The sequence below is a fragment of the Pelobates fuscus genome, chromosome 2 (genome assembly GCF_036172605.1).
Source record: "Pelobates fuscus isolate aPelFus1 chromosome 2, aPelFus1.pri, whole genome shotgun sequence".
NCBI classification, from domain to species: Eukaryota; Metazoa; Chordata; class Amphibia; order Anura; family Pelobatidae; genus Pelobates; species Pelobates fuscus.
In genome coordinates, this window is record NC_086318.1 from 149,747,761 (window position 1) to 149,891,939 (window position 144,179).

Sequence of the window (144,179 nt, forward strand, 5' to 3'; positions counted from 1 at the left end):
TGCTGGATGTTGCAACTTAATGATCTCGGCAAGTAATGGAGAATTAATCCTGAGATTCGTATTAGCAATGATATTGCATTTCGGAACTATAGAAGAAAGAACTGGTTCAGGTACAGTAGAAGGTTCATATTGGCGAGATAATGCATCGGCTTTAGAGTTTTTAGAACCAGGTCTGTAAGTCAGTACATAATTGAAGTGAGTCAGGAATAAGGACCAACGAGCTTGTCTAGAGGATAAGAGCTTAGCCTCCCCAATATAGGACAAGTTTTTGTGGTCCGTCAAAATCGTAATAGGGTGTAGGGTCCCCTCCAACAAATGTCTCCACTCCTTTAAGGCTTTAATGACTGCTAACAGTTCCCTTTCCCCGATGTCATATCTGCTCTCAGGCCCAGAAAATTTCTTAGAGAAAAAACCACAAGGGTGTAACGGTTTATCCACCCCTAACCTTTGAGACAGAACAGCCCCAACTGCTGTCTCAGAGGCATCGACCTCGAGCAAGAAAGGCAGAGTCGTATCAGGATGGACTAGAATGGGAGCCGAGGCAAAAAGTTCCTTGAGAGTCTTGAAAGCACCAAGCGCTTCCTTAGACCAGAACTTAGTATCAGCCCCTTGTTTGGTCATATTGGTAATAGGCGCAATGATAGAGGAGTATCCTTTAATGAAGCGCCTATAGTAGTTGGAAAAACCAATAAACCTTTGGATAGCCTTGAGTCCTTTGGGCAAGGGCCAGTCTAAAATAGATTGGAGTTTTACAGGATCCATTTTAAAACCCTCCCCAGAAATCACGTATCCAAGAAAGTCTACCTGAGACTGATCAAAACTGCACTTTTCCAATTTGCAATATAGACCATGTTGCAGCAGCTTGTGTAATACCTTTCTGACCTGTCTATGGTGAGTCTCAATCTCCTTAGAGTGTATTAGTATGTCGTCCAGGTAAACAATAACACAATCATGCTGAAACTCCCTAAGTACCTCATTAATCAAATCTTGAAATACTGCAGGAGCATTGCATAGTCCAAATGGCATAACAGTGTATTCGTAATGGCCATACCGGGTATTGAATGCCGTCATCCACTCGTGACCTTGCTGGATTCTCACCAAATTGTAAGCCCCTCTGAGATCTAACTTGGTGAAGATTTTGGAGCCCTTAAGACGATCAAATAACTCGGTAATCAGTGGGATAGGATAGGCATTTCTGACAGTTATTTTATTCAAGCCTCGGTAATCGATACAAGGTCTCAGCGTGCCATCCTTCTTCTTAATGAAAAAGAACCCAGCCCCGGCCGGAGAAGAAGACCTCCTGATGAATCCCTTTTCTAAATTCTCCCGAATATATTCCTCTAGAACCGAGTTTTCCTGAACAGACAAAGGATATACATGGCCCCTCGGAGGCATAGTGCCGGGTAGAAGCTTAATCTTACAGTCAAATGACCTGTGTGGAGGCAAAGAATCGGCATTCTTCTTGTCAAACACTGCCCTTAAGTCTAGGTAAAGGTCTGGTATTTGTCTTTCTGTGGACTGAGTAGGATTCTCCGGTATGTTAATATTAGCTAATGGAGAAACCTTGCACAAACACCGATCCTGGCAGCCCTGGCCCCACGAGAGTATCTCTCCTAACTCCCAATCGATAATAGGGTTATGTTTTTTCAACCATGGGTACCCCAGAACTATGGGAACGGAAGGAAGGTGTCTCCCTTAGCTGGGATGGAAAATTGTTCTTACTAGCAAAGGCTTGGTCGATAAAATTCTCAGCAGCACCGGAATCTATCAATGCCATAGCCCTTACTACTTCCTTCCCCCAAGTTAAGGAAACTGGTAGCAGAAGCCTGTGATCCTTATAATTAGGAGTAGAGGACAAAATAGAAACACCCAAGGCCTGTCCTCTAGAGGGACTTAGGTGCGAGCGTTTCCCGGGCGGTTAGAACAGTTCGAGAGTAAATGACCCTTGGCTCCACAATACATACACAAACCCTCTCTTCTCCTGTGCTGTCTTTCCTCCTCAGAGAGGCGGGTATACCCTATCTGCATAGGTTCAGTAAGCAAAGATATCGTGGAGTCAGGACTTGGAAAAGCAGGAGCTAACCTAAAAGAAGGTCTCTGGTTCCTCTCTCGAGTGTTCTGTCTCTCTCTTAGACGTTCATCTATACGAGAGATGAACGAAATTAAATCCTCTAAATTCTCAGGGAGTTCTCTGGTAGCAACCTCATCAAGGATTACATCAGATAGGCCATTAAAAAATACATCCATATACGCCTGCTCATTCCACTTGATTTCTGCCGCCAGAGACCTGAACTCTAGTGCATAATCCACCAGTGTTCGGTTCTCCTGTCTCAGGCGCAACAGTAATCTGGCTGCATTAACCTTTCTACCTGGAGGGTCAAATGTTCTTCTAAATGCAGCTACAAATGCGTTATAGTTATAAACTAATGGGTTATCGTTCTCCCATAGTGGGTTGGCCCATCTCAGAGCTTTCTCAATGAGTAGGGTGATAATAAATCCTACTTTTGCCCTATCTGTAGGATAAGAGCGAGGTTGCAATTCAAAGTGGATACTAATTTGGTTTAAAAAACCACGACACTTCTCAGGAGCCCCACCATAGCGTACTGGGGGGGTAATGCGAGAATGAGCACCCACTGTGGCTACCTCTAGACCTGAACAGACAGGAGAAACAGGGGTATTACGTATCTCCTCTGGTGGGTTATTGGCACAAGCTAATAGAGCCTGTAGCGCAAGCGCCATCTGATCCATTCTGTGATCCATGGCTTCAAACCTAGGATCAGGAGCAGCCAGCTGACTGTTTGTACTTGCAGGATCCATTGGCTCTGTCGTAATGTCAGGATCGGGACAGGGATCCAACACGCAGAGTACAAACAGTAGCCAGATACGTATACCGGACCTTAGAATGGCAGGACTAACGTAAGTAGTACAGTATAGAATGGTCAAAGACAAGCCGAGGTCGAGGGTAACAGAAGACAGGTAAGCGAGAGACAAGCCGAATCAAGGGTAACAGAGATAAGCAGAGTAAGGTAAACAAGCCGGGTCAAAACCAAAAGGGATAATAGAATACACAAGCACTGAGTGACTAGAACAAGCTAGAACCACGACAGGGCAAAGAGCTAATGAAAGAAGCTCTGTTAAATACCCTGTTCAGAGCAGTAACCACGCCTCCAAGGCGTCCTGATTGGTCCTGCAGCCATTGACTGACAGGTTGTTCCGGGGGAGTGTCCTGATGACTACTTCCTGCCTAGATGCTGTAAAAGGCAGTTACTCCCTCGCGGCCGGCCTAGCATGACCGGATAGACCGCGGGGAAGGAAGCCATCAGACCGTCTGGATGGAGGAACAGCTAAGTCTCTACCTCTTTCGGAGGTAGAGACCACAGGTACCCTGACAGATATTTGGATGCACCCACCTATACTGAAAAGCCTACCCATCTACATTCCATCAAGCATTGTTACTCTAGTTAGACTCTTTTTGGACTATTTAAAGTTATTTTATTTTTGTGCTGGCGCAGCCCTACCCCATTTCTTTGTATCATAAATCTTCACTGTAAGCAAATCACCCTTTAGACAATAGCCCCCTTTTTTAGTGCCCATGAAGGCACATTAGAGCTTTCGTTAGATTTCAGCAAATTGTTATACTAGGAACTCTAACCATAGCATTCCCTTGAGTTCCCGTTATGTGTACAGTGAATTTTTTCAGCGGATATATAAGTGAATAGTTTCATTATGTTGATTCACATTAGTATCATATTTACGATTTGAAAAAAAAAAAAATCTGTAGTCCCGGTTTTTTACTCATCCACTGACTCGATATTGAGTAGTTGCATAAGGTTGTAGCTGATTTTATTATATTTTTAATGATATTTATAATGGTTATTTCATTTTTATTTTCAGTGCTATTTAGGGATTACTTCCCTTTCTAGGAACACATTGTTTCTTTTCTTTTTTTCACTTTGTAATTTACTATTTAGTGGTTACCCCCCTCCCCCCCCCCCTTATTTTTGGAGTGTTCTGATATCCAAATTTTAAAGCTATTTATTATGTATTACTGACTCTTTCTGTTTGAATTGATCAAATCATCATTTTCATCCATATTTTAAAGCTATTTACTGTGTGGGTGGGTTGGACTACAGCTGGTAAGTGCGGACAGGGCTGCAAGTGTCATAGGGGTCCCAGGTTTTGGTCTAATAACTTGTAAATCATTTTATAAAAAGCCAGGGAATAATGCTAATCCTAATGGCATCATAATGTCTATACCAGCATGTAGTGGTTATAGTGCCTACATTGCTCATTTAACAGCTACATTTTACTGACAGCCAAAAAAGATTTTGTGAGTGCTCCATTTAGACATTGAAAAGAATGAATGAGTTAGAGAAAGCACAGGGTCAGACCAGACCAGCAACTACAACCTGCCACGTTCTGTATATGCTTTGTGAAGTGTTACAGGAAATTAAAGGATTCTCACATAGTTCTATAAAGACACACAATATTCAGTCATCAAGACGTGGTGAAGGTATTTTGGAAAAGGATAAACCATTTAAAGATCCTGCAGTGTTACATGTCCATCAGCTCAATACTTAATAGAAGGGCTGGCATGGTCAGAATGCTGGAAAGTTCTGAGGAAATGCTGCTGGAAAATACCATGTTTGTGTTTACACATAACATGTACTTAAAGAGACATTCCATATACCAGTACAACTTGTATGCATTTTATAACTTTTTTGTTCCCCCTTTCTCTATGGCTTCATGGTATGCTGGCTTTGATAATATTTGCAGTTTCTCTCCATTTTTTAAATAAATTATTAGTTTTTATGATACCTATATTAAGTAACCAGTAAGTGCCAGTGTTTTTTGATTACTTTATTTATATGGCCACTTTTGTTGTTAAAATGAAAGATTATCGGAAGGGGCATGGTATTGGTAGTTGACGCGTCCAATTACTCCACAGGAGACACAAAACGATTTATATGAAATTACCACTCCTCCATTAATATTCAGGTGGTCACCACATATTGTAAGGAATGAAACATTACAAGGAGTTGAAATGGGAACAAGAACGTTAATAGTTTTTCTTGGGTCTACTTATATTCTTTAAAGTATGTTTCTTCAGTTTGAAAATGTTTTGGGAATTATATGCCTTTCTAGAGGTTTGTGCTACAATAAACAAGAAAATAAATGCATTTCCCCTTATAACCTTAGTTGAGATGCCACCAAAATACTTCATAAAGCTTACCTTACCTTACCTTCTGGGCTGCTCTTCCATACGTCAATTAAGAACAGACAAACAAAATGTTTTTTTGCAGCAATACTTGATGTTGAAAACGTACTGCTAGAGGAAATTAACCCCTGCCATGGTGAATGTTCATTATACTTTCAAATTACTGTTATATTTATGTATTAGTTTTAACCACCTATTATGGTGAACATTACCCTACAAAGTTTTAGACTTATATCATGATTCAATTATATTTATTGCCAATTAGAAGGTGCTTTGTCTACCCATTATTTATTTATTTATTCATTATTATATTATTGACTTTCCTGGCTGTGACCCTTGGTTTGTGTTTATTTTGTCTATTACCTGACTTGTAATAGAAATAATAATGCGAACAATTATATCCAATAGCTCAGACCTCAAGGACCAGGTCAAGAGATGTGTGATTTTTCCAAGCTATCTCCTGGAGTGAATAAAGTCAAAACGGGCACTAAAATGTATGTGTATTTACACAAAAAGAGCAGACAGATTTATTCATTAAAAACTAAATTATAAAACAGAACAGACACCCGACTTACAAGGCCAGTTGCTCTCCCTACGCAGGGACCTGACTAAATTGCTCCAGACGCGATACCATAGGGACGCATTGCGACACAAAGCCTTCTTTGCCTTGCACGGGAACAAAAGCGGCCGGCTATTGGCAAGAATGCTCGCTAAACGTCGGCAACAGACGTACATAGACCGCATCAGGGATAATAAGAATACGCTACATAAGCTCCCCCAAAAAATACAGGAAGCTATTAGAGCATATTACGTTAATTTATACACACTTCCTAGACCACAAACACACCGCGCGGACAAACACTTGACAGACTCAATAAAAGAATACCTGACCCTACACTCAACACCCACATTAGATAGGGACACGGCAGAGCTCCTGGACGCGGACATAACACTGGAGGAACTGGCCCTGGCAGTAAAACAGACGAAAACGGGCAGAAGCCCGGGCCTGGACGGCCTACCGATCTGCTACTACAAAACATATGCTGACATTTTATACACTCCACTCGTAAATACATTTAACGCCATAAAAGAGGGCAACCACCTCCCCAAGCAATCCCTGACAGCACACATCACAATACTCCCTAAAGACGGAAAGGACAGGGAACACTGCGGGAGCTACCGCCCTATCTTGTTAATCAACAGTGACCTCAAACTACTGACCAAAATACTAGCAACCCGATTACAAACGCACATACCCACCCTGGTACACCCGGACCAGGTTGGATTCATAATGGGGTGGGAAGCACGAGAGAATACCATGCGCACCCTCACACTGATGCACAGCGGTAAACACACCCCGGGAGGCCTTCTCCTGCTATCCACGGACGCGGAGAAGGCCTTCGACAGGGTAGGATGGAGATACCTGTTCCACACACTCGAGCACATGGGGCTAGGCTCGGGAATTAGGGGATGGATAGAAGCCTTATACACACAACCCTCAGCACAGGTGGTCATAAACGGCGCCCTGTCGGAACCATTCGACATACAAAACGGCACACGCCAGGGATGCCCCCTATCCCCGATCCTTTTTGTCCTGGCCTTGGAACCACTGATGGTGGCCATTAGGAACAACCCAGACATCACGGGGATGCTAGAAGGGACAACTCACCATAAAGTCGCGGCATATGCTGATGACTTACTGTTCTATGTGACCAATCCAGAAATCACCCTCCCAAACATACTAAAAACATTCCAGGACTACGGGCAACTCTCCAATTTAAAGATAAATCTAACCAAATCATTCATACTAAACGTAAGTATCCCAGAACACAGGGCAGAACCTCTACACCAACATTACACGTTCCAGTGGGCAACACATAAAATCAAATACCTAGGAATATGGCTAACGAAAAAGGTAGGGGACCTATTCAAGGAAAACTTCATGACCATGCAGACCAAAATGCGCATGGAGATGCAAGAATGGGCATACCCCCACATCTCTTGGCTGGGTAGGATACAGGTGGTGAAAATGAACTTCCTGCCGCGCCTACTCTACCTCTTCCAAACTATACCCATCCTGATCATATTTCACCTCACTGCGCACGGCCCTGACCCACTATGTGTGGAATGGGAAAAAGCCCAGGCTTCATCACGCTCTACTAACTCAACCAAAAGACAGGGGGGGCTGGCACTGCCAGACTTCACCCTCTATTATTATTATAGGGCATGCCATTTCATGTGGATAGTGGAATGGACCAAACCAGGTACGCACAAACTCTGGAAACAGGCGTAGGAACATGCAGCGGGCACCCCGGTCGCGATACTGCCATGGCTGCCACCCGGTGCCCCATTGGGGGACGCAAAACAATCCCCCTACACAAACGCGACCATGCGGGAATGGACTCGCACAAAAGGGAGACACGGCCTCACTACATATCCCTCCCCCCTACTGCCACTCAGCACAACCCTGACTTTCCACCGGGAGCAGACCCGAGAGCGTTCAAAGACCTAATCCGGGACCCGTTACCCAGACTTCTACACGTTCTCACAACAGTGGACACTAAGACAATAGCAGACCTGCAGGGTACCACGGAACACACACTCCTGACACGCCTAAAGTACAAACAAATTAGGAGCTATATCACCTCCCTCCCACAGGGACCGATACTGACGAGGGCAACCACCGCTTTCGAGAACCTTTGCTTAGACCCTCACCCCCTGACACACGGAGTTTCCATCCTATACACCCTACTACTAACATTCACACCGACGGAACAACCACGATTTATGGGAAAATGGGAGACAGCCCTGGGCCACACGCTAAATGAAGGAGAGTGGGAGAAAATATGCTATCTTAGTCACCACTGCTCCAATTTTAGCAAGACACAAGAAACGGCCTATAAATTGCTGACGCACTGGTACTACACTCCAGCGACACTACATACACGAATCGCTTCACACTCCCCTCAATGTTGGCGCTGCGAAGAGGCAACGAGCACACTCCTACACATATGGTGGGAATGCAAAAAGATCACACCGTACTGGAAGGAAATACATAAAATACTAAGCCAGTATTCAGACGACCCGCCACCATTCAGCCCAGCAGGCATGCTATTACATCACACCAAGACCCCCAGAACAGCGTATAAAAGATCGCTCACCATTCGCATCCTGAGTGTGGCCAAGACCATTATCCCCCAATACTGGAAGCAACAAGTACCCCCCCCCCCTAAAAGTCTGGTTCACACAAATGGAGGAACTAAGATCCCTAGAGGAACTCCATAATACCGCGAACGACACTTTCCAAAGATACCTTGACACTTGGACACATTGGATACTACAAACTTCCAAGCCAGAATTCATTAACACGTTAATGACCTTGCCTTAAATCTGACACGCAGACACCTCATAAGCAAAGAGTCAGGAAGACAGCAGCCCATAAAAATAGCGGAGCCTCCCCCCGCAACCTCGCCACACTAGCGGAGAGCTCTCCACCATCCGCCCAAACAGGTATGAGATACCTAGACACATGACACCCCAAGCGCCCTGCCGGTGCGGGGACCAAATAGGGGGATACAGTCCGGACAGTTAAGCGGACAACACCTCAGGGGGACAGAAGGGACGAGGCGCTATAACCAAAACATCCACCAACCAGACACCCACGGAGGCTGGGGAAGGGGGCAACTAGACCAAATATAGGACACACGATCAGTAGGACACAGCTACCCCGCAGAAAGGCGGAACAGCAGATACCCGGGCCTCGGCTGTTGTAGGACCTACCCTACTACACACCTCCACAACGACAGGAACACTACACACATATCTCTACATTGGAATGATTACAGGGACCTGCGAGTCCAACGATAATACGGGCCTGCGAGCCCATCTGATGGTGATATTGATATTGATACAAAAGTAGACGAGAATTAACTGTTACACATACCTGTAGACATGTGCATCTCACTATCTCTTTACAATGGAATGCAAATGCAAAACTGTACTCAAAAAGGGACCTGCTAGTCCTCCAAAATGCAGGGCGTCTGCGCCCACTTGACACCGCGACTGCATATGGCTACTATTATAAATAATATCAACTATTAAGGAGACCTGCGAGACACGCTATACAGTATTTGACGTATGTTGAAAATTCAATAAAAATTATATTTACAAAAAAAAAAATACGAAATTATAGTAAACTGACTTCTGAATGCCAAAATGTAGGCAAATAGCTAATATGGAAAATCCTAATCAGATACACAGTTTTAATCAAAATTATTCAACATCAGGTTTATATTAGAGCACCCTCTTGTTGTTTTGACCTGCTGCAAATGAGATGCACAGCCAGACACCAGCTTCTGCCAGCATTCCCAAGTAATCTTAGCCCATTGCTCATTGGCTCATCTTGATTACAAATCTTGATTACAGCTTAGCTATTTTAGCGTGAATTGTGTAATTTGGATTTTAATAAACTCTAATTTTGATCTTAGTGAATAAACCTCCAAACATGGTGTAGTAAACGTATGGTGTAGTGAGAGAAACAGAGCCCTGGGGATATCCTTGAGTTTAAATTAAGGAATTGCACTTAATTTTATGTAGCTGATAATTAGCTCCAAATTAATGCACCAGGGCGGTACAATCTCTGCCTTGATATCTTGATCCAGTAGAGGGACTTCTAAAGGTATGAAAAAAGAACAAAGGACTACACCAATATAGGGCAGTATGTTATGTAAACCAAATGGAAATGAATATGAGTATACAGTTGTGCTCAAACGTTTGCATACCCTAACAGAAATTGTAACATTTTGGCATTGATTTTGAAAATATGACTAATCATGCCAAAAAAATATATATTTTATTGAAGGATAGTGATCATACAAAGCCATTTATAATCACATAGTTGTTTGGCTCCTTTTTAAATCATAATAATAACAGAAATCACCCAAATTGCCCTGATCAAAAGTTTACATACCCTTGAATGTGCGGCCTTGTTACAGACACACATGTTGACACACACAGCTTAAAATGGCAATTAAAGGGTAATTTCCACATCTGTGGCATTTTAAAGTGCAATTAGTGTCTGTGTATAAATAGTCAATGAGCTTGTTATCTCTCACGTGGATACACCGAGCAGGATAGATATTGAGCAATGGGGAGCAGAAAAGAACTGACAAAAGACCCGAGTAACAAGGTAATGGAACTATAAAAAGATGAAAAATGATATAAAAAGATACCCAAAGACTTGAATTTGCCAGTCAGTACTGTTTAATCACTTATTAAGAAGTAGAAAATTTGGGATCTCTTGATACCAAGCCAAGGTCAGGTAGACTAAGAAAGATTTCAGCCACAACTGACAGAAGAATTGTTTGGAATACAAATAAAAACCCACAGGTAACCCCACGAGAAATACAGGCTGCTCTGGAAAAAGACTGAGTGGTTGATTCAAGGAGCATAATATGACAATACTTGAACAAAAATGAGATGCACGGTCGAGTTGCCAGAAAGAAGCCTTTACTGTGCCAATGCCACAAAAAAGCCTGGTTACAATATGCCCGGCAACACCTTGACAGGCCTCACAGCTTCTGGCACACTGTAATTTAGAGTGACGAGACCAAAGTAGAGCTTTATGGTCTTAATGGGAGGGGGGTGAGCCCTAAAGGCATGGGGATTCTTGTGAAAATTGATGGCAAGATGAATGTGACATGTTATCAAAAAATACTGGCAGACAATTTGCATTCTTCTGCATGAAGGCTGTGCATGGTAAGCTCTTGGACTTCCAGCACGACAATGACCTTAAGCACAAGGCCAAGTTGACCCTCAAGTGGTTATAGCAACAAAAGTCAAGGTTCTGGAGTGGCCATCACAGTCTCCTGACTTGAATATCATTGAGCCACTCAGGGGAGATCTCAAAGACAACCAATGCAAGACAACCAAAGACGTTGCATGAACTGGAGGAATTTTCCCAAGACGAATGGGCAGCTATGCCACCTGCAAGAATTAGGGGCCTCATAGTCAACTATTCCAATAGACTGCACACTGTCATTGATGCTAAAGGGGGCAGTACAAAGTAAGAATAAAGCGTATGCAGACTTTTTAACTGGGGTCATTTCATTTTTTTCTTTGTTGCCATGTTTTGTTTTATGATTGTGCCATTCTGCTATTACCTCCTGTTGAATATGAATCCCATAAGAAATAAAATAAATGTGTTTTGCCCGCTCACTCATGTTTACTTTAAAAAGGGTACATATGACCAATTCTCCAAGGGTATGCAAACGTTGAGCACAACTGTATACATGGATGTGAACCCATACATTTTTAAACCATCTAATGGCTCCCAGTAGTGATGTCGCGAACACAACATTTTCGGTTCGCGAGAGGCGAACGCAAACTTCTGCAAATGTTCGCGAACCGGCGAACCGGGCGAACCGCCATAGACTTCAATGGGCAGGCGAATTTTAAAACCCACAGGGACTCTTTCTGGCCACAATAGTGATGGAAAAGTTGTTTGAAGGGGACTAACACCTGGACTGTGGCATGCCGGAGGGGGATCCATGGCAAAACTCCCATGGAAAATTACACAGTTGATGCAGAGTCTGGTTTTAATCCATAAAGGGCACAAATCACCTCACATTCCTAAATCACAATGGATATGAAATGACACCTAACATATGACATATTGACACCTTGACATATGGATTGACACCTGTCCTCAGAGACCCTGATACACACTGACACAGAGCAGAATAGGGACCCTATGTAGGGGGAACAGTCCCTATTCTGCTCTGTGTCAGTGTGTATCAGGGATCCTTATGATAGGTGTCAATCCATATCTGCCAAGTGACCCTATGTAGGAGGAACGGTCCCTATTCTGCTCTGTGTCAGTGTGTCTGGGGGGAGTATCTGCAGTAACACAGAGTGTCTGGAGGGATTATCTGCAGTAACACAGAGTGTCTGGAGGGAGTATCTGCAGTAACACAGAGTGTCTGGAGGGAGTATCTGCAGTAACACAGGGTATCAGGAGGGAGTATCTGCAGTAACACAGGGTGTCTGGAGGGAGTATCTGCAGTAACACAGAGTGTCTGGAGGGAGTATCTGCAGTAACACAGAGTGTCTGGAGGGAGTATCTGCAGTAACACAGAGTGTCTGGGGGAATATCTGCAGTAACACAGAGTGTCTGGAGGGAGTATCTGCAGTAGCACAGGGTGTCTGGAGGGAGTATCTGCAGTAACACAGGGTGTCTGGAGGGAGTATCTGCAGTAACACAGAGTGGCTTGGGAGAGTATCTGCAGTAACACAGAGTGTCTGGAGGGAGTATCTGCAGTAACACAGAGTATCTGGAGGGAGTATCTGCAGTAACACAGAGTGTCTGGGGGTAGTATCTGCAGTAACACAGAGTTTCTGGGGGGAGTATCTGCAGTAACACAGAGTGTCTGGGGGGAGTATCTGCAGTAATACAGAGTGTCTGGGGGGAGTATCTGCTTGTAACATTTATATGCACTGGAAAAAAAAATTATTGAAAAAAAAATGAATGCTGCTTCCGAATGAATCTTAAATGAATGCTGTCCAGGAGGTGGGAGGGTCTGGAAGGGAGGGTCTGCTGCTGATTGGGTGGAATGTGTCTGCTGAATGTGAGGTACAGGGTCAAAGTTTACTCAATGATGACGAATAGGGGGCGGACCGAACATTGCATATGTTCGCCCGCCGCCGCGAATGCGAACACGCTATGTTCGCCGGGAACTATTCGCCGGTGAACCGTCCGGGACATCACTATCTCCAAGTAGTAGTCATGTAGTAAAGTAAGCCACACCGTTGGGCACACAGGAGTTCCCACTCTTTGATAAGTGCAACAGCAGTTCTCACCGTATGATTATATGGATGAAGTAGAAATAAAAATATATATCGTGTCATAGACCATCAAAGGCTAGTCACCTCTTATATTCAAGGGACTCCAAATCGTCAACAAGCGCTTGGAGAAACAATAAACACACGACACAGATGGTTGTGAATCCAGAATTACTTCTGCTTGTTTATTCAAAGTAGGGTGCATTTATACACAATATTGTTACAGCTTAGTTTGAAGGTTTAAAAATAAATAATGTAGTTAAAGTTAGGAAAGTCAAAAGATAAAATTAGTTGTTATTATTATTATTATTATGTTATTATTTATATAGTGCCAACAAATTCCGCAGTGCTTTACAGTGGGTGGACGAACAGACGTAGTTGTAACCAGACAAGTTGGACACACAGGAATAGAGGGGTTGAGGGCCCTGCTCAATGAGCTTACATGCTAGAGGGGGTGGGGTAAAGTGACACAAAAGGTAAGGATAGTATTAGACTAATGACAGTTGCAAGAGAGGAATCAGTCAGGAGCTATTAACAGTTTAATTGATACGCTTTTATGAAGAAGTGGATTTTTAATGATTTTTTGAAGGAGACTGGGTGAGCATCTAACGGAGGAGGGAAGTGAGTTGCACAGGAACGGTGCAGCCTTCGAGAAGTCTTGAAGGCGAGCATCAGAGGTGGGAGTACGGGCAGAAGATAGACATAAGTCTTCAGCAGAGCGTGAGGGCCTAGATGGGACATACTTGTGTATTATGGAGGGTAGATAGGTGGGAGCAGCATTATGTAGAGATTTAATGTGGTTAGTTACATATTTCATAAGATATAAAATTAGTTTTCAAATCAGTATGTGGTTACATATATCATAAGATAGGAAGGTCGCAAGATAAAATTAGTTAACAGTCACACAATTTACAGTTTCCAATAAGTCATCCGGTGGGGGCTAGATTACACAGAGAACGCAATTTATGCTGACACGTACAGGGCCGTCTTTAACGCGGGGCTAACGGGGCAGCTGCCCCGGGCCCTGTCCCTGCTGGGGGGCCCAAGACAGCTGCTCCGTTTGCCCTGGCCCGCAAACTATGGGGGCCCATCGGGTGGCCCATGCACTTAGGGCCACCCGGTGGGCCTATGTCAGCAGGGGCCCAGTCGGGCGCTGTGGCGCTTTAACAGCGCGACCGGGCCCTTGCTTTTCGGCAGCCGTCTGGGAGGAAGTGACCGCCGCGCGTCACTTCCTCCCACAGAAACCGGAACCGCGCGGGAGGAAGGAGGACCAGCTGCTCAGAAGGGGGCCAGGCCGGGAGAGAGTGAGAGCTTAGCTCCCAGCCACCCCAGCCAGCCCACTGGACCCCAGGGAATCCACCCTCCAGGAAAAGGTAAGAAACTGGAGGGTGGTTATCAAATTTTGCATGAATGTCTGAGTGTGTGTGTGTGTCAGTATATATGCATGTCTATCTGTGTGTATGTGTGTTTCGGTATGTCTATCTGTGTGTATGTGTGCCAGAATGTCTGTCAGTGTGTCAGTATGTCTGTGTGTGCATGAGTCTGTCAGTGTCCTTGTGGTTCTGTATGTCTGTGTGTTTCAGTATGGCTGTCTGTGAGTGTCAAAATGTCTGTATGTGTGTATGTCTGTCAGTGTCTGTGTGTATGTGTGTTTCAGTATGTCTGTCTGTCTGTGTGTATGTGTACCAGAATGTCTGTCAGTGTGTCAGTATGTCTGTGTGTGTGTGAGTCTGTGTGTGTGTGAGTCTGTCAGTGTCTGTGTGGTTCTGTATCTCTGTGTGTTTCAGTATGGCTGTCTGTGAGTGTCAAAATGTCTGTATGTGTATGTGTGTTTCAGTATGTCTGTCTGTCTGTGTGTATGTGTACCAGAATGTCTGTCAGTGTGTCAGTATGTCTGTGTGTGTGTGTGAGTCTGTCAGTGTCTGTGTGGTTCAGTATGTATGTGTGTTTCAGTATGGCTGTCTGTGAGTGTCAAAATGTCTGTATATGTGTATGTCTGTCAGTTTCTGTGTGTATGTGTGTTTCAGTATGTCTGTCTGTGTGTATGTGTGACAGAATGTCTATGTGTGAGTCTGTCAATGTCCATGTGGTTCTGTATGTCTGTGTTTGTCAATATGTCTGTCAGTGTATGTGTGTTTCAGTATGTCCATCTGTCTGTGTGTATATGTGCCAGTATGTCTGTCAGTGTATCTGTATGTCTGTGTGGTTCAGTATGTCTTTGTGTATGTGTGTTTCAGTATGGCTGTCTGTGTCAGTACGTCTGTCAGAATGTGTCTCTGTATCTGTATGTTGTCCATTTGTGTTTGTGTGTGTATCTGTATGTGTCAGTGTTTGTATCTGTATATCTGCATGTGTGTCTGAATGTATGTCAGTGTGTGTGTACCTTTTGTATCTGCATGTATGTCAGTGTTTGTATTTGTGTGTGTGTCTATGTGTGTGTCAGTGTCTGTGTGTATCTGTATGTTCTTGTGTGTATCTATATGCGGTCAGTGTGTATCTGCATGTGTGTCAGGTAGTGTATTTGTGTGTATCTATATGTAGTCAGGGGGGCCCAAGTAAATGCTTGCCCAGGGTCCAATCAAAATTAAAGACGGCCCTGGACACGTATACATCACTTTACAGAGAAAAGGTTCATTACATATAAAGAGCATCGGATGTAGGCTTTAATTACGCTGAACATTGGAATCAAGATATATTCCCTCACAATAGTGCTCACTGTTTAAAACTGAATAGAAATAATTAAAGAGATGTACTCACTTGTAGAGAACAAAAAAGGTTTTGCTCAATCCGTATGGTGTGGGTGGTATGTTCCCCACTAACAAAATTGATGCAGCAATCTTCAGGATAAAATCAAGAAGGTCCAATGTTGATAAAAACACTTGTACTATTAAAAAAAGTGCAATAAAAGCATAAAATGTAACACACTGATGGGTTCCCCTAATTAACAGGCTTTCTAAAAGTGTCACAATTTGAGAAAGTCTGCAAATGAAACAATTATCAAAAAAAGTTATGTAAGGACAGTAATTTGAAATGTGAAAAAGCTTCTTTGAACAGAAATGTTTAGAAAATGTAAGGACTATAGCCAATAAAGCAGTCTCTCTCAAGTTGATTCCTAGAAACACAACTTCTTGAATAGTGATGTCCCAAACGGTTCGCTGGCGAATAGTTCCTGACGAACATAGCTTGTTCGCGTTCTCCACGGATGGCGAACATATGCGATGTTCGGTCCGCCCCCTATTCGTCATCATTGAGTAAACTTTGACCCTGTACCTTACAGTCAGCAGACACATTCCAGCCAATCAGCAGCAGACCCTCCCTCCCAGACCCTCCCACCTCCTAGACAGCATACAATTTAGATTAATTCTGAAGCTGCATTCATTTTTTTTTTGTATTATTTTTTTTTGTGTGTTTGTGTTCATTATACATTATCCTCCATAGTCAGTAACCTGTGTTTATTATACATTATCCCCCATAGCCAGTAACCTGTGTTTATTATACATTATCCCCCATAGCCAGTAAGCTGTGTTTATTATACATTATCCTCCCCATAGCCAGTAACCTGTGTTTATTATACATTATCCTCCCATAGCTTGTAACCTGTGTTTATTATACATTATCCTCCCATAGCCAGTAACCTGTGTTTATTATACATTATCCCCCCATAGCCAGTAACCTGTGCTTATTATACATTATCTCCCCCATAGCCAATAACATGTGTTTATTATACATTATCCCCCCACAACCAGTAACCTGTGTTTATTATACATTATACCCCATAGACAGTAACCTGTGTTTATTATACATTATCCTCCCCATAGCCAGTAACCTGTGTTTATTATACATTATCCTCCCATAGCCAGTAACCTGTGTTTATTATACATTATCCTCCCCATAGCCAGTAACCTGTGTTTATTATACATTATCCTCCCATAGCCAGTAACCTGTGTTTATTATACATTATCCTTCCATAGCCAGTAACCTGTGTTTATTATACATTATCCCCCTCCATAGCCAGTAACCTGTGTTTATTATACATTATCCCCCCATAGCCAGTAACCTGTATTTATTATACATTATCCCCCCATAGCCAGTAACCTGTGTTTATTATACATTATCCCCCATAGCCAGTAACCTGTGTTTATTATACATTATCCTCCCATAGCCAGTAACCTGTGTTTATTATACATTATCCTCCCATAGCCAGTAACCTGTGTTTATTATACATTATCCTCCCCATAGCCAGTAACCTGTGTTTATTATACATTATCCTCCCATAGCCAGTAACCTGTGTTTATTATACATTATCCTCCCCATAGCCAGTAACCTGTGTTTATTATACATTATCCTCCCATAGCCAGTAACCAGTGTTTATTATACATTATCCTCCCCATAGCCAGTAACCTGTGTTTATTATACATTATCCTCCCATAGCCAGTAACCTGTGTTTATTATACATTATCCCCATAGCCAGTAACCTGTGTTTATTATACATTATCCTCCCATAGCCAGTAACCTGTGTTTATTATACATTATCCCCCTCCATAGCCAGTAACCTGTGTTTATTATACATTATCCCCCATAGCCAGTAACCTGTATTTATTATACATTATCCCTCCCATAGCCAGTATCCTGTGTTTATTATACATTATCCTCCCATAGCCAGTAACCGGTGCTTATTATACATTATCCCCCGCATAGCCAGTAACCTGTGTTTATTATACATTATCCTCCCATAGCCAGTAACCTGTGTTTATTACACATTATCCTCCCATAGCCAGTAACCTGTGTTTATTATACATTATCCCCATAGCCAGTAACCTGTGTTTATTATACATTATCCTCCCATAGCCAGTAACCTGTGTTTATTATACATTATCCCCCTCCATAGCCAGTAACCTGTGTTTATTATACATTATCCCCCCATAGCCAGTAACCTGTATTTATTATACATTATCCCTCCCATAGCCAGTATCCTGTGTTTATTATACATTATCCTCCCATAGCCAGTAACCGGTGCTTATTATACATTATCCCCCGCATAGCCAGTAACCTGTGTTTATTATACATTATCCTCCCATAGCCAGTAACCTGTGTTTATTATACATTATCCCTCCCATAGCCAGTAACCTGTGTTTATTATACATTATCCCCCCCATAGCCATTAACCTGTGTTTATTATACATTATCCCCCATAGTCATTTATCGTTGGACCTAGGCAGCATGATGTCTTAGGCCGGCCAAGAGAGTGAGTGAGTGAGTGAGTGAATAATATAATATATATGTTCAGAAACATATTAGTAATATATGTAAATCGGGTTCATGCATCAAATTTACAAAGCCAAACTTTTAAAAGCTTTCCTAATTTCTTTCTCGGGATGAGGAATATATCGTTTGTAGACTGAGGATTTCCATCTGCCCAATCTTTTAATAATATGCACTGGAGTGTCAGTGTTGAAGGAAACCGAAGCTGCCCCTATTCTAAATGAAAGACCCGAGACATGGATACAACCCAATCTTAGGAGTAGTGTTCTGATGTAGAAGATGAATTTAGCCGTAGTCAGAGGGATTCAGTGAGAGTATTGGTGAAATGTGTGTGGCATGACTGAGTGTGGGTAAGTAAGAGTCAAGTATTTTAACTGGGCACTAGTTCTAGGTGGGATAAAGTAGTATAGCGGATAGATGAGTAGTTTAGTTCGTTTTAGAGGTTTGTAGAGAAAGTATATAGTGATCATGATTTTTAGCGATATCCAATATTTTTAAGGTGGCCCCAGTGCCACCACTCATATCTGGTGTCACAATAGCTTGCATTTAAAAAAAACCTAACTTTTTTGACTGTTATAGCAGTCAGTTTCCTTCACACGTGTGCGTTTCAGGGCCTGCCAGGCAGGGCCGCCATCAGAAATTGTGGGGCCCCTAACAAAGCTCAAGGTCTGGGCCCCGGTGCCTGCCTCCAAGCCCCGCCTCCAAATCCCGCCCACAGGAATACACACACACAGACACAAAAGGACACAGACACACACACAGAAAGATACACAAATACTGAAACAGACATACACACGTTTAGACACATACACAGATACACACACATACTGACATAGACATACATACATACATACTGAAAAACAGATATACATACAAACTGACATACAAACATACATATATACATACAAAAACTTACATATATATTGACATACATACATATTGACATACATACATACTGATATACATACATACTGATATACATACATACACACACAGATAGATATATACATACACAGATACATACAGACATACTGACATACACACACACAGACATGCATGCGTACTGACATTCATGCTAATAGATAGATATATACATAGATACTGACATACACACACACATACATACATACAGACATATATACATAGATACTGACATACACACACACATACATACATACAGACATATATACATACTGACATACACACACACATACAGACATACTGACATACACACACACACACACACAGACATATATACATACTTACATACACGCACACATACAGATACACACACACACAGACATACACACAGACATACATACACATACATCACACAGACATACATACAGACATGCATCACACAGACACACATACAGACATACATCACACACATATATACATACTGACATACACACACAGACATACATGCATACTGACATACACACACAGACATACATGCATACTGACATACACACACAGACAAACATACATACTGACAAACAGACATACATTTAGACATATATATATATACATACTGGATATATAATCCTGATATTTACAGAGTGAGTGTAGCAGGAAGTGGAAAAGAGGGAATAAGACAGAGGGACAGTATTTAAGCTCTAAAACTGGAAGAATAAGAGTTCACCAAATCCTATAAAAACTTGCAAACAGTACACAGTAAATGTGGGTATCCGGGAGCTTAAAAAGTTAAATAACAATGAATAAAAATAAATATAAATATAAAGTGCCGATATGAATTATACTTTTCCTATACCCAAGTATGCAAATCGTTAAAGACATATAGGGAACAGCAGATACATTGCTTCTCAGTCTCTCAAACCATATAAATATAAAAGTCCATAAGATAATCACTTGAGTAAATATTTCAGTCCCAACAGTGTTAAGAGTCTCTTATTATGTATCATGAACAACCTATGTCCTGCTTGCATAAACAATACAGGATTAGTTAGGTCCTTATATACAGACTGACATATACACACACAGACATACATACTGGCATACATACATACATACATACATGCAGACACATACATATACATATACACACACAGACATACATACATACTGACATACATACATACATGCAGACACATACATATACATACACACATACATACATGCAGACACATACATATACATACACACTGACATACATACATACATACATGCAGACACATACATATACATACACACAGACATACATACATGCAGACACATACATATACATATACACACACAGACATACATACTGACATACATACATACATGCAGACACATACATATACACACACACAGACATACATACTGACATACATACATACATGCAGACACATACATATACACACACACAGACATACATACTGACATACATACATACATACATGCAGACACATACACATACATATACACACACAGACATACATACTGACATACATACATACATGCAGACACTTTACCCAGCCTGGCCACTCACTGAAGGACCTAAAAATCAAAGTACTGAAGGGGGGTTTTAAAAATACCCAGGAAAGAAAAGCCTTTGAAGCCAGAATGATTAAATGGTTTAACAGCAAGAATAGAGGACTAAATATTGATTTGGGATTCCTGTCCCACTACCAACACTTTACATGAACACTCTCCCAGCATTATCTTACTATTCTGTCATATGTACCAACACTTTAAAATGCATTCCTATATGTTTATTCTATCTGTATACCAAGTACTATGTGTTAACCTATGCTTTCCCATACTCATATGCATGTATGCTTTCATATATATATATATTTCTGTGCATTTATATTTGTGTATATGAGCTCATGTGCATGTATGTATATGTGTTTATGTATATGCACATGTGTTTATGCGTTCACATATACACATTTGTGTGTGTGCATGTATAAAGTGTACCATCCTCTGCACTGTCTGCTTGTTTGTTTTTCTTTTCCCTCTCTCCCCCCTCACTCTGCTCTTCAGAAAGATATTTATGACCCTCTACAAAGATGGTGTCTATTTTCTACCAAACCTGTGTCTTATCTATACTCATGTCGCTTTAACCCCTATATCACAACTCAACTTTGAATTCTATGTGTCGTCTTGCTCAGAAATGCTTCAGACTTGAGAAAGGGAGGTTATCCCGAAAGCTTGTCACTAAAAAATTCTGTTAGTCCAATAAAAAAGGTATTACAAGATACGAATTTTATCTGTTTTTTACATCTACATCACTGGACTAATACGGCTACAATTTCTACTTGAACACTATGGAAGATACCGCATACAGCCGCCTAAAAAAGCAAATCTACAAGATGACCACAAAAGAAGTACAGCTCAACAGCGACATACACTTTCTATCCATCTGCAAGAAAAGACAGCTGATCCCCAAAGGCCTAAAAATCAAAAATCCACTGGCTAATACGCACAAAACACAGTATACTGAAAACCTGTGTAAACGCACTAGTGAGAAACTAAGGAACCATCTCATCCACCAGCTCTACAACAAGAAATATAGCATACAACATAAGAAACAATATCTACTCCAAAATCTACGTGAGGAGAATACATATATTGCTAAACAACTAGAACATGATCTACAATATTTTTACAAAAAGCAACAAAGGGACCTTTTTAAGAAGAAAAATAATAAACTCATCAGACTACAGCAGGATTATCACAAACATTTGGCAGAGAAAGAGAAATGGCAAGAGAAATCTGGTATTGTTAACATTTCAGATTACAAACTATCTGACCCAGAAGCATCAGTTCTCTCCAAAGGATTATCATTTTGCCCTAGCACAAAACTTGATGACATTGGGCTCTACTCTGACGTGGAAGAATTTTTCAGAAGGATGCGACTTAAGGAATACTTCCATGACAAAGAGAGCACTGAAACCACAATGGATTACAACAACAGGAAAAAAAACACAAATTTCACTCCAGCACCAGGACGAAATGCCAAACTGGACAGTTACATTGAAAGTTTCCGTCTAAGAACAGTATCCTTGACAACCAAGCAAAACCAAAAGAAAATGTTTCATAATCTCTCAGTACAGGAACAAATAGCTATAAATGACCTGAAAAATAATCATGCTATCACCATCAAACCAGCAGACAAGGGAGGAGCAGTAGTGATAATGAACACCCAGGACTACATAAAAGAGGGGGACAGGCAATTGTCAGATGACAAATACTATAGAAAACTAAATGAAGACCCCATCAAGGAATATACATCACAACTTAGGGAGCTCATTAAATCCTTCCCTGAGAACTTACACCAGGAACTGCAATCACTCATACCAACTAGTCCCTGCATGGGCACTTTCTATATGCTTCCCAAAATCCACAAAGCAGGTAATCCTGGAAGACCCATAATTACAGGAATGGGAACTCTCACAGAACAGGTCTCAGGACTGGTAGAAAATACACTAAAACCTCTAGTCACCAACACTAACAGCTTCATAAAAGACACAACCGACTTCCTCAACAAACTCAGCCAAATCACCAATCTCCCTGCTAACACAATCCTTGTAACCATGGATGTGGAATCTCTATACAGCAACATTCCACATACAGATGGCATCAATGCTTGCTTCCATTTTCTCTCTCATGTCAACAACCAAAAATACAGCCCCCGAATTATCACAGAACTGGCACTATTTATCCTCACACATAACTACTTCAGTTTTAACAATGAGGTTTACCTACAAACCATGGGCACTGCTATGGGCACTAAGATGGCACCCCGATATGCTAATCTGTTTATGGCAGATCTTGAACAGAGATTCCTAGAAATTCAACACACCAAACCATACAAATATTATCGCTATATCGATGATATCTTCATAATTTGGACTGAAAGTGAAGAAAAACTGATACAGTTCCATGACTCTTTCAACACATTCCATCCATCAATCAAACTAAAAATGGAATATTCCACTAGATCTGTGAATTTTCTGGACACCACTGTGACATGTAACAATGGCACAATCCACACCTCGGTTTACAGAAAACCCACAGACAGGTGCAGTTACCTACACAGCTCCAGCTTCCACCCCTCCCACACTAAACAGGGCATCATCTACAGCCAAGCCACTAGGTACCATCGCATATGCTCTGATCCTAGTGACCGTAATTCCCATCTAAATGTACTCTCCCAATCTATGAGACAGAAAGGCTACAAACCAAAGATTATTACCAAACAAATCAACTCTGCTGTAAAAACGCCACGCACGCACCTGCTACAGTACAGAGAGAAAAAAATATCCACACGAGTGCCACTTGTGGTCACCTACAACCCAGCTCTTGAGGAAATACGGAAAATCATCAGAGACCTACAACCAATATTAACAGAAGATGAGACTCTGAAAAACATTTTCCCTGAAACACCCATTTTGGCCTTCAGACAACCACCAAACCTCCAACAAAAATTAATCAACAGGAAACTGCCCACTGATGGTAAGAATGAAGAAAATGGGACCAGTCAATGCAAAAAACCTCGCTGCAAACTGTGTCAGCACATATGCACAGACAACATAGCCACACACAACAATAAAACCCACAGCATTAAAGGTTCATACTCCTGCACATCCAGCAATGTAGTATACATGATTCAATGCATAAAATGCCACCTAGGATGCTACATTGGGGAAACCACCCAGCCATTAAATGGCAGAATGAATATGCACAGACACTCTATTAAACACCACAAAGAAGAATCATACTGCACTCCTGTGGGACACCACTTTACCCAGCCTGGCCACTCACTGAAGGACCTAAAAATCAAAGTACTGAAGGGGGGTTTTAAAAATACCCAGGAAAGAAAAGCCTTTGAAGCCAGAATGATTAAATGGTTTAACAGCAAGAATAGAGGACTAAATATTGATTTGGGATTCCTGTCCCACTACCAACACTTTACATGAACACTCTCCCAGCATTATCTTACTATTCTGTCATATGTACCAACACTTTAAAATGCATTCCTATATGTTTATTCTATCTGTATACCAAGTACTATGTGTTAACCTATGCTTTCCCATACTCATATGCATGTATGCTTTCATATATATATATATATTTCTGTGCATTTATATTTGTGTATATGAGCTCATGTGCATGTATGTATATGTGTTTATGTATATGCACATGTGTTTATGCGTTCACATATACACATTTGTGTGTGTGCATGTATAAAGTGTACCATCCTCTGCACTGTCTGCTTGTTTGTTTTTCTTTTCCCTCTCTCCCCCCTCACTCTGCTCTTCAGAAAGATATTTATGACCCTCTACAAAGATGGTGTCTATTTTCTACCAAACCTGTGTCTTATCTACACTCATGTCGCTTTAACCCCTATATCACAACTCAACTTTGAATTCTATGTGTCGTCTTGCTCAGAAATGCTTCAGACTTGAGAAAGGGAGGTTATCCCGAAAGCTTGTCACTAAAAAATTCTGTTAGTCCAATAAAAAAGGTATTACAAGATACGAATTTTATCTGTTTTTTACATCTACATGCAGACACATACATATACATACACACAGACATACATACATGCAGACACATACATATACATACACAGACATACATGCAGACACATACATATACATACACACAGACATACATACATGCAGACACATACATATACATATACACACACAGACATACATACTGACATACATACATACATGCAGACACATACATATACACACACACAGACATACATACTGACATACATACATACATGCAGACACATACATATACACACACACAGACATACATACTGACATACATACATACATGCAGACACATACACATACATATACACACACAGACATACATACTGACATACATACATACATGCAGACACATACATATACATACACACAGACATACATACATGCAGACACATACATATACATACACAGACATACATGCAGACACATACATATACATATACACACACCTCATTTACCAGCCACCCTCATCTTACCTTTAAGTTGCAGGAGGGTGGCTGGGGATGATGGGAGTGGATGCCTCTGGTGTCCTCTCATCTCAACTCATCTCAACTCCTCTCCTCTCCTCTCTTCTCCTCTCCCCCCGCGCGGAGTTAGCTGGGAGGAAGTGACCGGCCGTCACTTCCTCCCAGCAGCACTTGCGGTGTAGCCGCAATTTTTTTTAAAGGGGCCCGGTCGCGCAATTACCCGGCCGCAGCGCTGACCGGGCCCCTGAAGATATAGGGCCCAACGGGTGGCCCTAAATGCTTGGGCCACCTGATGGGCCCCAGTGCAAATGCACCTGCGGCAGTTTCGCCGCTCCACGTGGGGCCCGGGCGGCCGGGCCCCCCAGGGCCGCCGGGCCCGTGACAACTGTCACGGTTGTCACCCCCTGATGGCGGCCCTGCTGCCAGGGCACAGTGTCACACCAGTGCAACTCATATCTGGTGTAACAGTAGTGTACATAAAAAAAACTAGAAATTTGACTGTGAAATAATAGCAGTAGTTTCCTTCACACGTGTGCGTTTCAGGGCCTGCCAGGGCACAGTGTCACACCAGTGCAACTCATATCTGGTGTAACAGTAGTGTACATTAAAAAAAAAAATACAGGGGGCTTGTTGTCACCTTTCGGGGACCCTTGGTTTTGTACGTGGCTGGGTGGAGGAAGAGACCTTCAATGACATCAGTGAGGACAAGGAACGGGACATGGCTAGCTTGGTATCCAACCTTGTGCAAATGGGGAGTTTGCGGTTGTGCAAATGGACTGTTTGCGGTTGTTTGCAGTGCGTTAAACAGGGGGTTTGGTCTGTCACTGTGAAGCGGGTGTAACCCTTACACTACCTGATCGATACAACATCATACCTGATGTTTTAAAGCACGTTATTCCAAACCATTTAGGAATGTTAGGTGATTTATGCCCTTTATGGATTAAAACCAGACTCTGCATTAACCATGTAATTTTCCATGGGAGTTTTGCCATAGATCCCCCTCCGGCATGCCACAGTCCAGGTGTTAGTCCCCTTGAAACAACTTTTCCATCACTATTGTGGCCAGAAAGGGTCCCTGTGGGTTTTAAAATTCGCCTGCCTATTGAAGTCTATGGCGGTTCGCGATGTTCGCCCGTTCGCGAACATTTGCGGAAGTTCGCATTCGCCGGTCGTGAATGGTAAATTTTATGTTCGCGACATCACTATTCTTGAATATTAGTGTAATGATGATAAATAAAATCAGGATTGTCTCATAGGATTCCTTCGAGTCTTGGATTTTAGCATGGATTATAATATTTAATAACAGATTACTCACACAGAACAGAGACATAAGTAACAATTTGCAGCTCCATACAAAAACCATATGCTCTGTCTGCAAATTTAAAGCCTCAGCTATGTTAAAAATATTACATGTTTTGGTCTGTGCAATCCAAGCATATAAGACGATAGAGAAAAGAGAAATCCAACTTTTGAACCCTTCACTGCCAAGAATTTTCTTTGAAAATATATTAGCGTGGAGCTCTGAGCGACGAAAGGGAAAAAACCCACAATATCTCCCCCTCTAAGGGTCGAAATCACCCCAGAACGACCACAAAGCCGTACCCAATGGGAAGGAAAAATAAAAAACTCAAACCTGAGAAACCCACATCGAGTATGGACATCGGCGAAATGTGGCGACAGGCCCGAGGCGCCACGAGCTCCAACATGACGTCCCTACACGGCGGATGTTCATATTTTTATGCCGAGACGTCAGACAAAGACGGGGGGGAGCTCACCCCGATATGTCAGACACCACCACCGGCTCGGGCACAACATCAGCCACCGGCCACAGCTCCCACGCTGGTAAGCATGGAGGCCATCAGAGAACTTATGGCGGAACTTATGGCGGAACACCATAACAAAATCTCTTCGGATGTTGCCTCAATTAAGGACACCATGCGGGACCTAACTGGACATTTGGGAGTCGTAGAGGACACCTTGAGCTCCCACGCTGGTAAGCATGGAGGCCATCAGAGAACTTATGGCGGAACTTATGGCGGAACACCATAACAAAATCTCTTCGGATGTTGCCTCAATTAAGGACACCATGCGGGACCTAACTGGACATTTGGGAGTCGTAGAGGACACCTTGAGCACCCACACCAGCCAAATCCGAAAGCTACAACAAGAAGTACGGGAATTGAAACAAAAATCTGCCCAAAACAACCTCAAATTTGCAGAGCTCGAAGAAAAAAGACGCCTAAAACATCTTAAGGTTAGGGGCATCAGCGACGACATACCTGATGCAGAGCTGCCTCATGTCACTCGGTGGCTCCTCACGGCCCTGCTCCGACTCCGAAGTCGGCCAAAGCAGTAGCACTTGACTGCGTATTCCGCATCCCAAAGCCTGCTAGGGCGCCTACTGCTGCCACAAGAGACGTTGTGATGCAGTTCCAGTCTTTAAGGGACAGATCCGCAGTCCTGGCGGCCGTCCGAAACTAACCATCATACCTTTTTGAGGACATGAATCTTTCTTTCTATGCGGATCTCTCGGGGGCGACAATAGCATGGAGAAGGTCCCTACAACAGCTGACATCCACCCTGCGAGTTCACCATATACGATACCGCTGGGGCCCTGCTCATACCCTGCTAGTAACCAAGGGCGACATCACACTCTCAGCGCGATGCATACAAGAGGCATTGGGGATACTGAGACAGCTAGATCTACCCACGGACTCACTATCACTGCCAAGGCAGGCGGAACGACCCAAGAACCCACTGAACTGGGACGCAGCCAGCGTGGCGGAATTTTTCCCCAGACAACCGAACGGAGCACCCACAGACTTAGCTACCACGTGAGAAACTGCTGGGACTATCTTTCACAACCTGTCTAACCACCAACTGGCTTAAATAGACTGGCTACCCATCACCCATGCCTACTTACCACTACATTGGGACACCGGCTACTCTACCCTATTCAGCCGTTACGCCGGCACCCATACTGCCAAGAACACTTCACTGCAATCGAGCAAGGTTCTCACTGACCTCTGTTTATTTATGTTACATTTATGTTATCAGTTTAAGCTGTGTTATATGATTTTGATTAGCCCACTTTTAGCTCCCACACTGGCCACCTACACTGGCCGGAACACTTAGTTAACTGAGAGACCCACTCCAGGTCCTTTAGCGTTGGTCTGAGACCCCTTTGGGTTGGGGCTGAATTAAAATGCCTTACCGTCTGGGAATTAAAGCACCCGCCCGAGCTAGTATACTTGCCAACCACATCCGCTCTGCATGTCTCCCTAACCTGCCAGGCATGAGCCACAATTACGATCTCTACATCATTTTTATTTAGAGACACCTATTGGTAGTGTTTTTGTTTTCCCCTTTTTTTAGTCTGACACTGTTAACTAGGCTTAACCTTGTACACGCGGTGCAACCAATTCGCAAACTGCCCACACGGAAGCTACACCTAAACTGAAACACACATCATTGTCGTAGGTGATCAGAAAAACTAGCACCCTACCTGTATTGACAACACCTGACACCTGATTAGCTTAACTCACACCCTTAACCTTGCTTAGTAAGTTACTTTTCTCACTGTTCCCGAGGACACTAAATATACTGTCTAGGCTGTTCAAGCCCCAGCATGCCTTAACCACTATTGAAACACAAATACATTATTCAGCATGCCTATAGCCTAATTATCGCATTGATTTAGCTGAAGCACACTCTCGCAATATGTTTTCTTTGCATTCCGTATATATAAGCCTGACTGTAATATAAAAACTGTACATGTTATTCATGTGCCCCGCATGTTCTGCGTGGGATAAGCCGGAGGATTGCCTTTGGGGTACCTCTTGCTAACCTGTAATATATCTCCGCACTACAAAAATAAAGAATTAAAAAAAAAAAGAAAATATATTAGCGTAACATTTATTTAATAGAAAGCATAGCAAAATAATGTGTCATAAAACAGCAATTCCGTACATGGAGTACAGTCCAGACAAACATAGATAATACAATTATTTACATTTAAATATTTTTTTTCCCCATGTATTTGTTCATCCATTATACAATATTTGAGAAATGAAAAAAAATTACACAATATATGGTATCCCATGCTTTGCAATATTTCACACAGGGTCTGAAATAATAGTAAAAAAACAAAAAAAGAAAATTGTAAGGAAAATGTCAATGGATAATTGACCATCCACTGAACCCTTCCATCATTAAAAGAACAATGCTTTCCTACACATCCAGTGTGTAGCTTCTGTGACCAATGTGGAAAAACAAATTGCCCTACCAGCTTCTCCCAACTGTGTGTGCAGAGGTAGCAGTCATAGTCACTCAAGACTCAGTAAATTAAATCACTACAATGAAAGGTATTTGAAAAAAGGGTAAAAAGGTGTAGCAGCAGGAGTAAATTAATTCTACCTTTCTTAATCAGGTGGCTGAACAAGGGGATGACTTGTCCCACACAGACATTGCTGTGGCTCAACGTTCCTGGCATGTTCCTAAGTGGAGTAGGAACTGACACTAGCTCCCTTATTATCATCCAATCCTTACAACCCAGTGGGTAGTAAATGCCAAGATAGACTATGGAGTCAAGATAGACTACGGTTTGCCATCTGCTTAGCATGTCTAAAGTGGAGTTCCAACAAGTACTAACATCCTGTCATAGATGGTGTGTGGGAAACCTTGTTTTCTCTTGACCTTCCTCAAGTATTGGCTAGTCTTCACACTACACTGGAAATTCCCAGCTCCTGCAAGAACCAAATATGATTGCCAGTAAGTTGGACCTCCTCCACTAAAATCACCATAGCCAGGCAAAGGGGACTGTCACCAGTGACATCACTGTGACATCAAGGAATGAATTTTCTGAGTCTTGAGGTATGCTGACGAGAAGGAACATACCATAAATCGGGGCAATCAGGGAGGTGATTTGTTTAGTCTGCAAATCCAACAAAATGTATAAGAGTGGGCTGGTGAACACTTACTTGGGATGATAATGAGTCCAACTGTCCCTTTCCAACTACTGGCCCTATCCTCAGCATCTTACTCTGCCAAATGGTGGCAGTGCTGTAGAAGGTTTGGTTGCTGCTGTTGCTTCTCCCCTTTTTAAATACTTGTTAGTGTAGTGTTTTCACCCTACCTTATATTTGTCTTAAAAAAATGGTTTGCTTCTTGGTGGATATACTACTACTATAACTTTATTGTGTTTGACAACACTGCTCACAGACCATAGTGTACTGCAATGCACAGGGCTTTGACACTTGCAAAGCACACAGCTGACAATAAGAAATTAAGGCTTTGCAAACATATTTCTTTTTTGCTGTACTCTGTCTGCAACACTTCTATTGCCACACTAAGCATGGGCAGGGTTCACTTATGCAGTAAACTGCAATCACATACCGTGTCAATTTCCAAAGCACAAGCAGTGACACAGAAGCACACTGCAAATAAAATAATCCATCTGATGAGAAATAGAAAACAAATCACACTATGAAAAAAAATCAGTGCCCAACCAGTTTCAATCAATTGCATCTGTGGAGGTAGCTAGCATAGCCACACAGCCAGACAGGTTAAAACCACTACAATGAAACACATTAGAAAACATTACAACCACCACACCATTTTAGAATACTTCTTTTTTTTTTATATACAGAGAAATAAAAACAGACCTGCCAAACTCTGCCAACGCAGAGTTCGTTTGTGCAGTAAATTGTAGATTATGCTAGGTAGCTTTAGTGTACCTATAATCTTAATTTTATTAATGACAGGAGGCGAGTATTTCCTGTCATGTTATAAAATTGCCACATACTGTAAATAAGTGATGGAACAACCTTGCAATTTTCCAACAACAAGCACTAGAGCAGAAGTACACTGCATAATCTATATTTTACAAAAAATAAAACAAATAAAATAATATGTTGCAAATCATTAAAGTTATTCTAATTTAGTGAGCAAAGTGGGTGTAAGTGGCACTGGAAGTAAGAGCTAGGAACACAATTGGCATAGGAACGGGAATATCAGTCTAGGTTCCATTCCAATTTTCAAATAAGGGGAACCATATGACACATGGTGACTAAATGCACTGCTATTTGGCTCTTTTTTTCTAAAGGGCATCAGGCAACTGATTTGCTACTTGTATATATTAGGGTCCACTTATTGCACACAAGCTAGGCAGTCTCATGCCCCACAGTTTCAGTCCTGGTAGAGAGTAGTCATAACTCCTACTCATCCCTCTCTATTACTATTAGTAGCATTTATATTTCTCCAGCACATTCTACAGTTGTTTACAATTATTGATCGGTGATATTTGACATAATTGACATGTAAAATAGTATTGACAGAGACAAGAGGTGAAGGAGGTCCTGCCCAAACAAGCTTACCATTAATAGTTTCCCAACATTATAAGTTTTTATCAAGCTTTAGTTTCTGAAGATAGACTTTTGGTGGTAACAGGTGTTATTTCATTCTTGGATTTTCCACCAGTTCTTTTTTTTGCCAGACTTTCAGTTTGTGACTCATGAAAAAGCGATACCTACAAAAAAAAAATAAAAAACAGTTTCAGGTTGTCATTGAATTTAACATGTTGCTTTTATGTTCTTTAGACATTTGAGGAAAAAGTGAGTGAGCAGATCTTCCAAGTCACGTTTTTTTTTTGTTTTGTTAAGGTAGAACTGCACCTGTAAAAAGTTGGAATAATACGTCATGTTACAAAGAATACGTAAAACATCAGTGTTTCAATTATCCTTTATTTTTCAGCCTGCCCCACCAGTTGAACCTTTACCAACGTATGTTATAAGCTACAGGTTTATGTACAGTTATTTTTGGAGGTCATGGTGTATGACAGCCCCTCCTCTATTGTCCCAGCAAGTTATAGTCTACCCTAGACAGGCTGAAGCCGCACTTTTATTTAACTACCAGAAGAGACTTCATCTCTCTGACAAACAACTACCGATAGTAATTTATTGAACTTATTGATATTTATTATTACTGTAACTACTAACTATTTAAAAATGATGAAAATTACCTGGATATCTCTTCTCTGCTATCTCTGTGTTATTAATGAGATTCTGTCACAAGGTAAGAATATCTCACTTTAAATGTATTTATGATTTATGGTTTATCGCTAGTTGGTTTCAAATTTGATTCGGTTACTCCAGAATATAATTATCTGAGATTAAATACAAAGTATGTGGTAAGCCCTAGTTACTTTTTGTCGATATAATTTATGTTTACAACTCAGGCACCAATTAACATACTTTATTTTTATATTTATATTTTCAAATTGTTAATGCGATGGAATATGTATCTTAACATAATTACTATTTCTATGCAAAATGAATTTATGACACTGTAACAGCAGCCATTAAAATGAATTAGCTCACTAGGCGAATACTGTCTCGGGATTTAACTGTCAACTGAATAGCTTCTTCTTGTTTAGTGATTTATTTGGGCATCGTGTTGTTTGCAGTGGCATGGTTTGAATGATACCAATAGTTTATTACATTTATTTTATAAACAAATAAAGTAAATACCTGTTCAGTAGCATTTCATAAACCGCAACACTAAATTTAACATAGACATTGTTTTATTTGCATAGGATGAAAAAGCAATCTCATTCTGTAAGAATGATATCATTACTAATAGGTATTTGTAAAAATAGCAGTGTTAATATTTGTGGCATAAGTATTTAAACAATTCCATTAACTATATATTGTGTAGGTCTCAGTCAACTAATTAGTTGTGCTTCTGAGACTAAAACAAAACATGCAGTATTTAGTGCATTCCACACCAACTATATGTAAAGCTTATAAAGGTTCATAAAGCCATCTATATTAGAATACTGTATTGTACTACACTATACAGTTTCATTGTAATAGCAGTTATCTACCTATGACTACTTGTTTTTTTCTTCAACATTCTACGCTAGACTATTGGATAATTCCTTTAAAGAGTTCTAAAATAAGGTTTGCATTGGTAAATGTATGCCAATTACTAATCTCAATATTTTCTATGAATTTATTTTAATCAAGAGCACTGTGTTGTTATTAGAACAATTAGAGGGTTTGTCCAATATTTTTTGTACTTGCACAATGTTTGGTGACCAGGTCAATTCCAACCTTATCAACCAGTCTGTCAAGCTAATAAGTAACTGGTTATGTTAAGGTATTAATAAAAATGAATTAGGTCTCTGAAACAAGTTTCAAAATTCATAGACATAGAAGACTAGCTTCAAACAAAAAAAGAAAAAAGTTCAGATTAGCCCTTCTTGTCATAGAGATCACCTTTCCCCTTGTGATTATGTTGTTTTTTTTCGTTGTTTTTATTACCAATGTTAATAATTCAGTATGTCTCTAAATTTTGTTAAATTTGAAACTGACGAAATTTGCTGTCCTTTATTACAGTCCCTCTCTTTGATTTTTAAACATTAATGAAAATGAAAGGGAAATGTAATATACTGACACAGATGATAGCATTAGGGTGTGAGTTGAAGTCTTGTGTTTTCTATATTTGTAACCATAGCTATTTTGCTGTTTATTAAGATATGGATAACTGGAAGTGCCAGCATTTATCAATGCTGGCTGTCAGATGATGAGATATTTACCTGAGTTTTGTGTTTTGAGTGACCAGCCCTATCCTCAGCATCTTACTCTGCCAAATGGTGGCAGTGCTGTAGAAGGTTTGGTTGCTGCTGTTGCTTCTCCCCATTTTAAATACTTGTTAGTGTAGTGTTTTCACTCTACCTTATATTTGTCTTAAAAAATGGTTTGCTTCTTGGTGGATATACTACTACTATAACTTTATTGTGTTTGACAACACTGCTCACAGACCATAGTGTACTGCAATCCACAGGGCTTTGACACTTGCAAAGCACACAGCTGATAATAAGAAATTAAGGCTTTGCAAACATATTTCTTTTTTGCTGTACTCTGTCTGCAACACTTCTATTGCCACACTAAGCATGGGCAGGGTTCACTTATGCAGTAAACTGCAATCACACACCGTGTCAATTTTCAAAGCACAAGCAGTGACACAGAAGCACACTGCAAATAAAATAATCCATCTGATGAGAAATAGAAAACAAATCCCACTATGAAAAAAAATCAGTGCCCAACCAGTTTCAATCAATTGCATCTGTGGAGGTAGCTAGCATAGCCACACTGCCAGACAGGTTAAAACCACTACAATGAAAGACATTAGAAAACATTACAACCACCACACCATTTTAGAATACTTTTTTTTTTTTATATACAGAGAAATAAAAACAGACCTGCCAAACTCACTGCAGGCAGAGTTCGTTTGTGCAGTAAATTGCCACATACTGTAAATAAGTGATGGAACAACCTTGCAATTTTCCAACAACAAGCAATAGAGCAGAAGTACACTGCATAATCTATATTTTACAAAAAATAAAACAAATAAAATAATATGTCGCAAATCATTAAAGTTATTCTAATTTAGTGAGCAAAGTGGGTGTAAGTGGCACTGGAAGTAAGAGCTAGGAACAAAATTGGCAGAGGAACGGGAATATCAGTCTAGGTTCCATTCCAATTTTCAAATAAGGGGAACAATATGACACATGGTGACTAAATGCACTGCTATTTGGCTCTTTTTTTCTAAAGGGCATCAGGCAACTGATTTGCTACTTGTATATATTAGGGTCCACTTATTGCACACAAGCTAGGCAGTCTCATGCCCCACAGTTTCAGTCCTGGTAGAGAGTAGGCATAACTCCTACTCATCCCTCTCCATTACTATAAGTAGCATTTATATTTCTCCAGCATATTCTACAGTTGTTTACAATTATTGATCGGTGATATTTGACATAATTGACATGTAAAATAGTATTGACAGAGACAAGAGGTGAAGGAGGTCCTGCTCAAACAAGCTTACCATTAATAGTTTCCCAACATTATAAGTTTTTATCAAGCTTTAGTTTCTGAAGATAGACTTTTGGGGGTAACAGGTGTTATTTCATTCTTGGATTTGGACAACACAATATCTTCCACCAGTTCTTTTTTTTGCCAGACTTTCAGTTTGTGACTCATGAAAAAGCGATACCTAGAAAAAAAAAAAAAATCAGTTTCAGGTTGTCATTGAATTTAACATGTTGCTTTTATGTTCTTTAGACATTTGAGGAAAAAGTGCGTGAGCAGATCTTCCAAGTCACATTTTTTTTTTGTTTTGTTAAGTTAGAACTGCACCTGTAAAAAGTTGGAATAATACGTCATGTTACAAAGAATACGTAAAACATCAGTGTTTCAATTATCCTTTATTTTTCAGCCTGCCCCACCAGTTGAACCTTTACCAACGTATGTTGTAAGCTACAGGTTTATGTACAGTTATTTTTGGAGGTCATGGTGTATGACAGCCCCTCCTCTATTGTCCCAGCAAGTTATAGTCTATCCTAGACAGGCTGAAGCCGCACTTTTATTTAACTACCAGAAGAGACTTCATCTCTCTGACAAACAACTACCGATAGTAATTTATTGAACTTATTGATATTTATTATTACTGTAACTACTAACTATTTAAAAATGATGAAAATGACCTGGATATCTCTTCTCTGCTATCTCTGTGTTATTAATGAGATTCTGTCACAAGGTAAGAATATCTCACTTTAAATGTATTTATGATTTATGGTTTATCGCTAGTTGGTTTCAAATTTGATTCGGTTACTCCAGAATATAATTATCTGAGATTAAATACAAAGTATGTGGTAAGCCCTAGTTACTTTTTGTCGATATAATTTATGTTTACAACTCAGGCACCAATTAACATACTTTATTTTTATATTTATATTTTCAAATTGTTAATGCGATGGAATATGTATCTTAACATAATTACTATTTCTATGCAAAATGAATTTATGACACTGTAACAGCAGCCATTAAAATGAATTAGCTCACTAGGCGAATACTGTCTCGGGATTTAACTGTCAACTGAATAGCTTCTTCTTGTTTAGTGATTTATTTGGGCATCGTGTTGTTTGCAGTGGCATGGTTTGAATGATACCAATAGTTTATTACATTTATTTTATAAACAAATAAAGTAAATACCTGTTCAGTAGCATTTCATAAACCGCAACACTAAATTTAACCTAGACATTGTTTTATTTGCATAGGATGAAAAAGCAATCTCATTCTGTAAGAATGATATCATTACTAATAGGTCTCTGTAAAAATAGCAGTGTTAATATTTGTGGCATAAGTATTTAAACATTTCCGTTAACTATATATTGTGTAGGTCTCAGTCAACTAATTAGTTGTGCTTCTGAGACTAAAACAAAACATGTAGTATTTAGTGCATTCCACACCAACTATATGTAAAGCTTATAAAGGTTCATAAAGCCATCTATATTAGAATACTGTATTGTACTACACTATACAGTTTCATTGTAATAGCAGTTATCTACCTATGACTACTTGTTTTTTTCTTCAACATTCTACGCTAGACTATTGGATAATTCCTTTAAAGAGTTCTAAAATAAGGTTTGCATTGGTAAATGTATGCCAATTACTAATCTCAATATTTTCTATGAATTTATTTTAATCAAGAGCACTGTGTTGTTATTAGAACAATTAGAGGGTTTGTCCAATATTTTTTGTACTTGCACAATGTTTGGTGACCAGGTCAATTCCAACCTTATCAACCAGTCTGTCAAGCTAATAAGTAACTGGTTATGTTAAGGTATTAATAAAAATGAATTAGGTCTCTGAAACAAGTTTCAAAATTCATAGACATAGAAGACTAGCTTCAAACAAAAAAAGAAAAAAGTTCAGATTAGCCCTTCTTGTCATAGAGATCACCTTTCCCCTTGTGATTATGTTGTTTTTTTTCGTTGTTTTTATTACCAATGTTAATAATTCAGTATGTCTCTAAATTTTGTTAAATTTGAAACTGACGAAATTTGCTGTCCTTTATTACAGTCCCTCATCCCTCCATCCACAGATGATAGCATTAGGGTGTGAGTTGAAGTCTTGTGTTTTCTATATTTGTAACCATAGCTATTTTGCTGTTTATTAAGATATGGATAACTGGAAGTGCCAGCATTTATCAATGCTGGCTGTCAGATGATGAGATATTTACCTGAGTTTTGTGTTTTGAGTGACCACATTCATGGCATTGCTGAGTAAGGAGGGCACTTTAACTGCTTCAGTCCTGGTCAATATGGGGCACATTGCAACATGCTACCACCTTTAACCCATGACTTGCCCTGCATACCATTAAGAGGGTTAAAAGTTTTGAGATGAGCAGTAGAATCAGTTTTGGTAGTGAGTTTATGGTAGTTATTTGTTTTTGTTGTAGCTATGTATTGATCTTTTTTACATGTTTTATTATTTTATGTTTGTAAAATACGCTGCTCTCTGATGCCAGGTAATAGTGTAACATATAGTTTTAACATGGGATCTTTTCAGATTCAAAGCATTTTGAATTTACAGGGAAATCTGGTGATGGCATCTCATTACAAGCAAGCCTCTGCTGGGCACATCACTGAAGGATGTGTTTACTGTATATAAATTTGAGTGTAAAACGGAGAAATATTTTGAAACATATTTCAATAAAAAAATAATATGGTTAAATATCTGCATTTATTGTACACTCTGTATTGTGCCGCATTATCAATCTTAATTTATTGCACTATATTTATACATGTATGATAAAGCATTTCAGTATAAAACAGGGACATATATTTCCCTCTGGCTTATGGATACGCTCTTTCCAACCATTACAACAACACAAAGGCCACCAATTTATATTTCATATTTCCTCTGCGGCCGCTACGTTTAAGATTCACCATTTCACAGTTTCCCTAGTTAATGTCTCACTCTGTATATCCAAATTCCCTGTCTCCACACAGTAACTATAATCCCTTACTTTACCATTATATATCATAGGATAAAACTGATGAAATTCCAGGGAATGGACTGAAACGTGGATGTACTATATGTATTAATATTAACAAAAAAATAAAAATAAATCATATATATTAACATTTTAAATATAACAATTGATTAATTCTCTGAACACTTTTGTCATAAGACTAAATGTTTAAATTAGAGAGCTTCATTAAATGAGTGGCCATAAAATATACCTTACTAAGACCAGCTTTCATGATGAGGCACATTGAATTGTGAAATCTTCAAACTTTTTTTTTTTTTATATATTATCACAAAACCATCTGAGCGTATTATGTGGTGTGTCAACACTGTCTGCCTCAAAGCTTTATTTTTTTTTTATTAGTTTGACAACTAAAAATCTTTTGACACCTCTATGTTTTAGTAGAATTGTTGGTTGGCTGTTTTGTAGCTCCCATTTGTTCTATGAAAAGAAAAAATATTCAGGATCAAATAGAAACACCAAATCATTGCTCTTATCTATTGAAGCTGACATCCATTTATTTGAATTAAATGACTTCTCTGCTTCTCTTTATTTCCATGGGACTTAATGTTTCTTTTTCGTTTTATAAATACATATTTACCACTAGAAGGTGATAATCATTGCCTAATGGCTTACTCATTTTACTAATTTTTTTTGTAAATTAAATAACATATTGATCCACTGTAATATACAAAGATGTGTAGTAGAGAATGATTTCTAGAATACTCAAGTAATTGTAAAAAGGTCAAATTGCATGGTTGCAGGGTGCTATTAATCCAGATATGTAATACAGTATGGTTATAAGCAGACTGTGTAGTAAAAGTAAATGTATGATATTGGGTGGTTAAAATCCACAGTTAATCAATTATAATAAACATTACTTACAAGTAGACAGCGGACTACAATCTGATATATAGATGTGAAGCATAGTAGGGTTACAAGCAGAAGGTGCAACACAATTATAATATAGTATGCTTAAAGTCAGCTGTGTAATACATTCAGATGCTTTATAACACATGTATAAATACAATGCAATAAATTAAGATGGATAATGCGGCACAATACTGACTGTTAATCCCATCACTTTTTGCCTAAAAAAATATTAGTAGACATGTGCAATTCGTTTCATTCCGAATGTAAATTCGGAGGAATTTCGTGTAATTTGGACATTCGGATGCTTACAAATTTCCAAAGTGCTGAAGTTCGGTAGTTCGGAAGTGCCGAACAGAAACAAAATGCGGAAGTTTCGAATTGCCGAAGCTCTGAAGAGTTCAAGATTTCTGAAAAGGGGCAAAACAAGAGAGAGGGAGGGTAAATTACGTGAATGATGACAGGAATCTTGACCAATAAGCTAATTTCTGGCACTGGGAGCCCTATAGATGTGTAAGTAGTTGTGGTGGCAGTCCAGGCACTAGGAGGTGGGAACCCTATAGATGTGTAAGTGGTTGTGGTGGCAATCCTGGCACTGGAAGCCCTATAGATATGTAAGTGGTTGTGGTGGCAGTCCAGGCACTGGGAGGCGGGAGCCCTATAAATGTGTAAGTGGTTGTGGTGGCCCCATATGTTCCCTATTAAGGGTTAATAAGTATATATCCCTCTCTGTCTCATGAGAGATTTTTAACTTTAGTTGAAAATAGCAAGGTGAATTGTAAGTATAGGCCTATGACATGGCAAATGAGTTTACACTTAAATGGCCATTTAAGTGATACTAAAACCCCTCCAGTTATTTAAATGTGCATAGGGATTTGGGATAGTGTGTAAGTAACTTTTTTCTTTGGTTCTTAATGACTGATATACTGCAGTGCACAGACTCTATATCGGGAGACATGGTCTCTCAGTGTTGCTTTAAAATTTAAATAAATCTAGCTCTATTGTTAGACCAAATTCTAATCCTAGCCCTAACAAAATCATATAAATTTAACAACAGATAACTCTGAAGCAAGTATTAGACAAAATAATGGCACTTAGGAGTTTTGAATACATTTATAAACCAGCCGATCTTTGATCTTTGTTTTAATGTCTCCATTTCCTTTCAATGGCATTATGTGGTCCATTTGAATTTATCCTCTCTCCATATATAAAGCACATAACAGTGAGTGTTATATTATTTTCATAGCAGATCTTTTGCACTGGGAATTACCAACAATTCCGCTACTTTTGACTGTTAAATGCCACTAAAAGTCTTATAAGCACTGCATAAGTTATATATTTCAAATAAGAAACTTTTTGCACCTCATTTCCTAACCACTCATTATTATTATAATTTTTCCTTTCTTTCTTTTTTAAACAGTCACAGTCCTTGATACGTCTACATCGGTGGGAGCCATTGACTTTCAAGAAGAAGAATTATATTCAGTTGGTCCAGGTACACTCAAAGAATATACCCTCTATTCCTTTGTAAAATCACTTTGGCTAAGACAGACTAGTTTTACTTTTATTTATTATAAAAATAATATGTCTTGAGTGACGTAATCAACTTACCTCTTAAATGTATAGTAAGCCTACCCTAATCTACCCTATGTCTACCCTACCCTAATTCACTCCATCCTATGTAAAGATATTAGAGTTCCTATATACATGCCTCATAATATTTACAATAAAATAACAACTAAAATCAATTTTATATTCTTTGTTATAACAGATAGTTCAGGAGTTGTATCAACTACAACAACAGAAACATCTACTGCTGAGGAAGGTTCTGGGTCAGAACCTGGAACAAGTACAACAGATGAAATATCTACAGTTAGAACCCCAAGTGTACCACCTGATCTTTACACTACTGAGACAACAACAGCTGAGGAAAGTTCTGGTACCGAAGCTGTATTAACTACAACAGAAATAATATCTACAGCTGAAGAAAGTTCAGGTGCAGAAACGTTATCGAGTACAACTGAATTATCATCCACTGCTGAAGAAAGTTCTGGTACAGAAACTGTGTCAAGTACAACAGAAGGAATATCAACAGCTCAAGAATATTCAAGTGCGGAAACTGCATCAAGTACAACAGAAGTAATATCTACAACTGAGGAAAGCGCTGGCACAGAAACTGTATCAAGTACAACAGAATTAATATCTACAGCTGAGGAGAGTTCTGGTACAGAAACTGTGTCAAGTACAACAGAAGGAATATCAACACCTCAATACTATTCAAGTGCAGAAACTGCATCGAGTACAACAGAAGTCATATCTACTCTTGAGGAAAGTGCTAGTACTGAAACTGTGTCAAGCACAATAGAAGTAACATCTATAACTGAGGAAAGTTCTGGCACAGAAACTGTATCAAGTACAACAGAATTCATATCTACAGCTGAGGAGAACTCTGGTACAGAAACTGTGTCAAGTACAACAGAAATAACATCTGCAGCTGAGGAAAGTTCTGGTACGGAAACTGTATCAAGTACAACAGAAGGAATATCAACAGCTCAAGAATATTCAAGTGCGGAAACTGCATCAAGTAGAACAGAAGTAATATCTACAACTGAGGAAAGTTCTGGCACAGAAACTGTATCAAGTACAACAGAATTAATATCTACAGCTGAAGAGAGTTCTGGTACAGAAACTGTGTCAAGTACAACAGAAGGAATATCAACTCCTCAAGACTATTCAAGTGCAGAAACTGCATTGAGTACAACCGAAGTAATATCTACTCTTGAGGAAAGTGCTAGTACTGAAACTGTATCAAGTACAACAGAATTAATATCTACAGCTGAGGAGAGCTCTGGTACAGAAACCGTGTCAAGCACAACAGAAATAACATCTACAGCTGAGGAGAGTTCTGGTACAGAAACTGTGTCAAGTACAACAGAAATAACATCTACAGCTGAACAAAGCGCTGGCACAGAAACTGTATCAAGTACAACAGAATTAATATCTACAGCTGAGGAGAGTTCTGGTACAGAAACTGTGTCAAGTACAACAGAAGGAATATCAACAGCTCAAGAATATTCAAGTGCAGAAACTGCATTGAGTACAACAGAAGTAATATCTACTCTTGAGGAAAGTACTAGTACTGAAACTGTATCAAGTACAACAGAATTACTATCTACAGCTGAGGAGAGTTCTGGTACAGAAACCGTGTCAAGTACAACAGAAGGAATATCAACACCTCAAGAATATTCAAGTGCAGAAACTGCATTGAGTACAACAAAAGTAATATCTACTCTTGAGGAAAGTGCTAGTACTGAAACTGTGTCAAGTACAACAGAATTAATATCTACAGCTGAGGAGAGCTCTGGTACAGAAACGGTATCAAGTACAACAGAATTCATATCTACAGCTAAGGAGAGCTCTGGTACAGAAACTGTGTCAAGTACAACAGAAATTACATCTACAGCTGAGGAGAGTTCTGGTACAGAAACGGTGTCAAGTACAACAGAAATAACATCTACAGTTGAGGAGAGTTCTGGTACAGAAACTGTGTCAAGTACAACAGAAATAACATCTACAGTTGAGGAGAGTTCTGGTACAGAAACTGTGTCAAGTACAACAGAATTAATATCTACAGCTGAGGAGAGTTCTGGTACAGAAACTGTGTCAAGTACAACAGAAATAACATCTACAGTTGAGGAGAGTTCTGGTACAGAAACTGTGTCAAGTACAACAGAAATAACATCTACAGTTGAGGAGAGTTCTGGTACAGAAACTGTGTCAAGTACAACAGAATTAATATCTACAGCTGAGGAGAGTTCTGGTACAGAAACTGTGTCAAGTACAACAGAAATAACATCTACAGTTGAGGAAAGTTCTAGTACAGAAACTGCATCAAGTACAACAGAAGGAATATCAACACCTCAAGAATATTCAAGTGAAGAAACTGCATCAAGTACAACAGAAGTGAGATCTACTCTTGAGGAAAGTGTTGGTACAGAAACTATGTCAAGCACAACAGAATCAATATCAACATCTGAGACAATTTCTGGTACAGAAACAGTCTCAAGTACAACAGAAGTAACATCTACAGTTGAGGAAAGTTCTAGTACAGAAACTGTATCAAGTACAAGAGAAGGAATATCAACAGCTCAAGAATATTCAAGTGCAGAAACTGCATCAAGTACAACTGAAGTAATATCTACTCTTGAGGAAAGTGCTGGCACAAATACTGTGTCAAGTACAACAGAAGTAACATCTACAACTGAGGAAAATTCTGGCACAGAAAGCATGGCAAGTACAACAGTTAAAGAAAGTTCTGCGACAGGAACTGAGTCAAGTACAACAGCAGTGATAACTACATCTGGGGAAAGTTTTGGTACAGAAGCAGTCTTAAGTACAACAGCAGTGATATCTACAACTGAGTTCACTTCTGGTACAGAAAGTGTATCAAGTACAACAGAAGCAATATATACAACTGGGGAAAGTTCTGGCACAAAAACTGTACCAGGTGCAACAGAAGGAATATTTACATCTGAGAAAACCTCTGGTGAAACAACTGTATCAAGTACAACAGAAAGTATATCTACATCTGAGGAAAGAACTACAACTGTGATAACTTCTAGTGCAACACAGGACCTGGAAACAACTGAAAAAGCATCTACAGCATCTAGTTCAGTATCTGAACAAAGTACAGGGGATGATCAGTCTACAGCATATATAAGTTCTACTACAGTATCTGAACAAAGTACTCTCAATGTCCAAACTACAGCTGAAGTAAGTGCTGGTTCGACCGTAGAAAGGACTACAGCTGAAACTTTACCTAAAACAACATATGACCTAATTACTTCAGAGGGAATAACAGAAGCTAACGTAACAGCAGAACCTAAATCAAGTACAGTTGCACTTAGTTCAACGGCTCCAATCCAATCTACTACAACACCTAAAGTAAGTACAACTCAAGAAAGGACTACACTTGAAGCCAAATCTACTGAACAAACTAAAACTGCATCATTGACATCTACTTCCTCCGTTTCAACTGTAATAACAGACAATATTGCTTCTTCTTCTGTAATATTGACTACACCACCACCATCAAATAGCACATCTATAACAACAATATTAACAACTTTATTTACTTCTACATCTGTATCACCTTCAACAACCAAAAGCACAGGAAGTACTTCTCTTTTTGTATCAACCACAGCAACAACAGATAACACATCTGTAACAACGTTGACACTTTCAACTGCATCTACACCTACATCATTATCTTCTACAACCAAAAGCACAGAAACTACATCTTTTTTTGTATCAACCTCACCAACAACAAAGAGCACATCTGTAACAGCATCAACCCTAACATCCACGGCTACTTCTGTATCTCCAATATCATCTACAACCACAATGACCACAAGCACATCTTCCTCTACAGTGTCAACTACACCAAGACCATCAACAAAAACCTCTTCAACCCCAGCAACAACAACACCTACCTCAACCATTACCACTACCACTACTGGAGCTGCAAAAAAAGGTATTCACATGATAAGATGATCATATTAACAAGCCAATTCATACTAATAATGATTTATAAATGGTGTGTGAAATCAAGAAGCTATATAAATGCCATTAGAATAGCTGGTGGGGTCAGTAATACATCAGCTTGACATTGCAGTGAATAAGAAAGGGCAACTGCCCTTCTGTAAACATGCCTTAACCTCTTAATCACATGTTGAAACATGTCATAAAGCTATGTCCGGAGGATATTAGTGAATGAACAAATAAACTGTTATTCCACCATGTTTATGTATCCTATTTTTAAAGGTTCAGACAATTTTGTATGCACACTTCAATAAAGTAAAAGTTCAACACTTTTCATACTTTCAAAAAGTGATACATCCGTGCCACCTTCAAATGATTTGTCCCAGTTGTTCTACAGAACATTTGATATATTTGAACAAAAGCTATGCAATTGTTAATTTCAGTGACTTCAAGTGCTAAGTAGTAAAGCTTTAAATTCTGTTGGTGACTAATTGAAAAGTACCAACTATTTTCATCTTATTTTTCTGCTTGCTGTTTCAATATAGTATGAAAAACAGTGACATACTTGTTTACATTTCTGTGCACCTCACCATCTAATGCCCTAGCCATAAGATTGGAAGAATTGCTAGGCAGTCACAAAAAGGAAGCCCCTATCATATCTTCAGAGAGCAACTCCCTAATTCCCTAGGTCATTTAATCACTTGCCTTGGCCATTTGCCAGTCTCTGAGAGGCCTGTGCAGCTTTCCCAGAATGTTTTAGAAAAGATTAAAAGAGAGAAATGCTGCTCCCAGGGATTAGAAATTAAAGGGACATTGCAGTCAACAAAACAATATTAGCTTAATGAAGCAATTTTGGTGTATAGATCATGCTCCTGTAGCCTCACTGCTCACTTATCTGTCATTTAGGAGTTCGATCACTTTATTTATGCATCCCTAGTCACACCTCCCTGCATGTGACTTACACAGTTTTCCTAAACACTTCCTATAAGGAGTAATCTAGTGGTTATACTTACTTTTATTGCAAATTCTGTTTAATTTAGAATTTCTCTTGCTCTGTTAATAGCTTGCTAGACCTTGCAAGAACCTAATGTGTGTGATTAAAGTTCAATTTACAGAGCAGGAGATAAAAACATCTGGAGTAAGTTAACATCTGCTTGCAAATGAAACCATTTTGTTTTCATGCAGGCTGTATAAGTAACAGCCAGGGCTGCATAAACAAAAATAAAAGTGATTTAACTCTTAAAGGGCAGATAATGCACACAAACTGTTCCATTAAGCAAAAGTTGTTTTGGTGACTATAGTGTCCCTTTAAGTATATGAAAAAAAAAGTTTTCCAAGCCCTGTTCATGGAGGGCCTAGCTATCCCCCATTTAAATAACAGTTGCAATACACAGTGGTACAGGAAAATAATATATTATTCCATTAACCGTAGTTGTCTGTGCATGCAGAATCGTAGGTATTTGAATTGTATTTTGTCTGTGGCAAGTGGATAAATAACATTTACATAAAAAATGTCTATAAATAAAAAAAAATGGCAAAATCAGTAACAAAATAATAATGCAAAACCTGTGGTATACCAAAACTGAAAAGATAAATACCGATAGCTACGACTTTAATATAAGACACAATTAAATAAACAGAAAAAGACATACTCTCTATTACGAGAGTGGGCTATGTACATAATATCCTGAGACATCTCACACCGAAAATATTAGGAAACATAAAACTAAACACGGAAAGCTTTCATGATTCCAGTATTAGTTTAATCTCTTTCATGATTCTCGTACCCAAGTAAGCTAAAAACAATACATATAAGCTTTAAAAATTGTGCGATCTCTGGATTGTTACCCCCACCAGTGAGTAAACAGGCATGATCATCACCCTGAACATTTAAACAGCTAATGCATTCATTGTTACACTTGTTAGAACGCTGGCAGAAGTTGATGTTTCAGCTTCGAGTCCCAAATGACATTAATATGTACCATCATGTAGTCCTTGAACATTCTGATACTCTAGAACACATACTGAAAAATACTCTTTGTCAGTAATTAAAACTAGTTTTAGCATTTTTATGAATGCAATTGATTGCTGACCATTTTAATTCCAGTATTGCATAGTTTAATATCTTTCATGACCTTTAAATTGTGCTAAAATAAACATGATGTTCTAGTAAATTAATAAAAAATACTTTGAAAATTAGAGGTGGTGTTTATCAAAGCTAAACAAGATTACTCCCAATCCAAAGTTATCATTTGCAACCATCACCCTAGAGACCTTTGGAAAGTTCAAATTTAGTACTTGCCCACATAAATATCTTCAGGAATATGGCCCAGTCTATAAATTGTGAAATACTTATATTTTATATCAATGCTAACTTTCTTATTTTCATTTAAAATAATGTATTGTGTGTTTTCTAGCTGTTTCTCTTTTTGACTATGGTGTTGCTGTTGGTGATCAAGAATGTGTATATAGGAAAACTGACTTCACCTGTCCACTGTTGGAGCCACCTATGGGATTTCCATTTCTCAAAAAGCTGAGGAACTTTCTATATGTTAGTATTAACTCTTACAGTCATTATTCATTTTGTGTATTGCTTACTGCTCTACATAATTAACAAAGCTCATGTGTTTTTTTTTCTAGTACACAGACAATGGGCAGATTGTCTTCCCAATATCCACGAACAATGTATTTTCTTACACTAATCCAACTGGATTTTCTAACAATTTTAATGTGGCCATGATAGGAGTATTTTGGGATGATGCAGATTTCTCCAAAAACGTTGGAACTACCTATTACCAGGTTACTTATTCTAATATTTAAACTATTTCATTATATCTTTTATGTGTAAATGACAAAATAAAATGAAAATATAAAAGCATTTAACTAGTAAGCCCTAGGGTCTAGAGATTATCATTAACCATTTTAATGTTGCTTTCGTATTTTCATTTATTTAATTTTATTACGTGGATTACATTTGTTGACATTTCAAAATGTAATATTAAAAAATGAGTGACAAAGTGTATGCACACTTTGATATATATGATTATCAAAAGCCATCTCTTGATAGAATGTTTAATATTATACTCGAGATGATTCTACTCAGAATTTTACTATTTTTCCTTTATTAATTTTTCCAATCTGGCTACTATGACCTACAATTTGAACTATTCAAGCTTAAAGTGCTTGAATGGTGGATTACATCGCTGGCAGTAGAGAGGTTGAACTCTGTATGTGCAGCATCTCATAGAGAAAGGCTGCACATACAGAATCCATGACCACTTCAAATTGATGAAGTATTAATGGCACTTGGAGCAACCCTTTAAACTAACAATTAGCCATGTGTGTGTCAATATTTTTTTATATTGAAGCAAAGGCTCAATGCTGTGCACACTCCATACAAGCAAGATAAAAGGACACCAGATAAATCAACTAAGTGGGGTGCAGAGCCAAATACCTCCCTTGCCAATTAGCATTTCCTCATAGTGATGCATTGAATCAAAGCATCTCTATGGGGAAAGTTCAGCATCTCCATGCAGAGCGTGGAGACACTGAACGTCAGTAGTTGTTCTGGTGACTGTAGTGTCCCTTCAACATATATTGTCACACTTTTCTTGAGGCTTTCAGACAATAATATCAACACAACAGACATCTACCATGCTACATGCCCATGCAGTCCTCTATGTATTATAGTTTGCATGAATACAAAAACATTGAATGATACAAACATAATATGTTAACTGGATAGCGCTCTGGTCAATAACTCCTTCTCTTATCAAACAGTGCTTTAGTAAGTATATAGGTCCTATGGCCTAGACCAGGGTAATCAATCTTCACCACTCCAGATGTTGTGGACTACACTCTGTACTACATTCTGATGCTCTGCCAGCATTATGGCTGTAAAAATGTAGTCAACAACATCTGGAGTTTGTCAGATTGCCTAACCCTTGCCTAGACATTGTATTGCTCAAGGACATCCTAAAGCACGGTTCCAGAGTGTCTTGGCGTCATTGTCATTAGAAAGTATTTTTTTTGTTCAGCATGCCTAAAATAATTGTGTATATTTTGAACATATTCACATTATGTTGCCAGAATTAACAAAAAATGCAGTAGAAATGACGTAAAACTTATCTAATTAACACAATTCTTTGTTTGCATTTTGTTAACAGGTTTATAATAGCACCAGTAATACAACTGCAACCAGTCGGGTGGAATCCATGATTCGGAAGTACAGTCAAACTCCATATACTGCTCAATGGACCTTGAAAATTACTTGGGTAAAGGCACCTGCATACGGGTCTAATTATAATTTGGTAAGCATACTATAGATGGTCTGGTTAATAATTTCCAGATTCATATGTCTTCCCTTGTTGTCTTTGTATTTGTATTAATTTATTTTTGTACTTAATTTGAACATGGCATTTGGTCGTTCATATTCTGCAACAATTATACATTCAGGGCAACACATACCAGGCCGTGCTGACTACTGATGGCTATGTTTCCTACATTCTTATGCTTTATCAAGATGGAGGGATGAACTGGGATGTTACCATTCGCACTAACAATGTTACTATTGGCTACAGCAGGTAACCTCTCTTTATGAAAACCGGCTTAATATTTTTCATTTTAATGAATACAGTGGCACTCAACACAAATTTAATGCATAGTTTCTGGCCTTATCAATGAACTGTATTTTTCAATACCCATAGTATCCTTGTTGAAATTTCTGTGGCTGTAAGCTTCTACCTTTCCCACATTTAAAGGGACACTATAGGCACCCAGACCACTTAAGCTCATTGAAGTGGTCTGGGTGCACTGTCTTAGGTCCCTTAATCCTGCAAAGATAATTATTGCAGTTTTAAGAAACTGCGTTAATTGCCTTTCAGGGCTAACTCCACCTCTAGTCACTATCTACCAGACAACCACTAGAGGGACATCTGGGCTATGCATGAGGACTTCCAGCGTCACCCGAATCCCCGTAGAAAAGCATTATATAATACTTTCCTATTGGCAAATCCGAATGTGAGCAATGCCCACAACTTTGTGTTTACTTTCAATGTAAATACTCATTCAAGGAAATAAAACAATAAAAAATCTTCTTAAATCTGGACTAAAATCTAGTTTAAAATAAATTAAGCAGCGTGTCCTTATCGTGTGCCTATATATGATTAAAACAGCTTACAACATAGAAAATATGTTGAGTTTTTTAAAAAAAATATTTGATTATTGATATACTGTATTGTGCAGAATTTTTTATATTTAAAAAAAAATGATTTGCACTCCTGTTTTTTGTATTATATTAATAAATCTGTAAATAGAGAACGTAACATTTGTTTAGATGTATTCTAAATTGTTTATAATATTTTTTCCCATCAGTGGGAGCAACGATGTATTTTTCAAAAATGATCCACTCATGGAAAAAACAGCTGCAGAAAAATACCGTCCTGATGCCCAGGTCCAAGTTGATCCAGGTATGTGATAACAAATATGAGAGACAAACAAAAACAGCATGATAGGTAAAATATCAAAGAGAAAACTAATATATGAGTATATTTCACTGTTCTCAATCCCTCCCCTTCTTTTGTGTATGTAGAAATCAACATATAGTAGAATTATTTTCTGTATATATTAAGAAGGTAGGATTCAATTCAGCCATTTGGTGAAGACTAAAACACACATTTAGTGCTTTTTAAGGGTCAGTATAACACTTGGTTCTCCTTAAAGGTCTTAGAGACAGGTATGGGACAATACCGATGTCTGGACAAAATAGATATGTACATATTTTTTTTTTATTTTTAAAGTAGAAGTTGCTAAATTGTTGTTTATGTCCCATTGTTTCCCATCCCCACAACAATAATATAATTCTACCTGTGTAGTGCATTTGCACAGCCACCCCGGCCCCACACTGATAATCCATATTGACATAAAAGCTGGGGCCACAAGTGATAATTTGATTTGATTTTCACTGTCATCCGTTTCTAACCAGTTTAACAATCTGGCCCTGATATTATTGAAAATTATATTTGATTAATATCTGAAATATAATTGTCTATTTTTTTTTGTCATTAAAAAGTTACCTAATTGAAAAAAAATACCTCCAAAGAAATGCATGCAATGTCTTATTTTTGTTTATGACCTGCTTTAATTTGAGAAAACCCCTAATATACCTGAGTGCAACTAAAACAGGAACCTTGAGCTGATATGAGCTGAGGAATGTCCCTATTGCTTTTTAAAACTACCCCCTATATGTAAAAATTGCCTAAGTATCATTCATGAAGCCTATTAATAATTTGTCAGATCAGTAAATTTCCATTCTTACCCACAGCACATAGATCACAGGCAATAGTTAAAAACAACTAAAATTCTTAGAGCCACACATGCCCTAGTGTTTGGTGCAATTTTCAAGACCGATTCCTGTGGTCTTTTTAATTTCTCAGTAGTAACAATACCTCTAATGTAATGACCTGAATAAACATGCACAAGATATTCTAGAGGATACTTAAATATTGACCCAGACATGTGAATTTGGTACTTCATTATTGGATAGATGTGTTTGATGCCTCCTTTTTGGATAGGTAGCATTGTGGGGTTTTGGGGTTGTTGAGGATGTGGTTGGAATGCAGATTTTGTTAGGACAAAAGTTAAATCATTAGTGGAAGTGTTTATGTAAATTTTCAAGCTGGACAAAAGTGGTAAGTGGTGTCCCTCAGGGTTTTGTTTTGAGACCGCTTCTTTTTAACATATTTATAAATTATCTTGAAATTGGCATTGAAAGCCATGTATCAGTGTTTGCAGATGACACAAAACTTTGTAAAGTAATAAAATGTGAGCAGGATATTGCCTTGCTGCAGAGGGATTTGGATAGATTGGGGGACTGGGCACTGAATGGCAGATGAAAACGTAGAGAAAGGCAAAGTTATGCACTTCGGGGTTAAGAATGCACAAGCAATTTACACCCTAAATGGTAGTGAACTAGGGATAACCACATACGAGAAGGATTTGGGACTTGTTATAGACAGCAAATTAGGCAGCAATATGCAATGTCAATCTGCCGTTGCTAAGGCCAGTATGGTTTTGTCATGTATAAATAGGGGCATCAATTTTCGAGATGAAAATATAATCTTGCCTCTTTATAAATCGCAGGTAAGACCACACCTTGAATATGCTGTGCAATTTTGGGCACCTGTTCTAAAGAAAGATATCATGGCACTAGAAAAAGTGCAGAGACGAGCTACAAAATTGATAAAAGGAATGGAACATTTTAGTTATGAAGAAAGGTTAAAAAATTTAAATCTCTTTAGTTTGGAAAAACGGTGCCTGAGAGGGGAAATGATAACAGTATACAAATATATTCTGAGCCAGTACAAACCATTATCTGGAAATCTATTCATAAACAGGGCTATACATAGGACACGAGGTCACACATTTAGGCTTGAAGAAAGGAGATTTCATCTAAGGCAAAGAAAAGTTTTTTTTACAGTAAGAGCAATAAGGATATGGAATTCATTGCCTGAAGAGGTGGTTTTGTCAGAGTCTATACAGATGTTTAAACTGCAATTGGATAAATACTTGCAAATACACAACGTACAGGGATATAATTTCTAATTAGTGGGGTAATAACTGTTTGATCCAATGAGACATCTGACTGCTATTTTGGGGTCAAAAGGATTTTTTTTTCCTAGTTTGTTGCAAAATTGGAAGTGCTTCAGACTGGGTTTTTTGCCTTCTTTTGGATCAACAGCAACAACATATGTGAGGAAGGCTGAACTTGATGGACGCAAGTCTCTTTTCAGCTATGTAACTATGTAACTATGTGTTCTTTTTAGTGTAACAATAAGGGTAAAGGTACAGCTGGGCATAGAACCTCTGTATCGCTTGTAAATAACTCTTTACCTTGTAGTTTAGTATGTTTGCAGAGAGCTGTGATAAGTGGTAGCATATATCACTCTTTCTTGACTAACATTATTTTTAGAGAATCTCTCTACCAGGGTAAAAATGTAAAATGAGATTCATCCCTCAAAGTGCAATCTTCCTAAATATTGTGCATATGTGAGTGTGTCGATAACATTAAAACGCGATACACCTAAACAGGCATGGTTTATAATGGTGTTTCTACAACATACAAAATTGAGTGTAGTCCACTGCAATTTTTTTTTATTTTTTTTAAACACCTGAATAAAAATAATTGGAATTTACTTACTGTTTATACATATAAACATTCAGATATGCACACAAGTGTTTCTTATTATCCCCTTAAATATCATCCTGGTCCCCAACAGTGTTTTTTTTTAGCACTCCCCCAAGTGTCTTTCCCTAGCCCCCTTTAACATCTCTCAATATCATATTCCAAAGTGCATTTCCATAGCTCACTTACATGTTTCTGTCTGGATCCCATCAGTGGTGGATCGGGGAGTGGATCAGCAGGGTAAATGCTACCATAAAAAGCCAAATAAATGTATACCTGGCTGCAAGCTAGGGCTAACTGATGTGTCACCCCACTATATCTCCAAGTGTCTTCATCATATTTGCTAAGTAATTGCCAGGATCATTACTTAGTAAGCCTACTAGTCATAGAGTGGAAAGAGCGAATTTCTCAGGAAGCAGTGCATAAATCTAAGAATCATTGCACAATTGGCATACCTTAATGTATGTAGATGCTTGCCACTGTATGCATATTTCTATATGTCTGCAGATGTAGCTATTTTCCTTTTAGACTCTGTCACAAGTCTTGCAGTACCCCTCTTAAGTTTTTACTCTGGATCCCTAAATGTGTCTCTTCCATAATATAATTCTACCTGTGTAATGCATTTGCACAGCCACCGTGGCCCCACACTGATCATCCACATTGATAGAAATGCTGGGGCCACAAGTGATAATTTGCCAGAGTGCCTAGGTCATGCTTCCACTACAGTCATCCATTTTTAACCACTTGAACAATCTGGCACTCATATAACTGAAAATAATTTATGATTAATATATGAAAGATTATCGTCTCTTTTTTTTTGTTACTAAAAAGTTACCTTATTAATGACAAGGTGTCTCTTATATCCTGGTGCACCCCAAGTGTCTCTTCCTAGCCCTCTCTTTTACATGTCTCTATTTGGTCGCCTTAAAAATGTAATTCTGGCCTTCCTGTGCATTTTAATTCCAGACTAGTTATTATGATGTTTGTTGCAATCAAGTGAGTGACCCCAAGTTCTGTTCCATGTACATGGAGAAGAGAACTGCAATCAATTGCAGAACATACAGGCCCTTGTTCTTTGGTGTCTTCCACGTTAAGTGTCTCTTCCTAGCTCCCTCTCCCAAGTGTCTCTTCCCATCTCTCTCTCCAAAATATCTCTTCACAGCTCCCCCAAGTATTTATTTCTGACCCCTTTACTTTTCTATCCCTGCCTTGTCCTCGAGCGTCTGTCTCTGCTCATTAAAGTGTCTGTCCTTGAGTTCCTCAAGTGAATATCTCTGTCCCCAATACTAGAAGCCCACATGGCTGGCAGCAAGTGCAGTATGTTTCCCCACATTGTCTCTTCTACATGTTAAGTGTGGGATACTCCTAGATGTACTTTTTGAAATATTTGTGCCTGCTTGACATCCATGTATACTCTGCATAAATCCCCTGTACCTGTTTTTGCAGATTTACGGGGACTCTGGATGTACGCACTGAACAATGAGACATTGATCAATAACCGTATGACGTGCCTAAGCTGGTACAATTCTCAGCCTTCCCCTTCTAGTTGGAACACTGGATTATTGTCCTGTCCATGTTTATATCAGCAAGGAAGCTTAGATTTTCGCTACATGAGGAGCAGGCCAGGTAGGCAATCTTTGTCACATGGTTGATGGAATCCGATATTGATGAAATCATACATAGTACATAAGCTTTGTTTGATTATTTTATCAGCATGCAAAGATACTTTAAATTTATAAATTTGCGTATATTTGTTAATTGTATCATTAAGCGCTTAACCCCTTAAGGACCAAACTTCTGGAATAAAAGGGAATTATGACATGTCACACATGTCATGTGTCCTTAAGGGGTTAAGGACTACATGACGATCTATGCCGTCATGCAGTGTAGGGCTTTAGAGCTCAGCGATGGCATTTACTGTCATGTAGTAAAGGTACCAGCAGGGGTTACCAAGGACCCCAGGCAACTTTTGATGCATTAACGGTTGGATTAGTGGCAGGTTTAGGGGAAAAGGTATAATTGTGGGATATCATTGCACCTAAGCACAGAATACAAGTATGTAGTGTTTGCAGTAGTGGGACATGTTTGGTCTGTGAATTTACCCAAAATGAAACAGATGTGAAAAAAAACCACAAAAAAAATTAACTAATTTGCCTTTAGTGTCATAATGCTTTTAGCTACATAGCTGGGAGATATACTTTGTACAATTATATACTTTTATGTAATAGTTTTGGATTATCTGACTGCTATTAAAGTTGTAATACCAGCATGCCAAATTTTGCAAAGTTTGAGCTTTAAAACCATAATTCACTCTTTTGCAGTTTTTTTTTATAACTTCTAAAAATGAATTGAAATCCTAGACAAATTGGGCATTTTAACAATTACGGTAGTTAGTTTTCTTTACTTGCAGTTGGTGTGTAGAAATTATTGCATGCAAAACAGAAAAAAATGATTTACATTTTTGTTTTACTCTTTTTTTAACATTTTCTTTCAATTTAATATTGCATCATGTGTACATATAGGGTATGAGAAACCCCTATTTCTCCTTTAAAAATGTATTTATAATATGTATGGGTATACTTTAACAGAAGGAGTAAATTGTCAAGGAATGAGTCCATGGCAAAAAAGCTAAAAAGACCTTGGTCACAAACGCATTGCATCTCAGGAAAGCCTTGGTCCCTAAGGGGTTAAGCAAACATGTTGTCATTTTTTTATTTACAGACCAGTCTGGTACAAAAATGCTTCGGCCCGTATTTCCAAATTGGAGAGATGCTGGTGTAAGATGTGTGTACAGCATGTGGAATGACTATATTCAGGGTTTTCAGGAGAGGAACTGGAAATTTGGAGGCAATGGTGAGTGCAGTTTGATGCTTCAGTTTCTGTGAGTTGTCAGGTTGTGGTATTTCTCTCATTTGACCAATTCAAGGTAAAGATGTCATGCACCAACTATACGCATGACACGATTGTTTTCTTGCAGGTGTTTAAATATTGTGCCTGAAAATACTGTCAGCAAATGTATAGTTATAGCTTTACTAACCTTCAACATGGTTTCTAGAAATAACTGAGAGTTCAGCATACACATATCTCAATGTCATAAATGAGTTACATTCAGTGACTTACAGTTCTGTGCTATAGAGCAGCTAATTATCTCCTTTTGGGAATTTGTTTTGATATGCACATTTTTGATGCCCTTAGAAGAGATGGAGCTGTATACTTGGATACAATGAATATTATATTAATGAATATTATAACTTGGCCTTGACCCTTTAAACAAAACATAAAGAGTGATGGAGCTCTCAAATTAATTCAAAATGGACAAACAATTCATACAAATATATTGTCAGTAGAACCCAAACACTTTCATGCATCAAATTAAGAAAGTATAATCTCAGCAATCTATATGATTATTTAAGCAAATGTATCCAGATAACAATCACAAAACTCATCTTGGTGATATGTTTAAATATGTTCTAAAGTGGATAATTCTTCAGTTCACTTACGGCCTTCACCTTATCTGGATCATTACAACTTATCTGGAGAGTTCCAACCCTATGTGGAATTGTGCTGACTGTAAGTTCCCATAACTCTTCCAACATTAGTTCCATTTATAGCACTTTATTCACTATACTTTCATTGTTACAAATAGGAGTTGAATAAAGCAGGCTTCTCCTCTTGAGTTCAACAACTGTGCAATATGCTTCTGTAAAACACACAAGTTTAAAATCTCTGAAAATGTGCTTCATCATTCCAGATTTAGAGACTAGTTATTATGATGTGTGTTGCAATCAAGTGAGTGACCCCAAGTTCTGTTCTATGTACATGGAGAAGAGACCTGCAATCAATTGCAGGAAATACAGGCCCTTATTCTTTGGTAAGTTATACATACAGCTCTTAGATATAGGATATGATTGTTTACTTACAGCTTCAAATTTTACAAATGCTTATAAATACAGAAGGACACTCAAGTGATTTGGACAGAGTCGAAACAGACTTTTATTTACTTTCATTAAGACAACATTGTCTATAAAAACCTGTTGAATGCCGACAATCTATGTTTTTTTTTGCATCTATACTATTGCTCCATGACATGTTAGTTAGATACTATCTATCCTTCTACTCTATTTAGTTTATCATAACTTTTTGTCTTCATCAACAGGATGGATGTTTGGAGACCCTCACATTACCACTCTTGATAGTGTCAGTTACACATTTAACGGTCTTGGAGACTTTCTTCTTCTCAGTGCTGAAGATTCTGGCATTTCTTTGACTTTACAGGGTCGTACAGTGCAGACTGGTTCTGCAATGGCTACTAACTTTCAGGCTTTTGCTCTGAACTACAACTCCACCACTGCAAATATTACAGTGAGTTTGAAACTTAAGCAAATGCATTTGAATTTATGTGAAGTATATTGGTATACAATATTGGGAGGATGCTGTGGGGAGCAAATATAACTGATTTTTGTTATTAGGCAAGGAATAAGGATTTTGCTTTTCTAATATGCTGCATTATGTTTTTTATTTGTTACATTTATTTTGCAGGTGGAGTGGTATCTCACAGGTAATGAGACTATAACAACTTATGTGAATGGCCAGGTTGTCTCCTACACATATTCTAACGGTATGCAAAATATTTGTTCTATCTGTCTAAATGTCTTAAATGTTACCAGAATGTTTGAGTTCATATTTATTGTTTGAGAAACTGTAAGACTATTTCAATGCATAAAACAGTACAACATTCAGTCTGTATAGTTTTGCTCAACTAATTACTCAGTTTAACAGATTATTTTTATAGCTTAATGGACAAGTTTTTTGGGGAACGTAGTTAAGAGTCTGGTAAGGAAGTAGGGCACTAGAAGCACAGTGCTGAGAATAAGTGAACCCTTAGAGTTTTGCCACCAAGTAAGGTGGATACAACTCATTGCAAATCAGCAGAACTCCTCAAGCCATGAGTAGTGTTGAGCTAGCTCTGTATGTCTCCCTTCAGATGCAAATCCAACCTAAACCATTATGTTGACCGTTTATGTGTCACTATCAGCAATCCTCCATGTTCTCTGGATATAAACTCATTGGTAGTTGCAAACTACACACAAAAAAAACACTTCATTTAAAATCGGCTCAGGTTCTAAATTAGGCTCTAGTTGTTTCTTTTGAAAAAAATTCTTTAACCCCTTAAGGACACATGACATGTGTCACATGTCATGATTCCCTTTTATTCCAGACGTTTGGTCCTTAAGGGGTTAAGCACAATTTCCTAGTGTAACGATTTATGTCAACTAAGGATTCCAATTTGTTTAGCGAACAGCTGGGTGCAAATTTAAAACCATTAGTTAAAACTTTTGTTTGTGCAGTAGAGACATTTTTTTGGGATAAATTAAAAACCTCTATGTCTTTTTCTCCTTCCATTTCTATTTCTCCCTCCTAGTTTTCCTCTTCTATTTCCCTATGTCTTTTCTTTGGAGTATCTTTTGGGTAGTTTCCCCACCTTGGTCTTTGTTCTAAAAAAAACTTTCTCGTCTGTCCTCTCTTAAGGTTTTAAACCTATTTCCCAATGGTGTCTGACAAGGTTTCTTTCCTTTGAAGGGTAGAATTTCTATTAGGACTTGTTCTTCAATTTCCTACTTCCCTTCTCTGTCTTGTAGGGTATGGACGATTTCCTGGGATAATGGAATTGGATGATCTATTAGGTCTTTCAACTTCTTTTGCATTCTCCCTAACCTGTCTAGTAGTTTATTTTACTCTCATCCATGAAGGCTTTCTAATTGGACTTTTCAGTTTTGGGGATTTGAGAAAATGTCTGAAAATTCCTCCTATTAAAATATTGATGATTACCTCTATTGTGGTTTTGTCTCTCTGGATTTCTATGATTATCGTGGATCCTTCTAACTTGATTATTAGCATAGTCATCCATGTCTCAAATTTTTCCAAATTAATCTTATTTTTTTCAGCTAAGCTTTCAAAATCTTGAGTGCCTACAAAAGGTTCCAAGAGTGTTTTGATTTCTCTGATAAAACCATCTATTTATTTTAGCTTTTCTTTTCTTTCATTGATGATTATATTAGGCATTGTTACAGAGAATGATTCTAACGCAGAGGTCCATATTTTAATAAAGCTCTCCTTTTCTCCATTAAAGGAACACTATAGTCACCTAAATTACTTTAGCTAAATAAAGCCGTTTTAGTGTATAGATCATTCCCCTGCAATTTCACTGCTCAATGCAGAGTTAAATCACTTTGTTTCTGTTTATGCAGCCCTAGCCACACCTCCCCTGGCTATGATTGACAGAGCCTGCATGAAAAAGAAAACTGGTTTCACTTTCAAACAGATGTAATTTACCTTAAATAATTGTATCTCAATCTCTAAATTGAACCTTAATCACATACAGGGGGCTCTTGCAGGGTCTAGCAAGCTATTAACATAGCAGGGGATAAGAAAATCTTAATTAAACAGAACTTGCAATAAAGAAAGCCTAAATAGGGCTCTCTTTACAGGAAGTGTTTATGGAAGGCTGTGTAAGTCACATGAAGGGAGGTGTGACTAGGGTTCATAAACAAAAGGATTTAACTCCTAAATGGCAGAGGATTGAGCAGTGAGGCTGCAGGGACATGTTCTATGCACCAAAACTGCTTCATTAAGCTAAAGTTGTTCAGGTGACTATAGTGTCCCTTTAACCCCTTAAGGACACATGACATGTGTGACATGTCATGATTCCCTTCTTATTCCAAATGTTTGGTCCTTAAGGGGTTAAACGTGGGAAGTGTGGTGAATCTTTTTGAACCTATTTAATATAGGTGAAAGAAATTTTATATATTGGTGACCAAAGAAATATTGAGTGTAATGTAAACCAAAATATCTCTTTCTGTGTGCGCAAATCGCCTTACTTGTTTCCAATTTTATCAAATGTTTAAGTGTAAAGAGTGACATTACACTTGGGTAATTTTTAGCTGCACCAGACTGCTTACTTTAAAAGCGCCACTCTCTCCTTTATTTCTTATCTTTTTTTATTGCACTCACAAACTAACTGCTTAAAAGAGAATGTCCATACTAGACCAATATTACCCTAAGAGACATTTACTTGTAATTTGATGTATATACGTTTGATAATATAGTGAGTATTATAATATAGAAGGTAAAGTTTACACATTAACAGGGTTTACAGTGATGTGCGCCCATGCATTGAGTCAATCAGAAGAAACACCTGGTGCTACAGTGTTTATTTCCCAAACCTACGAGTATCTTAAAGAGACTTTTTGTTATGTTTTGTTTGTTCACTGTGAATGACAATGACAAGTGACAGACATACTCAATAGGCTGCAATAAATAAATAAATATATAACTGAAATGTATTTGTAAAAATAAAATCACAGACATGCACTTATCTACAATTGTCATTTCCAGATTTGCAGGGAGATATGAACAATGACACATCAGGTGTCTTCCTGATGAAGGACAGCCACTCAGTCCACACAAATTTTGAAGGCCTTTTAACTGTGACTGTGTCAGCTAGCTTTGGAATGATGAATGCCATTACTAATCTACCAAACCAATTTTTAAACAAAACCAAAGGCTTGATGGGTAGGTATTCCTTCTCCAGATATTTCAAATTGCTTGGCCAAAAAAAACAGTATGACGACTGATTCATATTCTCAGAATGTTTACATTTGCTGATTTAGGTGTTTACTAGCACATTTCAAATAACATGTAAAACAAATAAAATGCAAAAAACATACAATGTAAAAAAAAATGCTAATGTGTACATCTATAAAATGGCAGCAATTGTGTGTTTGTTCCACTGTAATTTAAGGATTTCTCTTTAAGTGCACCCTACATGTTTGATTTTAAAGGACAGAAATAGCTTTCTTTTAATATCCTATACCTAACACAACATTAAGTATAAATAAAATGTTACAAAATTGTAAATTTGGGGACTTTTTTTTTACAGTCTTTCTTATAATATGTTTTATGTATCAAGTGCCACTAAAGAAAAGTAACTAAAGTGAAGTGAATTTCAAGTGAATTTCCAATCTAAGGTTAAATTAGCCAGACTTGAAAACATTTTCCAAGTCATCTATGCTCTCAGTTTGGCTACATTGGACTTAAATTTGAAATTCACTTTTAATTCTCACTTTGGTAAATATCCCTAAAAATAGATTCATATATCAGTCCTGATTGTTGAATGCCTCATATGTTTAGGATATAAAATATTGTTTTGTAGTTAATGCTACATGATACAAACTGTAACCCTAACCCTACACCGAACCCACCACTAAGCCCATGCTTACACTAACTCTAAAATACCTAACTGTACTCCTAACCATAACTCTACTCTATCCATAAGCCAACATTTACCCTAACCAACCATTAACTGTTACCATAGACCAGGGATAGACAGCCTTTGGCACTCCAGATGTTTTGAACTACATCTCCCATAATGCTCTTACAGTCATAATACTGGCAAATCATCATGGACGATGTAGTCTGCATCAACTAGAGTGCCAAAGGTTGCCTAGCTAACCTAACCTTGAATGCTGATAATCACTGCTGCTGAATATTTCAATGGATTTAAAGGGCCATATACAGAGCTCACTTTGAGTGTTGTAAACAGCTCACCTGTCAGTCTGCAGTCACTAAATATGGGCACAGCTGACAGATAGGAATCCTAGATATGGGTTGATACCTGAGCCTCCCCGGTGGGGGTTAACTATGCTTGCACCAAAATGAAAGGACAATCCATGCTGTCCTAAGAGCTTTCAAGACCGCTATTTTCAGGATGGCGTAGAGCATCTAAATGCCTGGAATGTATAGATAGGTTTTTTTTTTTTAAAGTCAGACCTTATGTTCAAATGTAAATGTTCATACACCTGCCAGTCTAGAACAATTTATATCGTATGCCCTCGAAGTTACCTATTTCTAAAAAGCCTAGCTTAAATATTCATTACCTTAAGCCATTTCACAGTTTGCAGTGTTAGAACTTGGAGTAAAATGGAACCTATTAAGTTTGATCTCATAAGATCATACAAGTTGCACCCAAGCTTATTTAGGGGTTTCATAGAAGTGGGATGATCGGTATGTAACAAATAATTGTCTGTTTTTTTCTTTAACTAACTATGTGTTACCTTCAAAATGATAGATAGGTTATATATGGTAATGGTAAGGATCCTAAAAATATACATGTTAAATTCCAGGTTGAAATATCTTAACTTTAAAAGGGGGTAAATAACCAATAATTTCCTTTTTTCCTTTTTAGGAACGTGGAACAATGACAAGACTGATGAATTCACTAGTCCAAATGGAACAGTAATTTCCAGCCAAAGCACAGAGGAAGAAATATTTAGATATGGGATGACATGTAAGTTTCACAACGATTAGACTGCTACCTATATAATATTAGACGTATATATTTTGATGTTACACTCTTATTGTAATCTGCCAAGATTTTCTACATTGAATTTTAAATAACATATAATAATACAGGTGCCAACATGGCTGGCCCATGCATTGGTAATAATGGGGCCATGGTCCCAGGCAGCAATTTGACAGGGGTAGCATTTTGCGCCTCTGTACACTCTAAGTAGCCTGCTGTATGGGGCCCAGGCCGCATATTTACATATATATAGTGAGTCTTGCTATATATATATGCAGTTCGGTGCCCCTGCTAGGTTGTACATCGAAGATGAGGCCAGCTTCCGCCATGGCAACCTGTGGCCATACTCTCGTGGCTAGTGAGAAAAGGAAAGGACCTGATGCTGTTTGAGGTATAAAATGAGACTCCTGGGCCCCATCTTCAATGTGCAAGCATGCTGTGCCACGGATTACCAGGGAATCTAGTGTCCCTTCTCCCTGTCTACAAGTAAGAGGCAGGGAAGGGGGAATAACATAATTATCAATTTTTAAAAATAGCTCACACTTCACAGACCGTATTCAACACCACAAACACACACACGCAGCATGCATTACACTGACTCTGCATCCACTATACAGACACTGCATCCACTACCCACACTGCATCCACTACAAAAAACACAGATATTAGATCCACTACACACACTGCATCCACTACATAAACACAGGCACTGTGTCCACTATACACACTGCATCCTCCACCACACACTGCATCCACTAGACACACACAGACTGCATACACTATACAAACACTCTACACACACCACACACACACACATACACACACACAGCAACATTCCATCCTTGGACCCAGGCAGCACAATGTCTTTGGCCAGCCTTGGGTGGCCAATGTCAGTACAAAGGTAGTCTTTATTGTGTTTCATGTAACCAAATATATGTAAGTATAACGTGAACATATAAATGCAAACTATGTACAGAAATACAGACAAAGCATAAAGTTCCAAAAGCCAGCAAATGCAAGTCAAAGGTAAAACCAGTTACAGTATTAACATGTACAGAGCATATAAAATCTGTAACTTCCAGCTTTTCCAGTTTTATTTGAAGAAGAACGTAAGGCTAAAAACTACAGTTTTCTGAGATGCATCTGTAGCATCATTAAGCCATGTCACTTTACCGTAAAGCTGCAGTAAAGTGAAACATTGTAATTAAATCCCCTGTGACACCTACGTTACTGTTTCTGATAGAGTTCATAAGCAAGTTTGGGCCAAAGTAATATGTTACACCCAAAGCAGGTGGGGAACCATTACTTAAAGTATGGTACCTCTCCTCTTACTAGATGTTACATTGGCTTTGTAGACCTGGCAACAAGACCTTAAAGAGCCTCTGGAGCAAAGCCTGGTATGTTCCCAAGAAAGATCTTATGTATGTATATTTAAAATGCAAAAAATATGCCTTATTAAAGTTGTGGAGAGATTAAAACTGATGAAAGCAATGGAACATATAAAGAATTTGCTTAAATCAGTGGGTACTTTTTTATTATGCTTTATTTCCACCACAACTATTAAATGGATGGACGGATGGATAGGCAGACAGGCTGACTGATTCATGGATTCATTCTTTCTCCTAGATAGATTCATTTTTTTCTAAAAATTAACATAGGGTTTATAGATCATGTACAACTGTGTTTTCAGAGTTTACATAAATAATTTAGGAGGTTTTGTCAATTTAGCATTTCAACAGAAATGTAATGATGTTTAGCTTCATGCTAAAAGAAAAATGTCTTCCACTGGACCAAAGATGCTTCATCCCGATGGGGTGAAACCGTGACGTTCTCTGCTGTTTTTTGCTCCATTCACATCGTAAAATGCTCTGTTTTAAGAAACTTGAGGCAAGCAATGGTTACATCTGTCCGAAAACATGTTTGTTTGTTTTTATTTCAAAGGGGAAGTCACTGAAAGTTTGTTTAGCAAAGTGAGTGCAACAGCAAGGAGTGCAAACACTTTTACACCTCTCTTCTTGAGCGATTTGAAAAATCAGAATTCTGAAAAGTATGCCTCATTGCTCATCCTTTGTGGCAACAACACGGAATGCTTATTTGATGCTCTCTCCACCAATGATACTTCCATAGGCTTAGCTACTCTCACCACGGCTCAGGCATTTAAAGAAGCCAACACCACTCTAAGTAAGTACCATACTTGTTATTAAATAATGTTTTTAATTCTGCTTAATCTGAAATGCTAATTACACTTAAAGGACCACTATAGGCACCCAAACCCCTTCAGCTCAATGAAGTGGTCTGGGTGCCAGGTCCCCCAGGTTTTAATCCTGCAGCTGAAAACATAGCAGTTTCAGAGAAACTGCTATGTTTACATTGCAGGGTTATTCCAGGGTTATTCTCCCTGACAGCCACTAGAGGCTGCTTCCGCGATTCTCAGTGTGAAAATTGCATTGAACTCACATAATTCTTTCCTATGGGAGGTTTTTTTCTGGAAAAACAGTGTCAGGGACACGCTATAGACACCAGAACCACTACATTAAGCTGTGGTTGTTCTTGTGACTATAGTATCCCTTTAATTTCAAAGCCTGACGGCAGATATTGCTACAGAGCTCTAGACAGAGGTATAGAGGGGAAATAAATTCTATTTTTTTTACCTGCATGGCACACATTTTCCATTATGTCAATGTGTGTCTGAGTGTTTGTGTTAGTGATTTGTTAGTGATGTGTCAGTTATGTGACAGTGTGTGTGTAACACGAGGGATATGTAAATGATGTTGCTGTGTGTGTGTGTGTGTGCATGTGTGTGTAAGAGTATATTCGAGCAATTCATGTTACATATGCTCTGTGGTGTAAGAAGTTTATTTTGTGTTTTCCAGACTCCAATCCACCGGTCATTAATGGCAATGCCACCATTCTAAGTTTCATCGGGGAGAAAACCCAAGCACAATTCAGTGCTAACGTGGCTGGAGTCAACTTCATTACTGATGTGTCTTATAAAGATGTTAATTTGACTTGTAAGTGTTTCACATTCAGATTGTTTTGACTATGTATCTCTGTCTGCATGTGTCTGTATATCACATAAGTATACATTTACACTCTTTGGCAATTTAGTTACTTATGTCTGCTTTTAACCCCAAATTTAAACATGAGCTTAATCCAACCAGCATATAAAAATGGTTAACATGTTTTGTTGTTTAACAAAATGAGGAAGATGCATGGTTTAAGTGAATTTGATTATTGCATGACTGCTGGTCCTGGATGCAGTGGTTCTAGCATATCTGAGACAGATCTGGCAGTTCATAGCATTAATAGAGAATGACAGATAATAGTTCAAAAGAAAAAAAATATATATTGTGCAATGAGCGCACAAATACTTAAGTAACACATTGGTATGCATTTAGGTATTTTTACATGTGCAATGCTTTTATCCTTCTAATAAACAGCAGCTCTACTGCTGTTGTTTATTAGCAAGAATTTGAGAGTAAAGTTTTAGATTAGGCAAAATTTGCCTAGGGTGATAAATCTTAATGCTACAGTATACCAAAACATTGTTGCAGAGCAACACCATTTCTTTACAGCCATTTTCAACCCATTTGCAAATAAATAGTTACAGCAGGATAACATGTAAAAAGCTACTGTTCATCTCAAGGTGGTTCCATGAAGATGACTGGTTTATGTATGCGCCCATGGCCTGCACAGATCTCAGATCTCAATGCTGTCTGACTTCTAGAACGTATGGTTCCATATGATTGCGTGATGTGTTTAAGAGCGACAAAAAGGAGAAAGGAAAAAATTATTAGAGCACAGTTGCCTTTAATTTTTAAGATTTCACATTAAAACATACTGCTAGTGAAATAAATGGGAATCAAAGTCCTCCATTATTGTATCACGCAGAACAACATCATATACTGAGTGCTATCAATTGCAAATATTAACATTTCTGTAAATATAATATAATTAACATTTCCTTCTCAGTTTTGTATTTACATGGCTGACATTTACATATAAATCCATATTTTCTATGCTTAACAAGTACATGATTATGTAATTTACTCATACATTAAACAAACATTTTGTGTTAGCAATTCACATGATTGATATAGCTTTCGATGTTTAAAACTTCTTGGCCCTCAATAATATTTTTGGAGAAGCTGTTCAAATGGTTTAATATTATTAAAAAATATAAAAAATGTAAAGTATTTTGATATTTTTGTTATGTTGATATACTTTTTAATATATGATAATTTTTTTGATCTTTTACTATTTTGAAAAAAATAATTTGAAAAATGTATCCAAAAATTTTTAAATTATTTAAAAAAAACTTATCCAACAATATTAAACCAAAGCCTTGGTTAGATAATGCTAACTTTTCTTTTCTCGTTCTATAGCTGATGGACTTCTGACCTGGCTTCCATCTAGTGCTGATGGTTTCACAATGTGGCTTATAGCTACAGACTCTCAGAATCTCTCCTCCTCAATAAAGCTTAATTTCTATCTATGTGACTGTCGCCTTAAGACTCAATGTGTCTATACCGACTTATCTAGAGTCAATACTTCATCTGTTTATGTAAGTATGAGACGCTGACAAGCACATCCAATTCACCTTAGGCTAGTAGAACTATAATTCAACTCTAACTTTGACATTTTTACCAAATGTTGAGTGATTTAACTTTTGCTTGTCAAATTTTTTTTTATATTTTGCACATTTTTTTTTTAAATGTACCAGTTGTTCATTAAATGTGTAGATACTTGTTTTTAGAATGGATCTTATTATATCCATGATATTTTATGTTAACAGACATGCTACATGAGTAACATTGTAGATGGCTCTTCAAAGGATTGCCCTAAATAAGTCCATTCATCAGTGATACATGTTTAAAGGGAACATCCAGCCCTGAAAATAACAAACATTATTTACGTTGTAGCTTTATCAGCTCTGCCCATCCAGCATTCCTCAGTAAAATTAAGTTAAAGGACCACTATAGTGCCAGGAAAACATACTCGTTTTCCTGGCACTATAGTGCCCTTAGGGTGCCCCCCCCCCCCTCACGGACCTTCTCCCGCCGGGCTCTGGAGAGAGGAAGGGGTTAAACACTTACCTTTCTCCAGCGCCGGGCTAGGAGCTTTCCTTCTCTTCTCCTCCTTCCTCCCGACGTCATCGGCTGAATGCGCATGTGCGGCAGGAGCCGCGCGCGCATTCAGCCTGTCGCATAGGAAAGCATTTACAATGCTTTCCTATGGACACTGGCTTCTTCTGACTCTGATTTTCACAGTGAGAAGCACGCAAGCGCCACTAGCGGCTGTCAATGAGACAGCCACTAGAGGCTCTGGAGGCTGGATTAACCCTCAGTATAAACATAGCAGTTTCTCAGAAACTGCTATGTTTATATAAAAAAAGGGTTAATCCTAGAGGGACCAGGCACCCAGACCACTTCATTAAGCTGAAGTGGTCTGGGTGCCTAGAGTGGTCCTTTAACTTAATTATTTACAAAGTAATTAGTTTACGCTGTTGGAGCCTCCTCCAGTGATATCCACATCAAAGCTGACATTGCCTCTAATCTCCTCCAACACAGACATGTGTGGCCAAACACCATGCTCCTCCAATCAAATGCAGTATCAGTAACATTTGATTCCAGGATTCATTTGATTCAGATTTGAGGAGGAAGCACCTCTAGTAGCTTTTAGCAAAGACAGTCACAGACAGGTGTATAGCACTGTAGCTCCCTCTGCCTCCACTCACCCTCGCAGCCCTCTTTCACAGTAAATAAAGGGTTAAAACCATTTATTTACTTTCTGATCCCAGCGCCAATGTCTCTTGGCGCAGGGTCAAAGCTCCGCCCCCTCTGAAATCCCACGGTGAGCAGGCTCTAATGTCGCGCGCATTAGACCTCCCAATAGGAGAGCATTCAATCAATGCTTTCCTATGTTGAAAAATCTGAAGCTGGAGGTCCTCATGCAGAGAGTGAGGACGTTCAGCGTCAGATACCGAAGATGCCAAATGTCCGTTTCAATTCAGGAAGCCCTCTAGTGGCTGTCTGATAGACAGCCACAGAGCGCATACTTAGAGCTTCTCTGGAACAGCATTTTTACAACTGTTTTACATTGCAGCATTAAGTGCAAAAAGGGACAAAGCACCCAGACCACTTCAATGAGCTGAAGTGGTCTGGGTGCTTACCGTGTCCCTTTAACCTTGCAATGTAAAAATTGCAGTTTCAAAAAAAACTGACAGAAACACTGCACCCACACTAAATAATTGAGCTGAAGTAGTCTCATTTTTAATATGTTTATGCAGGTCGCAGGTTGTTCTTGTGCAGACAATTACACAGACACTTTTTGTAGAACTGCTCCAAATCCCTGTACTGGAGGATGCTTCCCTGGAGTGCAATGTGACAACATAACTGGCTGTGGATCCTGCCCTGCAGGACTGAGTGGTAATGGCTTGCACTGTGAAGGTAAAGAAGAGAAAAGCACAGATACTTGTTAACAAGAATAGCACTATATATTCTGCAATGAAGACACGTTAGCTGTTTTCTAATTTTGGCTACTAAAGTATCATATGTAACATCTATGGGATTTTTGTGCCAAAAGATATACAAGTTAGAAAAAGAGTAGAGAGAATATGTCAGGTCGCTGATACTTAATGTGGGGAATGGGGGGAGGGGGGGGGGGGTAACCCCTATGTAGAATATAACTAAGAAAAGAAAAACAAAGCTAGATAGGGAATAGATATGTCTGAACAATATCCCTCTCCAGCTTTAAGAATATTGGAGCAACCCCAAATAGTGTAAGAAAACAGGGGGGAACAGAAGGGAGAAATACTCCAAAAGATATACAAAACTGATTGTTTTTGCAGAAAAATATAAAACTTGTAAAATAAGATGTGAAATGCCCCTAGCACTGTATATACCTTCTAGGCACCCTAATACAGTAAACATGCGTTGTATTACTCACATCATTAAAACGTAAGATCATAGGAATTAAGAAACATATTTTGTGATTGGGAAATGTGTATTTAAAACATGGTAAACATGGTAAACAATTGAGGCACTTTGATGAAAAAATATTTGGTGCTTTGGTAACTTTAAAGGAAAAGTTAAATTTTTTATATTTATTTCAAAGAAAGATTTCATGAATTACATACTGTATGCGTATTATTTTTTAATTTATATGTAAACTAATAACTCCTTGTAGTGCATTTCCTAACTTAACTTGCTCTGTGGGAGCTGCCATTTAAGGGCTATTTGGTCTGAAACGTGGCTTATCTGACCAATGACCACACAGGTGGTCAAATCCTAACATTATGACACTAGTTCTTGATTACCTGTGTGGTATTTGGTCAGATAACATTCAGTTTCAGACCATACTAAGTCAAATACAAAATATGAGAATAAACGCTAATTGTTTCTAAAAACATCCATGAATGATTGATTAGATAAGCGTTTCACAATCTTATAAAATATAATACTATACTCCAAGCACTATAATTGCTACAGCCTGTTGTAATTATGGTGCCAGGAATGCCTTTGTGCCATCTCAGTGTAATTCGTCCAACATTTTTAATGGTTTGAAAACTTACCTGGTGCCTACTGAGTGCATAGCCCTAGATCTGGATTCTTGTAAGAGAATATGGTTAGGTCCACTGAACTAAGCAAGGCTATGCTCATTGGCTAAGAGCTTCAGCTGAGAGCTCTCAGCCAATGAACGCAGATATCTATAGGCCATGCTTAGTTCATTGAAGTCATCAGGATGTAGTGGTTATGGTGTTTCATTGGCCGTTGGTCATAACCAAAAGGCAAATTCAGCAATTAGTGTGATCTGCTTAGTTGCAACACTCGCAGTTTCTTTCACGGGATTCTAAATATATTGCTGACTTATATGTTCTTTGCTTTAACAGATATAGATGAATGCCTTCAAAATAACACTTGTTCTCCGAATGCTGATTGTACAAACACATATAAAAGCTATAGCTGTGTCTGCAAACAGGGGTTTACTGGTAAGTAAGATATGGTTATTAATTTTAAAATATACATCCATTCACACCAATACACATTCACAAACACTTCCTTCGGAATACAGTGATGTGAAAAGAGACGTTTAAGCATTAACAATATAATTCAAAACTAATTAGAAACATGTGTTTCATGAATATAATGTAATACATGTTGTTTTGTCTTTACTGCTTCGTATCTCTCTGTTAAACTCTTTTTTTCTTTTAGCTCACTTTGCCTGTGTGTGTTTTTGAATCTCTTTCTTTCTCTTGCCCTCTCTTTCCTCTTTGTATCTATCTCTTTTTCTATATATTTCTGGGTTCCAGAGTCTTTTCACTGGGAGAAAAAAATCTCCAATTCAGCTATTTTCTGGCTTGCCCTATTTTATCCTAATATTCACAATTTAGGCTGTGTTCATATGTTAATGGAGACCCAATATTCCAATAAGAGAAGAGAGTGATTCATATAATGAGTAGTGATGTCGCGAACACAAAATTTTCGGTTCGCGAACGGTGGACGCGAACTTCCGCAAACGTTCGCGAACCGGCGAACCGGGCGAACCGCAATAGACTTCAATGGGCAGGCGAATTTTAAAACCCACAGGGACTCTTCCTGGACACAATAGTGATGGAAAAGTTGTTTCAAGGGGACTAACACCTGGACTGTGGCAGAGGGATCCATGGCAAAACTCCCATGGAAAATTACACAGTTGATGCAGAATCTGGTTTTAATCCATAAAGGGCATAAATCACCTAACATTCCTAAATCACAATGGATATGGATTGACACCTGACATATGACATATTGACACCTTGACATATGGATTGACACCTGTCCTCAGAGACCCTGATACACACTGACACAGAGCAGAATAGGGACTGTTCCCCCTACATAGGGTCACTTGGCAGATATGGATTGACACCTATCCTAAGGATCCCTGATACACACTGACACAGAGCTGAATAGTCACTGTTCCCCCTACATAGGGTCACTTGGCAGATATGGATTGACACCTGTCCTCAGGGACCATGATACACACTGACACAGAGCAGAATAGGGACTGTTCCCCCTACATAGGGTCACTTGGCAGATATGGATTGACACCTGCCCTCAGGGACCCTGATACACACTGACAAGGAGCAGAATAGGGAATATTCACTAAATGCCAAACATTGTTATACAGGGGAATATTCAGTAAATAAGGATAAGGGGGGGGGGACCTACTTTCCTCCCCCCCAGCCCCCACCCCTGAGCGGTGGGTGGGGGCCATAAATCACAATGGGGGAGACCTACTGTCCTCCCGCCCGCCCCCACCCGTGAGCTGTGGGTGGGGGCCATAAAAATAATGAGGGGGGACCTACTGTATGATGTTGTATCGATCAGGTAGTGTAAGGGTTACGCCCGCTTCACAGTGACAGACCAAACTCCCTGTTTAACGCACCGCAAACAACCGCAAACAGTCCATTTGCACAACCGCAAACTCCGCATTTGCACAAGGTTGGATACCAAGCTAGCCATGTCCGTTCCTTGTCCTCACTGATGTCATTGAAGGTCTCTTCCTCCACCCAGCCACATACAACACCAAGGGTCCCTGAAAGTATGCTAATTAACTGAAAAAAGAAAAAATCTCCCAAGAAGGAGATCTAAAACTGGCATAGGAAAAGGTTAAACAACTATAATAAAGTGATACCAACAAATCCTAGTGAGCATAGGTGTATAATAGAGGGAGAAAGGGAAAGCAGAGTAATGCTTCCTAATACCATGGTTAGTACCCTTTGTTAAAGTAAATTGAGTAATGGACAAAAGTCTTTATTGTATCATTTATAAATAACAAAGGGATACTATACTCATTCCCCTATGGTGGCTAATTGTGTAATAATGGTAATACTATTACCTATTATATAATAGTGGCAGGGGCAAGGAAATTCCCTCTAAATAGATGGGTATAGGCAGAGAGTATGGAGACCGGAGTGATAAAGTGTCAATTAGGTGATATAAAGTTAAATGTATCACAGACACACAGCCACCCTTTCTCTTAGCAGGTTTCCAGAAATGCTGGATAGGGAGAAGGGCTATAAAGACTCAGAGAGGTCTAAGAAGAATCCTCTAAACTAGCCCTAATCTCCTTAAACACATTCAAGGGTGTTCTAAGCTAAAGCTCAATCTAAACGTTTAGATGACTGACTGATTTCCCATCACAGATGCTGGCTAGGAATAACAGTGTGCAAGACAAAGAGGGGGTCTAAGTGCCCATAGTGCAGTAAAGTGTCCCTAGTGAAGTGAAAAAGAGAATAACGAGCTGGCGCCCAAGAGAATAACGAGCTGGCGCCCTATCAGGGGACGTGTATATGGCATCGATTTTAGGAACCGGGAGATGGAAAAAGATGCTTGGTCGGTCCTCCTACTTCAAATTTGGGGCACTGCGCGTGCAATCTAATGTGCAACCAGATAGGAGTGGTGTGTTAAGTAGTACTATTCCTATCAGTTTAATCCCTGTTATGTGCCTTTTTTTTGGTTTGTTTTTTGAAGCCACAGTGCAGCACCAGAGGGCCGAAATATTAGGCATGTACACATGCCTGAAAAATGAGGTATTGTTGCAGCCGCTGCTGTAGCAGCGGCCATAAAAATTGATGTTTGTTTCCCAGGGAGAAAGTGCCCTAAATCATTGCGGCTTGAACCCTAGTTGGTGGCGGATAAGTCACGCAAGTCAACCGGCATTCATAGCTAAAATACAGCAGCGTGTGGACCATTTTTAGCCCAAGGCAGCTCATCTCATCAGGCCTTGTTTAGTCGAATGTATCGCCCACTGTCAGTCCCTTCGGGATCCATCCCTCATTCATCTTAATAAAGGTGAGGTAATCTAGACTTTTTTGACCTAGGCAACTTCTCTTCTCAGTGACAATACCTCCTGCTGCACTGAAGGTCCTTTCTGACAGGACACTTGTAGCGGGGCAGGCCAGACGTTCTATCGCAAATTGGGATAGCTCAGGCCACAGGTCAAGCCTGCACACCCAGTAGTCAAGGGGTTCATCGCTCCTCAGAGTGTCGATATCTGCAGTTAAGGCGAGGTAGTCTGCTACCTGTCGGTCGAGTCGTTCTCTGAGGGTGGATCCCGAAGGGCTGTGGCGATGCGTAGGACTTAAAAAGCTCTGCATGTCCTCCATCAACAACACATCTTTAAAGCGTCCTGTCCTTGCCGTTGGAGGAGGAGGATGACTTTCACCTCTTCCCCTGTTAGATTCCCGTAGTGCTGTAACATCACCCATATTCACTGTGTAAAGCATACTTTTTAATTTATTTAGCAAATGCTGCATCCTTTCCGACTTGTTGTAATTCGGTAACATTTCTGCTTATACCGGGGGTCTAGTAGCGTGGACACCCAGTACAGGTTGTTCTCCTTCAGCCTTTTTATACGAGGGACCCTCAAAAGCCGCGACAGCATGAAAGACCCCATTTGCACAAGGTTGGATGCCGAGCTACTCATTTCCCATTCCTCCTCCTCAGTGATCTCAATGGGTATGTTCTTCCCCCCAGCCACGTACAACACCACGGGTACCAGATAGGTGACAACCAGCACCCTGGGATGCCTGTTGTGGTTGGTCTTCCTCCTCCTCCTCAAAGCCACATTCCTCCTCTGACTCCTCTTCCTCACAATCCTCTTCCAGCGTTGCCGCAGGTCCAGCAAGCGATGCTGATAAGGCTGTTTCTGGTGGTGATGGTGACCACAACTCTTCCTCTTCCTCTTCACGCTTATCTACGGCCTGATCCAGCACTCTTCGCAGGGCATGCTCCAGGAAGAAAACAAATGGTATGATGTCGCTGATTGTACCTTCGGTTCGACTGACTAGGTTTGTCACCTCCTCAAAAGGACGCATGAGCCTACAGGCATTGCACATGAGCGTCCAGTAACGTGGCAAAAAAATTCCCAGCTCCCCAGAGGCTGTCCTAGCACCCCGGTCTTACGAATATTCATTAACAGCTTTTTCTTGTTGGAGCAGGCGGTCGAACATTAGGAGTGTTGAATTCCAAAGTGTCGGGCTGTCGCAAATCAATCGCCTCACTGGCATGTTGTTTCGCCGCTGGATATCTGCAAAGTGCGCCATGGCCGTGTAGAAATGCCTGAAATGGCCACACACCTACCTGGCCTCAGGACGTCTGTAAGCCTGTGTACTTATGCACAAAGCATTGTACGATCAGATTACACACATGTGCCATGCACGGCACATGTGTCAACTTGCCCAACTTCAATGCCGCCAACAAATTTGTTCCATTGTCACAAACCACTTTGCCGATATCCAGTTGCTGCGGAGTCAGCCACTTTTCCACCTGTGCGTTCAGGGCGGACAGGAGTGCTTGTCCGGTGTGACTCTCTGCTTTCAAGCAAGTCAAACCCAAGACGGCGTGACACTGCCGTATCCGGGATGTGGAATAGTACCTGGGGAGCTGGGGGGGGGGGGGGGGTGCCGTTGATGTGGAGCAAGACGCAGCAGCAGAAGAGGACTCAGCCGAGGAGGTTATGGAAGAGGATGGAGTAGGAGGATTAGAGGAGGTGGCAGCAGGCCTGCCTGCAAGTCGTGGCGGTGTCACCAACTCCTCTGCAGAGCCACGCATTCCATGCTTGGCAGCCGTCAGCAGGTTTACCCAATGCGCAGTGTAGGTGATATACCTGCCCTGACCATGCTTTGCAGACCAGGTATCAGTGGTCAGATGGACCCTTGCTCCAACAATGTGTGCCAGACATGCCATTACTTCCTTTTGCATAATCGAGTACAGGTTGGGGATTGCCTTTTGTGAAAAGAAATTTCGGCCGGGTACCTTCCACTGCGGTGTCCCAATAGCTACAAATTTTTTGAACGCCTCAGACTCCACCAGCTTGTATGGTAAAAGCTGGCGGGCTAATAGTTTGGACAAGCCAGCTGTCAGACGCTGGGCAAGGGGGTGACTTTGTGACATTGGCTTCTTACGCTCAAACATGTCCTTGACAGACACATGACTGTGGGCAGATGAGCGGGAACTGCTCAAGGCGGGAGACGGAGTGGCGGATGTTTGAGAGGGGGCAAGGAGGACAGCAGTGGTTGACGTGGCTGAAGATGCTGGACCAGGAGGAGGATGGCGGCTTAGAGTAGGCGTGCTGCTTGTACTCATGTGTTGATCCCATAGGCGTTTGTGATGTGCGATCATGTGCCTACGTAAAGCAGTTGTACCTAGGTGGGTGTTGGACTTCCCACGACTCAGTTTCTTTTGGCACAGGTTGCAAATGGCATTGCTGTTGTCAGAGACAGACACACAAAAAAAATGCCACACTGCTGAGCTGCTGAGCTCTGCAATGACGGCATTCTGGTGGTGGACACAGCATGCGTAGATTGGCGTGCTGTCGGGCTGACCCCGGGTGCCGATGCATGCTGTCTGACTGTGCCACTAGCTCCTTGCGACGACCTCCCCCTGCTTCCAACTCGTCTCCTCCTCTCTGTCTCCCCATCTGAACTTTCGCCCTGTTCTTCTTCTTGCGGAGCGGGCACCCACGTGACATCCATGGACGCATCGTCATCATCAACCGCTTCACTTGTATCTGACAACTCAGCAAAGGAAGCAGCAGCGGGTACAACATCATCATCATCACACCGTACGTCCATGTGTGTAATGCTGCCTGCCTGAGATATATCTCTGTTATCTACATCCTCTGGCAATAATGGTTGCGCATCACTCATTTCTTCAAACGGATGTGTAAATAACTCCTCTGACATACCAAGTGAAGCGGCTGTGGTGCTAGTGTTGGTGGTGGCGGCAGGCGGGTGAGTGGTATCTTGAGAGGTGCCCGAAGCTAAGCTGGAGGAGGATGATGCGTCAAGGTTCCGAGCGGAAGCTGTAGAAGATTGGGTGTATTGTGTTAGCCAGTCAACTATGTCCTCAGAACTTTTCAAGTTCAGGGTACGTGGCCTCTGAAAACTGGGCATTATTCTAGGGCAAAAGGGAATCACAGCACCACGACCACGATGGCCCCTGCGGGTGGCCTGCCTGTGCCTGTCATTTTTTGGGGGATTAGTGGTACTATGCGTGCAAGCTACTGTGCGACCAGATATGAGTGACACTGTGCAGAGGTTGGCAGAGTACACGCTGTAGGCCTGACACACCCGCTTGAAGACAACTAACTGCTATTCAATCTATAACAGTGAAAAAAATGTTTTTGTTTTTAAATCAACGTTATTGTGACATTAGATATGAGTGGCAATGTGCACTTGCAGAGGATGGCAGAGTACACGCTGAAGGCCTGACACCTGCTTTAAGGACACTGACTGCTATTAGCTTACAGTGAAACATTTTTTTCTTTTTAAAGGCACGCTATAGTGACACCAGATATGAGTGGCAAAGTGCACTTGCAGAGGTTGGCAGAGCACACGCTGAAGGCCTGACACCCGCTTTAAGGACACTGACTGCTATTAGCTTACAGTGAAAAACTTTTTTTCTTTTTAAAGGCACGATATAGTGACACCAGATATGAGTGGCAAAGTGGACTGGCAGAGGTTGGCAGAGTACACGCTGAAGGCCTGACACCCAGACGCTTGCAGACAACTTACTGCTATTCAATCTATTACAGTGAAAAAAATGTTTTGTTTTTAAATGCAAGCTTAAGCTATTGTGACACCAGATATGAGTGGTGGCACTGGGCAAGTGGGCACAATATCCACTGTGAGCCTGACACAGAAGCTGGCAGGCAGGCAACTGCAATTACATTACACAGAAAAAACAAAAAACAAAAAAAAGCAGACTGATGTTTTATCCCTAAAAAGGGCTTTTTGGGGTGCTGCAGCAGAGATCAGATGAGTCCTTCAGGACTGTAATGGACACTGAATACCCTAGCCTAGCTATCAATTTCCCTATCAAATGAGCAGCAGCTACACTTTCCCTCCTCTATCTAAGAATGCAGCTTCAGAATGAATCTAAAATTGATGCTGTACAGGAGGTGGGAGGGTCTGGAAGGGAGGGTCTGCTGCTAATTTGCTGGAATCTGTCTGCTGACCGTGAGGCACAGGGTCAAAGTTTACTCAATGATGACGAATAGGGGGCGGATCGAACCACGCATGTATTCGCCCGCCGTGGCGAATGCGAACACGCTATGTTCGCCAGGAACTATTCGCTGGCGAACAGTTCGGTACATCACTAATCTCTATGAGGAAAATTCAGCGTCCCCATGCAGAGCGTTGAGATGCTGAACGGCACTGCTGCCTACTGTTCAGCACTGAGCAAGGGAGCCCCTCCAGTGGTCATCAGAGAAGTGGCCACAAGGAGGTGTTCCTAGGGGCAATGTAAACACTGCCTTTTCTCTGAAAAGGCAGTGTTTGCATGAAAATGCCTGAAGGCAATGATTATACTCACCAGAAAAACGACATTAAGCTATTTTGGTGCCTATAGTATCCATTCAATTATGCAATGTAAAACTTTGTAGTTTTAGAGAAAAAAAAACTTTGCAGGGTTAAGACTGCCTCTAGTGGATGTCTACCAGACTGCCACTAAAGGCGCTTCCTGCGGTTTTACAGAGTTTAACTAGGTAAAACAACACACATGAGGATGTCCAGCTTCTTGCAAATGCCCATAGCAAAGCATTCATTCAATGCTTTTCTTATGGAGAAGGCCTAATACGTGTGCTGCACTCGCTATGCATGCGCATTTGACTCCTCTTTGTGCTGACGTCAGTATAGATGAGATGGCACAGAGAGACCAGCACACACACGCACAGCACCCTTAAACACAGATCACACGCACACTAACAGCACCCTCACACACACAGCACCTTTACGCACACAGCACACACTAATAGCACCCTTACACACACAGCACACACACACACACACACACACACAAAGCACCCTCACACACACAGCACCCTTACACACACAGCACACACACACTAACAGCACCCTCACACACACAGCACACACACACTAACAGCACCCTCACACACACAGCACACACACACTAACAGCACCCTCACACACACAGCACCCTTACACACACAGCACACACTAATAGCACCCTTACACACACAGCACACACACACACACAGCACACACACAGCACCCTTACACACACATCACACACTAACAGCACCCTTACACACACAGCACCCTCACACACACTAACAGCACCCTTACATATATACACATACACACACACACTAATATCACCCACACACAAACAGCACCCTTACACACACATACCGCACCCTTACACACACAGCGCCCTTACACACATAGCGCCTGCACACACACAGCGCCCACACACACACAGCGCCCTTACACACACACAGTGCCTGCACACACACACAGTGCCTGCACACACACAGCGCCCACACACACACAGCACCCTCACACACACTAACAGCACCCTTACATATATACACATACACACACACTAATATCACCCACACACAAACAGCACCCTTACACACACACACCGCACCCTTACACACACAGCGCCCTTACACACATAGCGCCCTTACACACACAGCGCCCCCACACACACAGCGCCCTTACACACACACAGTGCCTGCACACACACACACAGTTCCTGCACACACACAGTGCCCACACACACACAGCACCCTCACACACAGTGCCCGCACACACACACAGCGCCTTCACACACACACAGCACCTACACACACATCACCTACACACAGCATCCTCACACACATGTATGTATATGTATGTGTATGTATATATATATATATATATATATATATATACGCGGCGTGTGTGTTTGTGCTTTAGGGTGCACACCCTTATACAATAGGCTGCGCACGCCTATACCTGGATCGTTAAATTATTTTCAAGGAGTCTAACTCTAAATAAGGACCCTTGGTCACATACAGCCCAGTCCACACTTTAGGTGTGGCTAAGGCAGCTATTACACACTTCCTTCTCGCTATAACAAAACAAATTATACTAGCATTGGGCACTGTGATAGGCTGAAAGCAGTCAATTGACTCTCTCAGCCAATCAAAGACATTATTTGTTGCTCAGGCTAATGCTTCCTCATTAGCACAAACAATACAGAGGGGATGGTCTGCTGGGGACTCGTATTTATCATCAAAACATTAAAACCTGTTTAACAATGAAGAGAAGATGGGATTACACCAGGGGACTCCAGGCACTATAATCACTTCAAAAAGAGAAAGCAGTTACAGTGCCTGCAGTGTCTCTTTACAAGAGAGCAGAGAAATTAACAGCAATGGTCTAGTCATGAGATTAATTGATCCTAGGGAAGAAATACTGGCATCATAAATGTTTTCCTTTTGCAGGGAATGGAACAGTTTGTACTTGTGGTGAATGTGAAGCAAATTACTGCAACAATGGTGGAACATGCACCAGGGTGGGAACATCGTGCACCCAGAAATGTACATGTCCTCCGGCATTTATTGATGATCGATGCATAATTGCTGGCAACAATTTCCCCGCGCAGCTCAAAGCTAGTAAGTTACAATATAAGTTAAGTTCAAAAAGCTCAAAATTTAAATAAGTTAAAATAAGTCTGAGATGGGAGATAATCTTTACATTGTGAGTCCTACCCAACCTCTCACCTGCACGTTTTTATGCATGACAGTCCGTGAATATGTGTAAATTTATGTATTTGTATTCTTTTAACATACACACAGATTTACATGTGTGCACACACGCACACATACATGCACATATGTTCTAAAAATTTAATTAAACTGTTAGAGTGACCCAGCAAAATATGCTTTATCCCTTGTTAGAGTAAAGTTTAGTTTTGACTCCTATTTGTATTCAATATAGTGAGGATTGTCAGGAAATTAACGTGAATTTTCAAATGTAAGGCTAAAATAGATGAACTGCACTCCAATTCCAGTTTGGCTATTTTGGCCTAACATTTGAAAGTCACACTTCTCACTTTAGTTCATAACCCTGACTATATTTATCTGTTTTAATGGATTCCAAATGTGTTACCTGCAGGTACAAAAATGAGAACTATATCTTTAACAATCAAGAACACTGGAGCTAATTTCACTGACGTGGAAGCATATAGCAAGGTGTGTACTTTTGGTGTTTCTGCTCAAATTTTATTTGTGTTTACCATTCACATCCATGAAACCAGACGTGTTCCTATTAGTAATTGTACATTTTCAGTTTCTTAGTTATGCGCTATTGGTTGGGTTTATAGGATCAGTTTAGAGTGTACATTCATACACTGAGCAACATTATAAATGCAACACTTTTGTTTTTGCCCCCATTATTCATGAGCTGAACTCAAAGATCTAAGACTTTTTCTATGTACACAAAAGGCCTATTTCTCTCAAATATTGTTCACAAATCTGTCTAAATCTGTGTTAGTAAGCACTTCTCCTTTGCCAAGATAATCCATCCACCTCACAGGTGTGGCTTATCAATATACTGATTAGTCAGCATGATTATTGCAAACGTGTGCCTTAGGCTGGCCACACTAAAAGGCCACTCTAAATTGTGCAGTTTTATCACACAGCACAATGCCACAGATGTCGCAAGTTTTGAGGGAGCGTGCAATTGGCATGCTGACTGCAGGAATGTCCACCATAGCTGTGGCCCGTGAATTGAATGTTAATTTCTCTACCATAAGCCGTCTCCAAAGGCCTTTCAGAGAATTTGGCAGTACAGTCAACCAGCCTACACAACCGCAGACCACATGTAACCACATCAGTCCAGGATCTCCACATCCAGCATCTTCACCTCCAAGATTGTCTGAGACCAGCCACCCGGACAGCTGCTGCAACAATCGGTTTGCATAACCAAAGAATTTCTGCACAAACTGTCAGACACCGTCTAAGCTCATCTGCATGCTCGTCATCCTCATCGTGGTCTCAACCTGACTGCAGTTCGTCGTTATAACCGACTTGAGTTATGCTCACATTTGATGGTGTCTGGCACTTTGGAGAGGTGTTCTCTTCATGGATGAATCCCGATTTTCACTGTACAGGGCAGATGGCAGACAGCTAGTATGGCGTTGTGTGGGTGAGTTGTTTGCTGATGTCAATGTTTTGGATCGAGTGGCCCTTGATGGCGGTGGGGTTATGGTATGGGCAGGCATATGTTATGGACAACGAACACAGGTGCATTTTATTGATGGCATTTTGAATGCACAGAGATACCGTGATGAGATCCTGAGGCCCATTGTTGTGCCATTCATCCACGACCATCACCTCATGTTGCAGCATGATAATGCTCTGCCCCATGTTGCAAGGATCTGTATACAATTCCTGGAAGTTGAAAACATCCCAGTTCTTGCATGGCCAGCATACGTACCGGACATGTCATCCATTGAGCATGTTTGGGATGCTCTGGATAGGCGTATACGACAGCGTGTTTCAGGTCCTGCCAATATCCAGCAACTTCACACAGCCATTGAAGAGGAGTTGACCAACATTCCACAGGCCACAATCAACAACCTGAACAACTCTATGTGAAGGAGATGTGTTGCACTGCGTGAGGCCAATGGTGGTCACACCAGATACTGATTGGTTTTCGGAACTTCCCCAATACAGTAAAACTGCACACATGTGGTCTGCGGTTGTGTAGGCTGGTTGACTGTACTGCCAAATTCTCTGAAAGGCCTTTGGAGACGGCTTATGGTAGAGAAATTAACATTCAATTCATGGGTCACAGCTCTGGTGGACATTCCTGCAGTCAGCATGCCAATTGCACGCTCCCTCAAAACTTGCGACATCTGTGGCATTGTGCTGTGTGATAAAACTGCACATTTTATAGTGGCCTTTTATTGTGGCCAGCCTAAGGCACACCTTTGCAATAATCATGCTGTCTAATCAGCATCTTGATATGCCACACCTGTGAGGTGGATGGATTTTCTCGGCAAAGGAGAACTGCTCACTAAAACAGATTTAGACAGATTTGTGAACAATATTTGAGAGAAATAGGCCTTTTGTGTACATAGAAAAAGTCTTAGATCTTTGAGATCAGCTTATGGAAACTAATTTTGTTCAGTGTAGTTAAGAAAACGATTGACCTCATATATATTGTCCTGTCTACCATTGCAAGAAGTATGAAAGTAACTCATTGTTTCAATGGTAGCCATTGTAGTTTCCTGATTTTTGTAGTTAGCATCAGAATAAATCTTGCTACTGTATGTTATAGTGTTGGATATATGAACAACAGATAATGTTGTAAAGGAGTTGCTGTAGTTTATAGTGAAGTCACTAGTGATGATACCTTTATCCTGACATTTGTGTCTAGAAGATTAGCTGTTCTGCATAGCACCCATTGTGTTTTGAGTTTTAGGGGTTACATCTGGAGAGTTATCATGATATTTTACTACATGAGTTATGGTGGCAGCTGGTGATTTAAAATGGTGGGGTGCCAGACTCCTCCCTCAGAATTTTACTCCATTCTATACAGTACATAGATACTCTGTCGAGATATCACTTAGATCCGTTTGGTAGATTAGGAATGCCATTCGAGTGAAGTTAGTTTAGACCGGTCAACCACGAGGTGAAAACCCAAAATAGTTCCAGATGGTTTTAAGCTTTGACCGGTCTTCTTTCAGGAGTATTCACCATTAAAGGGACACTATAGTCACCAGAACAACAATGGCTTATTGAACTTGTTCTGGTGAGTAGAATCATTACCTTCAGGCTTTTTGCTGTAAATACTGTATTTTCAGAGAAAATGCAGTGCTTACATTACAGCCTAGTGATAACTTCACTGGCCACTCCTCAGATGGCTGTTAGAGATCCTTCCTGGGTCATGACTGCCTAAAATGCATCCAAACATTCAGTGTCTCCTCCCTCTGCATGCAGACACTGAACTTTCCACATAGAGATTAATTGATTCAATTAATCTCTATGAGGAGATGCTGATTGGCCAGGGCTGTGTTTGAATCATGCTGGCTCTGCCCCTGATCTGCCTCCTTGTCAGTCTCAGACAATCCTATGGGGAAGCATTGTGATTGGATCAGGCTACCACTTCTGATGATGTCAGCAGACAGATTGTTTTTCTGAGGCAAACAGCATGCAGATCTATAGCTTCAGGCTTGAATACAGTAAGATTTTGCAATATTTATGGAGGCTTGAGGGGCCCAGGGGGGCTAGATGGTGGTTTTAAAACTATAGAATACATGTTAGTGTTCCTGACCCTATAGTGATCCTTCAAAATAACGAAGGGAACTGTTAGTGTAACAGGGGGTCATGTGCCCTGTGTTCGGTAGTTTATTTTATACGAATGCCGTCCTTTATAGGTGAAAGGAAACAAACTCACGAAGGGATGGTAGTTCAACGTGTTTGCGCCATCGAGTGTCCAATTATAGTTCCATGCACTTGACGACCAAGCCCCGCTGTCTGTTTGTGAACAAAGATGACCGTCGCCACGTGTTCGGTCATACGAACGACGGCCACCAATCCAACCACTTAGAACCTTGCAGTTTCTAAGTGTGAATACCGTCAATTGGAGGCACACGTCTCCCCTGGGTGGACTCAATGTTCGGTATATTGTTCAAAAGACGAACAATATATCTTTGAGTTGGTTCGGCAATTTGAGGTTCCCGAACAGACTAGTCTTGAATACGAATAGGTGTCTGGTTCTGCCACATCCTCCACTCCAGTAAAAGACTCTTAGTGTTTCTAGCTAATGTAAATAATTTGTTTTCCGACATAAAAACTGGTGGGGGACTGCCCCTATATACAAGCCTTCCCTGTGTGGAATCTAGAGATAGGAGATATATAGGCTAACTTAACCGTTGTTGGTAGCATAGGAGAAGAATTGAGGAATATGGCATATGGAATGCATTAGGGACAATTACATTTGGGATGAATTGGCATGATGAATTGGCTGCTTGGAGAAGGCAATGGGTGAATTTGATTGGCTGAGAATATCACCTGACTGCTTTAGGTCTTTCACAGCGCCTATGCAGGTACAAACTGGTAAGTTTAGAATGTAGTGTGTAATCTCTGCCCTAGTCATACCTACAGTAGGATCCAGGCTCAGGTGGCCAGGGACCCTTATTTAGTGTTAAAATTCTTGAAAATGTTTTAACACTGAATTTTGGGACTTTGTCAGGAGACTCCATGCATTTTAACCAGTTCAATTAGATGACAAGGTTAGTTTCTGTTCAGGAATGTAAATTGACCAAGGAGGGTGCAGCAATGGAATTGATATATGAATTGGAAGACAGAGGACTTTTTTTTATGTTGTTGTATTATATTGTGGGTAGGATGTCCTTTGTATGGGTAAAGCATCAAGAGGTGAGTTTTACGTGAGTGGGGCTTGGGTGTTCTTAGACTCAGGAAGGACACATTTTGATCCAACCCTACCGTGTAAGAATACAAATCATACATTTTGGATATTTCAATGGTGCTGTTCCTTCAATATTGTCAATGTTTTTAACTTTACATAAATATTTATATAAAGCACGTTTACCTGGTTTAATATACCTAGCCATTTTAAGAGTTTACTGCTGTTACTCATAGTATGATATTAGTACATTATATAGGGATTCAAAATAATAATCTACAGATGATATTATATGAAGGCTTTACATACCTTTAAATGCATGTGTCATTAATAGATATTTAACCATTTGTATACCCTTTTTGTAGGTTAATGAAGTATTGAGCTTCATACCTCAATATAAAAATGCTACTGGTTTCCTATCCCCATGGTAAGTAAACTCTGATAAATACATAAATAATATTGCCATAAAACATAAAATCAATTTCCTGAGTTATGTTGTATCCCATTGTCATTGATTTGGACTGCCTAGTTTAGGATCCCTTTGACATTTTTTTTTTTCTCTGTCTAGGAACGAGTCTGACTTTTTTATTTCCAACGTCACGGCTCAATTTATGTATGTCGCGAACTTAACAATTATACAGTTTCTGAATAATGAGCTAGTATCAACGCTTAGGACTCGACTGGGTATAACAAAACGGGCAACATCAAACTTGACAGTGATAAGTGTTGAAGATGGTTTCAAATGTAAGTTTGAAAATGTAATATAAATGAACGTTCTGTAATAAAAAATCAGTATTCCAGAAATGAGTTACGTAAGCTGCAATAATCAAGAGCATTTCTGCATTTACGAGGTTACCTGAAGATATTGACAGCCATCTACTTTAAAAAAACAGAACAGTGCATATTCTCTGTATTTGCAATATAGACGCAAAATAGTTACTTTTGCGCACATGTCAATTTAAGTGGTCAGACTATGGTAAGCTGTCTCAAACACAAAGACGTAAATTAATCAGACTCCAACTAATATATATTCATTTTTTTGTGTGATTTTTACTACATTATAGCAGGTCTCCCAACTGTCCTGATTTGGGCAGAACAGTCTGGACTTTCAGGTCTTATCTCACCGTCCTGACTTAGTTCCATGGTGTCTTGCTGTTGGGAACACCAGGGAACTGTCCCCAAAAAGCAAAGTGTAAGCGCATCATTACTCACACTTTTGCTATGTTTAGGATTCTAGGACCCTGCAGAGAAAACTGCAATAGTGCTCCCTACAGGGTCTGCCCTCAGTGGGCTCACCTTACATGATTGGCAGACAGAGTTGGGAGGTATGTAATAATGTCATTGACACATTTGTGTCATGTGTTGATCTATTACACTTCCTATTGATTTGGAGTTTCTATGCATCTTTGCGGTTGCTGTCTACATAGTAACATACTATTTGTTCTTGCAGCATTCCTCTCTACAACTCCAGCTATGTTTTTGGGGTCGTATTTTTTTCTTTGGAAGATAAACAATATTTGTACTTCTAAATTGATGAAACATCACTTCCCAGAATTTTTTTATAATAGGTTTACTTATCCTCTATATTTAACGTGTTTGTGTTTATGAGAAGAAAATGTAGACATACAAACATTGTATTTAGCTCTATCCTAGAAATGAACACTTGCATTTTGGCTCTCCATCAATCATTGTTATATACTCTGCCCTTTGCCCTTTGCAGTCAGCCTACTTATAGCATTTGTGTCGTTTTACCCCACTCCCTCTAGTATGTAAGCTCATTGAGCAGGGCCCTCAACCCCTCTGTTCCTGTGCGTCAAACTTGTCTGGTTACAATTAAGTGTCTGTTAGTCCATCCATTGTACAGCGCTATGGAATTTGCTGACGTTATATAAATAATAAAATAATAATAATAATAGTGAGCATATAGAAGGGAGAAGAAACTGAATTTTTTTGTTTTTGTTTCTTCTCCTCCACTGTATTGTGCGCCCTGGCATGCATTTAACTAAAAATAGAGCATACATAAAAAGACAGGGGACACAATTATAGATGAGTTTCAGTATAATTTCCAGAGTAGTGGTGGTTCCCCTTTAATGTGGAGCCATCTGCCCCGTGCACTCTGATGATTAGCCATGAACACTGGTATCTGTTCATTCTAAATTGTCATTACTGCAGAATGTTAGGAACTGATCTGGGAGATAAATCCATGAGACTTGTTATGGGATAGGATACATACATGTCAACTTACACAGTATATTTCATTCCTCAGTAACCAAAAGTGAACTCCAAAACTCTCTGTCCTGTGAGCTTAATGGATATGGTGGATATACTCTGGATGCTGAAAACTTTCAGTGTGTATCAGTGTGCAATTCCTACTGTAAGAATAATGCCAAATGTGAGCAGATTCTTAATAAAACCCTCTGCAGGTGAGTGCGTATCCTATCAGATTAATACCATACCATGGAGCATAATTCAAAGATAAAATGCAACCCAAAAATATATTATCCATTTTTCCATTTCTCTTCCTCATTTGCAATGTATGCCCTGACTGTACCTTAACTAAAGGTGATTGTGATGAAATTTGTTAAATCTGCAATATAAGTTTAAAAGAAAATGGAGCATCACATGAAAAGGCTAACAAGTTATAGGTACTTTTCATTGTGTAAGGGGACAAGCATCACTTTGAGACAATTGTCTCATTCAAAAGCATTAGCTCTTTAGCTCTGAATGCGGATAAAAGTGGGTTAATATGATGTTATCCCATATTTACGTGCATATTCTTTCTTATTGCTTTCCACACTTATTTAAGGGGGGACACTAATCTAACCAATCAGTGTCCTATCCCTCAGAATGCTGGAAAAGTGCATTGAACATGCCGGACATATTTACACATGTGCAGTTGAAACATCTCTTTACCTTGCAACATCCAGATGGGGGAGAAGAGATGGAGTCTGATCAGTGTGATTCACACAGAGCAGGCTACAGTATTGGGTTTTTCTTGAGATGGGTGGGTTAAAGAGAGTGAGGGAGGCTAAAGGAACTCCCCTAGCTGTAAACACTTAGTTTATAAGTTTATAAACATTTATTACATACTTTTCAAAGTTTCTCTTACTTTATTTTAGTTTGCATATTTGTTTTTTAAAAGTGTTGTTAAGTGAGGCATGTTCAATGGAGTAGTTCCAGGAGAAGTGATCATTCCACTTAAAAGCTATGGTAGATAAACACACTACATGGAATTTACACATCACTCAGTGTATACTTAGTGATGTCCCGAATAGTTCGCCGGGAACCGTTTGCCGGCGAACATAGCGTGTTCGCGGTCGCGAACACGCGTGATGTTCGCTCCGCCCCCTATTCGTCATCATTGAGTAAACTTTGACCCTGTACTTCACAGTCAGCAGACACATTCCAGCCAATCAGCAGCAGACCCTCCCTCCCAGACCCTCCCACCTCCATGACGAATAGGGGGTGGACCGAACATCGCACGTGTTCGCAACCGCGAACACGCTATGTTCACCAGCGAACGGTTCCCGGCGAACTGTTCGGGACATCACTATATACAATATATGATTGCCATTTAATTTTCTTTGATGTTCTCATGTGGTTATTTTTGTGCAACGTTAATGTTCAGTGATATAAAAGTTAGCTGCAAAAAGATATGTACACTTTTGACTTTGTAGACTGTAGACGTTGTAGGACATTTTAGATTTTAGTTTGCCACAAAATATCCATTTGGATAGAAAACAATACATTTCAGATAAATTAGGTTTAACAATTGTCTATACATATTGGACATTGCAGACGTTTCTGGAAACATAACTATGTCTATAACATTCTAACTGCAAATCAATGATATCACAGCTTTACAATTAGCTTTACTCCTCTTGATTTTGCCCCTTTGCAGTTGTGTCTCATTCAGCATATACACCACCTCTGGGGCACAATGTGAAAACCTCACCATGAACCTGAATGCTTTCTTTGGGATATTGTTTGGAGCTTTGGCATTCCTCTTCCTTCTCTTATTGGGTATTGGTTTGGGCATCTACTGCTATCGAAAGAGGAAGAATAAAGAAGATGACACTGAGAGGTATACAATATCGAAATCTCGTCATGTAGATCATTGAGTAATGGGGGTTTATTATTATATGGAACATTGTATTACACTGCAATAAATATGTTCACACAAGTGGGTAGTTTCTGCTAAACATCAAAAGAATGAGGACAGTTAAACACGAAACCTTATCTACATTAAGTTTGTCACCAAAAATATAGCCACTAGGATATGGGTTATTTACTGAAGTGAGAATTAAATATGAATTCAAAATGAATTTCACATTTATGGCAAGAGTAGCAGAACTGAAAGCATATCTAACTTAGAGAATGTTTCCAGTTTGGAGAGCTTCACCATACATTTTAAATTTACTTTGAATTCACCTTGAATTCTTACTTTAATGAATAACCCTGTAATATGTGTATTTGTTTAGAGTTGTGGTCCAAAAACCTGCATTCCATCACATTTAACTGTAGAGTCAAAATGCAGCTCAACAAATGGTCTATGGGTCAAATCAAAATGAAATGTGCCCATTCAATTTATACAATATATAAATATTAAAATTGGAGGATGATGCAAAAAAGATAATTAAAAAAAAAAAAGCAGTATTATACATGCCACAGTTGATCTCATATAGTATAATTTTGAGTATGTTTGTAATTTCACTTTTCTTTGGTTTAAGAATATTAAGGATCAAATGTCATCCATAATGCTGGCCAATGACATAGAGGTTATGTATAAAAGTGACAAAATTATTGACTGTGCTTATGTAAAAAAATAATTCCCACCACATGTACATAAAAACTTCAGCAAAATAGAAGATTGACTTAATTATTATTAGAGGAACACTGTAACAATATGTATACATATCTGTATGCCTAATACTATAGTCTTAATGTCCCATATTAGTTTCTGGGGCCCCTCTTCCCCCGCCTGCTGAAAAAAAAACACCAAAAATAATAATAATAATAATAATAATAATATAATAATAATCTTCTCCAGCACCAATCCACGTTTCCAAGAATTCTAATTATTAAAATCAAGTAATAAGAGGGGAACTACTGTAGGCACGATAACAAATTAATTTAGATTAAGTTGTTATAGTGAGTGCAGTGGTCCTTTAAGTTATTTTATTGCAGATTATGTTTAAACTGTTTTTTCATCACTGCATTGCAATGCAAATGTCTGCAATTCTGTGTCAGACATTTCACATTGTAAGAAGAATTGAAAATGTAGAATGTTATAAAGAATAAAAAAGTCAAATAGCTTTCTTCACTTTAACATAATCATTGGGGAATGCACTGATAACCTTGGTAAACAATATAAGGGTTCAACTAGAATGGTTTCATTATTCTACTAAGTCATCATCGCAGTATCCTGTTTATCCTGATTAATATAATATTCAATATGGATGTTTCTCACTGCAGGTTACACCCAACAGAGTTTTCCTGGAAGAAATCCCCAATATCAGGTAAGCAGAAAGATTCTTCTCTGAGATCTAGTCCACCATCCTTGTAATGACAGCTATTTAATGCCTCCAATCATTCACTTATTGCAGGTTTCAACAAACTGAAAGAGTCAACGATACCAACGTTAACCACAGATAAAAAAGAACCACATCTTGTAAGCTGGCGACCTCACTTAGAGAAAGTTGATAATTTATATGAGGTATGCATGGATTTTCATTATATAAGATAATGTACACACAACTACAACTCCTATGATTATCTGTCCATCTGCTACATTCAAAGAGTTTTGGGAGTTTTGGGTGAAGGACAGATTTAAAGATCCATGATTTAGAAATTATGCAATAGTAAAATGATGATATAAGACTATCCCTCCAGAATATTATAGAATTACAAGAACCAATACATTTTATTTATTTATTTTTTAGAAAACAGACATTTTTTTTTTTTCTACAACTTTTCTGCATAAGTACGCACGGACAGGGTTATTCAATAAAGTGATAATTCAAAGTGATTTCGAAGCAAATTCTAAATTTAAGGTCTCATGCACTGTGGTTTCTATGTGTGGAGAGCAGAAGGGCTGCCTGTAGGAGGTCCTTTCTGCTGTTCTGTGTCAGTCAATTCTATGGCATTGACTCTGTGCCGAATAATTGACTGACAGGTGGGAGAAAGACATATCTTCAAAATGTTTTTTTTTTGCCAAATCTAAACCTTTGCTAACAAATCTGAAAAGTAATGGACTTTAGTGTATAAGTTGTAGGTACCATGACAGACTTTATATTTTAAAGGGATACTATAGTCACCAAAACAACTTTAGCTTAATGAAACAGTTATATAGATATATCATGCTTCTGCAGTCTCACCGCTCAATGCCCTGCCATTTAGCTAAATCACTTTTTTTCTGTTTATACTGACACAACCTGCATGAAATAAATCGTTTTCACTTTCAATCAGAAGTAGCTTACTTTAAAATTTTGTATCTCCTGCTCTGTAGATTGAACTTTAATTATATACAGGAAGCTCCTACAGGGTCTAGCAAGCAGGATATACAAAATTCTTAGTTTAAAAGAATTTGCAATAAAGGAAGCATAAACATTAGATGACTTTACAGGAAGTGTTTAGGCAGGCTGTGCAAGTCACATGCAGGGCTTGGGCTGCTTAAACATAGGGATTATACTCCTAAATTGCAGATAATTCAGCAGTGATACTGCAGGGGCATGATCTGTATACCAAAACTGCTTCATTTAGTTGTTTTGGTGACTATAGTGTCCCTTTAAGTGAACATTTTAAATTAACATATTTGCTATTGTTAAAAATTCAAGTTTAAAAATTAGTCATAAAATAGCCCATTTTTTGCAGTGTTGATAGAGGAACATTTCAATTGATAGAGGAATTTTTGAATGGAATGTCCATTGTTGATGTGTCTGTATCATTGGAGAGAAGTGCACTGCATGCGGAAATGTTCTGAGTAAGGGCCAGTCATGCTAAAGGGGAAAAAAAAACATAGGTGGGAGAGGGATGTGTGTGTTACACCAGTGGATCCCAAACCAGTCCTCATGGTCCACCAACAATCCAGGATTTATGTATTTCTCTGTTTTATTGCAATGGAAATACCCAACAAAACCTGGACTGTTGGTGGGTTTTGAGGACTGGTTTGGCAAACACTGTGTTACATTAAATAACACTCATAATCCCCAGACCATTGTAATGCTAACATACATGTAAGTATTTCATCAACATCTCCCAAGCAAAAAGAAAATATAGAATTTACCACTCTGGTAAAGTATAAATGCATTACCTGAGGAAACACGATGGCTTTATGGAGATGACATACATACAATGACAAGTTTATTTGAAGTGTTTGCTTAAGCTTGCACGGTAGAGCCGCCTATATATACAAGATCACATACGAGATTATTTCTTATAGATATAACTTGTGGTTTGCAGTGAATGCATAATGTAACAGCAAGTTTTTTCTATTTTCTTCCTAGGTGAAAATAAAAAGGCCTGAATCAAAAACCTTGGAAACAGATGGAATGAAAAAATAAGCTTCTCAGTGATGTTTTAGCTGGTTTCAAAACTCCTGATGACTTCAGTTATGAGATAAAGAGATCATTTATTGTATGATTAATTTATTTGACTGCACTATTCCTGACTATTATTTATTAACAACTGGTGCATGTCATGAATATTTTGCAATAATTCACAGAATTCTACATACTTCCAGGAAGAATTGTCTAGCCTTTCCCAAGAGAAAAATATGATAATCTAATAATCCCATGGTGTAGACAGTCTATTGTTGTATTTGTAGGGTACAGTAGCCAACCATGCTCTAAATATATTTAGTGTAAATCTAAATTATTAATCTGTGAATTCTTGCTTTGGCAGTTCAGCAATTATGCACAATATTGTAATCATTTATATTATCCAATGAAAGTGTTCTAGATACTATAAGGCTAATGAATGATCAAGTCGGAAGACACTTGAATCTCATGCTATCAGGAAGGTGACAATATTTGCTTTGTAGCACCAGAAAACAGAAAAAAAAACAAGCACATAGGAAGGAATGATGAATTGAAACGTTTCTTGTTATTACATCCTATATTTTTGTATCAGGTTTTTATATGTAATGATTATGGCAATATTATATTTTTATCATATGAGTGTAATAATTTATCAACTGTCTCAAAGACATTACAGTAACATGTAACAGGTGTCTCAACTTCAAGTATGATTCAGGAAAATGACGGTAATAAAATATTTTATTAGCATCTAAGTTATTCATTATTATTTTACCTGTTTGCTGGAGATCACATAATACCTTTATTTGCTATATTAATAAATGCCAATATGCTCTAACCTCTTTTAATTTCCAGAGATATATGGTGTTAAGGCAACATATAAAACATTTTGAGCATGTGTACAGCATGATATAGGGAGTGTGAAAGAAAGCACATGGGCAATACATAGGAAGGCCGAGGGCTAATTTGGGGACAGTAAGTGGATAATAAGCGGCATCTGGGGGCTACGATTGATATATAGAGGACAATGTAAATTTTTTTAAAAAAATATTGTTTTCATTTTCAATAAAATATTTCACAGTGGTACATGCAAAGCATGGTACAGAAAAACAGGGTAATGTACGTTATGGTATGAATCATTTACATATTTTTGGGAATACAGCAACACTCAGATGGGATCCGGAGACGATTACACCTTTCATGCTGCAGGAGGACCTAACGAATACTTATTCCAAAGTCACAGCTCCTAGCCAAACTTTCTCCTCCTCGCCTCCCCACTCGTCCTGTATAAAAGGAATATCCTAGTGGAGCTGAGAGGCATACAATCTCACAGGCTATGCATGTTGCCTGGAGCTCCCTTGTTCACTGCTTAATGGCCTGACGACTGGAACACTTCTGAAATATTTGACTCCTTGTCATTCTGTTTTTTTTGTTGTTTTTTTTTTTTACTCCTTTTCTTTTTTTATACACTGGCCTTGTTTGTCACTCCACATGCTGATATACACACTGTAGACCCCTATGTTTGTCACCATAGTGCAGCTTTCCTTAAGGCTCATCTCTCCCAACACCGGTCACTAGCCTGTCCATCTCGGAGTGCCACTGATTTAAAAATAAAAGGCTTGACTTAGGGATAAATGTTTCTGGACAAAATGTATTATTGCTCTAATAAAGTATAGAATTTTTGGTAGTATATTCATTTTGACCGAATTTATTCTTCCAAACAATTAAATGTCTAAACTACACCATCTTTCTAAGTCATCCCTAAATGCGGGCCAAACTTTACCCAAGTTATTTGCATACATACTAGACAGATTCTTGCATAGAATGAGGATGCCCAAATATGTAATATATGAATCTCTCCAATCAAAGCCAATTTTTTTTTTTTTTTTTAATGTCCAATTCATACCGTGGCATAAAAAATGGAAGACCTTAAGTTTTGTTAGTATTTAATTTGTAACAATACATTTTGCCAAATTCTTGCAAGATATTAGTTGGTTTAATTGAGGACATTGGAAAGCAGTGACAGTGGGCAACCCTATCTTGTTCCATTTGATCGTTTCTTGAAATGAGCACTGTAGCTGAAACTCTTGCTGTTGGGGTACTATATAACGCAAATACAGCCCTGATAAAAGATTCTGGGATATTAAGTCTTGACATAACCTCCCTTAAAAAGCTTAAATTAATTCTGTCAAATGCTTTTTCCGCATCCATAGAGAGGAGCAGAGAAGGTGTTCGACTTAAGCTAATCTGATGTATTAGATTAATGAAACGTCTTGTAGTATCTGGGGTCTGGCGGTTTAGAACAAAGGAGAATTGTAGCTAAAAGAATGGCCAATATCTTTGAATACATTTTTGAGTCATCATTTATTAACCCCTTAAGACCGGAGGGCGTACTATTACGTCCTTTTTAAAGCAGCTCTAAACGCTGCAGGAAGTAATAGTACGCCCTCCGTTTTTTTTTTTACTTACCCGGTCGCCGGCGATCCCATGCCGGCGATCGCGGTTGGGGGGACTCCCAGGGAGCCCCCCTGCGGCAGATCTTCCTCTTCCGGTCCCCCCCGGACATGTGAGAGTGAGGTCCTTGCGAAGACCTCACAATCACATGGCCGGGATAGCTGGCTGCAGCAATGCTAGCAGGGGGACTAACTGTAATGACAGTTAGTCCCCCTGCTGGCTGAAAATCAAATAAAAATAACTTAAAATAAGTGTAAAAAAATATATATACTTAGATCATATATGTATATTATATATATATGATCTAAGTACATATATATACACATATACACACATACACATACACTGTCTAGGTGTATTTTAATATTAATATATATATAATTACATATATATATTAATATCAAATTACACGTAGACTGATACTGATTAAATATATATAATTATTGTTATATATATATTTATATATAATATAAAAAAAATGTAAATACGTAAAAAAATAAAATAACATAAATAATTAAAAATAAAATATTAAAAAATATATAGATGTGTTTTATTTCGTTCTAACTGTATTGTGATATTAATATATATATATATATATATATATATATTTATATCAAAATACACATAGAACGAAATAATATATATATCTATATACATAAATATATACGTATATTTCAATATAATGGGGATTTAGTTACATTATATGATCATACATTGCATAAGCCTGCCACAACGTCAATGTACCCCATCTTTGGCAGGTCCTACTCTCACAGTCTAATGTCTGCTCTTATGAGATTAACCCACTTACTTGGGAAAAAAATTCCATCTGAGGCTCTCTGCAGTTCAAGGCTAAATAGGGACCTGAGATGAGGCACCTGTGACAGGGAGGGGTGCAAAACCAAGGAGTTGGCTAGACTCCCAAATATATATATATGGAACATGGGGGGTGGTTGCACTCACCTGAACATGCTTAAATGGGGTGCTTCTGGGGGCCATATTATACAATACACAAGATCCAGCGCACTCTCCTATCTACTAAACAGCAACTTCAATGTTGACAGATTTTATTAGTTTTTACATTTTTTTATTTAAAAACACTTTATCTAGGCAAAAAATAATGGGGATTTAGTTACATTATATGATCATACATTGCATAAGCCTGCCACAACGTCAATGTACCCCATCTTTGGCAGGTCCTACTCTCACAGTCTAATGTCTGCTCTTATGAGATTAACCCACTTACTTGGGGAAAAAATTCCATCTGAGGCTCTCTGCAGTACAAGGCTAAATAGGGACCTGAGATGAGGCACCTGTGACAGGGAGGGGTGCAAAACCAAGGAGTTGGCTAGACTCCCAAATATATATATATGGAACATGGGGGGTGGTTGCACTCACCTGAACATGCTTAAATGGGGTGCTGCTGGGGGCCATATTATACAATACACAAGATCCAGCGCACTCTCCTATCTACTAAACAGCAACTTCAATGTTGACAGATTTTATTAGTTTTTAAATTTTTTTATTTAAAAACACCTTATCTAGGCAAAAAATAATGGGGATTTAGTTACATTATATGATCATACATTGCATAAGCCTGCCACAACGTCAATGTACCCCATCTTTGGCAGGTCCTACTCTCACAGTCTAATGTGAGAGTAGCCCAATCGGCTTCCTCAGATGACGTGATCTGAGGAAGCCGATTGGGAGAAACACGTCATCACGCACGACGTTACCACGTGATTGCTCTGAAACCCGGAAGTACCTGCATGCGGAAACCGAGCGCGAAAACCGGCAAGTCTAAGCTGCTCTCTTTGTGACCGCTTTACTCTGGGGACATCTCCTGCACGGGACATAAGAGCTATATCACTCTGAATAACCATGTGTATATACATCTACTAATAAACCACTTTTAAAGGTTTGAACTGCTGTCTTGGATCTGAAAGGTCTCTAAGTCCTGAGAAAAGAGGACTCATGCCAACTAAGTTAGAGCAGACTTCCACTGCTCTACCATTGTGAGTGTTACTCTTTTACATTCGATTTTTTATTTTATGTTACATATTATCCTATGATATTTCTTTCTGTGTTTATTTCATATATCACCCTGAGGGAGATACAGTGCCATATATTATATGTTCCAGTTGCCACTTGTAAGTGTGCTTTTTCCTTTTTGGAGTTACCCTCACGTGTTGCACATTGCACTTGCACTTTAAGCTATTTATGCACTACTTATGTACATATTTATATTTTTAAAGGTATAGCGCACCTTATTTTTTGTATTGTATTTGTGAATACATGTTATGGACAATGGAACGATAAGTGTAGTCTTTATCACTTTCGTGTTGCATTTTCCAAATATCGAATAACTCATGAGAAAAGAGAAGTTTGGAGGATTGGGAAGCCAAATTTTTATTAATATAATCTTTTGTATTCTTTTCTTTTTCTCTAATAATGTCTTGTTCACAATCTAACAAGAAATTAGTATATCCTCCTATTATCATTCTGCCATGGACATCCTTGGAAACTTTTAGTAATTTTTTTCTCAAACTGGTATTGCCCAAAATTGGGCAAGTATACATTCACCAGGGTGTAACCAATATTACCAATTGTCCTTTTCCAAATTAGCCACCAAGAATCCTATAGAATTACACTGCCCACTGCCTAGTGTCAACCACTCAATGAGCAGGGTGTCAGGATTACAAGTTGATCCAGCACGTAGCATTGTGTCACGCTGAGGACTAATAGATAACGTATTAATGGGCCTTAGACTTAATGCACCAAAGAATAGTCAGGATACTTGCCACGGTCAGGGGACACAGAATGAGACACAACGATAAGGGAAAGCCAGAAGTCAGGGATACCAGAATGCAGGGAAGTCAAAACGAAACCAAAGTAAAAAAACAGAATATAAACCCTCAGAAACACACTCTCGGACAACCGCTAGGGAAACCATGACAGGGCAATCAGGGAATGCGAGAAAGGAGTTTAAATACGTCTCCTTTAATTCTGATTGGCCGGACACGGCCTCTGACCCCCCAGGACGTGCGTGCATGTCTCCCGCGTGTCTAGGGAGGATCCATAGAAATACAGCGCATGTGCTGTGTTTTTTATGCGTCAAGAACAGAATGGTTGCCAGTAAGGAGTCTCTCTTGTTCTCCCTGTAATACATTTTTTCTGCATAGGAGTCTATGTCAAAGAGTCAATTGACAGGTGAGAGAGAGATTTCTTATTAAATAGTTTTTAGTTGATGTACAGATAGATATAAATGTATGTGGTTCTGTGAGTATACATATATTTATACATACATTAATATACATGTACATTTCTAATATGAATACACTTACAAATTTCACTATTCTATAACGATTTAAACAAGCACTTAGTGGCCCAGTCTTGTTGCTAGGAGCATACTCCAGCACAATAACATATCTAACATGAGGAGTGCACTCATAGGACTTCACAATAAAGAAGACAATTTCTGTTTTTGCAGTCATGCAACAGCATACAGTCACCATTTCAGTCCCATTACCAAACTTGCCTCAATATGTGAAGGTAAAAGAACTGAAAGATTGACTACATACTAATGCATGTCTGCTTCAAATAAAGCAACACTTTATTTTTATTCCCCAAAGTCCAATGAGTTACTTTCTTCACTAGATTTGCACACTATGTTGGCATGACACATTGTGGTATAAAATGCTGGCATATATTTAGTCCAGGGCTGCATTTGTTCCTAACTTGCCCTGGTTATTGTGTGTGACTGTGTTTGACTGTGTACCTGTATCTAAGGGTACATGTGAGATTGTGCCTGTCACTATATGTGTGTGTGACTGTTTGTGTGACTGTGATTGTGTGTGTCTGTGTGCCTGTGTCTGAGTGTGAGTGTAACTGTATGACTTTGTGTCTATGTGTGACTGTGTGCCTGTGATTCTGTATGTTCCCATGACTATGTGTACCTGTAATTGTGTGTGACACAAGCCTGTATGTGACAGTGTGCCTGTGATTTTGTATGTTCCTGTGACTGTTAGTGTGACCGTGTACCTGTGATTGTGTGTGACACAAGCCTTTGATAACGGGTGTGTCTGACTGTGTGCATATATTTAACAAAGTGTTTCTGTGTGCATGTGACTGTGTGTATGTGGCCTTTTTATATCAAACTGTGTCACTGCATGCATGTGACTATGTATGTCTCATTATGTGATTGTGTGCCTGTGTGCATGTGACTGTGAGTGTGTGACTGCATGTGACAGTGTATTATGACTGTGTACACGTAAGTGACTGTGTGTATACACTTGTGTGATTATGTTACTGTGATTGTGTATGATTACTTGTCTATGTATGTTACTGTGCATATCTATATTGTATATGAATACATGTATGACTGCATGTCTATGCATGAAAGTATTTAGCAAACAAGAAGAAGAGCACTCTAAATTTTACATCAAACTTTTCACTGTTTTAATAATTATAATTCATGTAAGCATATCATTTATTATTATTATTATTATTATTATTATTTATTAAAACAGAGAAAAGTTTGGTAAGTAAGCACTGATTAACTAAACTGTGTGCTCGGTTCCTGGGTCTATGTGTGTATGCATGTATGCATGTTACCATAAATTTGTAGGGCACAAAATAGTGATTAAAATTAGGATAGAGGGTCAACAGTGAACTAAACAAGATGTTTTTATTCAGTACTCCAAGTCGGACCTGCAATTTACCTGCAATCATCATGAATAGAGTCTCCATTACATCAACCCCCCCAGATGATGGCATGGGGTGACAAAACAAAAAGTCACGATGGCCAGAGAGCTCTGGTATGCCAGAGCCCTGGAGACTGTATGCTCCTGAGCTCTGGGGACTGTACCTTGGAGGACTGCTCGGTGGTCAGGTAGGGGGACCTCCTTTTCACATTATTGGCAGAAAAGAGACAGATTGCTCCACTCGCAAAGTGGCTCAGGGGCCATTCCATCAAGTACCGCTGGGTCACGAATGGAGAGAAACTGCTCACCTTAACTTCTGCAGATAACCCAGATAAATTCCAACAGAAACTCAACCTGGGAGTAGGTCGGAGGGGACACAATCTTAGGACGACTCAAAAGGGGGGACTTCAAGAACCTGGGTCATGCATACAGGGATTAACATACGCCGAGCGCAGGACTTGTTTTTTTGGTATTTGTATTCAATTCTATATTAAATCCGATCCATATTTTAACAACCGAATGCCTTGCAAGTAGAATGTAACTAGCAACATTAAATAATAAAGGATGTATGAATGAATACAGAAATGCTATGTATAGCTATAGCAATGCTCAATATGTCAGGTTCTCAGTTCTACTTGAGGAAAGAAGAGGAGGTATTTATTTGATGATGTTAGTGATTTTTATGGTTATGGTGTTATACAATATATGAATGGTTATATTTATTTTTTATCTTTCTCTCCTTTCTTCCTCGTTTTTATTTTAATGTTCTCTAAATATCATCTAGTAACTTTCATCTTTAGCTAGGTGTTCAAACTTATTTATGAATGGCTTACTTATTGGCTTAGAGTGCCAGCAGACCGCTCTTGCCAATCGGCGACTCCCCCACCCAGTGGCACTCTGTGCTTCCTGACACTCAGTAAATAAAAGTGAACACATTAACACTGATTTTTTTTTTTTTACCTGGGGAGATGAGAAGGCCCAAAGTTTCCCTGCCAGGCCCAGGTGCCAAAGCCTTATGATGTGGGGTCCAGAATAAAGTGGAGGGTTCACTTCACTTGTCCTTCCTGCTTCAATATCCTTTTCTTCTCCTTCATTTGACACAGTCTTCTTTTTCTTCTGACACTGTCTTCTCTCCTCCTTGGCTCCTTCTGCTCCTTTACCTTTCTGCTACATTCTGCTTATTTTGCGCCCTTCTGCTCCTTTCTCTTTCTGATCCCTTTCTGCTCCTTGCAGACCCTTTCTGCTCTTTGCTGCCCCTTGCACACCCTTCCTGCTCCTTTATCACTGTTATAAGTACTTGTCCTTCTGTGACAATCAGTACAGGAAAAAGCACAAAGAGAAAAGAAGTGAAACTGAAATATTTTTGTTTCATCAATGATTAAGAGACTTCAGAGACATTTCAAAGATGTTGTCCGCAAGAAGTCCACTTGCCACTTTTTCAATATGGGCACATCATCTGTTTTATAACAATACTTTTGTAGACTTACTGAAAAGAAAGACTCCATACTGACTAGTTTGATTATTCATTTCTAACACAAAGTCCACAAAGCTGCCAGTGAACCATGCCACTGGGTGCCAGAAGACAAATTGTGCTTACCACCTTATATTTTATTTATTGGCTCCAAGCTGCATTGGAAGGACTTGCTGAACTAGTGGAGAACCTGTTAGATCTCAGCACTTTGTTAACTCTTGAAAGAGAACAGAGAATGGATGGTTATTATTCATTTAATATAAACTAATATTATTAAAAAAAAACCAGCTTGTTTCTTGCCTATTCCATAACAAGAGTCTTGGAAGATACATCTATGGTTACAAGAGTTATGTTCCTTGGCACTTCTGCTGGAGCTGCGGTGACTGTGCACACTTAGAATACGTTGAAACCCTCTTGAGGCCATTGGTGTAATGTAGTCAGTCAGCTTGCTTCCAAAAAAGGCATGCTGACAAATCTACTCCAAACACCCCTAATTATTGTAAAACATCTCTTGTGCCTTGAGTCGAGATCTGTAACCTGCCTGAATGAACCTTATTACCTACTGCATCAGGGAATCCACATAGAACACCGTGTCAACATGATGAAGACTCAAACCTTCCAAACTCTTTTGGGACTCTGTATAGATCTTTATTTTGAATACATCAGATGTCTATCAACATTGCCTTAGTATTGTTTTATAACAGATGAATCATTAACATCTGAACATATAGAATGGTGCAGCTCTGACAAAAGGGGAAAAAAGGTTATGGTCCTCTGCTCATGACATTTTGTAAGAAGTGGAATCATAAAGAGGGAGTAGGCACCATTTTGGCTGGGAAAAGCACTGCAGGTTTGTCAAATAACTGATGATTTAGGCTAAAGGAGTGTCTTGGAACCTCTCATAGTTCTTGTGTTGTCATCCCATTGGCACTCCGGGAGGAAGAGGAAGTTTATTGATATGTAATCTTCTAACGCACATCTGCCCTTGGCCATGTCAGGACATGCCATGTTTTTTGACACATTCCAAACATACTTTCATTTCCTCCACCATTTTTACTGGTAATATTTTGTTTGTGTTTGTGTATTTTTTATGAGTTTATACTGTAGTAAGATGGAAACAATTTGCTCATCTACACTACCTGTGTATAGTAATCCTCATGCATAAATTTGACCCTTTTTGGGTTATGGGGTCATAAAAGTAAGGTCATTTTTTGTATTTTACAGTACCAAATTAGGAATCTAATTATTTAATTTGTGTACCAGGGCAATTAAGCATTTTCACTAATTTAAATGAAATAAATAAACATAAGTAATCGACACACAATGCTTTTCACATTGAGTATTTAAAGTATCTGCATTTGGCATTTAATGAAAATGTTTGCTAAAAGTTAAGAAAAACGTTATAAACCCATCCTAATGTAAAGGGTTAGTCTAAGCACAATTTTTTGCGCTCTGATGGATCAGTTTCTGTGAATTTTTCAAGCCCAATACATGATTCTTCCTTTTCCTTTGTGTGCTTAGCTGCATCCCCACCCCACCCGGGACCCAACAGGCTTCCCCACTTTTTATTTTGTATTTATTTATAGTTTTCAGTGCAGATGTACGAGAATACATGAGTGTTAGCTGAGTATTTATCAGCATTATTCAACAGAGAGTACGTTAGTTGACATAACGCTTCTCCACTTTTTTACGTTACATGACCTTTTTGTTAAATATGTATACATTAAGAAACATGGAACACATTAGGAATCCATATATAGCTCAAAGTAGATGGAAGACAAGGAATTTGGAGCCCAAAAGGTAACTTTCCTTAGCATGACAGAGGGATGACAGTCCTGTGGGAAGTATGATTAGAAACAACTTTCTGATTCAAAGCATTAGCTATAATCTTCATTATGGGCAATTATTTACATCAGTTAGTAAAGTATGAGGTTACATATATTACATGAACTGGTAATTATTTCTCTAAGGTATGATTTATCCAGCCTTGTTTCACTAACTTTTAAAGAATGGAGTATTCACTAAAACTTGTGATTCTATTTGGGTAAAATAAAAGAGTCCATTTGTCCTTGCTATTTGTCTGTTTTTTTTGCGTGTTTTAGGTGGGTTGTTGTGTGCATTAATGTGTCTCACTGTATAGTTAGCTATGTTGGCTCCTTTTTGATAGGAGGAATCAAACCAATTTAAAGGGACACTATAGTGTTAGGATTACCGTTTCATATTCCTAACACTATAGTTTCCCTTTAAGTAGCTTTCTGCCCAAATACCTTCTATATTTTGTTTGTCAATGTCAAAGAGGATTTTTTCAGCAAATGATTAAGCTGTGGAACTAGACAGATAATAAGTTCTAACAAAATTTTATTAGTTTGACATATGTTCAGTTTTCACAGCAATCATACAAACCTGCAAAACCAAACACAATAACGTATTAGTGAAACATACACCTAGCAATGAATATATTTTAATCCTTTATGATAAAAGATAAGTACACCTGTGTAGTTCTATTCCATCAAATACAATAGATTAATCAAGAGGCTAGCATATAATTATGATATAGAATGACTTTAGGGACAATGAGGGCCCTTGATGCATTGTATATAATCATATGCTTTCTAATGTGAGACTGGAGGTATGTAAGAAAAAAAATGTAAAAGTAAAAAAAATAATAATAATATCCTATTTGTGTTTGCATTGCATTGGATTTGTAGTTGCTTTTTCCTGACTGGATCTGATTTAACAAACAGCTAATCGTGCTCAATGTTAAATCTATGAGACACCAAATCCAGACATGTTCTGTGAATTCACAATGGAATTTTAAAAGATTATAGAGACTGACTAGGTCATAAAACATCCCCAAAAACCTGAATGACGATGTCATTGATAGTGATGTACCGAACGGTTCGCTGGCGAATAGTTCCTGGCGAACATAGAGTGTTCGCGTTCGCCACGGCGGGCGAACACATGCGCGGTTCGATCCGCCCCCTATTCGTCATCATTGAGTAAACTTTGACCCTGTGCCTCATGGTCAGCAGACACATTCCAGCAAATTAGCAGCAAACCCTCCCTTCCAGACCCTCCCACCTTCTGTACAGCATCCATTTTAGATTCATTCTGAAGCTGCATTCTTAGATAGAGGAGGGAAAGTGTAGCTGCTGCTCATTTGATAGGGAAATTGATAGCTAGGCTAGGGTATTCAGTGTCCACTACAGTCCTGAAGGACTCATCTGATCTCTGCTGTAAGGACAGCACCCCATAAAGCCCTTTTTAGGGCTAGAACATCAGTCTGCGTTTTTTTTTCCTGTGTAATGTAACTGCAGTTGCCTGCCTGCCAGCTTCTGTGTCAGGCTCACAGTGGATACTGTGCCCACTTGCCCAGTGCCACCACTCATATCGGGTGTCACAATAGCTTAAGCTTGCATTTAAAACCCCCAAAAATGTTTTCACTGTAATAGATTGAATAGCAGTAAGTTGTCTGCCAGCTTCTGTGTCAGGCTCACAGTGGATACTGTGCCCACTTACCCAATGCCACCACTCATATCTGGTGTCACAATAGCTTAAGCTTGCATTTAAAAACAAAATTTTTTTTTCACTGTAATAGATTGAATAGCAGTTAGTTGTCTGCAAGCATCTGGGTGTCAGGCCTTCAGCGTGTACTCTGCCAACCTCTGCCAGTCCACTTTGCCACTCATATCTGGTGTGACAATAGCGTGCCTTTAAAAAGAAAAAAAGTTTTTCACTGTAAGCTAACAGCAGTCAGTGTCCTTCAAGCTGGTGTGTCAGGCCTTCAGCGTGTACTCTGCCAACCTCTGCCAGTCCACTTTGCCACTCATATCTGGTGTGACAATAGCGTGCCTTAAAAAAGAAAAAAAGTTTTTCACTGTAAGCTAATAGCAGTCAGTGTCTTTCAAGCTGGTGTGTCCGGCCTTCAGCGTGTACTCTGCCAACCTCTGCCAGTCCACTTTGCCACTCATATCTGGTGTGACAATAGCATGCCTTTAAAAAGAAAAAACGTTTTTCACTGTTATAGATTGAATAGCAGTTAGTTGTCTTCAAGCGGATGTGTCAGGCCTACAGCGTGTACTCTGCCAACCTCTGCCAGTGCACATTTCCACTCATATCTGGTCTCACAGTAGCTTGCACGCATCGTACCACTAATCCAAAAAAAATGACAGGCAGAGGCAGGCCACCCCGCAGGGGCCATCGTGGTCGTGGTGCTGTGATTCCCTTTGGCCCTAGAATAATGCCCAGTTTTCAGATGCCAAGTACCCTGAACTTGAAAAGTTCTGAGGACATAGTTGACTGGCTAACACAGGACACCCAATTTTCTACAGCTTCCGCTCGGAACCTTGACGCACCATCCTCCTCCAGCTTAGCTTCGGGCACCTCTCAAGATACCACTCACCTGCCTGCCGCCATCACCAACACAAGCACCACAGCCGCTTCACTTGGGGTCAGCCCGACAGCACGCCAATCAACGCATGCTGTGTCCACCACCAGAATGCCGTCATTGCAGAGCTCAGCAGTGTGGCATTTTTTTTTGTGTGTCTGCCTCTGACAACAGCGATGCCATTTGCAACCTGTGCCAAAAGAAACTGAGTCGTGGGAAGTCCAACACCCACCTAGGTACAACTGCTTTGCGTAGGCACATGATCGCACATCACAAACGCCTAAGGGATCAACACATGAGTACAAGTAGCACACAAACTCAAAGCCGCCATCCTCCTCCTGGTCCAGCATCTTCAGCCACGTCAACCACTGCTGTCCTCCTTGCCCCCTCTCAACCATCTGCCCCTCCGTCTCTCGCCTTGAGAAGTTCCCGCTCATCTGCCCACAGTCAGGTGTCTGTCAAGGACATGTTTGAGCGTAAGAAGCCAATGTCAGAAAGTCACCCCCTTGCCCAGCGTCTGACAGCTGGCTTGTCTGAACTATTAGCACGCCAGCTTTTACCATACAAGCTGGTGGAGTCTGAGGCGTTCAAAAAATGTGTGGCTATTGGGATACCGCAGTGGAAGGTACCCGGACGAAATTTCTTTGCACAAAAGGCAATCCCCAACCTGTGCTCGATTGTGCAAAAGGAAGTAATGGCATGTCTGGCACACAGTGTTAGGGCAAGGGTCCATCTGACCACTGATACCTGGTCTGCAAAGCATGGTCAGGGCAGGTATATCACCTACACTGCGCTTTGGGTAAACCTGCGGATGGCTGCCAAGCATGGAATGCGTGGCTCTGCAGAGGAGTTGGTAGTGCCACGACTTGCAGGCAGGCCTGCTGCCACCTCCTCTACTCCTCCTACTCCATCCTCTTCCATAACCTCCTCGGCTGAGTCCTCTTCTGCTGCTGCGTCTTGCTCCTCATCAATGGCACCCCCCCCAGCTTCCCAAGTACTATTCCACATCCCGGATACGGCAGTGTCATGCCGTCTTGAGTTTGACTTGCTTGAAAGCAGAGAGTCACACCAGACAAGCACTCCTCTCCGCCCTGAACGCACAGGTGGAAAAGTGGCTGACTCCGCAGCAACTGGATATCGGCAAAGTGGTTTGTGACAACGGAACAAATTTGTTGGCGGCATTGAAGTTGGGCAAGTTGACACATGTGCCGTGCATGGCACATGTGTGTAATCTGATCGTACAATGCTTTGTGCATAAGTACACAGGCTTACAGGACGTCCTGAAGCAGGCCAGGAAGGTGTGGGCCATTTCATGCGTTCCTACACGGCCATGGCGCACTTTGCAGATATCCAGCGGCAAAACAACATGCCAGTGAGGCGCTTGATTTGCGACAGCCCGACACGTTGGAATTCAACACTCCTAATGTTCGACCGCCTGCTCCAACAAGAAAAAGCCGTTAATGAATATTTGTATGACCGGGGTGCTAGGACAGCCTCCGGGGAGCTGGGAATTTTTTTGCCACTTTACTGGACGCTCATGCGCAATGCCTGTAGGCTCATGCGTCCTTTTGAGGAGGTCACAAACCTAGTCAGTTGCACCGAAGGCACCATCAGCGACATCATACCATTTGTTTTCTTCCTGGAGCGTGCCCTGCGAACAGTGCTGGATCAGGCCGTAGATGAGCGTGAAGAGGAAGAGTTGTGGTCACCATCACCACCAGAAACAGCCTTATCAGCATTGCTTGCTGGACCTGCGGCAACGCTGGAAGAGGATTGTGAGGAAGAGGAGTCAGAGGAGGAATGTGGCTTTGAGGAGGAGGAGGAAGACCAACCACAACAGGCATCCCAGGGTGCTCGTTGTCACCTATCTGTTACCCGTGGTGTTGTACGTGGCTGGGGGGAAGAACATACCTTCAATGACATCAGTGAGGAGGAGGAACGGGAAATGAGTAGCTCGGCATCCAACCTTGTGCAAATGGGGTCTTTCATGCTGTCGTGCCTGTTGAGGGACCCTCGTATAAAAAGGCTGAAGGAGAACGACCTGTACTGGGTGTCCTCTCTACTAGACCCCTGGTATGAGCAGAAAGTGGAGGAAATGTAACCGAATTACAACAAGTCGGAAAGGATGCAGCATTTGCAAAATAAATTAAAAAGTATGCTTTACACAGCGTATAAGGGTGATGTCACAGCACTACGGGAATCTAACAGGGGAAGAGGTGAAAGTCATCCTCCTCCTCCCACGACCACACCGGCAAGGACAGGACGCTTTAAAGACGTGTTGTTGATGGAGGACATGCGGAGCTTTTTAAGTCCTACGCATCGCCACAGCCCTTCGGGATCCACCCTCAGAGAACGACTCGAGCAGACTACCTCGCCTTAACTGCAGATATCGACACTCTGAGGAGCAATGAACCCCTTGACTACTGGGTGTGCAGGCTTGACCTGTGGCCTGAGCTATCCCAATTTGCGATAGAACTTCTGGCCTGCCCCTGTTCAAGTGTCCTGTCAGAAAGGACCTTCAGTGCAGCAGGAGGTATTGTCACTGAGAAGAGAAGTCGCCTAGGTCAAAAAAGTCTAGATTACCTCACCTTTATTAAGATGAATGAGGGATGGATCCCGAAGGGACTGACACTGGGCAATACATTCGACTAAAAAAGGCCTGATGAGATGAGCTGCCTTGGGCTAAAAATGGTCCACACGCTGCTGTATTTTAGCTCTGAATGCCGGTTGACTTGCGTGACTTATCCAGCACCAAATAGGGTTCAAGCCGCAATGTTTTAGGGCACTTTCTGCCTGGGAAACAAACATCAATTTTTATGGCCGCTGCTACAGTAGCGGCTGCAACAATACCTAATTTTCAGGCATGTGTACATGCCTAATTTTTCGGCCCTCTGGTGCTGCACTGTGGCTTCAAAAACCAAACCAAAGAAAAGGCACATAACAGGGATTAAACTGATAGGAATAGTACTACTTAACACACCACTCCTATCTGGTGACACATTAGATTGCACGCGCAGTGCCCCAAATTTGAAGTAGGAGGACCGACCAAGTATCTTTTTCCATCTCCCTAAAATCGATGCCATATACACGTCCCCTGATAGGGCGCCAGCTCGTTATTCTCTTGGGCGCCAGCTCGTTATTCTCTTTTTCACTTCACTAGGGACACTTTACTGCACTATGGGCACATAGACCCACTCTTTGCCTTGCACACTGTTATTCCTAGCCAGCATCTGTGATGGGAAATCAGGCAGTCATCTAAACGTTTAGATTGAGCTTTAGCTTAGAACACCCTTGGTGTTTAAGGAGATTAGGGCTAGTTTAGAGGAATCTTCTTAGACCTCTCTGGGTCTTTATAGCCCTTCTACCTATCCAGCATTTCTGTAAACTATCTAAGAGAAAGGGTGGCTGTGTGTCTGTGATACATTTAACTTTATATCACCTTATTGACACTTTATCACTCTGGTCTCCATACTCTCTGCCTATACCCATCTATTTAGAGGGAATTTCCTTGCCCCTGCCAATATTATATAATAGGTAATAGTATTACCATTATTACACAATTGGGTCTCTGAGGACAGGTATCAATCCATATCTGCCAATTGACCCTATGTAAGGGGAACAGTCCCTATTCTGCTCTGTGTCAGTGTGTATCAGGGATCCTTAGGACAGGTGTCAATCCATATCTGCCAAGTGACCCTATGTAGGGGGAACAGTCTCTATTCTGCTCTGTGTCAGTGTGTATCATGGTCTCTGAGGACAGGTGTCAATCCATATCTGCCAAGTGACCCTATGTAGGGGGAACAGTCTCTATTCTGCTCGGTGTCAGTGTGTATCATGGTCTCTGAGGACTGGTGTCAATCCATATCTGCCAAGTGACCCTATGTACAGGGCCGCCATCAGGGCATGACAACCGCAACGGTTGTCATGGGCCCGGCGGTCCTGGGGCCCCGGACTGTTTAGGTCGTCCGGGCCCCACATTCAGTGGGTACATACCGGGTCGCAGGGGGCCCTGCGACCCCGGTATGTACCCACTGGGCCAGCCTCTTCTCCTGGGGGGCCCAGCAGCCGGTCACCTCAGGGCCCCCCAGAGGCTGGCCCCTGCTGACACCCGGCAGTCATCTTCCGTCTCCGGCATCAGTACGCGGCGCACGAGGGAGCTGAAGAGGAAGCACTCAGAGGAGAGTGCTCCCTCGCGCGCCCGCCGGGTGTCAGGGAGGAAATTTCAGTGAGTGGTGGTGGGGGAGAGGGAGGGAGGGAGGGAGGGAGGAAATTGGAGGGGGGAGGGGTGGAGGGAGGAAATTTGAGGGGGGAGGGAGGAAATTTGAGGGGGGAGGGGGGAGGGAGGAAATTTGAGGGGGGAGGGGAGGGGGGAGGGAGGAAATTTGAGTGGGTGGGGGGGCGAGGGAGGAAATTTGAGTGGGTGGGGGGGCGAGGGAGGAAATTTGAGTGGGTGGGGGGCGAGGGAGGAAATTTGAGTGGGTGGGGGGAGAGGGAGGGAGGAAATTTGAGTGGGTGGGGGGAGAGGGAGGGAGGAAATTTGGGGGGAGAGGGAGGGAGGAAATTTGGGGGGGAGGAAGGGAGGAAATTTGAAGGGGGGAGAGGAAGGAAATTTGGGGGGGTAGAGGAAGGGAGGGAATTTGAAGGGGGAGAGGAAGGAAATTTGGGGAGGGGGGAGAGGAAGGGAGGAAATTTGAGGGAGGGAGGAAAGAAGGGAGGAAATTTGAGGGGGGAGAGGAAGGAAATTTGAGGGAGGGGGAGAGGAAGGAAATTTGAGGGAGGGGGAGAGGAAGGAAATTTGAGGGGGGAGGGAGGAAGGAAACTTGAGGGGGGAGGGAGGAAGGAAATTGGAGGGGGGAGGAAGGAAATTGGAGGGGGGGAGGAAGGAAAATGGAGGGGGGAGGAAGGAAATTGGAGGGGGAGGAAGGAAATTGGAGGGGGGGAGAAGGAAGGAAATGAGAGGGAGGGGAAGAAGAAGGAAATTTGAGGGGGGGAAGAAGGCAATGAGAGGGAGGGGGAGAAGAAGGAAATTGGAGAGGGGGGAGAAGAAGGAAATTGACGGGGGTAGGGGGAGAGATTGACATCCATCACACACACACACAATGCACCCCTTGCACACAGAAAAACCCACAATGCATTAGACACAGACACACATACACAAGCAATGCATCCCTTACACACAGCAACACACAATGCACCCCTTCCACACACTCAGTGCATCCCTTACAGCAGTGTTTCCCAACCCAGTCCTCAAGGCACACCTACCAGTCCAGGATTTAGGGGTGACCCAGTTGTGTCTAAGGTGTTTTTTCTTTTTTTTTTCTAAAAACACCTTAGACAAAACTGGGTAATCCTTAAATCCTGGACTGGTAGGTGTGCCTTGAGGACTGGGTTGGGAAACACTGCCTTACAGACACACACACTGCATCCCATACATACACAAACTCACCTTGCAGCCCTTACACATACAAACACAGATTCACACAATGCATTCCTTACACACATCAGGACATCCCCCCCCCCCACACACACACACCCCTGTGAACAAACTCATTGGTGGAACATGAAGTTGGACCCTGGGACCCAGACCTTGAGCTGTGTAAATAGCCCTCAAAAAATGGAGCTACTTCCCGTTCTCCCAGAACATTGATTTTTGTGACCACAGTTACAAACCGCCTCCAGAGAGCCTGTTCTACAAAAGACCAGTGGAGCCAGATGGCAGCTGAAGCCCATCATCATCCTCATCTGGTTGTAAGTAGGCAATCTAGTATATTATTCGTGGCACTAATCTCTAATTTACCTCACATTAAAGGGACACTATAGTCCCCAGAACCACTGCAGCTTAATGTCTATAGCCTTTTATTGTAATGTCTATAGCCTTTTATTGTAAACACGGCGGCACTGCAGCACTGTGTTAGTTAACATGGCAGATCATATGGGTGGGGCACTGTGATGTCACATGGGGGGCGGCAAACTTTACTTTTGCCTAGGGCGGCAAAAATCCTTGCACCGGCCCTGCAGACACTGCATCCCTGTGGGCGGACTCGGGGGGTGGGGACCCGGGTGCAGGCGCCGGGGGGCCCAGACCTTGAGCTGTGTCAGGGGCCCCAAAATTTCTGATGGCAGCCCTGCCTATGTAGGGGGAACAGTCTCTATTCTGCTCTGTGTCAGTGTGTATCAGGGGCTTTGAGGACAGGTGTCAATCCATATGTCAAGGTGTCAATATGTCATATGTCAGGTGTCAATCCATATCCATTGTGATTTAGGAATGTTAGGTGATTTCTGCCCTTTATGGATTAAAACCAGACTCTGCATCAATTGTGTAATTTTCCATGGGAGTTTTGCCATGGATCCCCCTCCGGCATGCCACAGTCCAGGTGTTAGTCCCCTTGAAACAACTTTTCCATCACTTTTGTGGCCAGAAAGAGTCCCTGTGGGTTTTAAAATTCACCTGCCCATTGAAGTCAATGGCGGTTCGCCCGGTTCGCCGGTTCGCGAACGTTTGCGAACCGAAAATTTAGTGTTCGCGACATCACTAATGGGGAACAGGCATGTAGCTGGGTGACAGTGGGGCGAGGAAGCAGGGGGGGAGGGAAGAGGAAAGGGCAGATTTGCCCGTTTGAGGGAAGATGTTGAGGAAGAACCCATGGCAATAGATGTGCAAATGATTGCTACTAAAAACTTGCAGAATAATTGTAATTGACATGGTGCTGCAGCAACTAAAGAAAGTTAATATAAACAAAGCTCCAGGGTCTGACGGTATCCATCCACGTGTACTTAAGGAACTAAGTGTAGAAATAAGTGAACCTCTGTTTTTAATCTTTCAAGATTATTTTCTTTCAGGAAGTGTTCCGGAGGATTGGAGGAAGGCAGATGTGGTTCCTATATTCAAAAAGGGTTCAAAATCCTTGCCTGGAAATTATAGACCTGTGAGCTTAACTTCTGTGGCTGGTAAAATATTTGAAAGGTTATTAAGGGATAATATTCAAGAATTCCTTGAGAAGAACATGGTTATCAGCAAAAATTAGCATGGTTTTATGAAGCACAGGTCGTGTCAAACTAACTTGATTGCATTCTACGAAGAAGTAAGTAGACGTATAGATCAGGGTGTTGCAGTGGATGTGATCTATTTGGATTTTGCCAAGGCATTTGATACAGTTCCACACAGAAGATTAGTGTTCAAACTCAAGGAAATCGGTCTAGATGAAAATGCTTGTTCATGGGTAGAACATTGGCTTAAAAACAGAGTACAAAGAGTTGTCGTTAATGGTAAATTTTCAAGCTGGACATAGGTGGCAAGTGGTGTCCCTCTGGGGTCTGTTCTGGGACCCCTTCTATTTAACATGTTTCTAAATGATCTTCAAGACAGCATTGAAAGTCATGTTTCAGTGTTTGCAGATGACACAAAACTTTCTAAAATAATACAATGTGAGCAAGATATTACTTTGCTGCAGAGGGATTTAGATAGACTAGAGGACTGGGCACTCAAATGGCAGATGACATTTAATGTTAAAAAATGCAAAGTTATGCACTTCGGCGTAAAGAATACACAAGCAACGTATACCCTTAATGGAAGCGAATTAGGGATAACAACACACGAAAAGGACTTGGGAATTGTTATAGACAACAAACTATGTAACAATGTGCAATGTCAATCAGCAGTGGCCAAGGCCAGTAGGGTATTGTCATGCATGAAAAAGGGCATTCATTCTCGGGACGAGAATATCATTTTGCCTCTTTATAAATCCCTGGTAAGACCACACATTGAATATGCTGTGCAATTTTGGGCACCTGTTCTAAAGAAGGATATTATGGCACTAGAAAAAGTGCAGAGGCGGGCTACAAAATTAATAAAAGTAATGGAACACATCTGCTACGAAGAAAGGTTAACAAATTTAAACCTATTTAATTTAGAAAAACGGCGCCTGAGAGGGGATATGATAACATTGTACAAATATATTCGGGGCCAATACAAACCATTGTGTGGAAATCTATTCACAAACCGGACTTTACATAGGACACAAGGTCATGCATTTAGACTAAAAGAAAGAAGATTTAGTCTAAGGCAAAGGAAAGGGTTTTTTTTACTGTAAGAACATTTAGGATGTGGAATTCTCTGCCTGAAGAAGTGGTTTTATCAGAGTCCATACAGATGTTCAAACAGCTACTAGATGCATACTTGCAAAAACAGAATATTCAAGGATATAATCTTTCAATGTAGGGTAATAACTGCTTGATCCAAGGATAAATCTGACTGCCATTCTGGGGTCAAGAAGGATTTTTTTTCCTAGCTTGTTGCAAAATTGGAAGTGCTTCAAACTGGGTTTGTTATGCCTTCTTTTGGATCAACAGTAAAAAACATACGTGAGGAAGGCTGAACTTGATGGACACAAGTCTCTTTTCAGCTATGTAACTATGTAACTATGTAATACATCACAGGGGCCGTAGTCACAGGCCAGGAGGCAGGCAAGCAGGCCCCTCCAAAAGCTCATGGCAAACTCCCTTAAAGGGGTGAGTTTGCTACAATGGTGCTTTCAAAAGTTACTGAGTGAAATATAAGGCTTGCGTTTCACTTTTTTCACATTGAAATTAGCCAGATTGGTTACGTTGCCTTTGAGACCGTATGGTAGCCCGGGAATGAAAATTACCCCCATGATGGCATACCATTTGCAATAGTAGACAACCCAAGGTATTTCAAAAGGGGCATGTCCAGTCTTTCTTAGTAGCCACTTAGTCACAAACACTGGCCAAAATTGGCATTCAGATTAGTTTTTTGCATTTTTCACAAACAATTAAATATAAAACAATAACTTTGGCCAGTGTTTGTGGCCAAGTGGCTACTAAAAAAGACCGGACATACCCCATTTACAATACCTTGGTTTGTCTACTATTGCAAATGTTATGCCATCATTTTCATTCCGGGGCTACCATACGGTCACAAAGGCAACATAACCAATCTTGCGAATTTCAGTGTGAAAAATGTAACATGCTATATTTGACTCTGTAACTTCCCAAAACACCATAAAACCTGTGTGACGAGAGCATTCTCGCCACATTGCATTGGAGAAGCCTGGTTGCCCGCCTGCTGCCTTTGGACTATGGACCAGACTTTTAAAAGACTTTATTTTCCCTGCAGAAAGGCTTATTCGTGCCTTTTTGCCGGGGTGTTCGGTAGATTTTATCTACCGAACAAACTACCGAAGGCGCGACCACCCGGGAGCAGGAGTGTGCCGCCAATTGACAACCCTGAAGCTGCGGTTAACCGCAGCTTAATTGACGAATGCAGGGTGGTCTTTGTTTGTTTACCAAACACGTGGCGGCGGCCATTTTAAATGTCCCGTACGGCCAGCGGTGTTCGGCACTTAAACTAAGGAACTAAAAATGGACACTTATTTGCACGATCACCGCTGAGCCGTCCGCCGCCTGGTTCCTGTTCGTACAGTTTAACGAACACATGTCCATTCGGTATTTTATTTTATGTGAATGTGTTAACCCAGATAGCTATGCCATGGAGCCCATTCGTGTAGTTAAAGACTTTGGCTCCATGGCAATTGAACTGTGTGTATAGGATCTGAGTGCTATTCAGTAGTTTTGTGCGCTCAGATCCCAGCTATCTGGGGATATGTGACATGTCTGTGTTTAATGTATAAAACGTAACTTTGTGTATTGTATGGTGTTTTACTGTCTTTGTGTTTCCACGTGTATAATGGCGATTTGCCTCTGTCCTGGGAGATAATTGAATTACTTCTCAATTATCTCCAGGGCAGAGGAGAGGAAGCCAGGATGCATTGTGGGAAAGTATGGTGACTGTATGTCCTAAAATGATGTATGTCTGTCTTTTGTTACAGTCTCCCATCTGGTCCCCTAGGGGAGTGTCCACCAGGTGGGAGACCTGCATAAATACTGGGCGGGTAGCCCTTAGTAAACCAGACCACTGCTTGGCCCTCAACACGGAGCCTTGTCTCGTTCTTGCGGGGATTCACTGTATGCTGTTAGAGACTGATTGCCAGGAGTGTAAGCCGCTTGGGAGCTTTTCCTGTCCGTCTGCTAGCAGCTATTCGTGAGGTTCCGGTTCGGGAGTTTGGAGTGTTACCTTATTCCCTTGTATGCAGTTCGGGAGTTTGGTGCATTCACTTATATTCAATTCGGGAGTTTGGTGTTCTACAGTAGCTGCCTTTATATCTGAAAGGGGAATATCGCCTAAACGGATTTTAACCCCTTGTCTGCTGAAACGGTCCGTTACAACCTGTACATAGGGGGTACTGTTATACACGTGAGACATCGCTGAATACATATATGTGTTTTATTGCAGTAAAAGCAAACCGTATTATGACATTCACAGTTAAAATGTCATGCAGAAATAAAAAAAATTATCTTATTTCCTACCATTCTTTAATATATTATTCATATTAAATTATGTTTTATACCTGTGCATTATAGCTCCCAATCCCCCAAACATGAGCCCAGACTTCATGAAGGGGTAAAAACTTTCTGTTTAATGGTGGTCCCAGCTCAGCCGTTTATGCAGGTACTCCAGCAAGGTATACTCCCACATGGACCTTTTTTCACAATGTTAATCACTCCCACAGAAACAGTAAAATCCCTCCCCTCTATCGTGGAGATAATTGGGTTAAGTAGCCATAGAAAACGTAAAGGATCACTATAGTGTCAGGAAAACAAAGCGGTTTTCCTGACACTATAGTGCCCTGATGGGGGCCCACATAGACATAGAATACATAGATGCCGCATTGACCGCTACTGCCTGTTGGCACTGAGGAGCCGCGGGGCCGCCATCTTGGAACGGGCACCGCTCTACTCAAGGTATTGAAGAACACTTGGAACGCAATCTGTCATTCTCATTATCCCTGCACTGACTGAGTACTACCATTCTCATTATCCCTGCACTGACTGAGTACTATTATTCCTATTATCCCTGCTCTACACTAACTGAGTACTACCATTCCTATTATCCCTGCTCTACACTAACTGAGTCCTATCATTCCTCTTACCTCTGCTGTCAACATCGCCCGTCCCAAGATGGTGCCCGCATTTCTCGCCGCTCAGAAGTCAATTCGGCGTCTATGTATACTATGTCTATGGGCGCCCACACCCTCAGGGTCCACCTCCCGTGGCGCTGAAGGGGTTTACACCCTTCTCCTCCCCATCCGACGTCTGCTCCTGAGTGGAGCAGAATGCACATTTGAGGAGCCCATAGGAAAGCATTTCTCAATGCTTTCCTATGGATGCTCTGCGCGATGGATGCGAAATTCGCATCCAGCATCGCAGATGCGCCTCTAGCGGCTGCCCGAAAGACAGCCACTAGAGCAGGGATAGGCAACCTTCCGCACTCCTGATGTTTTGGACTACATGCCCCAAATGCTCTTACACCCGTAATGCTGGCAAAGAATCATGGGATGTGTAGTCCAAAACATCTGCAGTGCCGAAGGTTGCCAATGCCTGCACTAGAGGCTGGATTAACCCCTAATGTAAACATATCAGTTTCTCTGAAACTGCTATGTTTACATCTGAAGAGTTCAAACCTGAGGGACCTAGCACCCAGACCACTTCATTGAGCTGGAGTGGTCTGGGTGACTATAGTGTCACTTTAATCATCTCCAGGTACAGAACATATTTCACATTTTTTACTGTAAAAAAAACACATTAAAATACATAACTCAAATTTCACACAACTGGACCCCCACATTCAACATATCCCCAGATAGCTTGGATCTGAGCGCTCAATATATCCGAACAGCACTCTGATCCCATGAACACAGTCGAATCGCCATGGAGTTAAAGGACCACTAAAGTGCCAGGAAAACAAACTGGCACTATAGGATCTTTAGGTCTCCCCCACTCACAGGGCCCTCCCCCCCTAACGGGGTTAATCACTTACCTTTTTCCAGCGCCATGCTCCCTCTGCGCTGGGGAAATCTCTCTCTTCCGACGTCAGACGTCAGTGCGCGCGCATTAAATCAGTCCATAGGAAAGCATTACTGTAACGGATCGCCTGGCACCCTAACTGGGTACCTCCTTTGAAGGATGCTCCTAGCGCTTCCTGAGGGCTCCAAGCACTTCAGCAGACACCACAACCACCGCAGACCAAACCTCTCTTCCTACAGAGTGAAGCAGGAACAAGCTCTTAAATGAGCTTAGTAGTATAGCAAGAGAGTATGACGAGCATAGCAATCCCTTGTAGCAGATTCCCCCAATAAGAGACAGGACTCCAAATTGAGGGTGAAGTAGAACTGAAGTTTTAATGAAACACTCAGCTTTTATGCCCATTTTCTACCCATAGTACCGCCCACAGGGTTTTGCAAGATGACCAATAAAACACGTAAATTATAGTAAAACACTCCCAGCAATTACACACAAATCCCCCCCTCTGCCTGTGATATAATTACTGAACACAATGGGTTAAAGTAATTATCACTGGCAGGAAAAATACACTTTTTACACAGTTACTGTAAATTTCAAAATACACATCCAATCGTTTTAAAAGTAACATATTACTAATCAGCATCCTTTAAATATAAACACTCTCAAAAACAATACAAATCCCTCTAGTAGATAAAAAGTTAGTCGGAAGTCCTTTGTGATCGGTCAATTTCAGGCATAAAAATGATTGTCGTATTCGAATGCACGAATGGGGCCGTTCGTGCAATTGGCTCAGTATAGCAGTGAGTGAGTCCAAATAGCCGAACTGTACCGAACGGCGACCACCCAGCCATTCGTCAATTAGGTCAATTAGTTGCGGTTAACCATAGCTTCTGGGAGGTTAACAGGCTGCACACTCCCATTGCGTGTGGTCTGGCCGTTCAGCAGTTTATTCGATAAAATAAAAGGAAATAAATAGGGCTAAATTCACGAACGGCATACGAAAAAAAGGGTGCTGGTAGCCACAAAACTGGGGTTTTGTCAGTTACTTACTACACAGTAAAAGATATATAAAAAAAAATATGATATAGAATTCTATACCCCAAGGCCTGCTAGCGGGCATGCGTGCTGCTGAGATGCTAGCAGACCTTGGGGTATAGAATTCTATATCATATTTTTTTAAATATATATTTTACTGTGTATTAAGTAACTGACAAAACCCCAGTTTTGTGGCTACCAGCACCCTTTTTTCGTATGCCGTTCGTCAGATTTTTTATATATATATTTTTTACTGTGTGTGTAGTAAGTAACTGTGACAAAACCCCATTTTTGTGGATACAAGTGCCCTATTTTTTTAATATGCCGTTCGTGCATTTAGCCCTATTTATTTATTCCCTTTTATTTTAGTTACGGTGACGTGACATTTTTTTATTTTACTTACAGTGACGTGGGTGCACCGGAAGTGACCTAGGTATAGAAATCTGATAGATACAGATTTATGATAGAGCACAGGAAGTCCCATTAGTGCAGTGGTTCCCAACCAAGTTCTCAAGTTCCCCCTAACAGTATAGGATTTAAGGATTACTCAATTGTGTCTAAGGTGTTTTGGGGGAAAAAACAAAAAACACTTTAGACACAACAGGGTAATCCCTAAATCTGGGACTGGTAGGGGGTACTTGAGGACTGGGTTTGAAAACCCTGCTCTAGTGACTGTCTGGTAGAGGAGGAGTTAAACTTGTTTTCCTGCCACTATAGGGTCATTAGGTCCGCCCACCCTTGGCGTGGGGAGTGGACCTCCAGAGCTCAAACACAATGCCCTAGTGTTAACTGACTGCGCTGGTGGAGGTAGCAGGAGTTGCCACACCGCTGTCAGACACAGCCAGAGGGGAGAAACCAGTACCACTTTAAGGGAGATTTTAAGGTATTGTGGGGGGGGGGGGGGGAGAGAATAGAAGAATAAGGAGGAATGAGAAATAAAAGAAATATTTTGTCGCCACAAACTTTATATAATTAGAAAGAAAGTTGAGAAACCCTAAGCTCAATTACAGTCAAAGTGTAGAGCAGGGTACCCCAATTTAGGCAGATTGAACTTAAGAAAGGCAATCTGCTCCATGAGATGAGGTGACATTTGTAATGTATAATAAACACAGGTTACTGGCTATGGGGGGATAATGTATAATAAACACAGGTTACTGGCTATGGGGAGGATAATGTATAATAAACACAGGTTACTGGCTATGGGGGGATAATGTATAATAAACACAGGTTACTGGCTATGGGAGGGATAATGTATAATAAACACAGGTTACTGGCTATGGAAGGGATAATGTATAATAAACACAGGTTACTGGCTATGGGGGATAATGTATAATACACACAGGTTACTGGCTATGGAGGATAATGTATAATAAACACAAACAAGAAAACAAAAAAATAATGCAGCTTCAGAATTAATCTAAATTGTATGCTGTCTAGGAGGTGGGAGGGTCTGGGAGGGAGGGACTGCTGCTTATTGGCTGGAATGTGTCTGCTGACTGTGAGGTACAGGGTCAAAGTTTACTCAATGATGACGAATAGGGGGCGGACCGAACATCGCATATGTTCGCTTTCCATGGCGAACGCGAACAAGCTATGTTCGCCAGGAACTATTCGCCAGCAAACCGTTCGGGACATCACTAATTCATAATATCAAACATGACACATTCAAACAGACCACAGTATCAAGACACTTTAAATCCTGTTCTGGAAACGATTTGTCTGATTAAAGTAATATCTTCTCTTTTGAAGGAATCCAAAAATGTAGATTGGGTTTAAGAAGGGGTAATTTGGAGAAATGTCCTCTTAAAAATAACATGTTCTAGATTCTTAGATTAGAAACAAGATTCCCTTTGGGTCTCAATGTAGAATGGGACATTAATTAAATTTTTAGGCATTATTATGGATATTTTGGAACATATAAGATGACCTTTTTCATTATTTGTTGTTACACACTCTTGTGTAGCAGTACATTTTTGATATTTTGTATTTTTCACATAGCCAATGCCATATGCAATTAATCCATAGATAGGAGTACTCAGTCTTATCTTTAACCGACATCAACATTTATACTGATGAGCCCTGTCTGTTTTGGGACTTATGGGGAATATTGTGCTCTTCAATCTTGTGCTCTTTCACATTTGTTCATTGATTTGTTCATTTTTTTATTTGATAGTTCTACTCATTCATACACACTTATATTCATACATTAGATACATATTTGGGCACAAGTCTCATAAGATCAATCCATGGATGATGGTATTCAAAAGCACTATTGCTATCTTCGATGTTGTTCCATAAGTTTAATCATGATATCTTGCTATTTCATGTAGCCCAGTCACGTTAATGTGACGAAATTCTTTAAGTGATTCATCATAAGCACTTCACTACCCAGAGTCTCTTTACTCTGCATAGGGAGAATTTAGTATATCTACTCTCCTTTGAAATGCTTTCCTATGGACGTTTTTAATGCGCAGGCAGCAAGGGAGCGGCGCTGGATTAAGGTAAGTGGCTGAAGGAGTTTTAACCCCTTCAGCCCAGCGAGAGGGGGGCCCTGAGGGTGAGGGGGACCTAAGGATTATATAGTGTCAGGAAAACAAGTTTGTTTTCCTGACACTATAGTGGTCATTTAAGAAAAACAATTATGAATAGCTGTTTTCGGCAAGTGGTATTTCATCAATGCGATATTTATTATCAAGTCTGGCATCTATAGAGGAAGGGGTTAAGATTTCATTCCCATGAAAGCTTGTGTGCCTTTGTGAAAACATGCCTGTGCTTTACACTGATCCATTACAACATTGATTCCATTTTCCTTTTTCTCATTAACTGAATCTCAGGTGAAAGTTAATCACATTGTTAAGGAGCCTCATTATGAATACATACTGTGTATATATCTCCGAGTTTCTCATCATCACTCATGTTGAGACAGCACCGGGGGGTTGTGAAACGCGTCCAGGGTACTTACTCTTTCTTCAGCGGGTAGTGGTGTAGGTGGTCTTCCTCACGTCAAATCTGCTGTTCAAGTGTTTATATTTTGCAATTATGTTGCCTCTGCTTGGAATCATATCATGGATTTGAATTAACTGAAACCCTTACATATTGCTTTGTATACCTACTTTTTGTATTCAACATTTTAAATTCTGCCAAGACCATTTTTCATGTCACTGACCTCTGCAATTTTGAAAATAAATGTGCACTTTTTTTCATTACCTCTTTTGTTCATCTTATTTTTTTCATGTGGATCTCTTTAAGATTTATTCCTGAGTACTTACTATACTATTTGTTTTTTTGTGAATTACTTTTCAGATGGCTACTAGAGATGCTTCCTGGGGAACCTTCACGCATTTCTATGAGAAGGTGCTGATAGGCCAAGCTGGCGTTTGACCCGGCCCCAGCCCGCCTCCTTGCTGACTTCAGCCAATTCATTGCCTATAGCAAAGCACTGGATTGTCTGAAATCATAAATTCTGATGATGTGAGCAAGGTGGTGAATTGGAGAGACAGGGCTAGCGCCGGCGGACCCATGTGGTGCTGGAAATAAGTTATGTTTTATTACCTTCCTGCGTGGCTAAGGGGGGGGAGGGGAGATTCACCTAAATGGTGGTTTTAACACTATACAGTCAGGAATACATGTTTGTGTTCTTGATCCTATAGTGTTCCTTTAATGTTAGGAAATGTGTTAATGCAATCATTAGAATAAAGTAAAATGAATTATTCCCAGCACCTTGTTATATACATGCAGTAAAAAAAATCCAGGTTGTTCTGGAGGCAAATATGTTCTCAAAAGTCAACTCAGATATTCAATCAATCACACTTTAATGAAAGTGCATTCATTAATTAATTTATTAAGAGGTAATAAGTCATAACAATATAGTCATAAAGTGCAGCAAGTTAAATTCATTCTGTTAGTTATTTAAACATGACACTTTTAAATGTATCTTATTTATCACTCAAGATCAATATTCAAAATCAGCCAATCATCAGTTATATAATCTGTCCATGCCATTAACTAGGCTATTTTACATGTCTGTATGGTTTGTAAACATTTTTACATCATTTATTACATGCTGTCCTGCAGCTCATGTGACATAACAATGTAAAACAACAAAAATCTGAGTACTTTCAATTATGTTTTCTATCTAACTGTATTTTTTGCTTTGCAAAAAAATTAAACCCCCTGGTATTTCTACTGCTAAGTCATTTTAGGGTAAGTATATACCATCAAGCTAAATAATCAGCTTTGTAATTATGAAGGTTGTACCAGTAAAAACCCAAATGTAGAGAATAAATGAAAAAGAAAGAACAGAAAAATCTATAAATCTACGTGTGATCTACGTGTTTTTTTAAAACATTCCATTAACAGACAAGGAAATTCACATTTTCATTTTTGTTTTGTTTTTTAGGAAACAAAACAAGATGTTAACTTTTTTTTTTTTTTTTTTAGAAAATATTAATAATTTTTTTTATTACTTGATCACAAATACTTTATTAGTTCTCCTAATCAACTGGGCCACTTTGGCATTTACATGTTTTGTTTATGAGCTATTCTGTTGCTGCCTTGCACTTGGGGTTGTTGTCCATTTAAAGGCAAACTTTGTCCCCTGTTTCAATTTAAAAACGGGTTTAGTTGCAGCATATTCACATTATTTGCAAATGTAATTGCTGTGTGGTATGTAGCGCTGAATGACATGATCTGACTTAAGTTTCTCCCACATGTCATGCTTGATGGCCAAAATGTCATTTCATCTGAAATAAAATATCACAAAATATTTTCCACAATGTATATAGGAACGTCGAACAACATGCCTGAACTCTGGGTGAGTAAGTCAAAAGTTATTTTTGTGCTTCTTTATTGTCAACCTTCTATTCAATCTAGTGTTATATCTTCATATGCATGACTGGTTCCCCATTATTCCATTAAACTTGACAGTGTTTATTGACCCTAGCTGAGGCTTATCGCTAACATCTCTTTGTCTGCACATTAAGTTCCAAAGGACAACATTTTCTAGCCAATGCCTGCATGCAGTATCCATCCACTTTCTGTGTGTTAATCCACATGTACTTACAGGGATATCAAAAACCTGTTCTACCTTTGAATTCCATTTTTACTAGCAACTGAACAATGGTTTTAGTTTTTGTTGTGTTGACATTTCAGATCAATAGCTTGCCATAAAATAAATCAACAGAAAAGTTTTTACTTTAATGAATCATAATTGAAATCAAATTGAAAAAAGATGATAGTGTCCCTCTTGGAGCAATTTAATATATCATTATAAACTGGTAGTTTGAAATGCAAAGTTGTAAAATGCATGCAAATGGCACATCTTTTTATTTTTTATTATAACAAAAGAGGGAATACGACTTTGTCACTTTCATTTCCTTTTTAGCACAGTGTCAGTATCACCCGAGTCAATGGTGGCATAAACAGTTTAAGCCACAGGGACAGAAAAAAAAAAAATACCATAAAAACTGAGAAAGTAAGAAAATAAAATATGAAAATGCAAATATATATCAAGAAGTTCTATTGTTACATATGTCACAATGTGCTTGCTGATTTTTTTTATTTAATTTTTTTTAAATATACATTACTTTGTGTCTGTTCAAGTAATAGTTTCTGCAATTTAATGATCATTTAACCTTCATTATGGGAATTTTCATATGGCGTTGGTCTTAGAATTTTCACCTATAAAGAAGTAAAAAACAAAAGAATAACGACGCATGATTTCAAACTAATGTGTCAGATCGAAACAGTCAAATGATAACAACACTCACTTCAATGCTATAAACAGCAATTGTGTTCCAGACACCACCTCATAGACCTGCAATGCATGACTGAACTCAGATTTTGTCAAGCAAAACTATGATGTAAAGGTTATAGTGGCACCGTATAATACACAGGAAACACATTGCTTTGCAAAAGGTCAGAATGCTTCATAAACAAAACACTTTTGGTTCCTTTGCTTTTAGTTCCAAAAGTGTTTACCAAACAGTATGTTGTTAATGTACACTTGCTTACTGAATAGTGAACAGAAGAACTGTACACATCTTTTTTTTTTTTTTTCATTTTTATTCCTGTAGATACATGTGAATGGAGAGGACAGAAGACTCTTAAAGTTCCCATTTAAAGGAGACATAATAAATTGTCACATTCACTGAAATTGTATCTGTGAAAGGAAGGCTTCTATAAAAAATGCCATACCGACACTTGTTTAGTAAGTGTAAAGATGTTCTTGTCATACAAAGTATAGTTTTGATCTTACACCTGTATGTTTCTGATAGCCGACTACAATGTGGTAAAATATGGCTGCATCTTCGGATGGTAGCACGTTTGTGTCTTTCCACAATTTTAAGCATAACAGCCCACATTGAATCTGGGATAATTCATTGTGAGAATTATGGTAGCTGGTTCTGCACTTAAGTGGTCATAGTTACAGTGAAGGTATTGAGTTCTGAGTATCTATATTTTTCATTTATTTATAATTAATAATATCTTCATATTTATCACTTTTTCATTAGTAGCGGTTTAAAGAACACTCACTGTCTTAACAGAAATAAACAACAATAGTAGAAATACAAACATGTATTCCTAAAGCTATGGTGTGCTGCTATCAATTTAGGTGTCCGCCCTCCACTACCTACTTGCAAAAATAAAAAGCATTTTTAACTGACCTTTATGGAATCTGAGCAATAAAGCTGAGAAATCCTTGGATTGCTGGTATTTATGTGAAAATATAATTATGTGTTACTGAGCACCAGTTATAATTTGTATTGAAGTAGGAGTGCAAAAGCTTTGACTTACTATACATATATATATATATATATATATATATACACACACACACACAAAATATTTCATTTTAAATTGTATCTAAAGTTCTCTCATCCAAATTTTATTGTATAACATTTTAATAATTTAATACCTGTGGTGCCATGGTTACATTGTCTAGATTAGGAGTCCATCGCTTCAGTTCAGGTTTACTAGCCAAAACAGTGTCTTGAAGTTTATTAATTGCTAAAATACAATACACAAACATTTGCAAATTAAATGCATGTTATTTCCCTGTGTAAGTTAGACAAACAATGAGCATGTTATTTCCCTGTGTAAGTTAGACAAACAAGTTAGACAACTAATTTGTTTGGGTTTATGACTTTCAAAACGAGTCAACAAATCAGGAATTTCACGTTTGTGAGATGCTAAAAATAAGAGCGTGCCACCATGATATGTGTTATAGCAAAGGAATGTTCCTTTACGTTGTACTTGCCCATATATTCTCTTCTCCATACCCCAGATATATACAAAATAAACAGGGAAAGCACACAGTGAACAAAATAATACAAACAAAATATTTCAGCCATCCATGGTTACTGAATAAGTTCTTAAAAATTATAGAGTATGGGAAACATTGTATTTTTAACCAGGACTGGAAGCCTCTACCATTATCCCACTGGTTTTAGTTTGTGTACTATTTGGGTCAATCCAAGGTCAGGATTAGACAAATCAGGACAGTTAATAAACTAGCCAAGATCAAAATGCCTGCAACAACAAACACAGTATAAACAAGTATAAACATACTGTTGGGTTACCAGAGACCATGACAGGGCTGAGGCCTCCTGGTAGGCTGATATTTTTTAGCCCTAGAGTGTGACATCATCAGGGGGATTCCAAAACGTCATTGACCTGGATCGTGACAATGATGCCACACTTGTGTCATTATTGGCAATAATGTAGTTCCAGTATGAGCACTATTGAAGTGAGCCCACTTTAAGGATTTCTGCTTCTAATAGGTGAATTTTAATGTTTCTGTTTTTGTCTGGGGAATAAGTAAGTAATGCAATGTTTCAATTTACTATTCTAATTGCTTATATTATGCACTGTGGGTTGGGCATTCTTGAGAAAGAACTGGGTGAGGTAAAAAATGTTGACATGCATGTATTTTTTCAATTGGAATAAAGCACTTTGTTTATCTAGTACAAAACTCGTGATTGTCCATATTCAATATTGTGAAAGGGATAGATAGATAGAGTATTTTGGTTTATAAATATAATTTGTCCTGATTTGCAATTAACCAGTAGTATATTTGATACAATAGATTTCCCTTTTCACTTGCAAGTTTACGTAAATTATTTCTGGACTAAACATTCAGTTGCAGTAGTTTAGGTCCATTTTCTTTGGCATGGCTCAATAAATTCTTCACTGAAAGTAATTTTATTTTGACTATTTAATAGCTGTCAAAGTATGACAGAAATAAAGTCTGGTTGTCCTGCAAATAAGCAGTACCGGTAATTATAATAATAAAAAAAAAATGTTAGTAACTTACGTTGTATGGGCTTGGGTCCCAAGCAATTGTCTAGGTTTCTGAAGACACAAATAAACCTCCATCAAATCGATGCAGAGCAAAACAAATACACATATATTTTTATGAAAAATATGAAGTACTTTAATTTTGTTAATATTACATGGGCATGAGATGTACAACTTTTGTCATAGTCTGATTATCTGAGATTGTGCATTGAGTCATCTAGATATTTAAAGACAGTATTTCTGAAGGACAAATAGAACATCAATTTTCATAGCATATTGAAAAATACCTAGGTAATCTTCAAATCATTGGCGGTTGGTTTTTGAAGACTGCTACGAGAAACAAGATACAAACCAACATGGCTGAACAAAAGTGAGGTTGCTGTGAATAGTATGCTTGCATATTTATATACATGTGTTAGAAAGTTATGCTTGTTTAACTTTTAGATTTTTATATGTGTGTAGTCGAAAAAGTTTTTAATGTCTATATATATATAGTTATGTAAAGTTATAGTTGTGTGCATTTATATTTGAGTATATGAGTTCATGTGCATGTATGGATATGTGTTTATGTGTATGTATATGTGTTCATGTGTTTATGCGTCAGAAAGATATTTATGACCCTCTGCAAGAATGTTGCCTATTTTCTACCAAACCTGTGTCTTATCTGCACTCATGTCACTTTAACCCCTGTATCACAATTCAACTCTGAATTCTATGTGTAGTCTTGCTCAGAAATTCTTCAGACTTGAGAAAGGGAGGTTCTCCCAAAAGCTTGTCATTAAAAATAATTCTGTTAGTCCAATAAAAAATTTATTACAAGATACAAATGTTATCTGATTTTTACATCTACATCACTGGACTAATACGGCTACAATCTCTACTTGAACACTATATATATATATTTATATATTTCAGGGGCACTAGTTATAATGTTTTTTTTTTTTTTTCCCAGTGTAATGGACCGCCTTGCACCCCGACCGGGTATCTCCATCAATCGCTGCTTCCTAGTACCGGCGAGTACCATAAAAACTGCACTGGAGCACCATAAGCACCGTAAGCCCCACGAACTGCCGCAGCTTGGTTGGGGTCTCGCCGTCCTCTACCCACCCTGGACCCAAGACCAGGATCCAGCCTCCAGTGAGTAGGCCTCTCTTAGTCTCGAGCATAGCAGGAACAGCTCTTACAAGAGCTTAGTGATTATAATCAGAGGAGTATAGTGATTATAGCAATCCCCAGAGTGCAGTTCTCCAATCCCCCAAACATGAGCCAAGACTTCATGAAGGTGCAAGATGATCTTAGAGTTTAATGGTACAGGTTGGATTTTTATACAACTTTTCAGGCCAGAGGAACAGCCACTGGATCTGATGGGGCACAGGACACAAATTGTACAGACCAACAGACTCAATGTAACAATGCCTGACACTCCCACATACAGCACACAATCCATCCCCTCTGCCTGTGATACAATTTAGATAGATAATGTATTAATGTAATTATCCCCAAGAATAAAAAAAACACATATTTTACAAAGTCTCATAAATACCCCAAAATACAACACATCCCCTGATAGCCCTGATCTGGGTGAACAACATATCCAAAAATCACCCAGATCAGAGCAGGAGTTCAAAAGTTTCATGGAAGTCTCTTTTCCAATGATTAAAGTGCAGTTCAAATAGTCTAACGGGACCATTCGTGCACAAAGTCAGTGATGAAGTGTGTTCGGTAGATTATTTTACTGAACAGTGCTCTGTTCGTGCATATTTAGCCGAACATAGATGGAGGTGGAAGTCCCAGTGGTGTTCGTGCCGCCGAGTGTCCGATTTCAGTTTCATGAACTCGACGGAAAAACACAGCTGACCGTGTTCGATTAAACAAGATGGCCACCACCACATGTTCGACTATACGAACGAAGACCCCCCAGCAGTTCGTCAATTAAGCTGTGGTTAACCACAGCTTCTGGAAGGTTAACAGGCTGCACACTCCACTTGCGGGTGGTCCAGCTGTTTGACAGTTTGTTCGGTAAATAAACACCATAAGCCTAATCCATTCGGTAAGCCCCATATACTGCACCATTGAAGGGAAAAAGGCACAAACAGGGTTTTTAGCCCCAACGTTCATCACAGGGCCATAGTCCCAGGGCAAGAGGCTGGCAAGCAGGCCTCTCCAAATCCCAGTGACGAAGGTGCCTTTGTCACATCCAGTATTTAGTAGATCGGGGACTGCCTGACTTCCCATCCAGGCAGTCCCCCTGCAGGCAGTTCCTTGGCCTGCACTACTGTCTATTTGCCAGAGTGATCACATGGCCTGGGAGGGCCTGATTTGTCATGCAGTCCCCCAAAGTTGATGGCCGGGTAGGTTAGTATCAATGGGGGCGCAGGGGTCAAACCATTACGCGGTGCAATGCCACGCAATGGCTTCAAAGCCTTTTACAATGTGGATGGCATTAAGATAGCATCTTTCCGGGGGGGCGGAGCCAACTGCCGAACCGACAGGTCGCAAGCACAGGGAGCTCCCGGCGAAATTGCACTAAAAGAACCCAAAATCCGAAATATCACCCCCCAAAAGCAAAGCAAAGCAGACCAGCCACCTGAGAAAGCAGTGGTCATGGGCAGAAAGTGCAAGAAACCGAAACCTGATCCGCCCCGACAGGGCACCAGCATAGGAGATCTGTGGAGGCGAGCACATGGCGCCCCAGAGCCTGTCATGGCCGCTTACATGGACGGCTTTGAGGATTCAGATGACTTGCTCTCAGAACCGGACGAGATCTGCCTGCCCACGAAGCGGGCACCGGAGAAACCTGCCGTGAAACCTGCTACACAGCCCGACACAGCTCCGGTCACGAAATCCGAAATGAAGGAGCTGCTGGCAGAACTCCGACGAAACTTCCAGGAGGACGTCGCAGACATGCGGAGGGACTTGAAAGGCCTCACCGACCGCGTGGCAACTGTGGAGCACGACTCCCACACGCACACTAAGCAGATAGCCTCACTCCAGCAGGAGACAAAACTGTTGCAACAACAGCAAGCAAAGGTGGAGCAGGCCATGGCAGCAATGGAGGACTCCAGACGGGCCCAGAACCTCAAGGTAAGGGGCATAACCGAATCTGTCCCTGAGGCTGAACTCCCCCACCTAGTGAGGCGTCTGGTGAGCACAATATTACCGCCAAAGCAGGCCAAAGGAGTGGGTTTTGAGGGCATATTTAGGATACCTAAGCCACCCACGGCCCCACCAACAGCAACCAGGGACCTAATCATTAAATTCCACAAGCGTCAGGACAAAGCATCCATAATGGCCGCCATCCGAAATACCACGCCGATCGCCTTCGAGGACATGACTTTATCATTTTACTCTGACCTATCCCGGGGAACTATGGCCTGGCGCTCTACCCTGAAGCCTTTCACCACTCTGCTCCGTGAGAGCGACATCCACTACAGATGGCGCTCACCCTGCAAACTCCAAGTCCTGCATGGAGAGGTCACACATCTAGTAGCGGACTTACAGGAGGCTGAAGCCCTTCTACCCACTCTGGGCCTACCTGTGGACGCCATGCGGCGACAGCACACGACCCACAAGCCTCACAGATGGAATCCTGCCACCTCCGAACCCTTCGTTCCAGGCGGACCCGTCCGCACTATGCAGACTGTCACCACCACCTGAATCATTTGGGAGAGAACTGCCCAACCACTAAAGCTGCTCATGATACAACTGCCTTACTGTTTGCATTTACCTGTCTCTTATGCTTTAATGCTTTAATTCATTAATATTTCCAGTTTGCATTTCCATACATGTACTTAGTGTAAAATATTAAGATATAAGCGAATGGTCAGGGGGAAGAGTCCCAGAGACACACCTGCCATAGAGGATCCAGTATACACTATAAACCATACCTTCGACTTTGTAAGCGCGGCCCCATAGCACATATAAACCGAGCCCATAAGCCACTGCACAACTACACCTCAGCGTAGAATAAAGTAGAACAACAGCGCAACAGACCCCTCACGGTAAACCAAATACCTCATATGAACCGGTAGCTACAGACTCGCATTTTTTAGTTTTGCTTTTGTTTTCCTGCTTATATGGGCCTAGCCTGCTTAGCCTAGTTAAAAAAAACACACAAAATTGACTCACGAGGTGGTTAGCGAGAAAAGAATAATAACCTTATTATGGCCCGCGCACTGGGCCAGTGTAACCACTTTATAATCCGTAGGGCTATGGACCTTATCTTGTTATTAATTTGTTGCTAATATGCTTTACATTTCGGACTAACCTGTTATTCAAGTAATCAAAATTTAAAAATGTGCCGGCACCTTTATGCCATAGTAGTTCACATAATGTGCCTGTTCTATACTACATAACTACAACTGTACTGTACTCATGCATGTTACGCTGGCTTGAGACAGCTATTGTGGCTGAACAAGCCGATTGTTAAAACAATGCACAACAAAAATAAAGAATTCAAAAAAAAAAAAGATAGCATCTTTCCCTGCAGGCTTTCTATAGTTTGACTATAAACAGTAAGAGATTTTTTTTGTTCCACCCAAAAATATAACTGATACAATTCTCTAAGGAGTTTAAAGGGACACACCACCAACCAAATAAAATAAATAAATAATCACTATTAGAACTTTATAACCCCACTGAAAATATGCATACATTTATCTGTGTGTATGTTTTCATTGGGGGCATACCTAAAATCTCGCAAAAGCTGCAGATATCTTGTCTGAGCATTTGCATGTCTACTCCTTCCCCAGCCCAGACTTTCTGTGGCTGTCCAATTACAGACTTCCCAATGCAGCTTAATGAGAAGTCTCTGAAGGTAGGCGCTCTGGGCAATTGTCTGGCTCTTGAGTTTCTCCATTGGGCTAAATAACCAGGAAGTAACAGGATTGGCTGTCTGATTAATATAATACATGTTGTGTTTAAAACAGCATCTATTACTAAGGGCAACTACAAAAAGAAGGTATGCAGTCTGAAGCACATCTATTTTTGCTTATTTGCTTGTCAAGCTGGGAACTCTGGGATAACTGTTGAGAGATGGTTAATAGTCAGACTTGGTTTTCACACCCACCTTCTCTCAATGCTTCTCCTAGAAAGCATTAAGAAGAGTGAAGCAATTCTCTTGTGCAATGTGTTTCTTTGAGAAGAAACATCATATTGAACTAGAACATGAAGAAGTGATGCCTGTGGGATGACATTGCAGAAAAAGTAATTGAGCTGAATGAAGTCAGTCAAATTTGCAAAAGCAAATCTGACTTTTAGTGAAAAGACATCAGACTTGGCCCACAAATACTGAAACACAGACATAGTCTAAGGGTTTCTCTAACATTTAATAAATCAATGAAAGGGGAATTGCCACTGCTCTTGAAGTTACAACATTGAATAACATATTTTAAATTACCTATAACTTGCAAATAAAGAGGAGAAATAGAAATTAGATATTTGCATTAGTTTTAAGACAGGTAGAAATAATTATAAAAATTTACTTTTATGTTAATGTCACCCAAAACAAATATTGTTTATTAAAATTAACAAATGATGGAATTACCAAATCGGTCGCCGAATGAATTTCGTTCAGGGGCATTCAGTCATTCTTTTAATCCTGCTGTTTTTCTGAGTCAATAAACACAAATGCTACTTCCCATGGCTCCTGTATACATTATATTATGTATGATTTTTATTGAATTCCGTTTTCTTCTTATAAGCTCCTAGTACTCATATACAAAACTTTGTATGACTGTCTCTTTCAATCTACAGTACATATCTTCAATAAATATATGTATTGTGATTGAGGCAATGAATCAATCATATAGAGCTGTGTATATTATTATTATTATTATTAAACCGCAAACAAGTTCCGTAGCGCTGTGCAATGGGTGGGCAAACAGAAACGTATTTGTAACCAGACGAGTTGGACACACAGGAATAGAGGGATTGAGGGCCCTGCTCAATGAGCTTACATGCTAGAGGGAGTGGGGTAATGTGACACAAAACGGTAGGGTAGAAACATAGGTTGCTACAATAGAGTTCATTGAGAGGTAAGGGTTTTGTTTTAATGACCGTTTCAGAAGCGGAATCAGGGTGCGGGGAGGAAAAGATGTTCACCATTTTAATTGATATGTTTCCTAAAGAAGTAAGTTTTCAAAGATTTTTTGAAGAAGTGGAGATTGGGTGAAAGTCTAATAGAGAGGGGATGGGCATTCCATAGGAACGATGCAGCCCTAGAGAAGTCTTTAAGGTGAGCATCAGAGGTAGGAGTACGAACAAAGGTTAGACATAGGTCTCCAGCAGAGCGTAGGGGCCTAGATGGGACATATTTGTGTATTAGTGAGGATAAGTAGGTGGGAGCAGCATTGTGTAGAGATTTGTACGCAAGTATCAGGATCTTAAATTGAGTCCTATATCTTACAGGAAGCCAATGTAGGGACTGACAAAGGGGGAGACGTGGGAGGTGCGGGCGGCAGGAAAATGAGCCTCTCCACTGCATTCATTATAGACTGTAACGGGCAAGTTGGGAACACGTAAGACCACTGAGAGGCAGATTACATTAGTGAAGGCAAGAGAGGACAGCGGCATTGACAAACACCGTTGCCGTATCAGGCGTTAAATAGGGTCGGATGAGCGCAATATTTTTGAGATGGAAGCGGCAGGATTTGGTGATTAATTGGACATAAAGGATGAAGGAGAGGTCGGAGTCAAAGAGAACACCTAGACAGCGAATCTTAGAAGTTTAGCGGAAGGTAGTGCCATTGACTTGGGAGTAGCAACACTTGAGGGAGGGAAGACCAGAAGTTCAGTTTTGGACAGGTTCAGTTTAAAGAAATGAGTAGCCATCCAGTTGAAAATAGCAGAGAGGCAGTCATAAACACGAGTCAAGGGGGGTGGTGAGAAATCAGGGGAGGACAGCTACATTTGTGGGTCATCCGAATAGAAATGATACTGGAAGCCGAAAGAGCTAATGAGTTTACCAAGGGAGGCAGTGTAGATTGACAACAAGAGGGGACCAAGGACAGAACCTTGGTGAACACCAACAGAGAGGGATTGGGGAGAAGAGGCAGAGCCAGAGAAAGAAACACTGAATGAGTGCTGGGAGAGGTAGGAAGAGCCCCAGGTAAGTGCGGTATCTCATATACCAAGATTATGGAGGATGAGAAGAAGCTGTTGATGATCAACAGTGTCAAAAACAGCAGAAGGGTCGAGACAAATTAGGATAGCGTAATGGCCATGAGATTTTGCAGTGATAAGATCATTGGATACTTTGGTCACAGCTGTTTCAACAGAGTGACGAGCACAGAATCCAGATTGAAGCAGGTCAAGCAGAGAGTTGGATGCGAGGAAGTCTGTCAATCTTGCATACACAACTCTCTCAAGGATCTTGGAGACAAACGGCAGTAGCGAGATAGGACGGTAGTTGGACGGGGAATAAGGTTCACGTTTGGGCTTTTTCTGAATCGGGGTTACAGTTGCATGTTTGAAGGGTAGAGGAAATGTGTAAGAGGAGAGGGAGATAAAATTTCAATGAGAGGCAGAGTAAGATAAGGACACAAAGTGCAGATGAGATACAAAGGAATAGGATCGAGGGAACAGGTGGTGGGGCTGGAGGAATGGAGCAGAGCAGAAACCTATTCTGCTGTAGCGGGTGCAAATGAGCATAGGACAGCTGAGGGAGTGTGTGTAGCGGAGAGCAGTGGTAGCAGGGCTTATTCTCCGCTGGTTATTTCAACAGCTACTCAGGAACAAACAGGATATTTCAGGACAGCAGGCATAAATACAAGATGATACACGAATATGCAATCACCCTTCCCAATAACTGGACGACACACAGTATTAGGAGCAAAACAGATCCTTTAATGGCCAGGCTGGCCTTTTATGCAGGTTTTGCCCCAAAGGTTACCACCCAGGTGGGCCTTGTGGGGCACTGGTAAAAATATAAAACAACCAATACAGACAGAGGCAAGTAATAAGTCACTCCCATATATTACACACAATTCCTCCCCTCTACTCAAGAGATAATTGAGTTAATTACTGTATCAACTCAATTATCTCCAAACAGAAAAATCACAATTATCATATTTTCTGGAAATACCCCAAAAACATGTCATACACATATAATTCCAACATCCTCTGATAGCCCCGATCTGGGGGGGGGCAACATACTGAAAAATCACCCAGATCGGTTCAGGGGTTCGGGAGTTTTATGGAGGTCTTAGTTTTACTGACCGCACACGAGGTGTAAGCCGAGAATAGTTCCGTGGGTTTTGGCTGTGCGGTCGGTCTCTGTTCGGGAAGTTAAAATGCATGAAAATACATAAAATCATGGTTCGTGTCTTAGTTCGTGAAATTCCTCTCGTTCGTGTAATACTTTCTACCGAATGCCGCTCTGTTCCCTTGAGTTTCCACAAACTTACACGATGATGGAAGTCTCTGCAAAGTTTGTGCCGTTGAGTGTCCGATTTGGGTTCCAGACACTCGATGACCAAACACTGCTGGTATAATTCGTATGCTAAGATGTCCGCTGCCACGCGTCCGTATGACGAATAGCGTCCACCAAGGAGATCACCCAGTGTGAACCAGGTTGGGGAGGTTAATTGGTGCCACGCTCCTCGCATGGGTGGCCTGGTTGTTCGGTATTTAGTTTGTTTGCCGAACTATATAGTAGAATTAGCCAGACGAACGATATAATATGATAACTTGTTACTTGTTTTACAAGTAGCGAACAGTTGCACCAGCCCATAAATGCCCCCATGCAGTGGCGTACATACCGGGGTCGCCACTGCGACCGGGCCCGGCCCACCAGGGGGCACAGCCGCCCTGCGACCCGGTATGTACCCACTGTGGCCAGCCTCTTCTCCTGGGGGGCCCAGGAGCCGGCCACCTCAGGGCCCCCCCGAGGCTGGCCCTGGTGTCACCCGGCGGGTAGGCAGAAGGCGGGCGCGCGAGGGAGCACTCTCCCGGCATCAGTACGCGGCGCGCGAGGGAGCTGAACAGGAAGCACTCAGGTGAGAGTGCTCCCTTGCACTCCCGCCAGCCTGCCTACCCGCCGGGTGACACCACTGGACCCCAGGGAATCCCCTCAGCTCTCCAAAAGGTAAGGAGGCTGGGGGGATTAAATTTTTAAAAAAAACAATGTGTTAGTGTTAGAGTGTGTGTGTGTGTGTTAGAGTGCGTTTGTGTTTGTGTGTTTGTGTTAGTGTGTGTGTTAGTGTATGAGTGTTCGTGTATGAGTGTTCGTGTGTGTTAGTGTTAGAGTGTGTGTGTGTGTTAGTGTTAGAGTGTGTCAGTGAGTGTGTTACTGTGTGTGTATGTTACTGAGTGTGTTAGTTTGTGTGCGTATGTTAGTGAGTGTGTGTTTTGTAAGTGAGTGAGTGTGTATCTGTCTGTCAGTGAGTGTGTATGTATGTCTATCACTGAGTGTGTGTGTCAGTTAGCTAGTGTGTATGCGTCTGTTCGTGAGAGTGTGTGTGTGTGTGTGTGTGTCTTAAGCACTTACCTTTCTCCAGCGCCGAAATCCCTTGGCGCTGGGGTCTCTCCCCCCCCGATCCGCCTCTCAGCTCCGAATGTGCATGCGTGGCAAGAGTCGCGCGCGCATTCAAACAACCCGCCTGCTGCCGTGTGTTGTGGCCCCAGCTCGGGCAGAGTAAGCGCGCGGGGGGGGCCCACGGATCAGTTTTCGCACCGGGGCCCCATGGGTAGTGTGTACGCCACTGCCCCCATGCTACTGCTGCAGTCACAAAAGGATAAACCTTGAATAACACAGAGTTGCGGGAGAACCCTTCGATATCCTGCACCTCCTTTGGCCAACTACCCCAGAGCCATTTGTCTCCAAATATGGCAGAAAAACCAGTGGTAGCTGCCGCATCTGACCAGATGACATGGGAATGTACCGACAACTGTGGGAGAAACATGCTCTTCCCGTTCCAGTGTAATAGGAATTTGCACCACATGAGATTGAACCATATATGGATTGCAAGGATTAATATGAAAGTGACTAACATTCCATCGCTGAAAGCGTTCATGTGAGACTGACTAGCATTCCATCACTGAAAGGGTTAACCTACAACTCTGCTATCTTGTACTTTCCCATGGATTTACTTGCTGTGACCCTAGGGGTAGCAAGATTATACCATCACCCTATTTCCTGCAGTGTCCAAGGCATAACAGGAACAGAAAAAGAAACATAGTGTGATACAGCAAAGTGAGAGACAATGCGCTTATAGAATGTTGCACTCACGAGATCAAAGTGAATAAATCGCCAGAATAAGAGCCTGCCCAAATTTGGTTGGGTGGCTGTACGTCTCCACTCTCCACTGGAACTCCGAGCGGACCAAAGATGGAATGAGACTTCAATAGAGGAAGGTATGATAAATATGCAGATTTATTGATCATAAAAAAGGCTATAAAATTGTAGCCGTATTTTAGATAAAGTAAAAGCAAAAACGAGGTCCTACGCGTTTCGTTCCTATGCAAAGGAACTTCCTCAGGGACCAAAATACAATTCAATAAAATCAATCAGTACAAAAAATGCATACAACATTATCCCCCCCAATGAGTCTCTATAAATAGGCCTAAGCCTTCAGTTCATTGGTGGATCCAGTGGGAGTTACCCTTGATTGATGACCCAGTTCAGATGTGAAGTGTCCATCAGATTAGTTCTGGTGTGGAGAAGGTGTTCCGACGGGTAATTCTGGCGCCAACCGATGAAACCGGAAACCGGAAATAACACTCCGTTTGTACTTCCACGTTCCATTGCCCTGTGCGTTCCAACTCATAAATAAAAAGCAGTTAGACAGGTCGCCATCTAGAGGTCGCCCAGGATATAGCAATCTTGATATTACTGCACAGTATAACATGTTTATAACAGGCGAACTTCTTTTGACAAAGGGTAATTGCAATCAGAATGGTTAGATTTAAAGGATACAGAACTTCCAAATCAGTTTAGTATCAATCCAATACCCTCCCATTATAATTCACTATTAGGAAATCTCAGTTTGTCCTTTGTCAATAAAGTACATTAGAAAAATTCTGAAGTCTGATTCCGTTTATATTATCAATATTATGAAACTCTCTAATATAATATTAATATAAGACTAAACTAGTCCACCACGTAAATCATCTTACGGTTTAATTATCAATAGCATGTAAGAAAAAATAATAACAGTATATAGTGACGTCATATTAATAGACGACTGGCAATTTAATAAGTGCTGTTCATAATTTATATTTCACTAATCAAAAAAAATATTGAGAAAATATATTTACAAAATATATACATCTGTGGAAACACCTTAATATGAACGATATCATCAAATACAATTTATGTGTCAACCCATATTATGTGAATTTATTTAATACTGTATATCTATATATTTAATGTATTGAAGGAGTTTGAATCATAGTCTCCATAGTACAAAGTGCTCCCAATGGTATATCCTAAAAATTAGGTAATAACCTTCTATTGGATACCTTCAGTGAACCTGTTCCTTAAATTGTAATAGTGTGAGTTTATCTCACGAGATACAAATCTCTTAGCCCTTATATAAAGGAGGGTAAGAAAATTGCAGACAAAAAGAAAAAGAAAAAAAAGGGGGAAAAAAAGGGAAAAGAAGAAAATCCTTCCCATCAAGGCACCGCTGTTGGATGACCCAAGAGTTAAGACCAAGTTTAATCAAGGAAACATATGAGATCTATGTCATGATTTAGTCCTTTGGGGTGAAGAGTCTGTAGTTTATGAATCCAGAAGGTTTCACGTTGTGATAGTTTTTTAAGTCTATCTCCTCCCCTCCAGTAAGGTGATACTCTCTCAATTCCCACACACTTAAAGTTGGAAAAAGAAAAATGGGGACATGCATTACAGTGGGTAGGTACAGAGTGAGTCTCAAGCTTATTTTTAATATTATTGAGATGTTCCATGAACCTTATCTTGAGAACCCTCTTTGTACGACCTACATACTGCTTGCCACACGGACACTGCAGTAAATAAACGACAAAGTCCGTGTGGCAACCAATATCACTTTTGATGTTAAACTCTTCTCCCGTGCTGTAGCTGCAGAAAAGGTTTGTTCTGGGTACAAGGCTGGTGGCACAAGCCTTGCACGTGTTACATCCCCTAAAGGATCCCGATGTCTCAGAGGCCTTTTGATTTTTTAGTTTGAGGGCATAGCTGGGAGCTAACATGTTTTTGAAGTTCCTATTCTTTTTATAAATGACTGTGGGTAATTGTGGTAAGGTGGTCCCCAACACTGGATCCTGTAGTAAGATCGGCCAATGTTGTTGTAGACATCTTTCGATTTTATTATAATCAGTATTATATTGAGTTCAAAAAGCTAATGAAAATTTTCTCTCATCCTTAGGCATATCGATCTGGGGTTTGTCCCCCAGTAGCTTGTTTCTATTAACCTGTTTAGCTAACCGGATCTCTCTCTCTAGAGTATTCTTTTTGTAGCCTTTCTCTAGTTTATTTTTGACGTGTGTAGATTGAATGTTAAAATCCTGGCTATCGGAGCAATTGCGCCTTAAGCGTGTGAATTGGCTTTTCGCAATGCCCCTAAGCCAGGGTTTATGATGGCAGCTTCGACGATGAACAAACCCATTCCCGTCAGTGGGTTTGAAAAAGCACTTGGTTTTAAGCTCTCCCTTATCAAGGAACAAGGTGAGGTCCAAAAAATGGTATTGGAGGGTATAGGGAGGGTATTGGATTGATAATAAACTGATTTGGAAGTTCTGTATCCTTTAAATCTAACCATTCTGATTGCAATTACCCTTTGTCAAAAGAAGTTCGCCTGTTATAAACATGTTATACTGTGCAGTAATATCAAGATTGCTATATCCTGGGCGACCTCTAGATGGCGACCTGTCTAACTGCTTTTTATTTATGAGTTGGAACGCACAGGGCAATGGAACGCGGAAGTACAAACGGAGTGTCACTTCCGGTTTCCGGTTTCATCGGTTGGCGCCAGAATTACCCGTCGGAACACCTTCTCCACACCAGAACTAATCTGATGGACACTTCACATCTGAACTGGGTCATCAATCAAGGGTAACTCCCACTGGATCCACCAATGAACTGAAGGCTTAGGCCTATTTATTGGGGGTGATAATGTTGTATGCATTTTTTGTACTGATTGATTTTATTGAATTGTATTTTGGTCCCTGAGGAAGTTCCTTTGCATAGGAACGAAACGCGTAGGACCTCGTTTTTGCTTTTACTTTATCTAAAATACGGCTACAATTTTATAGCCTTTTTTATTATCAATAAATCTGCATATTAATCATACCTTCCTCTATTGAAGTCTCATTCCATCTTTGGTCCGCTCGGAGTTCCAGTGGAGAGTGGAGACGTACAGCCACCCAACCTAATTTGGGCAGGCTCTTATTCTGGCGATTTATTCACTTTGATCTCGTGAGTGCAACATTGTATAAGCGCATTGTCTCTCACTTTGCTGTATCACACTATGTTTCTTTTTCTGTTCCTGTTCTAGATTATGCACAGCCGTATCTCATTCCTTTTTGTGTCTATATATGTTGTAAAAGGTCGGGAACTGGGCCACGACCTTGAGAGGCTGTTTTAACTACATGAGATAAGTATAAGTATATTCAGATACTATTGGTACTTATTTGGAGGTATCATATACATATATACTGTTTGTATTTTTCCAAGGCATAACAGGCTGTGCATGCACATTCAGAGCATATATATGGATATAATCCGTTCTACCCTTTATCAATTTAATCTGAACGGTAAGAGATTGCTGCTAATTGTAATTTCAATCAAACTTATTCCTAGGCCTCTGTTATGCCTTTTAATATAGCCACTGGGTTCACTTATTCCTAGGCCTCTGTTATGTATTTTAATACAGGCACTGGATTCTGTTATGCCTTTTAATACAGATGCTGGATTCACTTAATACTAGGCCTCGGTTATGATTTTTAATAAAGCCATGGATTTACTTATTACTAGGCCTCGGTTAGGCCTTTTAATACAGTGGCTGGATTCTCTTATAACTAGACTTCTCTGTCTTGTAATACAGCCACTGGGTTCACTTATTATGTTATGCCTTTTAATGCCTTTTATTACCTTTTATTACTAGGCTTCTGTGTCTTTTAATTTAACCACTGTGTCTTTTAATTTAACCACCAATTTAATCCACTTATTCTTTGGCCTCTGTTATGCCTTTCAATGCCTTTTTATGGGTTTTATTACTTGGCTTTTGTGTCTTTTAATTTAGCAGCTGGATCCACTTATTTCTAAGCCTCTGTTATGCCTCCTAATATAGCAACTGGATTTTCTTATACCTGGGCCTATATGGCTTGAAATACAGCCACTGGTTTCACTTAGTCCTAGGCCTCATCAAAACTGTTAATCTCTTGTGGGTCACAGGTTCAATTCCCAACTGAGGTATCTTAAATAAGAATGATTTATTTGGGTAACCAGAGTGTATCTGACTGTACCTTTCTTGGTTAAACATCCCGGCCATTCCCTGATTTTATACCTTGTGATTTCACTTAGGCATTCTGGGCTATCCGCCACTTTTATTACAATATTATATGCATTTATATTTGGTTTTAGGCATTAACAGCTATTTTCCTCTTTATTGACTTATTTCTATGCCTCTGTACTTGGTAATCGAAATTCTCAGCTATTCGCTGCTCTGTTTTTCTATCCCAGCCTTTCATTTTATTTCACAGCTCTTTGCCACTTTGTTTTCTGTTCTAGTGTTGGTTTTGCTGTGTTAAAATCCTTAAGAATGCACAGGTGGGAATAAAACAATTGGATAAAACCAATAGGAAGGGTAGGATAAAATAGGAATCGTATGCAATAATGGATTCAGATCCCTCTTCTCCCAGAAAATTGGTCACACTCTAAGAGGCATAGGTAAGCCATTCTAATTTTTCCTGTGGCTACCAAACAAAAGAGTGCCTATTAATAATTGGAATTCCCTACAATGATAGCTCTAAGGGAAGTCACCCTAAAGGACCCTTTGTGAGGCATAGGATAAGCGAGCCTTGTAAAAGTAAAGTCTCTGTGCAGACTGTTTGAAAGTGGCTAAAGGTTAATCTACTCCTGCACCGTATATTATGAAATATCAAACAGGAGGTATCTTAAGACATCATAAAAGCTGTTAAAGCGCAGATCCTCTGGACAATTCCCAGAACGTATGCTTTGAGGAAACCTTGGAGATTAATACATTCAGAGATATGGTATCATCTTCAGATGAGGATATTCAGCCTATTTCAGTACCTCCAGAATCCACTCAAGTGGACCAAATGATTTCCAGACTCCGTAGGTCCTTATATATGAAAGAATCTTCTAAGGTTGAGCCTTCTACCTCTAGCTTTTCTTTCGGATGTCAGAAAGGACAGAGCAGCTTTTCAAGTTCCCAGTATCATTAAGATCCTTATTATGGAGGAATGGTTCTACACTGAAGTTTTCAACACAAGGGAGTATCTCGCGTCTTCATCCATTGGGATATCAGATGTTTGTACCTGGGACTCTGCTCCTAAGTGGCCGATGAAGTACTTAGACTGGCTAAATGTTCAATTCTGCCTGTTCAACAATGCGGGATCTCTCTGAGACTCCATGGAACATAGATGGTCTTGATCCTCTCTAATAACCTACGTAGCAGCTGGCACATGCTCTCATCCTTGTGCAAATTCTTACCTCAATCTCTAAGGATCTAAGATTGGTATGGATAGATAATCTTATTTTTGTCTGTTGATGTTACAAGTCATTAAGCCAGAACAAGTCTTCAACTAAGAATCTTCCATAGTTAGTGTTATATGGATCCTCTGAGATGAATGGATTAAGAGAATTGCAGAGGAAAGTTTGTGAAAGACCTAAGGTTCAGGAGACCATTTCGATACAAAGCCTCTCATTCCCTTTCTTCTTGGACCCAAGTATTTCACACCTGGAAGAGCGTATTGTAGATCTCAACCTTGAGAAGTGGTTATTCTTCTACCAGAGGAAGAGAAGAGGTAAAAAAGAGATGTATTGTAAATTAAAAAAAATGCTAGAACACAAATATTCTGTTCCTAACAGGTGGACGGAGACCCATTCTAAATCTACATAAGTTTACAGGATTCTTGATCATTCTACATCATAAAGGCAGTATTCCTAGTACATTGGATGATTTCTACAGATTTGCAGAATGCTTATTCCAATCTTCTCATTGCCCCACATCACCAGAGGTTTCTCAGATTGCTGTAAAGGAGCACTTTAATTTTTACATCTTCATGGTGAAAGATAAATGTCAGCGGAAATCACCTTGATTGCTACCAGTCCAGGGTATAGACGGGAACACGGTTTGACACAGTCCAAGGCGCGGTACAGCTCTCTTCAGAAAGTGCAGTACAACTTATCAAGTAAGGATTTTGGCTGTCATATTACCTCAGCAGAGGAAGTTTTGATCTAGGTCCTCCACCATAGATCTAAGTGGACGATGATGGCACAAGGAAGGATGTTAACTTTCCTATAGAAATTCCTTGGACAGTGAAAACTATCAATACCATCTACTGGGGTTGAGGAACTTTTCTCCAATATCAAATATGTTCATGGAAGAAACATTCTTCATTCTTAACATCCAATACCTCTCTTCTGCATAGTTTGCATCAACATCAACATGATTTTCACTTCTACGTATCTTCTTCAGTACCGCCATGGGATCTGCCAAAAGAGTTCTTCCCTCGACCATCAGGACCAGTGCTACTCTCCTCTGATGTGAATTGGAAAACAAAAATAGCTACTTGTGCCAGGAGCACACATATTCTAAACTCCCTACTGGGATTGTCTCTAAAACAAGTCGTTGAGGAGCCAACTCGTAAAGAGGCCATACTAGATTTAGTGTTAACAAATGGAGATTTGGTATCAGATATTACTGTAGGTGAAAGTTTAGGATCCAGTGATCATCAGTCAGTGTGGTTTAATATAAGAACAGTGACTGAGTCACACCACACAAAAACAAAAGTTTTAGACTTTAGAAAAACAGACTTTTCTAAAATTAGAATATGTGTAAAGGAGTCATTATCAGACTGGAGCAATTTATATGGAGTCCAAAAGAAATGGGATTATTTAAAAGTTGCACTACTGAAGGCAACAGAAAATTGCATTAGGCTTGTCAGTAAAAGCAAAAAATTCAAGAAACCACTGTGGTACTCCGCAGATGTGGCCAAAATAGTAAAAAACAAAAAGTTAGCATTTAGTAATTATAAAAAAACCCAGAGTGAGGAAGACAGAATGACCTATAAGTTTAGGCAGAAAGAGGCTAAGCAAGTTATAAGAGCTTCCAAATCCCACACAGAAGAGAAAATAGCACAGTCAGTAAAAAAGGGGGACAAAACTTTTTTTAGATACATAAATGAGAAAAGAAAAGTAAAACAAGGATTAGTTAGATTAAAAACAAAAGAAGGAAGGTATGTAGATGAGGATAAAGGTCTAGCTGACTGCCTCAATGAATATTTTTGTTCGGTATTTACAGATGAAAATGAAGGAAAGGGACCTCAGTTAAGAAAAAGGATAAATGAGTCATTTATTACACGTGAGTTTACAGAGGAAGAGGTTCTATTTCAACTGTCAAAAGTAAAGACAAATAAGTCAATGGGACCTGATGGAATACACCCAAAGCTATTAAAAGAGCTTAGTGGTGTACTAGCAAAACCATTAACAGATTTATTTCACCAATCATTGATAACAGGAGTAGTCCCAGAAGATTGGAAGTTAGCGAATGTTGTGCCCATTCACAAGAAAGGTAATAGGGAGGAGTCGGGCAACTATAGGCCAGTAAGCCTTACTTCAGTAGTGGGGAAAGTGATGGAAACCATGTTAAAGGATAGGATTGTTGAACATCTAAAAACACATGGATTTCAAGACCAGAGACAACATGGGTTTACTTCAGGGAGATCATGCCAAACTAATCTTATTGATTTTTTTGATTGGGTAACTAAAATTATAGATCAGGGTGGTGCAGTAGACATTGCTTACCTAGATTTCAGTAAGGCTTTTGACACTGTTGCACATAGAAGGCTTATCAATAAACTACAATCTTTGAGTTTGGATTCCAATATTGTTGAATGGGTAAGGCA

General features: G+C 40.1%; 2 protein-coding genes across 2 annotated transcripts; both read left to right on the forward strand.

Annotated features, from left to right (window-relative positions):
* Nucleotides 1-35,751: 35,751 nt before the first annotated feature.
* LOC134586220 (uncharacterized) lies at nt 35,752-43,401 on the forward strand. Its single transcript, XM_063441716.1, has 4 exons — nt 35,752-35,903; nt 40,471-40,545; nt 40,822-43,352; nt 43,396-43,401. The coding sequence occupies exons 1-4, from the start codon at nt 35,837-35,839 to the stop codon at nt 43,399-43,401; spliced, it is 2,679 nt and encodes an 892-aa protein (XP_063297786.1). The 5' UTR covers nt 35,752-35,836.
* An 11-nt stretch (nt 43,402-43,412) lies between these two features.
* Nucleotides 43,413-92,614, forward strand: MUC4 (mucin 4, cell surface associated). Its single transcript, XM_063441717.1, has 27 exons — nt 43,413-44,583; nt 47,009-47,142; nt 47,232-47,390; nt 48,758-48,901; nt 49,047-49,174; nt 49,965-50,059; nt 54,220-54,399; nt 55,495-55,626; nt 56,525-56,644; nt 56,930-57,135; nt 57,313-57,391; nt 60,169-60,345; nt 62,018-62,119; nt 64,076-64,315; nt 65,008-65,145; nt 66,520-66,698; nt 68,424-68,583; nt 70,026-70,124; nt 79,379-79,588; nt 80,091-80,167; nt 84,716-84,777; nt 84,919-85,094; nt 86,617-86,773; nt 88,252-88,434; nt 89,826-89,869; nt 89,957-90,066; nt 91,856-92,614. The coding sequence occupies exons 1-27, from the start codon at nt 44,454-44,456 to the stop codon at nt 91,910-91,912; spliced, it is 3,678 nt and encodes a 1,225-aa protein (XP_063297787.1). The 5' UTR covers nt 43,413-44,453; the 3' UTR covers nt 91,913-92,614.
* Nucleotides 92,615-144,179: the final 51,565 nt, after the last annotated feature.

Coding starts and splice junctions, on each gene's coding strand:
- LOC134586220 (XM_063441716.1), top strand. CDS start 35,837: ATGATGAAAATGACCTGGATATCTCTTCTCTGCTATCTCTGTGTTATT. Junction 35,904..40,470: donor TAATGAGATTCTGTCACAAG/GTAAGAATATCT, acceptor TTTTTTAAACAG/TCACAGTCCTTGATACGTCT. Junction 40,546..40,821: donor ATTATATTCAGTTGGTCCAG/GTACACTCAAAG, acceptor TTGTTATAACAG/ATAGTTCAGGAGTTGTATCA.
- MUC4 (XM_063441717.1), top strand. CDS start 44,454: ATGACCACAAGCACATCTTCCTCTACAGTGTCAACTACACCAAGACCA. Junction 47,391..48,757: donor TTGGAACTACCTATTACCAG/GTTACTTATTCT, acceptor TTTTGTTAACAG/GTTTATAATAGCACCAGTAA. Junction 89,870..89,956: donor GAAGAAATCCCCAATATCAG/GTAAGCAGAAAG, acceptor CACTTATTGCAG/GTTTCAACAAACTGAAAGAG.